Source organism: Schistocerca gregaria, chromosome 4 (genome assembly GCF_023897955.1).
Source record: "Schistocerca gregaria isolate iqSchGreg1 chromosome 4, iqSchGreg1.2, whole genome shotgun sequence".
Lineage (NCBI taxonomy): Eukaryota > Metazoa > Arthropoda > Insecta > Orthoptera > Acrididae > Schistocerca > Schistocerca gregaria.
The window spans coordinates 100,536,269-100,658,164 of record NC_064923.1 but is presented as its reverse complement, the minus strand read 5'-3'; the positions used below and the strand labels follow the sequence as shown (position 1 = coordinate 100,658,164).

The 121,896-nt window shown below is 44.2% G+C and overlaps 1 protein-coding gene across 2 annotated transcripts; it reads right to left on the bottom strand.

Annotated features, from left to right (window-relative positions):
• Positions 1–5,941: 5,941 nt before the first annotated feature.
• LOC126267323 (uncharacterized) lies at positions 5,942–114,596 on the bottom strand. Of its 2 annotated transcripts, none has more exons than XM_049972424.1 (4): positions 114,511–114,596; positions 90,033–90,121; positions 42,264–42,501; positions 5,942–7,120 (listed from the first exon to the last, which is right to left on the bottom strand). In XM_049972424.1, exons 1-4 carry the CDS (start codon positions 114,532–114,534, stop codon positions 6,851–6,853), a joined length of 621 nt encoding a protein of 206 aa, XP_049828381.1. In that variant the 5' UTR covers positions 114,535–114,596; the 3' UTR covers positions 5,942–6,850. The 2 variants fall into 2 exon arrangements, with proteins under 2 accessions (XP_049828381.1, XP_049828382.1); XM_049972425.1 differs by having other exon boundaries at positions 42,351–42,501.
• Positions 114,597–121,896: the final 7,300 nt, after the last annotated feature.

The following is a 121,896-nucleotide window of genomic DNA, read 5'->3' as shown; positions in this document are numbered from 1 at the left end:
ATTAGACAAGAGGTGTACGACACTTCCGAGCAGCAAGGCGGCTATGTATGGGACAATTTGTCAAATGATAGTACTCCGGTTATTGATAATTCACTCACTGCTTTCATATTACTGTAACATTATTTATTTACTATTTATTTGTTTCGTTACTCGGGCGTATGGGGATTACAATGAACTTACTTCATGATAGAAATCTGCCAACGACAGTACTTTTACTTATGGCACGTATCGGTCTGAAAAATGCACCGATGATGACTGATATAAGTCGAAATCGATTTGCAACAGGATAAATAAATTACGTTTACGCGACTGGTTGCTACATTCTTTATAATTTTAACTCCAGCTTCTGTCACTGTCCTCACATGGCAAGATGGGCAGTGGCAAGGCCGCTTCCAGGACACATGAATCGAGACGAAGGCTAGACACCAGCCCCAAGACACCAGAAGTCATCCCCATGAAAATAAATGTTGCAAAGGCCACAGTCAAGTAGCCCAACGAGGATATCAAGATGAGCTGCAGACTCACGTCCGTTCCTGGTGGGAGAGGGACACCATGTCACAGCGGCAATCACTCAGTCACCTCAGGCATGTTTGTGTTTCACATGACACCGCACAGCTCAGCATCATGAGCTCTCCGTGTTTGCAGCCACGATCGGACACCAGGCTGCAGTACCAGTGCTGGCAGAGGCTGACTCTCCCGTGGGACCTATTCAAGTCCACAAAAGTCATGGAAAGAGTATAGTACCAAGAGTATTCTGCCGCCAACAGCTATAAGGGCCAGTACAAAGGCTGCATCATCCAGTTCTTCTGACTTTGGCAGCCTCTCCGAGCCTCTGGGTGGGTGCTACTCGCCTTACTGTGCCGAGACACTCTCGAAGCTTATCGAAGGGACCGACGCCACTGTTCTCAGCTTTCATCATTGCTTCCTCTGTGGACTTAATGATAGACTTTTTTAAGCCTGTGTTCGATTTCATCTGGATGCCGTCTCAGGACTTGGATTATTTCCCTGCAAGCGTGTTTTCCTATGAAGCTCCTAGTGCTGTTACTAGCGATTTTAGGTGGGTTCTCTGTCAAATCTCCTTACCAGTATCTAGTGGGATGCAGTATTTTATGCCTTTTGTTCTCAACGTCGAAGCAGAAATGTTTCGTTGTGAATAAACTTCTTCAAATTTGGCCACAGTTTTCTCTGTGTCTCCCATGGAGGACACTTCAGAGATCTTGTAAATTTTGTGTAATTTTCTTCTTCTCACAGTGGTCTGTAAATGGTTACATGTGGTGCGAGGAACTAGTACGTCAGTCTAACTGAGCGAGTGTCTTGCTCTTCAGTTGTGTGGTGAATGCTTCCATGGGCTTGAACTAATGTTTTAATGAGATTCTTCCCGTGTTTACAGTTGGCCTGCATGTTTGGTTCACAACTTTTCTCTCCTTCTCCATGTTTAAAACATGATTTTTCGATAGTGGAGGTCTTTTTGATGACTATAGTATGGTTTTCTTGTACTTTTCTCGGTAATGATTCTGTTCTTTATCTTTCTTATCTCTTTCTGGTATCCTGTTTGCTTTTTTGTCATGTCAGCTGTGGGTGGCATAATTAAGAACCAATTATACTGTGTATATGTCATAAGTACTGAGATTATGACTGTGGATATCTGGGAAAATTATATGTGCTAAGGGAGTGCAGGTGGTCAATTCATGATTTTGTTAGTCCTGCAAACATTGCTGACATTTTCTCTATTATGTTGTACTATGTTGGAAGATGATTGTGTTACTACTGTGTGCCACTCCACAAGCAACTTAAGGTGTGGTACAGGTACGTCGATGATACTTTCGTGGTGTGGAGCCATGGTGAAGAACAGCTCGGTGACTTCCTAAGACACTTGAACAGCCTCCATGTCAACGTAACATTTACCATGGAAGTAGAAAAGGACACGAAACTGCCATTTCTAGATGTGCTGGTCACAAGGGATGGCGAAAACCTGGGACACAGCGTGTATCGAAAACCGACACACACGGACCGATACCTGCACAAACTGTCAAACCACCACCCGAGCCAGAAAAGAGGCACGATTAGTACGCTCGTAACGAAAGCAGGACAAATATGTGAGCCACAACACCTCAAACGAGAAATGCAACACCTGTAAACTGTCCTGAGGAGCAATGGGTACTCCACAAATTATATTAGAAGTGTAACAGAGCCAAACACTCGGCGAAGTAAGGAACCAAAAAGGAAATGTCTGGTACGGCCTTCCTGCCATACATTCCCAGAGTGACGGATAGAATCGGCCGTATATTGCGCAAACATGGCGTAAAGACGATGTTCAAACCGACAAGGAAAATCAAAGAGTGTCTTAGATCGGCGAAGGAGAAAAGAGACACACTTGCAATGTCGGGAATATACCGTATACCTTGCACATGCGGAAAAGTTTATGTCGGAATGACTGGACGATCCATTAACACCAGGATCAAAGAGCATAAGCGACATTGCAGGTTGAGGCAGGTGGAGAAATCGGCCGTGGCAGAGCACGCACTGAATTAGACTGACCACGTAATAAAATTCGCCGACACGGAAGTTCTGGCTGTAGAGAAGCACTATCACACGCGCTTGTTCAGAGAAGCTGTAGAAATTAAAAAACACGCGAAAATTTTGAACAAGAAATAGGAAGGCCTTAAAGTAAACGGACCCTGGCTTCTCGTACTGCAGCGAACGACCGTCGCAGGTAGCAAGAGGAGAACCGCACCGGAAATGACCGCGGAGAAGCCCTCGGACGTTGGCGCGCCTGGTACATTGCGGCCGCGAGCTCGGTTCCAGTTCACCACCGGCAATGGAGGGTGAAGCTTTGACAATGCCAGCCACTCGTGCTGGCGAAACGTCAGAAAAATCATTATATGAACGTCGGCCGAAGAATCCGAGACAGAAGCCAATAGGCAGTTTGTCAACAAGTGGCCACGAAAGCCTTAACAATTTTGTAAAAATTCACCTAGTGTATCTGTGTTGTCAAAGAAGAGACAGAAGTGCAGGTGCTCTTCCTGATATCTTGATATTTAATGTTTTGTTGAGTGATATATATTGTTCAATTTGGGATACAAGTCTTTAAGATACTGAATAGAAACATTAGTGCTTATAGTCAATGTATCACTTCAGATACATTGTATGTAAAAATAAAATGGTTCAAATGGCTCTGAGCACTACGGGACTTAACATCTGAGGTCATCAGTCCCCTAGAACTCGGAACTACTTAAACCTAACTAACCTAAGGACATCACACACATCCATGCCCGAGGCAGGATTCGAACCTGCGACCGTAGCGGTCGCGTGGTTCAAGACTGAAGCACCTAGAACCGCTCGGTCACAATGGCCGGCTGTAAAAACATTAATTCCGCTTTAGACTGAGAAGTATATACCCTTGTACATGTTCAGTTCATCCTTAATTTTTACTATCAGTGGTGGCATGAGTGAGGAAAGGATCTCAACATTGTTCAAGAGAAATCTACACTGTTTACTACAATTGATTTCATAGATCATCTATATTTGAAGGTTTAACTGATATAGCGCCTAATTTATCGATTTCTGCTGCATCTGAAGCTGTTGCTTTGCAGGACAACAGCCTTCCAGTGTCTATGATACAGCAGAATATTCACCGTCTATTACACTACTTTCGCAAAAGTTGAATTTGTTGCTGTCCGCGTATCTGAAATGTCCAGTATAATAGGGTCATACAACAGCAGAATTGAAAAGTATTTTCTTTTGGGTCCTAGAGACTTTTCGTGGTCGCCGTGTTGTAATTAGTGAAGAAACAACGTACCAGGATCCGTGGCCGTTGTGCCCGGACAACTGCAGTGTAGGTAGCGACCATTGGTTGTAACAATCTGGTCTACGGGAAAAACAAGAGAAGAGTGAAACGGCGTGATGGTAGTAGTGGCACAGCAGAGGTGAAACTCATACAGGGATTTCCGGTAACACTACCTTGGTTTGCTGCCAAGCCACTCTGAGCGCCGCAAGTCCATCATCGTTCATCACCTCCTTTTACTACTGCGTGATAGTTCTTCCAATTTGGTTTTTATTTCGTAGTAAATGGAAGTTGATTTCTGTTCATTGTGTTCCGGACTACGACTTCTTTTGCGTACTGTATTCTCTGTACTGCATTGGAAGTATTTTTATCGCATTCTGGTTGATTTTTGCTTCCATCTGTAATACTGGGTGGAGTAAATAATTCTAAATTTGTTTTTCTTTCGTGTAAAACAGAAACTGGTTTCGTTTTATGGTATGCTGCAGACTGACTTACATACAAATCCGTGTGTGCGCTGCTCGGTTTAATTGCGTTGTAGGTATACAGCTTGACATCTACTTCATTATTACTTGCATTCATTTTTCTAAATTTCTCCCTCTTAATGGAGAACTCCATGAAAGTAGAATATGACGAAATTGCTATTCAACTTTATTACAATTTACCATGGAACGAGTATGTAATTGCGTTTCGAATGATGGTGCTTCTTGCCCCTGACTGTTCTTTGTAATCGTAATGACTGAATGAGTAGTAGTTGTGCCCGGTGTTATTACTGAACAAAAATATTGTACAGCGAAGTGCATAGTTATACATGGTCCGATTCCTATGTCAAATTAAAGATCGATGTTGTTGCAGCACAAATGAGCCATACAGCCGCAGGCAGTAATTGAAACATACGGATCTACGCAAATGTTATCACCTGAAGCTATATACACATCCAGCTGCGTAGAAAAGATAGAGAATCTATTTGATTCACTCAACAGTAATCAGTAGTATCCAAAGGGTGGTAAAATATTTAACTCTGCTTTCCAGAAAATTCACCGCACACAAAAATGTTTCAGATTTATGTATTGATAAATCACTTTAATACATGTACTGTATGTTGGAGTACCTATTAAGCCAGTTTTATATCGTGAATTTAGTGTTACCTCTCTTTTTAGATAGGCTGAATATTGTTCCATCTGAGCTGATATGGACTCACATATACTGTAGTCCTTGTGCTGTATCACATAATACGGTAAAAGCATTCGGTTACCCTTAATTATAAATAGCAGAACTGTTACCTCTCTTTTTAGATAGGCTGAATATTGTTCCATCTGAGCTGATATGGAATCACATATTCTGTAGTCCTTGTGCTTTATCACATAATACGGTAAAAGTATTCGGTTACCCTTAATTATAAATAGCAGATGTTAGGTTTTTTGAGTCTGGTTCAATGTTGTGTATCTGGAGTAGTGTATGTACTACTGTCAACGTTTTGAGTGGATAAGTCCTGTAGACATTTGTACAGGGTACAGATAGGCAATGACAGATTATCAAACACAAAGTTAAGTTACATAGACCATTTATTAGTTCAAGTATTATTCATACAACAATAACTTAATAATATACATTCTGAATAATATAGCTTATTCTGTCATAATGTTTAAATGCAATTTTATTATCTTAGTAAAATCTTATTTTCATTTCTAATGTTATCGTAACGAACTATAATAATTTTATTAATTCCTACTATGTACAATAGATACGTTACGAAATTTTTACACAGACAGCAGCTAGTAACTGTCAATGCATGATGATATGAAACAAAAGTAAGAACACATCGTGACTGCATCGACTGGGATAGATAGAGGCTAGCTAAGCAAGACCTGTACTGATTTGAACAAGTAATATTAAATGTGCCCTACCGTGAATACATATTCATATTTACGCATTAAAGCAGGAGACCACGTCTTATGTAGCTAGCACTGACTCGCACTGTGTGAGCAGTTGAACACAGATGTTGCACGTTTCGTGCAATGTGGCTATGTATGAATAAGACGGTGAAAACAGACAGTAAATATTCGAATGCACAAAATGAGCGTCTGAAAAGTGGTACATCGATCCCTGTTAGCAAGAAGAAGTACGGAAATTAACCGTCAGAGTGTATGTGCAGTACAGCGTCATAGTGTTAACTGATAGCAGTTGTTTGAGCAACATGTTCTGTAAAAGCAAGGAGCTGAAATCTGTAATATGGGGGTTAAAAAGGTTTACGACTGTTATCGTAAATAATGGAAGTTGTATTGTGATAGCAGTCAATGTCTCAGGAAGCACCAGCAGCTGGAAAATTTGTTGTTCAGAAAAGCTCGGCTGCGATGGGAACGTCATCTTTTTTCGTCCCACTACGCTCCCACATCCAAAACTGCCCCTGGAGTATTGAAGTCTGGCAGCTTTTAGTACTATCGAACTGAGGGTAGCTGTCAAATCTTCTCTTGCTGCACATGGGTACACAAGGACCTTGTCTTACAGAAACACAATGCTGCAAAGGCTGCTAGGAAAGGTATGACAGCAAGAACATCAGTAAGTGACTGCTACTTTCATGAAGTATGCTGCATCGATTGTTTGTCAAATAGTATTATGAGAGACTCAAGCCCAAAAGTATGATCACTGTAAGTGATCTGACACCAAGTGAAAGAAGAAGCAGAAAATGAGTAGTACTGCAACTTACTCTAATGTATTGCAAGAAACATTATATTCCACTTTTTAGTATATAAAGAGGCAAACAATATTTACAACAAAACGTTTGGTGGGAGAGTAGGATTCCTTAATCCCAGTGAGATACTGCTACTTGAAGCAGTTATCTCGAAACTAAACCGAAGGTGTAATCGTTGGCGCTGGAAGTGAGGTGAAGGTATGAGGTGGGTTAGGAGAATGACGTCACTGCGAGGCCAGCCAGTGTGTGAGGTGTCCCGCCAACGGCAGAGTGCGGCGCTCCACAGGCGCCCCCTGTGAGTGTGTTAGCAGTGCCCGCCGCAGTGCTGTGGAGCCGGCCGTGGCGTTGTCGGGACGCCTCCCAGCGGACGGCAGCCGCTAGTTGCCCACGGGCTGCGCTGCCTGCACCATGAAGGAGCCGCCCGCGCTGCCGGCGCCGGGGACCGAACCGGCGCCCCCGGAGGACTCCTCGCTCTCGACCCTGGCCACGGAGCACCAGCACGGCACCAGCTGCAGGCCGCCCACGCTGACGCCCACGCCGCCCACGCCGGCGCCCCCGGCGTCGCTCGCCACGCCCACGCCGTTGCCGCCGCTGGACACGCCCACACTGTAGCTACTCAGCGACAGCTGTCCGGCGTTGGGCGGCATCTGTGCAAACGACAGGGCACCAGTTAGTAGTGTTCTGCTGGGGTTGGCCGACCGCCTATTAGTGCTACACCAGAATGAAGAGCAAAATAAATATCTGCAGGCAAGGGGCTTACACGAATGAAATTTCCTTCTATACAGGGTGAAAAGTATTTAAACCGACCAACTCTGGGAGGTTGTAGAGGACATCAAAACAAATATTGTTCCCTAATGTCATTTTTTCCTGTGAGGAGTATTTAAACCGGTAGAGGAAGATTTCTGTAGTCGCAAATTCATTAAACCAACAAGAGACAGCATATTAACACAACCCAATTTCAGTTACATTTGGTTTTCAAAAATGCCTCCATTGACACGTAAATAAAGATTACACCGTCGCATCATGTTCTGTCTGACACGGGCAAAAACTCCAGGAGTATCCTGAATTGTTCCTGCTGCTGCTACTATCCGGACAACCAGATCCTCTTCTGATGCAACAGGAGTTGCGTAAACAGGATTGCGCATCTAGCACCACACAAAGAAGACCAGAAGGGACATATCTGGGGATCGAGCAGGCCATGGTACAGCACCACTCTACCAATCCACGTTTCTGGGAACCGTCGGTCCAGGAATCGACGCACACGACTACCGAAATGTGCTAGAACCCCGTTATGCTGGAACCACATGCGTTGTCTTGTAGGGAGCGGGACGTTTTCCAGCAATTCTGGCAATGCTCTGGCGAGAAAATGTAATAGTGCCTGCCATTTAAAGACCTAGGTAGCAGATGCGGCCCAATTACACAGTCCCCAACAACACCGACCCATTAACGAAGAACCGGACTGATTGAAGGATCCCGCTCAACATGCTGCAACACAGCTTCCTCAAATTGCAGCGTTTTTACCATCTACCTCAGCCAATGCGAGTTGTTTCCCATTATTCCGCCTCAGCTACCCTGTGTCAGCGATTCCTGCACAAAAACCGTTTCCACGAACACGTACACCATAATTATTCTACCATGCAAACATTTGGGGTTACACTCGTCGGGGGTGAGATGTTCGCGGGGGTTCCACTGGGGACCGAACTGCACAATAACCCTGGGTTCAGTGGTGTGGGTGGACAGCTGTGGTCTGCTGTGGAGTTGTGAACCACTGAGGGCTACGGCGGAGCGAAGCCTCTCTGTCGTTTCTAGGTCCCCGGTTTAATACATACGTATACTACGTGTTCAAAAGTATCCGGACACCTGGCTGAAAATGACTTGCAAGTTCGTGGCGCCCTCCATCGGTAATTCTGGAATTCAATATGGTATTGGCCCACCCTTAGCCTTGGTGGCAGATTCCACTCTCGCAGGCATACGTTCAATCGGTGGCTGGGAGGTTTCTTGGGGAATGGCAGCCTATTCTTACGGAGTGTTGCACTGAGGAGAGGTATCGATATTGTTCGGTGAGGCGTGGTACGAAGTCGGCGTTCCAAAACACTCCGCTACAGGCTGTGTATTATGAATAGGTGCTCGATCGTGTTGAAAGATGCGATCGCCATTCCCGGATTGCTCTTCAACATTGGGAAGCAAGAAGGTGTTTAAAACATCAGTGTAGGCCTGTGCTTTGATAGTGCCACGCAAAACAACGAGGGATGCAAGCCCCCTCCATGAAAAACACGACCACACCATAACACCACCGCCTCCGAATTTTACTGTTGGCACTACACACGCTGCCAGATGACGTCCACTGGGCGTTTACCATACTCACACCCTGCCATGCATCGCCACATTTTGCACCGTGATTCGTCGCTCCATACAACGTTTATTCACTGTTCAATCGTCCAATGTTTACGCTCCTTACGCCAAGCGTGGCGTCGTTTGCATTTACTGACATGATCTGTGGCTTACGAACAGCCGCTCGGCCGTGAAATAAGTTTTCTTATTTTCCGCCTAGCCCTCACAGTACTTGCAGTGGATCGTGATGCAGTTTGGAATTCCTGTGCGATGTTCTGGACAGACGTCTGTCTATTACACATTACAGCACTCTTCAACTGTTGACGGTCTCAGTCAGTCAAGAGACGAGATCGGCCTGTATGCTTTTGTGCTGTAGTTCAGTGCCACATCGGAAACAGTTCAGTAAGGGATGTTTAGGAGTGTGGAAATCTCGCGTACAGACGTATGACTCAAGTGACACCCAATCACCTGACCACGTTCAAAGTTCGTGAATTCCACAGAGAGCCCCATTCTGCTCTCTCACGATGTCTAATGACTACTGAGGTCGCTGATACGGAGTACCTGGCAGTAGGTGGCTGCACAATGCACCTAATATGAAAAACATATGTTTTTGGGGTTGTCTGGATACTTTTGGTTACATAGTGTACATACACACATACATCTGAAAGATCGCCTCTATGCAAATTTCGCGTCAGTCGCATAAGATTGGCGCTACTATCGCCACTATGAGGATGCAAATCAGTTAACTGTTTGATTCACACTGTAAAAGCCGTTGGCGTTAGTTACCTTTGAGAATGGACGTAGTGAGTTGATGTTAGTCAAAAATGGCTTTAAGACAACAAAGAAACCAGGACAATACCTTATTGAGTTTGAACGAGATCATGTAATGGGACTACGAAAAGCTAGATATTCTTTGTGCGATATTACAGAAACACTTGGCAGGAATATAGCCACTGTACATCATTTCTGACAGTGGTGGTGTTGTGTACATAGATCCGCTTAGTCAGCACGTACACAACTTTCCCACTAGAGAGCGGCCCGCTAAGCACAACAGTGCAGGCGCACCGCTCGTCCGTCTCCGCACTACGAGATGGCGCTCCCATAGAGACGGACCAAATTCTGCTTCCGCCGATCCGCGTATTAATATGTAATGCAGCCAATGAGATTGCTGCTAGCGTAGAACTTTTTCTCCTCGCGAATCACACTCACGCAGTGATACACGAGCGCGCGAGGTATTATAACAAGTAGACAGACCTCCAATTAGTCAGTCTGCATTTGTCTACATCAGTCTGTACCAGTCTGCATTAGCCTGTACCAGTCTGTACGAGTTCTACATTTGTCTGTACCAGTCTACAGTCAAATTTCAGTCTGCGCCTAATAAGATTATCATATTCCTGAACACAGCCATGAAGAAAAATGTATAGATACTTTGTCAAGTATCAGAGAGATAAGATTAACGTACCAAGACCAAAGGAACTTCAGATTATCATTTGTAAATAGCATCCAGAAACAAGTTAAGTAATTTTTATGCTTGTTATTATTTTAATAAATGTGTGTGAAAATTAATCAAGTTCTGTTTAAAGTTGGTCACCGTCAATCTGCTACTCTAAGCGTGCAAGTGGCATTTCTATCGTCTGACCTAACGGCAGAAGATAAACACGCCACGATAAGACCACGAGACATATTGCTGACACTCGCCTACTTCGTTAGAGCGACAAGTCAAATAATCTGATGGTGTGTGTACTGAAGTTCTTACAATATGCACACCACAGGTGGTCAGAGAAACCTATGGCCGCAAGAAGACCTGGCTGCGGGCGGACACGTGGCATTACCGAGTGGGGAGACCGTCACACTCGGGAGTATGCCTCTGGCACGTCTTACTGCATCAGCAGCAGTAGGCACCACAGTGACACAACGAACTGTTACAGATCAGTTACTTCAAGGACAGCACCGAGTCAAAAGCCCTGTAGCGTGAATTTCACAAACCACAAACCGCCGCCATTTGCGGTGTCTGTGATGTCGAGCGAGGAGCGAGAACTCATTGGAGGGCCGGGGGGGGGGGGGGGGGGAGGTCTCTTGAGTTTTCTGGTTCTCCGTTGGTGCCAGTGATGGACGTGTGTTGGTTAGAAGCGGGCCAGCCGAGGGCCTGCAGCCAGCCTATCTCTATGCTGGACACACCGGACCTACATCTGGAATTACGCTCTCGGGTGCGCCTTCGTTTGACAGGTGGAGCACTCTCGTGATTATACTACGCACCCTGGTTGCAAATTGGCCAGTCTGGTGATTCGATATGTTGTGTTGCCACTTACGAACAGCACCGCAGGGGTTATTTTCCAACAGGATAACGGTCGTCCATATATCGTTGTAGTAACCCAACATGCTCTGCAGAGTGGCGACATGTTGCTTGGTCTGCTCGTTCACCAGATCTGTCTCAGAGCATATACACGACATGATCAGATGACAACTCCAGGGTCATCCACATCCAACACTAACCGACCCTGTATTGACCGACCAAGTGCAACAGACGTGGAACTCCATCCTACGAACTGACATCCGGCACCTGTATAACACAACGCATGCACGTTTGCATACTTGTATTCAACATTCTGGCGCTTACACCGGTACCAGCATTTCACATTTGTAATGGTTTCTCTCGCACTTACATAAACCTGTTATCTTACAATGTTAATCACTTAAATATGTTACTTAGACAAGTGTATTCCCGAAATTTCGTTAGTCTACTTTAAATGCCTTTTGGTGTATCGATTTTTTTCCGTCCATTTTCGTGATGTGGGAGAATGTGGGCTAAAGTGGTCAGAGCAGGAAAAATGACCCTAGCATATTTTTTGTCCGGTGAGCCTAACAGAGGCACCTTTTCCCGTTATTTTTATTAAGAAGTTTTATGATTTTCATTCGTCTGATGTAGGGTAAGGTATTCCTCTTGTTACTAGGTTCCAGGAAGACTACCAATATTTTGCAGCATTAGTGGTTAAAAAACATCTTTTGGCTTACAAGTGTGGTTCCTTTTTGTGTCTTTCACTTTGATGGCTTCATCCTTGAACCACTCATCCCGACATGGTGTCTGATAGGAAAAAGTACCCACACTTCTGGTCCACACTACTACAGTTTATTCTTAATCTGTTCACCACAAAGAGATTTGGTTACTACTTCCATATACCACTACAAACCGATTGCTAAATCCCTTTATACACAAAAGTATCGTTCAATCCTTTAGCGACAATCTTGAATTAATTTATTAACTATATCGAAAACCATCACCTTTCTCTTATATTTGACGTATCACAAAAATTCAGTTGAAAACAGTCTGTTGCAGCAGCTTGGCGTTGATTCAGACAATATAACAGCAACACGGCTTGAAAATATATTCCAAAATCGGAGCAACAAACATGGGATCGTCTTACGATGGAAAATGCTACTGAGGCGGTGAATAATGTTAACACGCAACAAAAAAGGAATTTAATGTTCCATGTAACACGCTGAACAGAAGAATTCTACGAAGAAATGGAGACGCAGTAGGCCACAAGAAGATAACGGGAAGCTTGAGAAGAGTGTTCAGTGAAGAACGAGAACAAGAAATTCTCAATTATAATCTAGAAATAGAAAAGCTTTTGACTTGCAGTGAATGACATACGGAGACTATCACTCCAGTAGGCACATCGGAAGAAAATACCACATCATTTTCACGCTAATAACGAGAACAGAAAAATGGCCAGACGAGGGCAGAGTATCCCATTAGGTGGGAAAATGAACACTGATTAAGCCTTCAGAAAAATGCTTGTAGTTCCTATACATTATTTTCTTTTTCACTTAAAATTGTATCATGTGATAGCTTATAAGATGTAGATTCAAAATGTCTAAGCGGCAGGCTTCCATCAATAACAGTGTTTTGGTGAAAATTTACTAACGCTTGTAGTGGACACTTAAACCCACCTTCCAACAATATAAAAGAGCATGATTTTCAAAACCTTTTACACAAATCTTAAGGTCTATACATTCGACATAATTGAGAAAAGATGTTCTTTTTGCAGGGTTACTACGGAATGCATGCAGAACTGTCGTCCGCAGAACGTATGACAAAGGTGATTTACAGAGGAAAACCGCCAGTCTATTAGGTTTGTTTGGCCAACGGTTTAAGCAATAATTAACATCTAAGTGTTTTGTTAGTACAAAGTAGCTTTATGGAATACCTGTAGCAGTGCCGTGAGGTATGGGACACACAACCCGCACCCTCAGGGGGTGCAGAATTTACTCTCATATTCCACTATTACACAGATTCCGTAAAGACTGCCACTGAGATTCAAATTTACTGAAAAACTTTATTAATTACTGGTGAAAAGAATTTATAATTATTGTCATGTGTGTTGTGGGAACGATCGAGAGATTAAAATAATAACATGATGTTCCTTTATTTCCCCTTATTTTTGTGAGGGTTTATATAACATCATTAATAAATTAAAATTATCGCCAAGGTGCTGATTACCGTTAAAGCCAAGTGTATGTGTGATAAACGTCTGCCTTCGAGTGCAAGGCTTGTGACGTAACAAGAGGGATATTTTTACTTCCTCTCTTGTTTTGCTATCGGCCTCCTTAAATTCGTTTTTTCTCTTTTAACTAATTACCATTAACATACGTGATGTATAATCTGCATTTTCATAAAAGAAATAGGTGGGCCCTCAGTTTTAAAGAATATGACACCAGATCTAATTTTGTGCTTTTCTAATTTATTTTGACTATTCCTAGTTAGTATATTTTGTTATAGGGTGAAGTCAGTAATTGTTTCGTAACTTAAATTCTGTTGTTGACTTATAAACAAATATAAATTCAATGCTAATTGTTAACATTTGGAGGAACAACTAATAACATTTTTAAAGCATTTATTTGGCTCTATTCGAAAACATGTTAGCAAAGCCAGCTGTTAATTAATTTCAAGGTATTGCTTTGTCAAAAGTATTGTTTGCGTAACGATATGTTAATTTCATCATTTAAACAAATAATTCGGCCTAACTCTTGTGCTGGCCGATGTGGCCGAGCTGTTCTAGGCACTTCAGTCTGGAACCACGTGACCGCTACGGTCGCAGGTTTGAATCTTGCCTCGGGCATGGATGTGTGTGATGTTCTTAGGTTATTTAGGTTTAAGTAGTTCTAATTCTAGGGGGCTGATGACCTCAGATGTTAAGTCCCATAGTGGTCGGAGCCTAATTCGTGTAGTAGAAGACACCGTTAAAAAGATGGAATTTTTTCCATGTATTCAGTTAATTTAATGAGTTAAGTGATAATTCCCATTACGGTCGGAGGAAGGCAATGGCAAACCACCTCCACTAGGACCTTGCCTAGTACGGCGGAACGGGTCTCCCGCATCGTCCCCTATGCTCCTCGGAGTATGGGACCTTATCGTCATCATCATCATCAAGCTATAATTGTAATTTCTGTAAATTTAAATTCAAACAATGTGTAGTTTCAGCACCTATTATTGTGAGGATATGTAAGGGCCCGGTTTTTGGTCCCAAGACAGTCAGTCCACGGCCGAATTTCAGACGAGAAACCCGTAATGGTTAGATCAACAACAATGCATCAGCTTAACTGTGAAGTAAGTGTAACACATCTAGGCCGTGACAGTGTCTGACCCATACGTACCTTTTTATTCTTCAAGAACTTTGAAATGTGTGGTTAGGCTTTTACTGCTCATATATATTCAACAGTAAATTATTGTAGCAGTATGTGGATGTTTCCCTGCAACCTATTAATGAGGCTTATCGAAAGTTAAACAATAGTGCACTGGCCATATAACTGTGTAATATTGGGGGGGGGGGGGGTTTGAGAACAGTGAAAGTAAAGAACTGTGAAATGCAACTGTGCACCTGTTGGCTACATCATTTACAGTAGACAGTACTGTATTTCCACCCCCTATTTTTTCAGCCAGTATCACAACGAGGTACGCCGACACCGAGGACAATCAACGAAGAAAAAAAAGCAGGCGAACGTCACAGGCTGCGCCCGGAAGGGGAACTTCGCCAAAAAACGTCACCAGATTCTGGCGACCTAACATTTTATGCTTGTTTCGGAACTTGCCACAAAGGCACTGTTAGGTTGGTCATTAGAATCAGTACCATGCAGGTTAGTTGGCGCCTTACTTGCAATGGGAGATTTTAAGTAAGGTCCTACAAGAGCAGTCGCTTTCACTAATAGAAAAAACAACTCATGCTTCTCCAGATACTACAGTCAGCCTCCAGACCACATGGACGTGTGGTTCAGGTGCCAGCTCTATGGAAGGTTATCCGACTGTTGATGGTCAAACAAGCTTTTGGAAGTCTAATCTATTCAACAAGAAATCGTTTTAATCATCCTGTTACTCGCTAGTCGCGATAACAACTGCAATTTAAAAAAAAAACAGTGGCAGCATGAAAAAACCAAGCCATGAGGTCATCCACGTCACGCTCACAATACAGCAAATGTTCTACACCACTTGCATCATTATTTGACGATGTCTCTGTAGCTGACATCATAATACAGAATTTGTCTTGTGATTTGTATTCTCCAGTTAACCGAGAAATATCTGCCAAATCTGTTTTACGTTTATGCTGAAGACTTTACTCACTTTTTGCTACCTATTTATGTACGATCTCCTTTGTCAAGCAGTGAGCTTCTTTGTTAATGTATTTGAGTAATTTAACACACTGCCTGGCAGCAAATGTGAAGCTCCCTGAAGAGGAGGAGGAGGAAGCGAAGTGGAACTTCAGAGGTTCGAACAGTAAGTGATGTTATTTCGGTGATTACAGTATCGAATCAAAGAACTTGGCTGTATAAGTCCACTTTTTTAAATAAAATAGATCTGAATATGATCATTATAGACCGAAACCGGTAGCCTGATGACAAAAAATTTATTGCCGTGAAAATGAAGCAAAGGAACTTCATTCTATATCCGGATGACTGCTCAATTCGCGACTATGTCGCAGCTTGTGAAACGAGTCCACTTCTCAGCACAACGATGCAACACCTCTGGCCTGGATGCATGCGCTAATTTGATTGGAAGAGTGCCATAAATAACAGTTGTATTCGCTCAAGAGTCGAGCTGGTCCAAAACTGTTATAAACGGTGTTTGATATCCTTGATATTGCCATTGGACAAACATCACCTAGACCCGCACACGCTCTATGGAATCAGATCTGGGGGCCCTGCTGCCTACGGCAGTAGCGCATCTTCACGTAGACGGTTCATAGACACTCTTGCCATGTGTGGCTGCGCACTGTCCTGTTGAAAAGTGGCACTTCGATACTGTCAGATAAGAGGTAAGACAAAAGGACGTGAAGTACGGTAGTGCCTTCAGATTTCTCCTAGTCTCTACCAGCCGTGAACTGAATTCATACTTGATTGCTTCCCACATCGTGATGCCAGGAATAACACTGCTATGCCTCTCGAAAACACTGCAAGAGTGGGACCTGTCGCAAGGTTGCCGCAACACTCGCTGACGATGACCATCCAGGGCAGATCCGCGATTCATCGCCGAACACAACGCGACGTCATTCGTCAGCAGTCCGTGCTTTGCAGTCACAGCACCACTCCAGATGCAGCCGAATGTGTTGTAGTGTTGTTGTTGTTTTTGTTGTGGTCTTCAGTCCTGAGACTGGTTTGATGCAGCTCTCCATCCTACTCTATCCTGGGCAAGCTTGTTCATCTCCCAGTACCTACTGCAACCCACATCCTTCTGAATCTGCTTAGTGTATTCATCTCTTGGTCTCCCTCTACGATTTTTACCCTCCACACTGCCCTCCAATACTAAATTGGTGATCCCTTGATGCCTCAGAACTTGTCCTGCCAACCGATCCCTTCTTCTAGCCAAGTTGTGCCACAAACTTCTAAAAAGGTTCAAATGACTCTGAGCACTATGGGACTTAACATCTTAGGTCATCAGTCCCCTAGAACTTAGAACTACTTAAACCTAACTAACCTAAAGACATCACACGCAACCATGCCCTAGGCAGGATTCGAACCTGCGACCGTAGCAGTCCCGCGGTTCCGGACTGCAGCGCCTAGAACCACAGGGCCACCGCGGCCGGCTACAAATTTCTCTTCTCCCCAATCCTATTCAGTACCTCCTCATTAGTTATGTGATCTACCCATCTAATCTTCAGCATTCTTCTGTAGCACCACATTTCGAAAGCCACTATTTTCTACTTGTCTAAACTATTTATCGTCCACGTTTCACTTCCATACATGGCTACACTCCATACAAATTCTTTCAGAAACGACTTCCTGACACTTAAATCAATACTCGATGTTAACAAATTTCTCTTCTTCAGAAACGCTTTCCTTGCCATTGCCAGTCTACATTTTATATCCTCTCCACTTCGACCATCATCAGTTATTTTGCTCCCCAAATAACAAAACTCCTTTACTACTTTAAGTGTCTCATTTCCTAATCTAATTGCCTCTGCATCACCCGACTTAATTCGACTAAATTCCATTATCCTCGTTTTGCTTTTGTCGATGTTCACCTTATATCCTCCTTTTATGTCACTGTCCATTCCGTTTAACTGCTCTTCCAAGTGCTTTGCTGTCTCTGACAGAATTACAATGTCATCGGCGAACCTCAAAGTTTTTATTTCTTCTCCATGGATTTTAATTCCTACTCCGAATTTTTCTTCTGTTTCCTTCACTGTTTGCTCAATGTAGAGATTGAATAACATCGGAGAGGCTACAACCCTGTCTCACTCCCTTCCCAACCACTGCTTCCCTTTGATGTCCCTCGACTCTTATAACTGCCATCTGGTTTCTGTACAAATTGTAGTGTTAACCACAGCCTAAGCATGAAATGCTGATTTCCTACTTCCATAGTCTCCCATCGATGCTGCAGAATGACACTGTCTGTTACTCGGCGTCCATTATTTGTTCTCGGATGCCAGGCGCCGATGTGGAGAGGTTTCGATGTGTCTGGTTCACAGCACAACGATCATTTCCTGTGGTGGTCAGACGTTGTCGGTCGGAACCCTGACGACGATTATGCCTGGCCTCACGCTCACATACAGTCCAACATTGGACCACTGACACATCTAGATGCCCCACACAACTGAACATTGCACGCTTAGACCAAGTCCAACATTGGACCACTGTCACATCTAGAATCCCCACAAAACTGAATATTGCACGCTTAGACCAGCCAGCAAAAAGGAGACCTGCAATGAGACCTCTCTCAAACTGTGTCAGGTGCTGATAACCCTGTCTCACACGAGTACGGGACTGTGTCCTTCACAGTGATCACTCAACATCTGACGCTGCTCACGCCTCGTAAATGCATTATCAACCCTGGTAACAGGCTAAACAGAAACAGCTCCGATGCACTCTGCTGGCCATTTTACCTGCCACAGAGAGATGCAAAATTTACACACTCGTAGTTGGTGCGTACGTAAACAAAATTGCACGCACATTCTGGGTGCTTCACTTCTTTTCTCGTGCAATGTATTCCTGCTTATTTGCGAGCTCCCCCTCTGTCCTTCATGTCTAACAGTAGCTTTATTCAATTTAACTGCAATTAAATAAAGTCTGCTCTTAATTACGCTTGCCAGTTGAAAATGAATGCTATGCCCAGGTCGTGGTCCGAACAGGAAAACTATCTGGCATGTTCCCGGTTTAGCAGGATCTCACAGCATAGGTGAGACAATATTTATGTTTAGCTACCATAGCGAACTCAGAAGCTTTATGGCATCGTAGACTTCCTGTTCGTGTAGACATACAGGAATTATATGTTCCATCCTCTAACGAAATGGTTCAAATGGCTCTATGGGACTTAACATCTGAGGTCATCAGTCCCCTAGACTTAGAACTACGTAAACCTAACTAACCTAAGGGCAGCACACACATCCATGCCCGAGGCAGGATTCGAACCTGCGATCGTGGTAGCTGCGCGGTTCCAGACTGAAGCGCCTAGAACCGCTTGGCCACAGCGGCCGGCTCTAACGAAATTTGTATCACCATCTTTCTCCTCTGAGTTCGAAAATATTTTGTTGATGCCCTCCTACACAGGAAGAAGTTATCATCGTAATGAGATAAATCAAAGCTCGCACGGAGAGGTATAGGTGTTTCTTTTCCGTGCGCGTTATTGGAGAGTCGGACGGTAGCTATGCTAAGGGCACGGGATCACCTCAGAGTGGCGCTGCTCATCAGTGACGCCTCTCCCGCGACGAATTTGCGTCACTATCGTCAGCTCACACTGCAAGCCTGTGCTCTGCTGCGCACGGGCTAGTGGCCAGGTGTAGTGTAGTGTTGTGTGCCTGTTGTCCTGTACTGCCTGTTGTCCTGTACCTTCCTCAGGCAGCAAGACTGTGTGCGGCAGCAGGGCCCAGCTGTCGGCAGTGACTGCAGCTCTCTCCTCTCCCCTCTGCCAGCCCCACCACCACCCCGCCCCGCCACACACTCACTGCTATTTCTTTCTCCACTCTGGGTCAAGGCTGGCCCAGCCACCGACATCTCACTCACATTCTCGCCCGACTCCAGAACGAGCAACGTGGCTTACAGTATCGAAGCGAAGCAAAGCTGTGCGGCCCGATCTACGCTCATGGGCGCGGTAGAGATTGGGAAAAACCGATGTGTTAAATCGAGTACCGGTATTTTAATTCAGAATAACCAGTTTTTTCGGTATTTGTTTGGTGTCGGTTAGAACAGATTTTTTTATTTGTTACAAATAACCGAGGAAAAAAGCTGAAAGATAAATTAGCCAAAGTGGTAGCTCTAAAATATTTTGCTTTCACATAAATAATCTTTTTTTTCGTAATATTTGCAATGGTTTGAAATATTGCCCCCGGTAGCTGAGTGGTCAGCGTGACAGACTGTCAATCCTAACGGCCCGGGTTCGATTCCGGGCTGGGTCGGAGATTTTCTCCGCTAAGGGACTTGGTGTTGTGTTGTCCTAATCATCATCATTTCATCCCCATCGACGCGCAAGTCGCCGAAGCGGCGTCAAATCGAAAGACCTGCACCAGGCCACACGACATTTCATTTTTTTCATTGCGTTATTATAGAAAACAAAAAATCTATCAGTGCTATTTCAATAACAATGCCAACAGAAACGAGCAACAAACACTTGACATAAGGATTGGCACAGCAGTGCTGAATCAATAACGTCCCTGTTCCCGTGCAGTGGGCAAGACCCTCTCCCTGCCTGGCCTACACGATAGTTCCTTGCTTGTCGTCGCGAGGCACCCAAGGTATTAATTAGTATGCCATCAACCATAGTCTCGAAACATTTTTCGAAGTGATGTTACATTTTAGTACAGTGCTTCATTTGCTTATAATATTACAGATTTGTCTACTATGTCTATGAAATAATGAAACAGCAAGGAAACTATCGTAACGCTAATAAATTAAAAACTTAACAACAATCCATTCATAGTATACAGTAAAAATACAAAGTAGTTGATCTACTGCCTGTGTCTATATAACATGCCTTTATCTGCTGAGTATCTCAGCAGCGGAATTTGCGGCGCCAGTTTGGAGGAACTCTGCTCACACTAAGCAAGTTGACGTCGCCGTAAACTAAACTGTACGTATTGCCACAGGATGCCTCAAACCAACTCCCACAGACATCATTTATCCCATCATAGGCATAGCACCACCCACTATCCGAAGACAAGTAGCCGCCGAGATAGAAAGATCAAAACAAATGAATGATCCCCGACACCCGTTGCATATGCACCGAAAACAACGTGTCCGGCTGAAATCCCGCAGGAGTTTCATTGAAACTACTGAAGAGCTCACCACCATTTCTTTGGGAAGAAATGGTGCCACACTCCACAATGGAACTACTTGAGGAGGGATCTGCAGGATTTCAACTACCTTTTACAACTTGGAGGTCATTAAACCGGCTGCGTACTGGAGTAACTGGGTGCAAATCAAACCTATTTAAATGGGGCTACAATAATAGCGATAGGTGTGAATGCGGAGCAATACAGGACTTGGACCACCTACTGATTTGCCCAGATATGTCTATAACATGCACTAAAGATGATATTTTGAAAGTCAATGACAAAGCAAACTACGTTGCTAATTACTGGGAAGGGAAGATATAATTGGTGCATCCGGATACGGAAGAAGAAGAAATCTGCTTATAACCCTTGAAAACTGACAAATTAACACATGAAACAGTTTTTCAACCTCAGTTTTCACCCTTCAGCACTGAAAATACATCGCGGTCACATAGTGGAATGATCGCTGATTATGACACGGTCTTTGAGCAGAGTTTCGATAAATTAGCAACGCTACGAGAATGCTGGTGACTTTTTGTAGTATTCACCGACCTATCGCTTTTCGAGTAAAGCAGTGAATAATGGACGGTTAAGTTTTCTTTTATTTGGCTGTGTAATTTAATACTTTGATTCTATGTTTCTTGAAACTTCAGTCTTTTTTCTACTTATAAGTTTATTACAGGAAATAATAGGAATAAACAACCGAAAATCATTTATTTCGGAAACCGGTTTAAAATGACGCGAAAAAAATATACAACTGCAAAGGGATTGTTTGAGCGATAACTGCCATCCCTAAGGCGTGTCCAATGGGAAGCAGAAGAGGTTATCTGGCCTCACTCACAATATACAAATTTCGTAGTACTACACAGCCACGCAACACACGTATCATTTCACAGCGGCCTGAAGAATGCTGGAAAAAATAATAGACATTGGCAAGTTGCTACTGTACCGATAATCATTTGTCTTCAAAGCTCAAAATTATTTCGTCGTTAGTCGTATTCTTGTCGTCAGATGGCTCTGATTTCTAAAAGCTTACGATAGCGTCCACCTACTCAAAATATGAATACAAAAGGTATTCGCATGTATCTCAACGTTACCTTCCCGACGCAGAATAATGTGCACAAATCTCATACGAACCATACACTCTTAGACAAGTATACTGGCGCAAGTACGTATGTCTTGCAAACTGCGATTATTAGTATTGTAAAAAATACAGAAGCATCGTGTGATGAGCTCGATATGTCCCTCTAGTACACAATACGACACTCAGTCACGAGAGTGAAATTCCGGTTCATATTTTCTCATTCATCATTTAGTATTGTACCAGCTTATAAACGCTGTCAAAATTATAAGTATATTGCAAAACAACTTTTTAATGTAAATATAACAATAACATTAATTCACTTAATGGTAAATATGATAAAGGGATGGAAAAATCATCTCAACTAAATGATTCAGCCTTTGTACAAGACCATGTAACAATGTCAATAATTAAAATAATTACGTAATTTAAACATAATTCAATGTTATTCAGAAGTAATAATTTACGGAATATATTATGTCACATTTCACATAGAAAATGCATTCATACCGCAGCTATGTTTATGTCAAACATATATCTGAGCACATTAGTGAAATGAATTTTCCATTATAAATTTATTACTGTAAATGTGGCAATAATTGCATTGTTAAAATACAACTACCATGTCCGTTACATTAATGTTGGTGAATATCTGTTGCAAGTCAGTGATTGTTTAGTGCAAATTAACTTACTTTATTTAATTTGAAAGTTTTGTTGAAAAATTACAAAAGTTAATTAAAAAGAAATCGTTAGAGGAAATCTTGGGTGCGTTATTTTTTATTCGAATATCGACTTTTCCTCATTCACTAAATTCCAGTACATTGCAAGCTGAAACAAGCATATACTGAAACCCATTATCGACGAAAGACTAGACAAGTGAAATTTTATAACTTTGCATCATTCTGCTAGCACATGGACGTAATTTGAGGGACGTTTCATTTTCAAGTAGAAGCAACACACAAAAAGTAAAAATAAAGTTTCAAATTATACTCACGGTAATAAGATCGTTGCAGTAATATCTATGTATGTGAATTATGGTGTAATTCACATACATAGATAGCATACTTTTTAAGAACAATGCATTCAGTTTTGCCTTGGTTTAGCTTATGTTAAACCACCCTTTAATTCCGTTCCACTATGAGCAAATGCTTGTCATTATGAAACACGCAATAAAGTTTGATCAGTCGCGTTTCCGTTGACTTACGAGTCAGATTTCATACAAAGGGGTATTTTTCAGGGCATTAAATCGATCGTCATAATATTTTATGGACTGTATGTTAAAATGCCAAGGAGTGACAGGCTTTCAACGTTTGTCTCCCAGTACCTACTGCAACCCACATCCTTCTGAATCTGCTTAGTGTATTCATCTCTTGGTCTCCCTCTACGATTTTTACCCTCCACACTGCCCTCCAATACTAAATTGGTGATCCCTTGATGCCTCAGAACTTGTCCTGCCAACCGATCCCTTCTTCTAGCCAAGTTGTGCCACAAACTTCTAAAAAGGTTCAAATGACTCTGAGCACTATGGGACTTAACATCTTAGGTCATCAGTCCCCTAGAACTTAGAACTACTTAAGCCTAACTAACCTAAGGACATCACACACACTCATGCCCGAGGCAGGATTCGAACCTGCGACCGTAGCAGTCCCGCGGTTCCGGACTACAGCGCCAGAACCGCACGGCCACCGCGGCCGGTCGTGTAAACTGATTTTGGCAAGATTGCTAGGTGGCCTGTGTTATTATCTATGTAAGTTTACCCGCTGCTGTAGTCGTAACATGTTTTGACCTGCAAGCGGTCCATGTTGGCGAAAGTTTGAATGTGTTTTGCGCTGTTGATGTTGTGCCTTGCCGTACATATATTTAGTCATGTACGTGTTGCTGTGTTAAGGATTTTAGGGCATTTTTTAACTGCGGTACCTATTGAAACTTTTATCACTCTCTTAAAGGAGGTATAGGAAAGAGTAACTTCAACTGAAAATTTAATTGTAAATTATACATATGTGTTTCACATTTAAAAATTTAACTGTATTGGGTGAAAGTATGTAATTTAATGCAGAACGATTATTTGTTAATGTATCAAATTGTAAACAGTTTTGAAGTTTCTCTGTTTACCCGCGGTATATAACATGTTTATTACCTCATTTTGTAAGCAGCTCGATTTGTTTGTGTCACTGTAATTTGTAAGCCACAGTGTAATTTATTAAATTAATTACTTGTTTTGCGGAAATAAACCTCGAATTGTATGTCCCCTTTTCATTAACCGAATCCCATCCAAATCGTCCGCTCAGTATGTGCGTGGTCTTTACGCGATAAGTTCGTTGGCGGCAGTAGAATCGTTCCGCAGTGAGGTTCAAACGCCGTTCGCAAAATTTTCCCAGTAGTGTTCCTCGAAAAGAAAAGTCGTCTTCCTTACAGGGATCTCTTTTTGGACATCTCTGTAATATTTGGGTGTTGACCGAATCTATCGGTAACAAATCTAGCAGCCCGCCTGTCTTTCGATGTGTTCCTTCTATCCCACCTCGAGCTGATCCCAAGCACTCGAGCAGTGCTCAGGAATGGACAGCACTAATGACCTACACACGGTCTGCTTTACACATAAACCACAGTTTCGTAAAATTCTCCCAGTACACCGAAGTCGACAATTCGACCTCCCTACTACCATCCTTAAGTGCTCGTTGCAATTCATATCGCTGTGCAGCGTTACGCCTAAGTATTTAATCGACGTGACTGTGTTGAGCACCACGCTACTTAATGCTGTATTCAAACATTACAGGATCGTTTTTCCTACTCATCTGCATTGGCTGAGATTTCTCTATGTTTAGAGCAAGCTGCTGTTAATCACACCAACTAGAGATTTTATGTAAGTAGTCTCGTATACTCCTATAGACGTTCAACGATGACACCTTCCCGAGACCACCGCATGATCAGCAAATAGCCGCAGATGGCTGCTCACTCTGTCCGCCAGACCATTTATGTATGTAGAGAATAATAGCGGTTCTATCACGTTTCCCTGGGCGGGGACATCTGACGATACCCTTGTCTCTCACAGACACTCGCCGTCTATAAAAACATACTGGTTTCTATTATTATTTAATAAGTCTTCCAAGGACTTAGACATCTGTGAGCCTACACCATATGCTCGTACCTTCATTAACAGTTTGCAGCGGGCCATCACGCCAAATGCTTTTCGGAAATTCACTAATGTGGAATCTGCCTATTGCCCTTCATCCACAGTTCCCAGGAAATCATGTGACACAAGGGCAAGCTGAGTTATGCATGAGCGATGCTTTGTAAAACCGTGCTGATTTGTAGACAGAAGGCTTACCGTTTCAGTGATATCTGTTATCCAGAATGAGATTTTCACTATGCAGCGGAATGTGCGCTGATATGAAACTTCCTGGCACATTAAAATTGTGTGCCGGACCGAGACTCGAAGTCGGGGTCTTTGCCATTCGCGGGCAAGTGCTCTACCATCTGAATTATGCAAGCACGACTCACGCCCCGTCTCACAACTTTACTTCTGCCAGTACCTCGTCTCCTACCTTCCGAACTTTACAGAGGCTCCTGCGAAACTTGCAGAACTAGCAGATCTGCCAGGAAGTTTCGTTTGATATCTGTTATATTCGAAATGATAATTATGTCAAGAACTTTGCAGCAAACTGATGTTAAGGACATTTTCCTAGTTGATTCTGGCTCTACACCATACGACTAATATGGAAAAAGTTCGAAACGCGTCGACAACCAACACGTGCTTGCCCTCTGTGTATACTGCGTTGCGATCCTCACCTGAAAAGTTCCTGATTCGTTAGACATACCCAGCAGCCATCATATACTCACACCATTCTTCATCTGCAGAAATGCCTTCTTTCTTGTATTGAAAATAAGCTCGGATGAGGATAACATTTTGAACAACATATGCCACTGGCATGTAAATATTGAAATATCAATTCGGCGGTGTTTATTTAAGGTTTGTTAAGGTATAAGAGTTTCCATTTCTGTTAGAGTGCCATGAAACATATTGGAAATTATTAATAGTTTAATCTCTAATTATAATTTACTGGCCGTTGACGACCTGTACAAAAACACTAACATACCTCTGCGTTGTCGTAGAGATTGTCGTGTACTCGCGTTTTTCCTGTTTGTTGTCGCTGTCTGCCTCTGTGATACTGCTATGGCTATTGTTGCTATAAGATAGTGTCGTCATTTGTTCTTACTGAAAGCGTTGCGAGACCTTTCTGGTTGCGCATCGTTTTGCTGAGTACTTGAGGATTCTGTGGTCCTAGAAACTGCCCTATTTCTGTTGAGCTGTCACAGTCGCGAATAACAATATAACAATTGAGAGATAAAGTTCAACCATTGCGATTACACACACAGTTCCAGTGATTCTGAGTCACCTGTGCAAGTTTGAAAGTAATTTAACGTGCTACCGTCGCTCATAAATTTCGTATGTAGCGCATAATCTTCCCCCCCCCCCCCCCCCCCCATGAACCATGGACCTTGCCATTGGTGGGGGGAGGCTTGCGTCCCTCAGCGATACAGATAGCCGTACCGTACCGTAGGTGCAACCACAACGGAGGGGTATCTGTTGAGAGGCCAGATAAACGTGTGGTTCCTGAAGAGGGGCAGCAGCCTTTTCAGTAGTTGCAGGGGTAACAGTCTGGATGATTGACTGATCTGGCATTGTAACATTAAAAAAAAACGGCCTTGCTGTGCTGGTACTGCGAACGGCTCAAAGCAAGGGGAAACTACAGCCGTAATTTTTCCCGAGGGCATGCAGCTTTACTGTATAGTTAAATGATGATGGCGTCCTCTTGGTTCAAATTTTCCGGAGGTAAAATAGTCCCCCATTCGGATCTCCGGGCGGGGACTACTCAGGAGGAAGCTGTTATCAGGAGTCGATGGGTAAATCACATAACTAACGAGGAGGTATTGAATAGAATTGGAGAGAATAGAAATTTGTGGCAACAAGAAGGGATCGGTTGGTAGGGTATATTCTGAAGCATCAAGGGATCAGCAGTTTAGTATTGGAGCGCAGTGTGGAGGGTAAAAATCATAGAGGAAGACCGATAGATGAATACACTATTCGGATTCAGAAGAATGTAGGTTGCAGTAGTTACTGGGAGATGAAGAAGCTTGCACAGGATAGCATCAAACCAGTCTCAGGACTGAAGACCACAACAACAACAGCGGATAATGTAGCTGCAGACAGTCGTTTTTATCCAAAACAGTTTGAACAATGATTTTAGAATTAGCAGAAAGTAACGTCACATTACAGGCTGGCAGGCGACTTCCAGTAGAACGGCTGCACGGAGCCGTTGGCTAGACTACTTTTGTGGTTTATCCTCATCTTAACATGGACGACGGCTTACTGAACCCTGTTTTCCAGGGGAACAATAACTATTCTCGAGTCTAAAGGGATAAAGCCGTGATTAAAATTAAGGAACAACCAAACACATGGAGCGGCCGCAAAATCAGTCTTTTGGCCCACTGCATATGTATAGAGAGGAACATCTGAGGTGCCAGCCAAGCAGGACCCGTGCCATGCTTCGTAGCTGGTGTGGTCGGATGTTGCAGTTTCTCTCATCGACAGCACAGCCCCTGGTATGCATGAGTATTAATGCACCACGGAAGCTTGAACACTACAACTTGCTTCATAAGCTACATGTGCGTGGGTTTGTTGCGAAAGCTGCAAATCCGTGTCCTCGTTTAGGAACCGCTTGTTTATTAGGCCCGGTTCCTGTCGCGGAAACCAGTTTGCGTCTTCCAATCAATTTTAGTGGTTTCTATTTAGCTGGTCTTGCCAAAAGTAGCGATAGCTTCCACGTTCTCTTCCTTACGTATGCTCGTAAATATGACCTTCGTGTCTGTGTCATCCACAACGGTCTACATGGCTATGAAGGACTGAAAAATCCAAGAACCCACGATGAAACTGAAGTAATATTACTCCAAATAAATAGGGGAATAAAAAGGATAAAGATATCTCGTTCTTTCAAGTAACATCGCGTGGCATTACACAACAAATTAAGGCATAATATAGCACAAAGATAAGAAGTTTTCTAAGAAGATGCATGGATAGACGACGCGCAGATGATGAATATTTGTGTTTAATTTAGATGCATGCTGGAATCTCAGAATTCAGATACTGAGGAAAGATGTAGAAAGAAACTGTTAGCTAGTTAGTTACTTGGACCATAGACTATTTCAACGATTCTTTTATCGAAAGACGTGTAACGAGGCAGTTTACGAGATATCTCCAGGTGATTACTGTTAAAATTAATGAATGCACAACGTTTTAGTCTTAGTTTTGCAACCACTCAAAAACTTTTTTTCAGGTTACGTCTTTTTATGTAGAAATCCATCAATGGAATAGAAGGAATGGTTTAAGGTATATGATTCTAGGTTAGATTTGAGGCTTGCTTTGCTTCCTGTCAGACTTTTATGGCACCGGGCAAATTTAAAAAAATTGTTACTGCGTACTGAATTCCTTTCTGAGTCACCATCAGTTTTAATAATAGATAATAAAGGTTATTTAATCTTCTCATGGTGTAGTCATGGACACCACTATTCTTCTCAAGTTGTGATGAATTCTTTATGACGAATTTCATTAGCGCATATAAGTCTTGTGATGGTGGAGTTAAAGTGCCTAACTTCTTGAAAAGGTGCCTGCGTGACGACAATGGGAGAACGTAATGTATTATTCCTACTGCTCGCCTTCTTGCAATTTATACCTTCTTTCTAAGTGATGATACTGAGTGGTTATATGTGAAATACATGAGGAAGTCGATTCACTTGTTTCAAGACTAGCATTTATACGAAGAGCAAAAATTATTGGACTTAATTGCTTGAACAGCTCGGTAATACGCTTTTCCCAGGACAAGTTCTAGTCAATTTTTGCTTCCAAAAATATGGCTCCTGTTCATGTTCTACATCAGTTGTTGGTGTGACTCTCTTTGTTGCAAGTAACTCAAAATTAAGGGAAGTACATTTTCAGAGGACCATTAAATAATGCTTTGAAAAATCATTAACAGTCTCGTCTGTTCCTTTCTCTGTAATGCGATATAATGATCTTCAACCTGATGTTAATCAAACAAAACTGGTACATTTTGCAAACAATATTAAACAGTCTCTCTGTCTCTGTTTAATATTGTTTGCAAAATGTACCAGTTTTGTTTGATTAACATCAGGTTGAAGATCATTGATATAACAAACAGAATGCACAAATCTGTGCTGAATAATACAGACGAAGTTAAAACTTGTTGGTCTCCCATCATGATTTCTTCCAAGTCACTAAATTTCTCTCTCCTTTCAACAGTGTCTGTATTATTCAGCACAAATTTTTGCGTTCTTTTCATTGTGTATGATCCAAACAAGTTGTATGTAAGGTCATGAGTTCCATAAAACTTAACTTTTTCTAAGAGTGTAACTTGATCTACACATTCAAATACCTTGTAAACACAAAAAATGTCAACTGGAAATATATTATCCTTAATGCTTGTAATATTTTATGAGTGAATGTATAAATAGCATTCTCAGTCGAGTAACCCTTCTGTAATCCAAACTGTGATGTACTAAGTAAGTTGTTTCTACGTAAGTATGAGACTACTCTTGAGTACATTTGTTTTTTCGAATATTTTGGAAAAAATTTTCAGTAAGGTGACGGTACGATAACTATTTAAATCTTTCTTGTCATACTTTTTATAAAGAGGTTTAACAATTGCATATTTTAATCTGTCTGGAAATATCACTTTGCCAGTGATATGCATTGCATCTCTTTCTGTATACACCTCATCCCATACTACCTGTTTTAACTCATTCTAAAACACTCTCATGAATAAGCCTCCCTACTTTGTGTGAACGTGCCTCAGAGCTGTTAGGTGCTGCCTTGTTTATTTCCATAAGCTGTGCATCGTGATCAGATATTCCACTGAAATTCGGTGCACATTAACGGTTTCAGCCAGGACACTATCTATACAACTGCTATAAGTCAGGACCCTATTGCCTTGCTGCATGCGAGACAGAAAACTGACCACTGAAATCAGAATGAAACACGCAAATGATGATTCTAGATGATTTTTCCTATCTGTATCTTAAGAAATCCACAGTCAAATCTCCACAAATTACTGTTTCTTCTGATCCGACAGATAATTCAATAATGCATCTAGATTTCTCATAAATAGCTGAAAGTTTCCTAGAGGGGTTCTACAGACTGTTAGAATTACGAGAGAACTATTCTTCAGTAACATATCACATGGACATGATTCTAGATTGTACACAAGAAAGGCTTGTATCATTTTTTTTTCCTCTGTGCAACTTCTACATATGTTGCGCCTCCTTTTTGTCCCATGTTCGCTGTACACGAAAATGATTCTAGCCTGTAATCTACACCTTGCAAAGCGTGGACTGAAAGAGATGAAAAGGGCTAAAAACGTGCAAAGAACTACGCTAGGAAAATGTAATGTAAATCAAACAGGATGTTATCATGATGTACAAGAAACGATTCCGTTTGACCAAACAATTAAACGATTAGTTTTAGAAATGTCTTTATTGATGTTTCAACTAATGAATAGTAATTAATACGCGTACTTTTAAGTGAAAGTAGTTTTTAGAAGTGCGGTATATCGACCTCAACTGAAATACCGTAACTGCTCCATAAGGTTTTTCACAAAAAAACATTACCGGTGCTCTCGTATCAGGGTTTACAGTATTAGTCGACGGAATCTGTCCTTCACACAAGCTATTGCGCCACTGCGAAAAACCCGTCGTGCCTATTTCCAGTGCATTATGGTGAAGTTGTGAATAAAAGATAGACCAACAAATATGGAAACTTGAAATACATAAAGAAAGCTGATAAAGCAGGCACAAGTCAAAAGCCGGCAGGTGTGGCCGAGCGGTTCTAGGCGCTTCAGTCTGGAACCGCGTGACCGCTACGGTCGTACGTTGGAATCCTGCCTCGGGCATGGATGTGTGTGATGTCCTTAAGTTAGTTAGATTTAAGTAGTTGTAAGTTCCGGGGGACTGATGACCTCAGATGTTAAGTCCCATAGTGCTCAGAGCCATTTGAACCATTTTGAACAAGTCAAAAACCGAGTGAGGTGGCGCAGTGGTTAAAAACTGGACTCGCATTCGGAAGAACGATGGTTCAATCCCGCGTCCGGCCATCCTGATTTAGGTGATTACACTAAATCGCTCCAGGCAAATTCCGGGATGGTTCCTTTCAAAGGGCACGGGCGACTTCCTTCCCCGTCCTTCCCTAATCCGATGAGACCGATGACCTCGCTGTCTGGTCTCCTTCCCCGAAGCAACCAACCAACCAACAAGTCCAAAGAGCGACACTGAAGATTCCTGCTGTTGCCAGCGTGTCGGAATATGTATCTGGGCTTAGAGTGTTTCTGATGCGGGTGAGTACTTCAACATGTGGCGTTAACTACTGGTGCCATAAGTCAATGTTCAAACTAAAATATCACTGGTGTGGAAGAAAGCTGGCGAGAAGTGCTTGTGCAATGTTACTCGTCGATTACAAAGCTTGCTGCTTACTGGTGGCTCACTGCAAACCAGCAACCTCTGAGGGCCGCGTGTTCCTTCCGGCAGTCGTGGGTATACGACGCCAGTTCTGGCTGTGCAGTTTGTGCAGCTGCAGAGAGAGTCTCGACATTGCCCGAAGAGTGAATGCCCCACACAGCGGCCGCTCGTTGTTCGCCTCAGAGGTGCTGCTTGCAGCGAGGACGTCAGGTGCCCGCCACAACTCCTCTGTCGATGTTGCGCCCCTCAGGGTGTGTATCGCCTCTCTCATTTTGCGTGTGTACGTCCACGTACGTCTCGCAAGCACTCGTGCCTCATGGAACTACCCACAGTCACAATGGTGTTGCATTAGCGCCGTGCTGCGCTGCTGCACCAATGTAACACTGCTTTCGTGTTTTACGAGAGTATTACGGAAAGTAAGTTCCGTTTCGATTTTTCTCCCCTGCACTCCTACGATCGCAATTCCCCTCATGCGCAGCAGTATGTGCGGTTCAAGCAGAACGAAATAACGCCATTTCCAGCTCGCTCTGTAATTGTGTGGTATTCGTAGTGATTGATTATGATGGCATCGTTGATCTAAAATCCCACCTCGTGTGAATTGAGATCTGTGATTCGTTTTCCGAATGCTGAGAGCGTTACACCAAGCGACAATCGTCGACAAATCTGGGAGGTTTAAGGTGAAAATGCAATGAGTGCTAGAGTGGTAAGATAATGGGTCCGACAATGTAAGAAAGGGCGTGATGAAGCGCATAATGAAAAACGAAGTGGACGTCAGTCTGTGGCAGCTGATGAACTGGATAGTGCAGTTGAAGAAATGTTTGAGAAAAACCGTAGGTTTACAATTGATGCCATTGCTCATCAACTTCCACAAATTCCACGAACAGTAATTTAGGAGATTCTTACTGAAAAGCTAGATTTTCATACACGTAGTGCACATTGGGTGCCTAAATGTCAAAAACAACGGATGGGAAGCGCAGTGGAGTGGCCGAGCCGTTCTAGGCGCTACAGTCCGGAGCCGCGCGACCGCTACGTCGCAGGTTCGAATCCTGCCACAGGCATGCATGTGTACTATGTCCTTAGGTTAGTTAGGTTTAAGTAGCTCTACGTTCTAGGGGACTGATGACCTCAGTAGTTAAGCCCCGTAGTGCTCAGAGCCATTTGAACCATTTTTGAAGTGCACTTGAGTTTTTTGATGCGTTACAATGATGATGGCGATAAATTTTTATCCCAGGTAGTCACGGGGGATGAAACGTGGATTGCTTATGATAGCCGTGAAACGAAATGGCAATGGGTGGAATGGAGGCATACTTCTTCCTCAGGAAAGGTTAAACCCAAGCAACTCTTGGCACCCCGAAAAGTCATATGCACAGTGTTTTGGGACAGATAAGGCATCTTAATGGCTGATTTTTCATCACGAGGTGAAACAATCAATAAGGGTGTTTATTGCGAGACGATTAAGAAACTACTCTGCGCAATACAGAACAAGCGCACAGAAATGATGTTCAAAAGCTGTGGTTTTCATTCACGACAACGCCAGACCACACACGCGAATATGACAAAGCACTTCCTTCGGAGCTTTATTTGGGACGTTCTTGGCCATCATCCGTTCATTAAGGACCTCGCTCCCAGCGATTTTCATCTCTTTCGGCATCTGAAATCGTTCCTTGCTGGCAAGTGCTTCAACAGCGATGAAAAGGTAAAAGAACGTGTCAGCACATGGTTGACAACATATGCGACTATGACGAACGAATACATAAACTTATACCAAGTTCCGAGAAATGCCTGGAAAATTACAGGGGCTATTTTGAAAGTAATGTCAGTCTTATATATTTTATTGAAATAAATTTCTTTCTTTACCTGTATTTGATTCCTTTTTTATTACCAAATAAAACTTACTTTCCGAACTACCCTCGTATTTTGTACGCAGGAACCTGACACGCCTTGTTATTTCTCATCTAGAGGTGGCATCGTACCTGCAATATATCTGGCTCTGAGCACTATGCGACGTAACTTCTGAGGTCATCAGTCGCCTAGAACTTACAACTAATTAAACCTAACTAACCTAAGGACATCACACACATCCATGCCCCACGCAGGATTCGAACCTGCGACCGGAGCGGTCTACAATATATATACGACATACATGTAGTGCTGAGAACTCAATGGAACTCTCCTAGTTTCTGACCAGAAGGAGAGAGGAGACTAAGACTCATTGATGAAACGAAGCGTTATGTCCATTATCCACCGCGAGACTGAATATTGTCTCGTGTAGTTAAGGGCACGTGACGTGGAATGCAAAGTGTCTATGCGGAATAGCGATAATATGGATCACATTCGGGCATATCCACTGACTTAATCCACTCTAACGAAGGACGTCGGCGAATGAGCATCCCGGAAACTGCGAAGCTGGTCGATTGTTCACGTGGCACTACCCTCAACGTCCATGGAAAGTGGTTGAAGATCGGTGTTGTGCGTCCACGTCTCATCACAAGACCTGGGTGTCTGTCTGAGGCTTGATCTGGAAAACAGGACAGGCTACGATCTGTGGCAGATCTGACGACAGCGTAAATTGCTGGTGCAGACACAAGTGTTTCAGAGCGCATCCTTCAATGCATACTTTTGTGCATGGTGCTGCGCAGCAAACGGCCGATCCTCGTTCCCATGTTGACCAAAGACATCGCCAGTCACAGTTGCAACGGGCACTGGATTATCGACACTGGATCGTAGCTCAGAGAAACCGTGTCACCTTGTAATGTAGCAAATAATTAGGAGTTGCCATCTTGCATTGAAAGTGCAGCTTCCCGTGGAACCGGGAAAAGAGCAGATTTTGGTTCTCATGCTGCTACAGCTGACGCTGCGAACCGGGCCGAGTGAGCCGTGTGCTTGACTAACGCTGCATGCAATACGTTACACATGTTGTTGTTGTTGTTGTCTTCAGTCATGAGACTGGTTTGATGCAGCTCTCCATGCTACTCTATCCTGTGCAAGCTTCATCTCCCAGTACCTACTGCAACCTACATCCTTCTGAAACTGCTTAGTGTACTTATCTCTCGGTCTCCCTCTACGATTTTTACCCTCCACGCTGCCCTCCAACGCTAAATTTGTGATTCCTTGATGCCTCAGAACATGTCCTACCAACCGATCCCTTCTTCTAGTCAAGTTGTGCCACAAACTCCTCTTCTCCCCAATCCTATTCAATACCTCCTCATTAGTTACGTGATCTATCCACCTTATCTTCAGTATTCTTCTGTAGCACCACATTTCGAAAGCTTCTATTCTCTTCTTGTCCAAACTAGTTATCGTCCATGTTTCACTTCCATACATGGCTACACTCCAAACAAATACTTTCACAAACGACTTCCTGATACATAAATCTATATTCGATGTTAACAAATTTCTCTTCTTCAGAAACGCTTTCCTTGCCATTGCCAGTCTACATTTTATATCCTCTCTACTTCGACCATCATCAGTTATTTTACTTCCTAAATAACAAAACTCCTTTACTACTTTAAGTGTCTCATTTCCTAATCTAATTCCCTCAGCATCACCCGATTTAATTTGACTACATTCCATTATCCTCGTTTTGCTTTTGTTGATGTTCATCTTATATCCTCCTTTCAAGACACTGTCCATTCCGTTCAACTGCTCTTCCAAGTCCTTTGACGTCTCTGACAGAATTACAATGTCATCGGCGAACCTCAAAGTTTTTACTTCGTCTCCATGAATTTTAATACCTACTCCAAATTTTTCTTTTGTTTCCTTTACTGCTTGCTCAATATACAGATTGAATAACATCGGGGAGAGGCTACAACCCTGTCTCACTCCTTTCCCAACCACTGCTTCCCTTTCATGCCCCTCGACTTTTATGACTGCCATCTGGTTTCTGTACAAACTGTAAATAGCCTTTCGCGCCCTGTATTTTACCCCTGCCACCTTTAGAATTTGAAAGAGAGTATTCCAGTCAACATTGTCAAAAGCTGTCTGTAAGTCTACAAATGCTAGAATCGTAGGTTTGCCTTTTCTTAATCTTTCTTCTAAGATAAGTCGTAAGGTCAGTATTGCCTCACGTGTTCCAACATTTCTACGGAATCCAAACTGATCCTCCCCGAGGTCCGCATCTACCAGTTTTTCCATTCGTCTGTAAAGAATTCGCGTTAGTATTTTGCAGCTGTGACTTATTAAACTGATAGTTCGGTAATTTTCACATCTGTCAGCACCTGCTTTCTTTGGGATTGGAATTATTATATTCTTCTTGAAGTCTGAGGGTATTTCGCCTGTCTCATACACCTTGCTCACCAGCTGGTAGAGTTTTGTCATGACTGGCTCTCCCAAGGCCGTCAGTAGCTCTAATGGAATGTTGTCTACTCCGGGGGCCTTGGTTCGACTCAGGTCTTTTAGTGCTCTGTCAAACTCTTCACGCAGTATCGTATCTCCCATTTCGTCTTCATCTACATCCTCTTCCATTTCCATAATATTGTCCTCAAGAACATCACCCTTGTATAAACCTTCTATATACTCCTTCCACCTTTCTGCCTTCCCTTCTTTGCTTAGAACTGGGTTGCCATCTGAGCTCTTGATATTCATACACGTGGTTCTCTTCTCTCCAAAGGTCTCTTTAATTTTCCAGTAGGCAGTATCTATCTTACCCCTAGTGAGATAAGCCTCTACATCCTTACATTTGTCCTCTAGCCATCCCTGTTTAGCCATTTTGCACTTCCTGTCGATCTCATTTTTGAGACGTTTGTATTCCTTTTTGCCTGTTTCATTTACGGCATTTTTATATTTTCTCCTTTCATCAATTAAATTCAATATTTCTTCTGTTACCCAAGGATTTCTAGCAGCCCCCGTCTTTTTACCTACTTTATCCTCTGCTGCCTTCACTACTTCATCCCTCAGAGCTACCCATTCTTCTCCTACTGTATTTCTTTCCCCTATTCCTGTCAATTGTCCCCTTATGCTCTCCCTGAAACTCTGTACAACCTCTTGTTCTTTCAGTTTATCCAGGTCCCATCTCCTTAATTTCCCACATTTTTGCAGTTTCTTCAGTTTTAATCTACAGGTCATAACCAATAGACTGTGGTCCGAGTCCACATCTGCCCCTGGAAATGTCTTACAACTTAAAACCTGGTTCCTAAATCTCTGTCTTACCATTATATAATCTATTTGATACGTTTTAGTATCTCCAGGGTTCTTCCACGTATACAACCTTCTTTCATGATTCTTAAACCAAGTGTTAGCTATGATTAAGTTGTGCTCTGTGCAAAATTCTACTAGGCGGCTTCCTCTTTCATTTCTTAGCCCCAATCCATATTCACCTACTATGTTTCCTCCTCTCCCTTTTCCTACACTCGAATTCCAGTCACCCATGACTATTAAATTTTCGTCTCCCTTCACTATCTGAACAATTTCTTTTATTTCGTCGTACATTTCTTCAATTTCTTCATCATCTGCAGAGCTAGTTGGCATATAAACTTGTACTACTGTAGTAAGTATGGGCTTCGTATCTATCTTGACCACAATAATGCGTTCACTATGCTGTTTGTAGTAGCTTACCCGCATTCCTATTTTCCTATTCATTATTAAACCTACTCCTGCATTACCCCTATTTGATTTTGTATTTATAACCCTGTAGTCACCTGACCAGAAGTGTTGTTCCTCCTGCCATCGAACTTCACTAATTCCCACTATATCGAACTTTAACCTATCCATTTTCCTTTTTAAATTTTCTAACCTACCTGCCCGATTAAGGGATCTGACATTCCACGCTCCGATCCGTAGAACGCCAGTTTTCTTTCTCCTGATAACGACATCCTCCTGAGTAGTCCCCGCCCGGAGATCCGAATGGGGGACTATTTTACCTCCGGAATATTTTACCCAAGAGGATGCCATCATCATTTAATCATACAGTAAAGCTGCATGTCCTCGGGAAAAATTACGGCTGTAGTTTCCCCTTGCTTTCAGCTGTTCGCAGTACCAGCACAGCAAGGCCGTTTTGGTTAATGTTGCAAGGCCAGATCAGTCAATCATCCAGACTGTTGCCCCTGCAACTACTGAAAAGGCTGCTGCCCCTCTTCAGGAACCACACGTTTGTCTGGCCTCTCAACAGATACCCCTCCGTTGTGGTTGCACCTACGGTACGGCCATCTGTATCGCTGAGGCACGCAAGCCTCCCCACCAACGGCAAGGTCCATGGTTCATGGGGGGGACGTTACACATACCCTCTGTGAATCTGAAGAAGTACTATTACATATCAATCAATCTTTTTCATTCTGAGCATAACACAACCATACTGTTAAAATTTCAAATCAATAACTTCAATACTTTCGCAGATGAAAATTTTTAGGCAATACACACAATAATCGTGCCGGTATTGTGGAACTGAGTTATGGACTGTAATGTGCTCATCTGTAGTATCAATTTAAACTACAACCAAGACGATAGTTTCATATAATCCAATTTTCTGGAATTTTCTTCAGTTTCATTAGCACAGATTTCTGACGTAATTAGAAGTGCTTTCGAAAATTATTATTTCATCGTGGTTTGGTTGTGTGAGTTTTGGAGAGACAGAGAGTCAATGGAGGACATACGCAAAGTGAGCACGTGATATTTTATTAAAACTATGTAAATGTTTGCCTGACAACGTTGTGCAGTAGGGGTATTTGTGACTTATGTCTGAGTGAGCTTGATTTTTTACGTAAAAGGCTGCCAGAAGGGACGCGGAGCATTAAATTTATCAGTAATTTATTTTGTGGCAAGGAATCGTATTTTGTTTTCATTAAATACTATTTAGTTTCGAAATTACAAGATTTGTAGTGTAAATTACTTCTGGTAATAAGATTCGCTGATATTAGAAATATCGAGCGTGCAGAATAGCTCGAGATGAACTGTGTAATATACTAGCCAAAATGAATTCAGTTTTTCCCGCGCGTTTGAGTAGGGCTTCGTGCCTCAGATCCATAAGTCGACAGAATCGCTCGGGAACCGTCTTCTGGTAAACACGGTGATCAAATGTGTGGCAATATGAAGAAATTCGTGAGGTTAATCGGCTCTCGTCTCGTTCGTGTCGGCCGGTGTGGCCGAGCGGTTCTAGGCGCTTCAGTGTGGAACCGCGCGACCGCTACGGTCGCAGGTTCGAATCCTGCCTCCGGCATGGATGTGTGTGATGTTCTTAGGTTAGTTAGGTGCAAGTGGTCCTAGGGGACTGATGACCTCAGATGTTAAGTCCCATAGTGCTCAGAGGCATTTGAAACATTTTGTCGTTCGTGAAAAGCGACTACTGTATTGAATATTTTGTGAAAGTTTGAGCTTTCTTAGATGGTTTATTTTAGGAGATATTCGCGTGTGAACGTTTCATATCGTACATAAATTCTGTGTCATGTGTTTTGTGTTGATTACGACACATTATGGCGAGCACGTATTGAGCAGAAGTCTTCTGAACGACTGAATGTGTTAACTTGCAAGTAGTAGTGGATCAGTGGCTGTTCAGGACGTTCCAAATGTCGGGTCGGATTAAATATCTTCTCGCAGCTTTCGTGTGTGAAGTTGAAGTAATACAGGCAGTCAATAAAATTTGCATAATTGATGTCGGGATATAAAATACGAACTTGATAGCCATTTTCCATGTTTTAATGACAATAAACCAAGGAAATTTTAGACATGTTTTCAAACGAGTCATGCAAGAATCAACAGAACTTCGTGTGTTGTGTGAGCTGTTTGCCATGCAGTTTGGCGCCTGAACAGTGAAAGTGAGGTTTTCTACGAAAAAATCGAAATATAGTTGCAGAATGTAGGAATAAATAGTGATAATAGAGATTATTTTTGATCGAAACAAAATTCATATTGGATGTTCTTGACAAAGGTCGTATGATACGTTCTCCACACTGTTGAAAACCGAAAGAATAGGAAACGCGTCGTCGAAACGTTGAAAATATCTACGTTTCTCCGTTCCAGGAAATATTCAGTGTGTTTCGGAAGTGATGGTCATTATTTCACACGTGGAAAGTACAGGCCAGAAGTAGCTAAAATGCTCCAATAAACAGGGGTCACAAATCGACCGTTGACGAGATACAACACATTTTCTGTTGCTGTTCATCAGTGTCTAGGAAAAGATGGCCTGTCTAAAAGTTAAAGAATATATTCCATGCGTCTGAATGCAATACTGAACTCGTCTACGAAGTGAGCTGCGAATCCTCTCAGGCAGTCCTGGGGAATTGCGTAAATGCTGTAAAGCTGCTTTAATCCGTATGCGTAATTCCTCAAGAGAGGTCACCTACGTAGTGTAGACCAGGCTTCTGACATGACCCCACGCAAAGAAATCCATGGTATTTAAATCCAGAGACCTTGGATGCCATGGCAAACACCCTCCTCTACCTATCCAATGTTGACCATACGTCCGAGTTAGTAGCTGACACGCTCGCAAATCAAAACTTGCAGGAGCATCGTGATGCACAAACCATCGCATCTGTTCAGAAGAGGGTCCAGTGGGACATCATCGTGTACATCTGGAAATACAGTCCGCAGAAACCGCATGCACTGCTGTCTGGTCAGTCTCTGCAGTAGGAAGTGTAGTCCGGTCCTGCCTCAAGGGCACTGCCATTCGCTCTGAAGTGCATATGAGGGTACTTTCACTGGTGTAACCTCAGTCCGTGGTGCCTTTACGTTTGTAACTGATTGACGGTACGGCACGGTGCACGGAGTGGGCAAGGGAAGTAGTTGCGATGCGTGCACAAACAGATAATCGAATCCAAACTTTGTGAGACCAACGTAAATACCGCGGTTTGCATGGGGTTTACTGCTGGTTCCCAACTCGAATTAATGCGATACCTCGGCAACGGTGGATTTGCGAACCCATGTTTACTGGAGCCTTTTAGCTGCTTTTGGCCTGTACTTTCCATGTGTAAGTTATTGACCATTTTTCCTGGAATTCCCTGGATACTTACAACCACGTCAAAAAATATTACAAGCCTTTAAAAAGAGTATTTTTACAGAATCTGTTCTGTCCTTTTCTTGTATTCTCCGTTGAAAATTATTTTTCTCGTTCAACAGTTCTGTCTTTTTCACTGATTGTTACTTATGCACAATGTAGGGTTTTTAACATGCATATCCCGGTATTGTAAAACATATCTACCTACATCTACATACATACTCCGCAATCCACCATACGGTGCGTGGCGGAGGGTACCTCGTACCCCAACTAGCATCTTCTCTCCCTGTTCCACTCCCGAACAGAACCAGGGAAAAATGACTGCCTATATGCCTCTGTACGATCCCTAATCTCTCTTATCTTATCTTTGTGGTCTTCCCGCGAGATATAAGTTGGCGGCAGTAAAATTATACTACACTCAGCCTATAAAATCTGTTCTCTAAATTTCCTCAGTAGCAATTCACGAAAAGAACGCCTCCTTTCCTCCCGAGTTCCTGAAGCATTTCCGTAACACTCGCGTGATGATAAAACCTACCAGTAACAAATCTAGATGCCCGCCTCTGAATTTCTTCTATGTCCTCCCTCAATCCGACCTGATAGGGATCCCAAACGCTCGAGCAGTACTCAAGAATAGGTCGTATTAGTCTTTTATAAGCGGTCTCCTTTACAGATGAACCACATTCTCCTAAAATTCTACCAATGAACCGAAGACGACTATCCGCCTTCCCCACAACTGCCATTACATGCTTGTCCCACATCATATGGCTCTGCAATGTTACGCCCAAATATTTAACCGACGTGACTGTGTCAAGCGCTACACTACTAATGGAGTATTCAAACATTACGGGATTCTTTTTACTATTCATCTGCATTAATTTACATTTATCTATATTTAGAGTTAACCACCATTCTTTACACCAATCACAAATCCTGTCCAAGTCCTCTTGTATCCTCCTACAGTCACTCAACGACGACACCTTCCCGTACACCACAGCATCATCAGCAAACAGCCGCACAGTGCTATCCACCATATCCAAAAGATCATTTATGTAGATAGAAAACAACAGCCGACCTACCACACTTCCCTGGGGCACTCCAGATGATACCATCACCTCCGATGAACACTCACCATTGAGGACAACGTACTGGGTTCTATTACTTAAGAACGAGCCACTCACATACTTGGGAACCAATCCCATACGCTCATACCTTAGTTAGGAGTCTGTAGTGGGGCACCAATCAAACGCTTTCCGGAAGTCAAGGAATATGGCATCCGTCTGATACCCTTCATCCATGGTTCACAAGATATCATGTGAAAAAAGGGCGAGTTGCGTTTCGCAGGAGCGATGCTTTCTAATGCCGCGCTGATGCATGGACAGCAACTTCTCTGTCTCATTCAATATATTCGAATTGAGAATATGTATGAGAATCATGCAACAAACCGATGTTAAGGATATTGGTCTGTTATTTTGAGGATCCGTCCTTCTACCCTCCTTACATACAGGCGTCGCCTGCGCTTTTTTCCAATCGCTCGGGACTTTACGTTGGGCAAGAGATTCGCGATACATGCAAGCTAAGTATGGAGCCAATGCAGTAGAGTACTCTTCTGCCCTTCTTATATACAGGCTTCACCTGCGCTTTTTTCCAGTCGCTCGGGACTTTACGTTGGGCAAGAGATTCGCGATACGTGCAAGCTAAGTAAGGAGCCAATGCAGTAGAGTACTCTCTGTACCTTTTTACTTTCAGCTATTTCGTCTCTCATGTGGGAGAACACTAGCAGAAACAAAATCTCTGGCCCTGATGCAACCTTTGCAGCGTGTCACAAAAACAAAGCAAACTACTAAATAAGAATTAAGAAGACACAAACTCTAGTACTATAATAGGAGTGAGCTCGGCGAGAGAACGTTAACTTCCGGTGTTGACAGGCGACGCTGCAGTCACCTGTTTCTACACGTCCGTAGGCTGCAGCGTATTCAAGATTTTAGGACGCCACACACGGTATACTTTGCTCAGTGACGTCAACATCCCATTCGTGACGTGGTTGTTTATTAACTTACACCAAGAGCAAGGACTTCAGGCAGAAAGAGGGGGAGAGACGGGAGAGAGAGAGAGAGAGAGAGAGAGAGAGAGAGAGAGAGAGGAGAGAGAGTGAGAGTGGAGAATGACGGAGCGCGGCTGACCTCCCCTCGGAGAAAGCAGCGGGGCGGCTGCAGGGTGTAGGCGCTAGCGGCAGCTGCAGCTGCAGGGTCTGGGTGCGGCTGGCCCACCTGCAGGTGCGGCCCGACGGGCACGGGGTACGGCACCGCCACCGGCAGCGCCTGAGCCGGCCCGCCGCCGTACAGGGAGTGCCCGGTGAACTGCGAAGGCGCCTCCGCCGGCGCAGGATACGTGCCCGCCGAGTACGCCGTCGCCACGTCCCTGCAACACACGCACACCACATCCTTCCTGGTACAGTTGGTAGCACATGTGGAGCCGTAAACATTCTATTAACAAACAACAGTTGGCACCTCTTGCAAGGAATTATGCAGTGTATCGGATACTACATTGAAGAGCGAAAGAAGCTGGTACACCTGCCTTATATCCTGTAGGGCTCCCGCAAGCGCGCAGAAGTGCCACGGTAAGACGTGACATGGACTCGACTAATGTGTGAAGTACATCTAAATCTACATCTACATTTATACACCGCAAGCCACTCAACGGAGTGTGGCGGAGGGCACTTTACGTGCCACTATTACCTCGTTTTCCTGTTCCAGTCGCGTATGGTTCACGGGGAGAACGACTGCCGGAAAGCCTCCGTGCGCGCTCGAATCTCTCTAATTTTACATTCGTGATCTCCTCGGGAGGTATGAGTCGGGGGAAGCAATATATTCGATACCTCATCCAGAAACGAACCCTCTCGAAACCTGGACAGCAAGCTACACCGTGATGCAGAGCGCCTCTCTTGCAAAGTCTACCACTTGAGTTTGCTAAACATATCCGTAACGCTATCATGCTTACCGAATAACCCTTAGACGAAACGCGCCGCTCTTCTTTGGATCGTCTCTATCTCCTCTGTCAACCCGACTTGGTACGGATACCACAGTGATGAGCAGTACTCAAGTATAGGTCGAACGAGTGTTTTGTAAGCCACCTCCTTTGTTGATGGACTACATTTTCTAAGGACTCTCCCAATGAATCTCAAGCTGGTACCCGCCTTACCAACAATTAAATTTATATGATCATTCCACTTCAAATCGTTCCGTACGCATACTCCTAGATATTTTACAGAAGTAATTTCCAGCAGTGTTTGTTCCGCTGTCATTTAATCATACAATAAAGGATCCTTCTTTCTATGTGTTCGCAATACATGACATTTGTCTTTAAGTGTCAGTTGCCACTCCCTGCACCAGGTGCCTATCCACTGCAGATCTTCCTGCATTTCGCTGCAATTTTATAACGCTGCAACTTCTCTGTGTACTACAGCATCATCTGCGAAAAGCCGCATGAAACTTCCGACACTATCTACTAGGTCATTTGTATACAGGGTGTTACAAAAAGGTACGGCCAAACTTTTAGGAAACATTCCTCACACACAAATAAAGAAAACATGTCATCTGGACATGTGTCCGGATACGCTTAATTTCTATGTTAGAGCTCATTTTAGTTTCGTCAGTATGTACTGTACTTCCTCGATTCGCCGCCAGTTGCCCCAACTGAAGGAAGGTAATGTTGACTTCGGTGCTTGTGTTGACATGCGACTCATTGCTCTACAGTACTAGCATCAAGCACGTCAGTACGTAGCATCAACAGGTTAGTGTTCATCACGAACGTGGTTTTGCAGTCAGTGCAATGTTTACAAATGCGGAGTTGGCAGATGCCCATTTGATGTATGGATTAGCACGGGACAATAGCCGTAACGCGGTACGTTTGTATCGAGACAGATTTCCAGAACGAAGGTGTCCCGACAGGAAGACGTTCGAAGCAATTGATCGGCGTCCTAGGGAGCACGGAACATTCCAGCCTATGGCTCGCGACTGGGGAAGACCTAGAACGACGAGGACACCTGCAATGGACGAGGCAATTCTTCGAACAGTTGACGATAACCCTAATGTCAGCGTCAGAGAAGTTGCTGCTGTACAAGGTAACTTTGACCACGTCACTGTATGGAGAGTGCTACGGGAGAACTAGTTGTTTCTGTACCATATACAGCCAGTGCAGGCACTATCAGCAGCTGATTGGCCTCCACGGGTACACTTCTGCGAATGGTTCATCCAACAATGTGTTAATCCTCATTTCACTGGAAATGTTCTCTTTACGGATGAGGCTTCATTCCAACGCGATCAAATTGTAAATTTTGACAATCAACATGTGTGGGCTGACGAGAATCCGCACGCAATTGTGCAATCACGTCATCATCACAGATTTTCTGTGAACGTTTGGGCAGGCATTGTTGGTGATGTCTTGATTGGGCCCCATGTTCTTCCACCTATGCTCAATGGAGCACGTTACCATGATTTCATACGAGATACTCTAGCTGTGCTGCTAGAACATGTGCCTTTAGAAGTACGACACAACATGTGGTTCATGCACGATGGAGCTCCTGCACATTTCAGTCGAACGCAACCCCGGTACCAAATGTAGAGACTCTTCGTGCTCGTATTGTGGACGGCTGTGATACAATACGCCATTCTCCAGGGCTGCATCAGTGCATCAGGGATTCCATACGTCGGAGGGTGGATGCATGTATCCTCGCTAACGGAGGACATTTTGAACATTTCCTGTAACAGAGTGTTTGAAGTCACGCTGGTACGTTCCGTTGCTGTGTGTTTCCTTTCCATGATTAATGTGATTTGAAGAGAAGTAATAAAATGAGCTCTAACATGGAAAGTAAGCGTTTCCGGACACATAACATATTTTCTTTCTTTGTGCGTGAGGAATGTTTCCTGAAAGTTTGGCCGTACCTTTTTGTAACACCCTGTATATTGTGAAAAGCAATGGTCCCATAACACTCCCCTGTGGCACGCCAGAGGTTTCTTTAACGTCTGTAGACGTCTCTCCATTGAGAACAACATGCTGTGTTCTGTTTGCTAAAAACTCTTCAATACAGCCACCTTCTTGAAAACTAGGACTACCTCTGCTCTTTTCCAATCATTTGGAACCTTCCGTTCCTCTAGAGACTTGTGGTACACGTCTGTTAGAAGGGGGGCAAGTTCTTTCGCGTACTCTGTGTAGAATCGAATTGGTATCCCGTCAGCTCCAGTGGACTTTCCACTGTTGAGTGATTTCAGTTGCTTTTCTATTCCTTGGACACTTATTTCGATGGCAGCCATTTTTTCGTTCGTGCAAGGATGTAGAGTAGGAAGGGAACTGACACCATGAATCCTCCAGGGCTGTCCATAAATCCGTAAGAATACGAGGGAGTGGCGATCTCTTCTGAACAGTACGTTGCCAGACATTCCAGATATGCTCAATAATGTTCATGACTGGGGAGTCTAGTAGCCATCGGGTGTGTTTAAATTCAGAAGAGCGCTCCTGCAGCCGCTCTGTAGCAACTCTGGACATGTGGGGATTCAAATTGTCCTGCTGGAATTGCCCAATCCCGACGGAATGGACAATGGACGTGAATGGATGCAGGTGAACAGACAAGACAGGATACTCACGTACATCTCACTTGTCAGAGTCGTATCTAGAAGTATCAGGGGTCCCATATCACTCCAACTGCACACACCCCATACCATAACAGAGCCCCCACCAGCTTGAAGAGTCCATTGCTGACATGCATGGACCGTGGGTTCATAAGGTTGTCCCCATACTCGTTCATGGTCATCCGCTCGATACAATATGAAACGAGACTCGTCGAACCAGGCAATATGTTTCCAGTCATCAGCAGTTCAATGTTGTTGACGGGCCCAGGCGAGGCCTGAAACTTTGTGTCGTGCAGTTGTCAAGGATACGCGAGTGGGCCTTCGGCTCCGAAAGCTCATATCGATTATGTTCCTTGAATGGTTAGCACGCTGACACTCGTTGATGACGCAGCATTGAAATCTGCAGCAATTTGCGGAAAGGTTGCGCTTGTATCACGTTGAACGATTCTCTTCAGTCGCCGTTTTTGCGGCAGCAGCGATGTCGGAAATTTGATGTTTTACTGGATTCCTGATATTCACGGCGCACTCCTGAAATGATCGTACGGGAAAATCCCCACTTCATCGCTACCTTGAAGATGCTGTGTCCCATAGCTCCTGCGCCGTCTATAACACCATGTTCAAACTCACTTAAATCTTGATAACCTGCCATTGTAGCAGTGGTAAGCGATCTAACAACTGCGCCAGACACTTGTAGTCTTATACAGCCGTTGCCGACAGTCTGTTTACGTTTCTCTGTATTTAAATAAGCTAGGCTATATCAGTTTCTTCGGCGCTTTAGTGTACAACACAACATTGTGTCATGGATCGGATTCTACAATACTACTTAACGGGTGCCGAGTATTACAATATATTTCTACACGCTGAAACGTCGTTAATAAAACCTGTAGAGCCTGGAAAAAAAACAGCCAACCAGCTGAAAAACAAAGGTTTATTGCGCCTCGACCTAGGTTTCGGCATTTCTAAAAAATATCTTCTTCAGCATGAGTGAGCCCTGTTACATCACATGGTAGTAAATTACGTTAGCTGAAGTGGAGCGCCTCTCGTCATATACAAAATTGATGTAAAAACTAGGCATTTGCCTCTGGCAGGGTGTATACTTACGTTATGCAAATATCAAAATGTAGACTTTCACGGCCGGAAATATCATGTCCATTATAATTATCCGGGCTGTTATGCCGTGGTCGGTTCATGAATTTTGTCTCAATTCCCAACGTTTTGTCCCCGACGCTAGAAATATTTGTGAACCTGAGTTGCTCGACTCTGAGATGTAACATCTCCACAATGCACTAATGAAGAACGGATATTCGTCCGCCGAAATAAAACGTGCGTTGAGGCAGCCACGCAGAAATCATACTGACGTAGAGGCTACTGCCAAACCTCTGCCGTTTGTTAGAAATGTAACGGAAAGAATAGGGAGGATCTTGACGAAGCGCAACATTACCGTAATTTACAAGCCCACCAGGAAGACAGAGGAATACCTTAAGCCTGCCAAGGACGCTCGCAAACCATTGGAGAAAGCTGGAGTGTATAGGATCCCATGCAGCTGTGGTGATGTTTATGGGGGTACCACTAAAAGAACTGTTTCTAAACTTTTGGAAGAGCACAAGGGAAATTGTAGAAGAGGAGAAACGGAACGATCAGTTGTTGCGGAGCATGCTTTCCAGCCAGGGAACCACAATACTCGTTTCGAGGCGACGCAAGTACTAGCGGCCACAAGCGGATATTACGAAAGGCTCTACAGGGAGGCAATCGAAATCGCTAAACACCCAAATAATTTCAACCGAAAGGAGGAGGGCGTGAAATTAAACAGTATATGGATGCCGGTGTTAAAGAAGATGTGTACCACCCGACCACTACTGGGTGATGACAACGGCGATCGACGGCGACGGACAGCGGCCAATTGCACTGACGTTGTCAAAACACGTGACGTCACACCGCGGCGCGGGAGCGCGCGGACACGGAATTTAGCGGCAGTCAGTAGCGAGCCAGCTGGTATGTTGGACCTTCCATCGACCTACGGACCCCCTTGAAGATGTCTCCCGCAGTCGGAGACGAAACGTTGGGAACTGAGACAAAATTCATCAACCGACCACGGCATAACAGCCCGGATAATTATAATGGACAAAATATTTTATCCTTTGACTCCCGTTACAATTTTATTTCGAGAAGAGTCCTTACCAATGGGCGAATACATTTGAACATTTCGTCTGACGTACGCTGAATGTAATGTGGCTGCTGTCTTAAGCCATGACAATTGATGTTCCTGGTTTTATATCAGTTTTATATATGACAAGAGCGATTCAGCTTCAGCTAATGTGATTTACCCCCATGCGAACTAACAAGGTTGATTGGTTGGTTGGTTTGGGGGAGGGGACCAAACAGCGAGGTCATCAGTCCCATCGGCTTAGGGAAGGCTGGGGAAGGAAGTCGGCTGTGCCCTTCCAAAGGAACCATCTTGGCATTTGCCGTAAGTGATATAGGGAAATCACGAAAAACCTAAATCAGAATGGCCGACGATAGTTCGAACCGTCGTCCTCCCGAATGCGAGTATGGTGATGTAACAAGGCCCACTCCTTCTGAAGGAAATGTTTTTAGAAATATCGAATCCTAGGCCAAGGGATTATAAATCTTTGTTTTGCAACTAGTTGGCTGATTTTTACAACCTCTTCAGATTCATACAGTTGCTGATCCGCAGGCGTGTTTCAGATTTTGAAATAAAATATGTAGTTGAAGAATTACACAGCAGAATACTATCTGTGATATTCGTACTTATACACTCCTGGAAATGGAAAAAAGAACACATTGACACCGGTGTGTCAGACCCACCATACTTGCTCCGGACACTGCGAGAGGGCTGTACAAGCAATGATCACACGCACGGCACAGCGGACACACCAGGAACCGCGGTGTTGGCCGTCGAATGGCGCTAGCTGCGCAGCATTTGTGCACCGCCGCCGTCATTGTCAGCCAGTTTGCCGTGGCATACGGAGCTCCATCGCAGTCTTTAACACTGGTAGCATGCCGCGACAGCGTGGACGTGAACCGTATGTGCAGTTGACGGACTTTGAGCGAGGGCGTATAGTGGGCATGCGGGAGGCCGGGTGGACGTACCGCCGAATTGCTCAACACGTGGGGCGTGAGGTCTCCACAGTACATCGATGTTGTCGCCAGTGGTCGGCGGAAGGTGCACGTGCCCGTCGACCTGGGACCGGACCGCAGCGACGCACGGATGCACGCCAAGACCGTAGGATCCTACGCAGTGCCGTAGGGGACCGCACCGCCACTTCCCAGCAAATTAGGGACACTGTTGCTCCTGGGGTATCGGCGAGGACCATTAGCAACCGTCTCCATGAAGCTGGGCTACGGTACCCCACACCGTTAGGCCGTCTTCCGCTCACGCCCCAACATCGTGCAGCCCGCCTCCAGTGGTGTCGCGACAGACGTGAATGGAGGGACGAATGGAGACGTGTCATCTTCAGCGATGAGAGTCGCTTCTGCCTTGGTGCCAATGATGGTCGTATGCGTGTTTGGCGCCGTGCAGGTGAGCGCCACAATCAGGACTGCATACGACCGAGGCACACAGGGCCAACACCCGGTATCATGGTGTGGGGAGCGATCTCCTACATTGGCCGTACACCTCTGGTGATCGTCGAGGGGACACTGAATAGTGCACGGTACATCCAAACCGTCATCGATCCCATCGTTCTACCATTCCTAGACCGGCAAGGGAACTTGCTGTTCCAACAGGACAATGCACGTCCGCATGTATCCCGTGCCACCCAACGTGCTCTAGAAGGTGTAAGTCAACTACCCTGGCCAGCAAGATCTCCGGATCTGTCCCCCATTGAGCATGTTTGGGACTGGATGAAGCGTCGTCTCACGCGGTCTGCACGTCCAGCACGAACGCTGGTCCAACTGAGGCGCCAGGTGGAAATGGCATGGCAAGCCGTTCCACAGGACTACATCCAGCATCTCTACGATCGTCTCCATGGGAGAATAGCAGCCTGCATTGCTGCGAAAGGTGGATATACACTGTACTAGTGCCGACATTGTGCATGCTCTGTTGCCTGTGTCTATGTGCCTGTGGTTCTGTCAGTGTGATCATGTGATGTATCTGACCCCAGGAATGTGTCAATAAAGTTTCCCCTTCCTGGGGCAATGAATTCACGGTGTTCTTATTCCAATTTCCAAGAGTGTAGATCTTATAAAGCTCAGTTAATGTTTTCATGGATTTGTAAGGGAAATAAAAGTTTGTGTTAAACAGGAACTACAGCCAAGTTTGCAATATGGAAAGATAATATCTTGAGAAGGAATTTAAGTGTGGGTAATACCTGATTCACTTCGACAGTGACCACGTCTTGTGTAGAAAGCCGAAAACCCAACCAAACTATTATACAAATTGATACATCATCTGACGAAATCTTTGGTTTCATTAGCCACATATTTATAAAAAGTTATTACACTTCCATAATTTATAACTCATTGAAATGTTCAGAAGACACAGTAAATACAACGCCTTTTAGATTATGTGGTAACCGTTGAATTGGCGTCCCAGATCCAAATTCTGAAACACACCCACTCCACGGAAGAACCGGTAGTAACATTATGTTTGGGTTTTTGTAATACTATAGCATTGTTTCAGAGTTTAAAAAAATCATGTGCAGAAAAAAAGACAACATTAATATATAATTTTGTCTTTACGAGTATCAATAACAACCACCGCGATCAAGTTCCTTGGTGTGTTGAAAATAGGAATGCCAAATTGTATTAATATAGACTGTGATCACTACAGAAAAGTGGAGATATTAGGCCTATACCAACATATTTTTAATATTTAACATAAATTTGAACAATTATCAATGTCCTGCATGTGCGTTGACTTTGGAGACGTGTGACGTGTTTACCATTGAAGAGCTTGGGCAGGGAAGAGTTGCACCATGTGTTAGAAGACATAACATGTTTCCTAAATTTTACTGTGGGTAAGTATTGTTCAAGGCTAGCGCTTATGTTCCAACTTTTTTAAAAACGGAGTGCTAACTGATGTTAGAGAAATATATACGAGTATCCTGGTCTCTGTGGGACTATTAAATAAAAAATAGTTTAAGCATTGAGAACACAGTAAGTAGCGGAAGCTTGGTCAGTTCTTATTGGACTATTGCTTAATGTTTCCAGAACATTCTGTCTCCACAAAGAGTCAAATCGGCTATTTACGACAGGACTGCCACTGAACAAGCGTGCTATGGCGACCTCAGCTGGAGAGCGAGGTGTTGTGTCTGACTTAATGCATGGACTTGAAAATTGCAATGCGTCGGGAGTCAGATGTTTGTATACTGTAAGATTTCCTAAACGACATTAACCAAACAATAACACCTTTCAAAGAATACGTGTCTTCTGGCAACGGGACCTTTTGGGAAAATACGATACGATACATTGTCTGTGTTATTCCGACTTACGATGCAAGGTTCCTTCGGACCTACATGCATCAAGTAAAATATCTACTCCGTACGAGTTGTACGAGTATAGGTCGCAAGCACATGGTTGAAAACATACGAAAGTTTGTGTGTCGTGGTTGATAGCCAAATGGCGGCAGCTTGTGATAAGAGGGAAATTCGCGTTCGAGTGCCGGTCCGACACTAATTTCCATTCTCGTCATTCCATTATACAGGTGATGGTTGTCCATATTCGCAACTGCGAATACATTTAATGCAATTTTAGGGGTAACCAAAAAGCGTTAGAACGCCTGATCTGAATATCTAATATTTCATCATACCGACGGTAATAATGGTCACAGTACCAGAGAAATAGCAGACACAGAATGCAGCTTCAACACGATACGACAGTTCATCAAGAGTAGTGACTGGCGTATTGTGACGAGCCAGTTGCTCGGCCACCATTGACCAGACGTTTTCAATTGGTGAGAGATCTGGAGAATGTGCTGGCCAGGGCAGTAGTCGAACATTTTCTGTATCCAGAAAGGCCCGTACAGGACCTGCAACATGCGGTCGTGCATTATCCTGCTAAAATTCGCAGGGATCGAATGAAAGGTAGAGCCACGGGTCGTAACACATCTGAAATGTGACGTCCACTGTTCAAAGTGCCGTCAATGCGAACAAGAGGTGACCGAGACGTGTAACCAATGGCACCCCATACCATCGCGCCGGGTAATACGCCAGTATGGCGATGACGAATACACGATTCCAATGTGTGTTCACCGCGATGTCGCCAAACACGGATGCGACCATCATGATTCTGTAAACAGAACCTGGATTCGTCCCGAGCTGATAGTACATGCTGCTGCAAGCGCCGTCGAACTGTTCGTGCAGATGGTTGTTGTCTTGCAAACGTCCTGAACTGTTGACTCAGCTGCACGATCCGTTATAGCCATGCGGATAAGATGCCTGTCATCTCGACTGCTAGTGATACGAGGCCGTTGGGATCCAGCACGGCGTTCCGTATTATACTCCTGAACCCACCGATTCCATATTCTGCCAACAGTCATTGCATCTCGACCAACGCGAGCAGCAATGTCGCGATACGATAAACCGCAATCGCGATAGGCTACAATCCGAGCTTTATCAAAGTCGGAAACGTGATGGTACGCATTTCTCCTCCTTACACGAGGCATCAAAATAAAGTTTCACCAGACAACGCCGATCAACAGCTGTTTGTGTATGAGAAATAGGTTGGAAACTTTCCTCATGTCAGCACGCTGTAAGTGTCGCCACCGGCGCCAACGTTGTGTGAATGCTCTGAAAAGCTAATCATTTGCATATCACAGCATCTTCTTCCTGTCAGTTACATTTCACGTCTGCAGCACGTCATCTTCGTGGTGTAGCAATTTTAATGGCGGGTAGTGTGTTTTTGTGGGTATTTAAAGGACATAGTGTATTCACGACCCACTTCGAATGCTAACATTCTTCGCCAGCGTGCTAAAGAATGGTTGACGAAAAATAATTCTGACATCAGCCGCCATTGAGCACTGAAATAAATGCAATTTCAGCCAATCAAAATTTGCGCTGTACTGGGCCTCGAACATGGATTTCAAACTTATCGCTAGCAGTTTTCTCAAACAGTTCGGGCATCCGAGCACGTTTCCTGTCCATCCTAAATTCCCATATGCCGCACGCTGCATACGTAATGTCCCCTGTCCATTACCCTCACCTGTTTTCCGGAAGAGGTCGAAGGAAGAATGGATCCGAACTGAAGGTATCATTATTTGCCGTGAAGGGGGATATATTTGTATGTATGGTGTCTGTTCTTACAGACACGTCCGAAAGAACAGACACGACACATATAAATCTAAGTATATTTTTCTTGCACAGAAACACAGTTTTTACTGCCAAACTCACGTCCGGCTCGTGAGGGTGTTTCTAATTCCAGCTGAGAAGTAGAGGAGAGTTGTTGGCAGCACTGCAGGAACAACATAACTGTAGAGTGCCGATGTAGGAGCAGTACTCAAGACAGACTAGAAAGCGTCTCTGCGGTCAATGGCGCTCCGAGCAAGCCGGTGGCGTCTGCTTGTGTGTCCGGTAAGTTCAAAAATGGCTCTGAGCACAATGGGACCTAACTTCTGAGGTCATCAGTCCCCTAGAACTTAGAACTAGTTAAACCTAACTAACCTAAGGACATCACACACATCCATGCCCGAGGCAGGATTCGAAACTGCGACCGTAGCGGTCGCGCGGTTCCAGACTGCAGCGCCTAGAACCGCTCGGCCACTCCGGCCGGCGTCCGGTAAGTCAACAACGATAGTGCGCAATGGGTCAGGCCAGAGTTGAACCTGAAACGAGCTTTCAACCTTTAAGAATCTACAGTTTTTCCATCCTACCAGTCCCACCTCACCATCCCCCTTTCCTCTTCCTGTTTCGTTACCCCCTCCCCATCCGTCCCTACCCCTTTCCTCCTTCAGATTATAGCTCCATCCATTCCCCAATCCTCACACTACTGTCTTCCCGACATCCTTTCCCACATCTTGTCCATCGATCGTACAGGTACTTATCGCACCTCTATATTTATACTTACAGCCTCTTACTCCTAAATCCCCCCCTCCCCACCAAAAAAAAAAATACGGGCCATTTCTTACAGTCCATATCCTTCGACATTTTGTGATCACTGCTTCCACGGCCAGTCTTCAATGTTGAGCCTTGTCTCATACAAGACTGAGCTACAACAGTGGCGAAGAGATTTCGATTCCAGGGCATCAGACCACATGATCTGTTCACCCTGGAGACGGAATGACATCAGACGCGTCACATAATTACACGTATGGCGATGGCACACCTTCTGACAATTGTAGGCCCAATTCCTCAATATCTTCAAAGAACCCGGGAGTGCCCTACAGACATATGTGACACTAGTGAACTAGAGTTTCCCAAAAAAATAGTTTTCCACTCCGGTCAATATGTAGATGTTGGAATGGGACCTCACACAATGATGACCTTGCACAATATTTCCACCTGTGTCTCTTGAGAGTCGTCAGGCGCGTTTTCGTTAGTGTCAGACCATTGTAGACTCAAACAGAGGATGATTGTCACTTATTTTATGAGACTTCCAGCGTCGTTGGAGAACGTGGGTTTGTTTCTATATACAAATAAATTTTCCTTGATATTCGAATTTTATGTGCACTTTCAACAGTGCATTACTAAGTTAGTCTAGTACGATACTCGGTTTATGTCCCACAGCAGCAGACTTATCGGTAAACACGTTTGACCACTTCTTCCTTTCCCATTTTGCCCCATTCTCGCCTAATGCATTACACTGTTTGTCAGCCACACACAGGTGTCGATAAAACGTATTTCTATTTTAAGATTTGGTAAGAAGAGTCAAAAAAAGAGAAAAATATCTGGTAAACATTAGTTACAAAATGATGTCTGAAGAGCATTTCCGTAAATGATTGAGATTTTGCTTTTGCAACGAATATATATAGTCTTGTGTGGTATGCAGTTCAACAAATAATACATAATCACAGAGACAGGAAAGCAGGCAGAATGGCCAGTACTCCAGCAACGATTAAGTAGATGGCGGTACAAAGGACATTAAAAAAAAATATTCCATATACTGAAATGTGCTAGTATTGACGAAGAAAAAAATACTAAGTTAACATGGGCTCTTAAACACATTACATTAAGAGCTATTCTGTGAAAAACATATTTTCTACTGCAAGCTCCTTTTATTATGAACGACTTAGAGAACCCAGCAAATGAATGAATAAACGAATGAGAACACGTTATTCCGTTAATGTACAACAGCAGGGCTACTAATGTAATCTGCTTGCTATTACATTGTTTTCATTTGCAGACCATAACAGGAGATAATGTGTCTCATTTTCCTTGTGGAATAGTGAGCTCCCATTATGCTAAGTCTAAAGATGAAACTAGAAATCATAAGCATTTCAGAAACTATTCAAAACGGAAACTGGTTCTTTTAGATGTATTCGCTGCACTTACTGAGAGCTGTGAATACTGTTTACAGTAACAACGCTAAAAGCTATTTGTCGCATGCTGTATCCATAACAAAGATACTTGGCCTCTTTTGTTTATTGCTTTCTGCAGGTCGTTCGTAATAGCGAAGAGGATAGAGTAGGCGAGATGTGTTTTACAGTAGCGAAGATGAAGAACTGTTAGCTTTGTATTTTAGAGCCCATGTTTACTGGAGTATTTCTTTTAACGCCCTATGTACTGTCATGCAGTAGCGCTACCCAGTCGTTCCTGAAGCACTGGATATTATGTATTATCTATTAAACTGAGTGTCGCACATCACTATTTCTACACACCGCGAAAACAAAATTGCAATGATTTATCGAAATACTAGGAAAAATCCGCCTGATGGCTCTTAGGAGATGCATTTGGTATGATCGTTCGTGTGAAACTAATCAAGTAGCCAATGACGCAGTCCACAAACAGCTGTAGTACTATCTACTAAGCCATGCGTGGTGTATAAGCACGTTTGAGCGAGTGCAAGCTGGAGACACGACAGAGTAAACTGAAGGAACTCACCACACACATGATATGGCTCCAACGGGAATGCCTACGAGATAGTAGCAGCTCCAGTGACGTCAGCGACACCACGACTGCAAAGTATCACCCGATCAACACTTCCCGTCACAATTACGGGAAATGGAGGGGAAAAAAGAAAAAGTAATTCTTTGGAGGATACACATAGGCTACACGACTCACGCCGGTCAGGCGAGAGTTTCCCATGACCTGGAGTCTAAAGATGGTGAGAGCAATAGTTATTCCAGTTATACGACGGAGCCAGATATCGCAGTGGTCAGTACACTGGACTCGCATTGGGCATGACGACGGTTCTAATCCCCGTCTGGCCATCCAGATTTAGTTTTTTCCATTCCTTTCCTATACGGAGTGAAAAACTGTGGTTGGTGAAAAAGTGTTAACAGCCTTTCTCTACCGTTGATGTCATTTCTCGACAGTGTTGGCTGCTGCCCCGATCCGAGCGATTAATAATCTCTCCTGATGGTAAATACATTATTTGGTTTGCAACAAAATCTTTCCTTTGCTAATCACATTCCTATTAGTAGTTAGTGGCTTTAGTAGTTAGAATCTTTTATTTAGCTGGCAGTATTGACGCTCGCTGTATTGCAGTAGTTCGCATAACGAAGATTTGTGTGAAGTAAGTGCTTAATGAAATGTATAGGTTATTGTTAGGATTTCTTTTTAGTCAGGGCCATTCTTTTGAATTTATTATTTGAAGTCAGATTGTAATTTTTTTGAGCCGTCAGATTGGTTGCGCTCGAATGTTGTGGGTCAGTGTTGAAATGATAGGAAAAAGTAAAGAGAAAGTAGACTCAGTTCTTTCAGTTTTGCTCAGCTGCTTCAGAATCAAATAACATAGAAGTTTCATCTTCTCAGTCATTCTGCAATTTAAGTACAGACACACACATTTAAGTAAATAAGTTTCAGGTGCTTCACAATTCCTATTACAGGCTTCTATGGGTTGTAGAAGGGACGTAGTAGATAAGGCCTGAAGATGATGTACTGAAGTCCTGAAACTGGTAGCTACACAATAAGTGACATCATAAGGACGGCTGTAGGTGTTTCGTTTTCTTACAATAGTGGACGGCCGTGGTCCTCCAGATCTCCAGGCACAGGGATGTACATACAAAACTTGATAGGAGGTAAAGTTTTTTGTGAGGAAAACATATTTGGAAATATACATGTTGTCTTTTCTGTTTCTTGGTCTCTCTTTTTCCGCACTTGCAAATATACTAGTTGTATAGGTCAAGTGCCGTCTTTTGCAATTGTAATAAAAGTGCCGGCCGGGGTCGCCGAGAGGTTCTAGGCGCTTCAGTCTGGAACCGCGCGACTGCTACGGTCGCAGGTTCGAATCCTGCCTCGGGCATGGATGTGTGTGATGTCCTTAGGTTAGTTAGGTTTAACTAGTTCTAAGTTCTAGGGGATTGATGACCTCAGAGTCCCATAGTGCTCATAGCCATTTGAACCATTTTTTTTGTAATAAAAGTCTAATCAAGGCCAGATGCGTTTCGCTTCATTTTGAACCATGTTCAGTGGTCACTGTAACAATATGGTTTTTTTCTGTTACTGTTTATAATAGCAAGTAAAGCATGCGAACTGTTAATCATCAAACCGAACAAAACTGTAAGAGAAAAAAGAGCGTATGAAGATGCTGTAAAATAAATCGAAACGCATCTGCTCTTAATAAGACTGTTATTACAAATTCTAAAGACGGCAATTAACCTATGCAACTAGTATACTTCTAAATGTGTCGTTTGGGTGTAAAATAAGTTTGAAGACAGGGTCACTTTCAAGTCTCCCGATTCGCGGTGCGCACACAAAGTGGGAAGACGTCGTCGCAGTCAGCCCTTATTGTGATTGTCACGTCATACGCCGCTTTTATCCGAGTACAACAATGGCGGCGAGAAACTGGTTTCGTCCGCAACTCGGAGGGCCAACTATGGCGCTCCACAGACGCTGCTCTCTCGGCTTTCAAGAGCATGTCAGCGGTCACGTAGAAGAGAACACGACGACGAGCAATCCGAACACAGAGCATGGCATGCGCTCCTGTAGACCATACACGGTCAGAACTCATTCTCCATGCTGTATACGTACCGTGAGGCTGGAGTTTTGAAATTGATCCGATCTTCAAACGATTTTTTCACCCAAATGGTACATTTCTGAATATGTTTCGGTTATCGAAACGTTATATACAAAGTTACATCTACAACCCCTGCCAGCCTATAATGTGAATTACGAAACACCCCATATTTTAAATGTAACGAGAAAATTTTATTTACATACAGATGTGCTTTATAAATATGCGAATGTTTTAGAGACGTGAATAGTTGGCTCATTTTATTGCAAAAAGTGGCTCTGAGCACTATGGGACTTCTGAGATCATCAGTCACCTAGAACTTAGAACTACTTAAACCTAACTAACCCAAGGACATCACACACATCCATGCCCGAGGCAAGATTCGAACCTGCAACCGTAGCGGTCGCCCGGTTGCAGACTGTAGCGCCTAGAACCATTCGGCTACTCTGGCCGGCCATTTTATTGCACATCCGATCGAGACACACTAGACGTACAGCAGAAAATACCATTCCTCACCACGTACGTACAATGAAGGAATGAATGAATATTGCAGTTCTATGTATCATTAGAGACAGAACAAAAATTTGGATAGGCGCTACAGTAATCGAGTGATTTTCAAAGGAACCATTGCGGCATTTTCTCTGGGCTTTAAGGGAAACAGCAGGAAAAACCTCAACCTGGGCGGCTGGACTGGTGTTTGAACTGTCGTCCTCGAGATTGCGTGTCCAGCGCCTCATTTATTGCCTTGCCGCTGCGACGCTTCGCGCCCTACTGAGAAACGACGCCAGCGGAGTGCTCTCAGAGGCGGGAGTTTTCGCGCCTGCGCAGTGTCACGCCAGCTGGTGTTTGCCGACTCTGCCACTTTCTCCCGGCTCACGTTTTTCTTTGTGCACTCCCTGGAATCATTGCCTTTTCTATTGGAAGAGTCTCCACTCCAGAAGACCCATCGCACGTCCTGGGCGAGGAAAGTTCACGAAGCAACTGTTCGCATTCCCTGAAAAATACAGTCTAGCCCACAAATTTATTAACTCTCGTTAACGAGCTTAAGTCAGTACGTGCCATCTTCATATCTGAAAACTTGTAGCAAAAACTGGTCACGTGCCAAAACATGTAACTTCGCTTATATAAACCAATTTGGTCAAAAGTAAATGCGACAACTTTTGCGCCACAGGCTCATGTACTGGCAATTAGAGTGACTTCTGTGGTGTCACAGCCAGACACCACACTTGCTAGGTGGTAGCCTTTAAATCGGCCGCGGTCCGGTAGTATACGTCGGACCCGCGTGTCGCCACTATCAGTGATTGCAGACCGAGCGCCGCCACACGGCAGGTCTAGAGAGAGTTCCTAGCACTCGCCCCAGTTGTACAGTCGACTTTGCTAGCGATGGTTCACTGACTTCTACGCTCTCATTTGCCGAGACGATAGTTAGCATAGCCTTCAGCTACGATATTTGCTACGACCTAGCAAGGGGCCAGTATCCGTACTATTGATATTGTGAATCATGTACCATAAAGAGCGACGTTCTCCATTAATTTATTAAAGTTAAGTATTCCAACAGCTACGTCCGTTTTTCTCAATTTTAATTCCCTTGTCATGTTCCAGACCTCACGCCAGCCTGCGTGAGCTAAAATGCGTGCATTTCGGCCTCCTATAACGATGTTGGCTCTCCTGCCAACAACAACAACTTCTTCACTTGATATGTTTGTAGAATAAACTAGATGACAAATCACAGGTTTTAATCTTGGCTACACTGTGTCTAAGCAACCACTTACGTAAACATAAGTGAAACGATCGTCAGAGACTGTCATAAAGGCATCCCAGTTGGCACCATGTGATCTGCGGTATATCATGGGAACAGGTAGTGGGACTCTTTATTATAATTGTGTTCTACTCAAGTCTAATAATTTTAATACGTAAGAGAATAAATCATGCAGCTCATAAATCAAATAAATTATTTGTCCTGCAACTTTTCTGATACTTAGTACAACTATTATGCGTTAATCTGTTGCAGTTGTAATACTTGATAATCGCCTAAGGCCGAAAACTAGACTGTCGAATAAAACCTCTTGTAGAGTCAAATAGCGCTTATATCTTTCAAAAAGCACTTCGGATTCTGGAAGTCTTGTGTGCTGTTGTAAGTAACTTTCTTGATAACGAACAACCATCTTCTCCCGAACTACACACTGGAAACACCACCTCCGCCCCAGAGGGCTCCGAATTCTAACCCCACGAGGCGTGCAGGTAAGTTCCGGGTTTCGCCGAATTCCATACCGCTCCACGAAATTGTCTAATATATAGAACTTCCAGCCAATAAAAGCCAGGTACAGAAGGTAACTATTCTCTTTGGCCATTTCCTGCTGGTGCTTACAGCGTTTCTGTTAGGTGCTGTCTTCTGGTAGGACTGTAAGACTGGATTTTGGAAACACCAGCTGTCACGAAAAAATTATGCTCCCTCCAAGCCAACTCTGATATCTCGATCATCGATAGCGTCACACCAGTAATCGACTGCAGAGAAGCTGCATGTCGACGCAGCGTCGCCAATCTGGACGAGGTTTGAGCCACGACTCCAGGGACTTGCGCAGCGGTTATGAAATGCGTCCGCATGAGACGTACGGGGCAGTTCCGTGCGAAGTTCAGATCGAGTCTACTTCTGCTTCCAGTCGTCTTAGGAGAGAAATATGTTATTCTCGTTCCCGTGAAACAGCGTGAAGCTGATCAGGTCGCTGTTGCTATAGTCCACAAGCCGAATTATGTGAGACTTGTATATATCGAGCGTCAAGCTGAGTCCTGTGGACAAGTGTTGTAATAACCGCATTTAGAACAATCAGAGTATCTACAGGCTTGCCATACCACATAATTCAGTGTCTTCGACTGTTTCTTTGTACACTTTCCAAGCAAGAGTCATATCTGAATAAATAATTCCAAACTGCGTCACTTCAATCACGGCAGTGGAGAACAATAACAGATAAGTTTCTTTCAGTAATGAATAAAGAGTTCTGTCGTTTGAATGTTTTTGTTAATTCAATAGTCTGTGTTCTTTGTCCAACTGCGGACCGACTTGTAACCTGGAGCCTTCTCATCGAATGAAAACATGTTTTACATGCAAATGAAATATGTGGTCTCTTATGCAGACCAGCACTGATTTATTTTGACTTTTGACTGTGGAGTTGCACTAGAATACACACGCTTTTACATAGACCTGAGAGTTGGCAATACTCTCTTAGGATGTAAAGGTTGGCTACAGCGCGCATACACAAGCTCTGGAATCTAAGATATTGTTGTCGCGCCTCGCAGCGCACGGATTAGCCAGTGGCAGTTTTGCAGCCAGTGTAGGAGCCCGCCTGCTGAGGTGCGCACGTGTGTTGGGCGAGGGGTCGTCGCCGAGCTGCCGTACTGCCGTGTCCGCCAGCAGCGACACAGGATTTGGTATTGAGTTGATATTTTTTTTATAATTTGCAGAGAGCTTATTAATTTAAAGAATAGGGTTTGAGTATGTGCGTAGCAGCAGATGGAAATTTTGATAATGACAGGAGTTGAATTCTTAAGGGGAAACCATTGTTAGATTAAGTACTGATTTTTGTCATTGATTTCTTTTGTAATTGTCAGGGAATTGTTTCACTATGTATTCAATTGAGAAGTATTTCAGTCTGTCTCAAGAGTTTGATTAATTTGTAATATTGCTTTAATGCCACTGGAGGCAGATTTACAAACGAAGCGATTGTTCAAAGAGCTTCTAGCGTTTTGTTAATTGAATGAGAAAGAATCGCTTTCAGAATATAGTATTTTGTTTGGGTTATCATTTATCGAGTTTAGATTTGACCAAACCCCTTCTCTTGAATTATATGTAGTTGTAGTAAGCAGCAACAGCAGGAGGCGCCATACAGAACATGCATTGCACTCAGAATGAATAACAGGTTTTTTTGTTTGTGTTAAATAATGGAATGCAGCACATCAAGCAGTGGCAGCAGAAAGACCAAGTAAGTTATTTGTTGCGCACAGGACCAATTAAAAAAATTAAAGTTTAGGCGATCTCTGTAATAGTAAAGTTAACAAGAGTACAAGCACGAGATTTTCAGTAGAAACACGAGATAAGAAGATAGAGCAACTTTCAGACCCCAAGCACCACATCATTTGTATATATGATGTCAGATTCATTCTACACATTATGAATGTGATTAGGGAAAAATATGATTGTGTACTGTAGCTCGTCTGTTTGCCATGATGTATTTACAAACTTCAAGTTCTGTAATAAGCACAAACATGGAGCACCGCATCAGTTACATAAGATTTTTCATTTACGGTTTAAGATGTTATTATGCGTGGAATATTGTCATTTTCATGTGATCTTCAATTCTTTACTGTCACACTTCTGCCTATGATGATGTATTTATTGTTCCACCTATTTGAAAAAATCTTGTGTACTGTAACAAACATAAACATCGAGCACAGAGTTATTTACGTATAGAAATTTCGTTCATATATGAAGAATTTATTCAAATCACGTCTAATTTCCGGATTTAATTAGCGCCTACTTAAGCTAAAAATTAGAAGGTGTAAACCATAAGCATTTTAGCATGTGTAAACTTTGAATTCCACAATACACAGCAATTTGGTTCGTGATTCGGTGCATATAGTCTCATGTAAACCTCGGGAACTATAGCATGATCTCCTCAACAATTTGCAATACTTGTAAATAATTGCAATAACTCGCTATGCGGTTAGGCTGACACGTTAACCCATAATTCTTTAATGAACGCACTGTATTTAGGCCAAAAGCACCGCATCACTTTCTCGTATGACATAAGGTAATTCATTTTACGTGCTGCGGAGAATACAGTTATGTAAACCTAATAGTATTTCATCGGGTGATTTTGTATCGTCCACTTGCAATGTTGTAAAAAGCATGTACGTCTAATACATCTACATCTACATGATTACTCTGCAATTCACTTTTAAGTGCTGGCAGAGGGTTCATCGAACCACAATCATACTACCTCTCTACCATTCCACTCCCGAACAGCGCGCGGGAAAAACCTTTCTGTTCGAGCTCTGATTTCTCTTATTTTATTTTGATGATCATCCCTACCTATGTAGGTTGGGCTCAACAAAATATTTTCGCATTCGGAAGAGAAACTTGGTGACTGAAATTTGGTAAATAGATCTCGCCGCGACGAAAAACGTCTTTGCTTTAATGACTTCCATCCCAACTCGCGTATCATATCTGCCACACTCTCTCCCCTATTACGTGATAATACAAAACGAGCTGCCCTTTTTTGCACCCTTTTGATATTCTAATGTTAGTAGGTAGGTTCTAATGTTGCAGTGGTGTACTCAGTGGTTATGTGAAATCGTATATATTTGACCCACACTCTTTTGGGATGTTTGTTTTTGTAATTTTCAGAGCAGGCGACGACAGCGCAGTTCTGATGACGCCGGCAATTTCAATAAAAAGAATTACTAACGACCTTGGCAGGCTTGATTCTTCAAGAATAATATAACTTTCAGATCGCTTCCAACGACTGACGCAATGTCAGACATTTAAAGTCATTACCTCAAATTGTACAGTTCCAGGAGCAGCTTTTGTCCAAGTACTACAAGCATTGCAAGGCCTGTTACAAGCAGCACCAGCGCCACAACCGCCGCACTTACCCGTTCCAGCTCAACCACTGCAGCAAGTGGCTCGAGTGCTAAAGTTCCGAGGATTTGTGGACCAAGGCGAAGACTGGGTACAATATTTGACCCAGCTTATTCCACACTTCCACGCTCACGGCATCACAGGCTGATTAATGCACACTGCGTTCATCTGTCTCAATCGCATTTATGTGCCATTCGTGACTTGCCTTTTCCCACAAATGTAACGAACTGCGCGGGAAAATTGACATATTATATTCGTTTCGTAGCCAACACGGCTCTCATCACGTGTCCATTAAATCGTTTCCGCGGCAAGGATGTTTCTTTCGTTTGGTCCTGAGATCAGTTTTTTCCGCCCATAAAGGATGTACTCCTAACTGAGCGGCGTCTTGTGCACTTCGACCCCACCAGATCTGTCGTCCTTGCAGTGGATGGCTCTGTTTACGATACCGGTTTGTGTCACAATGCATGGGCTCCAAAGTCTCTAAAAAAGCCATTCGCAATTACCATCAACTGGAGAAAGAGGTTCTGGCTATCAATCACAGAGTTATCCACTCCCATCAAAATTTATACTGACGCCGTTTTTATATGATTACGGACCACAGGCCGATCACGGCTCTGTCTGGTTACTCCCACTCTCTCCCAGTTCAGACATTGCAGAAGATAAGTGAGCGTTATTTTTGTCAAATCACCAGTGCCTACAATAAAGCATCCCAATGCTGACCTACTGTCACGGTTACTAGTGGGCTCTGTCGCCAACTCTGATTCATCGGAGAACTCCTGTTGCCACTCTGTCTCTCAGGAGATGCGCATGTTAGAAGAATTTCCGGTTACTTCTAGCCGAGTGGCAAGAGAAACGGCATGGGACCCGGCTTTGAGTATCGTTGTCGAGTTTGTTCGCCAAGGGTGGTCTCGAGGCATCTCGATAGAAATGGGAGTCCTCCTCCTTCATAAAGAAAGTGACGATGGCCGCATAATAGTTCCTCAGTCTCTGCAGGGAGAAGTGCTCGAACTGCTCCACCAGGATCATTAGGTGTCATCTGGACAAAACAGTTAGCCGGACGTCATTGTACAGAGCGGTGGCTGCACACAGACTTGCTTGGTCCATACTGAAATACGTGCTGGTTATTGGTGGTGGACGCTTACGACAAGTTCCCCTTTGTCGTTCCCACGATCTCCACTACGTATGTGGATACTGTGTCGGCCCTGACTTCGATGTTTGTATTGAAGGGATGAACAGTTTTGCAGTGACAATGCCTTACATGAAATCCTCATGGCGCCCTTCCATCCCCAATGGAAAGACGGAAGTTTTGTCATAATCTCGAAAGCCCAAATGGACAAACCACGGGCTACTCACTCATGGGATCAGGTCCTCAAGGTGTTTCTGTCGTCTTACCGCTCATTGCCTAGGGGCGGCAAGTCGCCGTCATAGGAGATTGCTTCACCTCCTGCGTCTGTCTCGGAGAATTTCCGCTTCATCGCCTGTTTCAGCCTCAGCAACTGATTTTGTACATTGTCTTCAGCAGGGGTCACTGACGGGAATACAATGTAGTGTCTGATGTGCTTCTGCGGTCCACCTACGTCGTCCAGAGCTCAACGGCGCTGCACTGGGAGCATCAGCCCCAGCTTAGGCCTGTTACTTTACGAGATTCTGCCGTCCCTTTTCTGTTTGCGAACCCAGTGCGTCGCCAGGCCCTGCAGCGGTCACCGTCACAGTCGCCTCCTCCTGCAGCGCGGCCCTCAGTCGGGGACACCTGTGGATGTCGACCTGGAGAGGCAGCGGCGTAGGACTCGCATCTCGTCACCTGGCCAGTGACCCCAGAAATTTCCGTCGCCGTCCTCCGTGCGTCATCTGCGTCAGCGGCCGAGTCTGTGCCTACTGACGCCAGCGCGCACCCTGTGGCTGGTTTTCCAGTCGGCTTTCCTGCCATGCTCAGGGCGAATGCAGAGATATTAAGAGGGGGGAGGGGGGGGAGGGAGGGGGGATGGATGTGGTCGGCGATCATCGATAAGCTGACATCAGCTGTCGACCACCGCAAAGAGGCTGCATGTCCACGCAACCTCACTGGCGGCACCAGTCCCGGACAACGCTTAAGTTATGCCCCCTCCCCCTCCCGCCAGTAGTTGCGAGACGCCACTGCTATGCGCCGTTTATGAAATACGGCCTCCAGGGACAAGCGCGTAGGTTCGTCTAGACTTCCGTCTGGAGTTTAGTTCAAGTTCTGCTTCCAGTGAACAGAGACGTCACGTCACCGCTTTGCCGAGCTTATGTCAGACTTGTGTATACCGAGAGTTAAGTTGTATCCTCTGGACAAGCGTTGTAGTAAATGCGAGTTCAAGATCTACAATTGCCGTATAACGCAGTTCATTGACTTCGGGTACTTGGCTGTAGGCTTACCAATCAAGACTAATAATGTGTATAAATAATTCCACATGTGTTCACTTCAGTCACAGCTGTGGAGAGCGATAAAACATGTCTTTCAGCACCAAGCATCGAATTGTATTGTTTGATTGTGTGTGTTAATTAAACAGACTGTTCTCTTTGTCCAACAGTGTGTACGAAGGAGAGCACGACACCACTCAAGGTTCCAGCCAAAGCTCTTTTATGAAGATTAGGGTAAGACCACACGAGCCATTTCAGGTCGAAGAAATACTTTCTTCCCCCTGTAGCCGGGTACTAGTCCAGACTATTATAATGGTCGGCAGAGCTAGCACGAGTGGCCATGAAATGTGTCACAAATGGACTCGTATTCTAGGCGACACTGGTTGAGGTCCCCATCCAGTCGTCCAGCTGCAGCTTTCCCTTGCAGTCCCTAAACTTCTTAAGACAAATATCGCGATGTTTCATCTACAAAAAAACTCAGTTTCTTTCCCCATCCTTCGTCTATGCCAGCTTCCACTCCATCTCATATGATCTCGTCGTCGATGTGACGTCGAACCCTGACCTTACGTCCTTCCTTTTTTCCTTCCATCGTGAGGGCTCGGCACACGCAGACTTTACCATCGTTTAGACAGGAATTTCTGTTCCTCAACATCGTTTTGGTCATCCCTATACAGCAATACAACTTACAGAAACATCAAAAATACATTACCATGTCGAATACTGCGTAGCAAACCCGCTGGCATTCAGAACAGCTTACGGCCGAGAGGGGATGCATACGTAAAAATCCCCTATGGTTTTCGAGGGAATCTTATACCAGACTTCCTGCGAAATAGTGACGACTTCAGGTAACGCTGCTGGAAGTGGATTGCGATCACATACCCTACTATGTAAAGTCGCCCACAAAAGCTGAATAATACTGGGATATGGTGAATGTGGTCACCATGGGAGATGAAACAATTCATCCTCGTGCTCACAGATGATGCGAGCTGTGTGAACAGATGCTCTGTCGACTGTGTGCGCAGCATCACCACTGGAGAACAAACTTTGTGCCATGGGATGGGCCTGATCAGCCAAAGTGGTCACATAACCCTTGGCCTTAATCAGTCCTTGCAGAATACGTTGGGATTCGTGGAACACCATAATATGGTTGCTCCAGTCATCAGCGAATCCCACTATGTTTCACGCTTGCGACGTAAAATCATCTAGAAGTTGCAAACAGTGTGAAACGACTCATCTGACCTAACGACTTTCTTCTGTTGCTCCGCAGCCCAGATTTCAAGGCTGCAGCATTACGTTTTCTATTTTGGACATTTGCATCACTGATGAGTGGTTTTGGAATTCTAGCTCATCCTGCACTCCCCTGCTTCTGCAGGTCCCTCCGTGCTGTTTTACTTGTGATAGGGTTGGCAAAGTGCCACATTTAATTCTCCAGTAACTGTTGTAGGTGTCATCCCCTTATTCTCAGTCACAATCGTATTCAATCACCGTCTGCCACGATCAAATGGTTCAAATGGCTCTGAGCACTATGGGACTCAACTGCTGTGGTCATCAGTCCCCTAGAACTTAGAACTACTTAAACCTAACTAACCTAAGGACATCACACACATCCATGCCCGAGGCAGGATTCGAACCTGCGACCGTAGCAGTCGCACGGTCCCGGACTGCGCGCCTAGAACCGCGAGACCATGACACGATCACTCAATACACACTTTCGGCCGCATTGAGACTTGGCGAATACCGTTTGTCCTCTTTCCCTGTGTGCAGTATAAATTTTAGATAGAGTGCCTCTTGAATTACCAAACACTTACGCCCCTTTCGTTACGGAAGCACCTAACATAAGCGCACCGACAATTTTCCCACGTTCCAATTCACTTAATTGCGACCTAACTCACTCACAACTGTCCATAACTCTTCTTCTGACTATGACCGACACTTGCAAGGTATTGAGGATATTTCACAGGCGCTATTCGTGGTCAAATACATCAACACAACCCGCGGGCTAGACTAGCATCTGCACGTAAGTTCAAACATGCATTTCTCGCTGTTTTTTTTTTCGTATTTTTGTGCATCCCCTGTACATTGGAGAAAGAAGTACATTGGAGAAAGAAGTATGTTTCTTTAATCATTCAGAAACATAGGATCACGAAAGTTTGTGAGTTAAACTGTACAAGATGCCTCATGCCTTCATTGTGGGGTCATCCACAACATCTCTGTGACACTCTTATGCTCGTGAACAGATCCGTGACTAGTTGTGCAACTCTTCTTTGAATCTTTTATGTGCGTTCAGTTAATCGAACCTGGCAGTATCACAGGCCGACGAGTAATACTCAATTGATCGGACAAGGATTTCGTAAGCGACCTCTTTCGTCAGTGATTCTTTCGGATTCCGCCCTGAGTCAGGCGTCTGCCATTCACGTGGCTAGACGAAGACTGTTGCTCCTCCGTTCAATCGCTCTAGAGAAATAATGCTGTATAGTAGAAGTTCCCGGCGGATTCCAGTCACTGAGCACCGATCACGTAGTCTGATGGATTTTTTTCCTGTTCTTCTGCATTCTGTTTTATGTATACTGACTACATGTTCGTCTCTCTGCTTTCTGTAACACACGTCTGACGAAGTTACCTCATCATACAGAACTACATCGTCCCCGAACAGGCTCACAGGCTTGAAGACGCTATACGGTGGCTTATTTATACACTTGTGTGTCGCGAACGGTAGCGGCCGCCCCACAATTCCTTGAAACACGAGGTTGGAACACTTCTGGGGAGAGACATTTCTGCAGAGCCTGGAACTCCTGCTGGCCGCTATCGACAGGGGATCTCAAGTTGATTCCGTATTTCTAGATTTCCGGAAAGCTTTTGACACCGTTCCTCACAAGCGACTTCTAATCAAGCTGCGGAGCTATGGGGTATCGTCTCAGTTGTGCGACTGGATTCGTGATTTCCTGTCAGGAAGGTCGCAGTTCGTAGTAATAGACGGCAAATCATCGAGTAAAACTGAAGTGATATCAGGTGTTCCCCAGGGAAGCGTCCTGGGACCTCTACTGTTCCTGATCTATATAAATGACCTGGGTGACAATCTGAGCAGTTCTCTTAGACTGTTCGCAGATGATGCTGTAATTTACCGTCTAGTAAGGTCATCCGAAGACCAGTATCAGCTGCAAAGCGATTTAGAAAAGATTGCTGTATGGTTTGTCAGGTGGCAGTTGACGCTAAATAACGAAAAGTGTGAGATGATCCACATGAGTTCCAAAAGAACTCCGTTGGAATACGATTACTCGATAAATAGTACAATTCTCAAGGCTGTCAATTCAACTAAGTACCTGGGTGTTAAAATTACGAACAACTTCAGTTGGAAGGACCACATAGATAATATTGTCGGGAAGGCGAGCCAAAGGTTGCGTTTCATTGGCAGGACACTTAGAAGATGCAACAAGTCCACTAAAGAGACAGCTTACACTACACTCGTTCGTCCTCTGTTAGAATATTGCTGCGCGGTGTGGGATCCTTACCAGGTGGGATTGACGGAGGACATCGAGAGGGTGCAAAGAAGGGCAGCTCGTTTTGTATTATCGCGTTATAGAGGAGAAAGTGTGGCAGATATGATACACGAGTTGGGATGGAAGTCATTACAGCATAGACGTTTTTCGTCGCGGCGAGAGCTTTTTACGAAATTTCAGTCACCAACTTTCTCTTCCGAATGCGAAAATATTTTGTTGAGCCCAACCTACATAGGTAGGAATGATCATCAAAATAAAATAAGAGAAATCAGAGCTCGAACAGAAAGGTTTAGGTGTTCGTTTTTCCCGCTCGCTGTTCGGGAGTGGAATAGTAGAGAGATAGTATGATTGTGGTTCGATGAACCCTCTGCCAAGCACTTAAATGTGAATTGCAGAGTAGTCATGTAGGTGTAGATGTAGAACAAGCGGCTTTTCATAGGTGGTTGTTGTGACAAACTGATTGCAGGTTAGCTCGAGGTCTAGCTTAGGTTGGAAGTCACAGTTTGTTTCTGAATTGGTGAAGCCAAGTAATTGGAAAGCAAAAAATCTACGTAAGTGTCTCGGGCTCTACAGAAATGTTAAAACACTCTGTCTCCGCACAAGTGTCATAAAGCCTTGAAGCGCTCTGGACGCTGGTCTTCTGAAGATACCTCCCATGAGGAACGGCACATTGTGTCCGTTTTGCTCAGAAATCTTCAGTACGATCGCAGTTAATAAGTTTACTACGTGGCTGTATGGGAATGTAACGATAACTTTCTGCAAGTTGACGAACGAGGCACCAATCTGAGCCCCACCATCTACTGTCTTTTGGAGCTCACGAATAAATGGAGTAAGCTTGGCGTCATGCGATCTATGCTTTCAAATACCCGTCAGACTAACAATATTTAGCTTTTTCCATGGTTTCCTTGAATCGTCGAAGGCAGTTGTTCCAGTGGTACCTTTAAAAACGACGCGGCCAATTTCCTTGCCCATTCCTTTCCAATTAATAGTTACGTAAAACTTCTCGCAGATGATGCAGTTATCTGTAATTTGTTATTTCTGCAAGTAGCTGCACAAATAGCTGCAAAGTTCAGCTTGACCTTGATAAGATTTCAAAGTGGTGCAAAATTTGTCAACTTATTTAATAGTTCACAAATATAAAACGTTGCTTTCATAAAGCGAAAAAAAAACTAAGTTTTCAACTACTACAGTAACAGTGGGTCACATTTGGAATCTATCAACTCATACAAATACCTGGAGGTTACAATGTATTTAGATATGAAACAGATCGAGCAGTGAGACACTTCGGTTTATTCGTAGAATACTAACTAAATACGATCATTCTTACAAGACACTCGTACGACGCAACCTAGAATATTGATCAAATGCGCGGGACCCGTGCCAAATAGGATTAACAGGGGATATTGAACGAATACAGAAAACCCGCCAGGGTATCCGAGAGTGCCAACGCTCTGCTTCCTGGACTTGGGTAGGCGCCCTGGCGGATCAAATCCAGGGGATTAACGACGAGCGCTGGTGTGCTGGCCAACCTGGATGTGGTTTTTAGGCGGTTTTCCACATGCCGCTAGATGAATACCATGCTGACCCAAACGTTCCGCCTCAGTTACACAGCTCGCAGACATCTGAACACATTCGCACTATTCCATGGATTACACTAGACGCAGACACTTGGGGGGTACACTAATTCCTTCCGGGGGGGGGGGGGGGGGGGGGGGGGGTATGGGGTGGTGACAGGAAGAGCATCTGGCCACCCTTAACATTACGATGGCACATCCAATTAACCAGCAGACCCCACAAGTCGGGGTACGTGCTTAGGAAAGAGAGATGGAACGAACACAGAGAAGGGCACTAATAATGGTCACCATATTTTTATTTATTTATTTTACCTGTCGAATTGACACACAGATACTGAGAGAACTGTACTGGTAGACGCTAGGAGGTAGGTAGACGCTGGCTATGGCGTGAAAACCTGGTTACAAGAATGAACTTTAAGTGATGCAGAGTGCAGTAGATTGCCCTATGAAAGATTCCCGTAAGAATCGCGAAGGCAATATTACACTAATAACAACACACAGAGCCGCGCGGGATTAGCCGAGCTGTCTCAGGCGCTGCAGTCATGGACTGTGCGGCTGGTCCCGGCGGAGGTTCGAGTCCTCCGCCGGCATAGTTGTGTGTGTGTTTGTCCTTAGGATAATTTAGATTTTGTGTAAGCTTAGGGACTGATGACCTTAGCAGTTAAGTCCCATAGTATTGCACACACATCGGACATTTTTTTGAACAACACACAGAGGCGATTGAACCACCATTCTTCCCGTTGTCCATGAGTGAATGGAACGGGATAAAGATGTGTTAAGTGTAGGAAATAGCCTCTCCCATGCATTTTGCAGTATTTGCATAATAGGGATGTAGATGTAGATATAGGATTCAAACTTTTTCTCTGCCCTAATGACCTCGTTGTCGACGGATGTCGTATCGGCTGCCGCACAGCAGCCGTCAACTCGGCGCTGGCGCCGCACACGATGGCGCAAGCGAACACGCCGTCGCGAGGTTATCGGCAGCGTACACACCACTATCGATACGGATTACCCTGGCGGTGCTGCCCTTGCCACCAGAGTGAGCAACCGTATAAGGGCGCCATCTACCAACACTCTGATTGGCCGGACCTGCGGATTTAAGCGAGCTCCCTGAGCCCGTTTAACCAGTTCAATCTTCGCCGATGACTGTATTACTACCCGGCTGCTGGATTCACGACGACTGAACCGTACTGTGGCCTCCCTGGCTGGAAACTTGCGACGCGTCGGTATCGATTGGTTGGCAGTGGTTTGCACTTGTATTCTCTACTAGTGACTCTGATTTCTCCTTGGCGCTACAGCCAGCGAAGTGTTGTGTAGTCGTTTTGAGTGACAGAAGGTCAAATAAATTTGGTTATCACGGAATATTTGTTGTGTTATAGTGCGGACGTAACAACGGGACGTTAATGCATAAAGTTCCTTCCTTCAAATTTTCACTAGTGTTCAGTAATCACTTCCTTTTTCGTGATGTAATTCTTTTTGTGTCCTTTCGTGAGGACTCTTCCACTGAACAGTGTGGATGGATGGCCGCCTCCGCTCCACCTGCAGAGCTCCTAGCTGGTGTCCTTGAGCCGCCTGGGCAGGAGCCGACCTGCCCTCCCCATACAGCAGGCCAGGCCGCCTCGTAAATCCAGGCCGCAATTTGAGTCGTCAGCCGCGGGCCCAGCGGACCGCTCGTAAACGCAGGTATACACGGCTGTTCGTGTACGTACACAGGCCGACTCCCACAACGGCCTGGACTGACCTGGCGTGGGTGGTCCGCGCACTCGCTGTGTGGCCAGGGGGAACGGCCGGTATTCATGTACGCTACAGGGGCCGAGTTCCAGCAACCGCCGAAAACGCCGGTACCTTTCTTCTAAAGGTTCGCATATACATTCAGTGAGGGTTTGTTATTCTCTCTTATGCAATGTAACGACCTCCCTCTCCTGTTTTCAATCGTGCCCCCTTGATAGTAGCTCCAAAGACTATGTTCTAAAGGTGTGTTGTATCGGCTGCCTATCAAAAGTAGGATCGCTTTTTAGAAGATTTCGTGCACGAAAAACGGCCAAGAGGCTGTTGCGCTGTGGACTGACGGCTAACTGCACCAGACTGGGGAGAGACTTTTTTCGTCACGACAGAAAACCTGGCCACTGTCAGCTGCTATCTGCGGTACCACACCACTCGAAATTTGCGCCGCGTGGCATGGACGCATATGAAGTGCTCCAAAGTTCTGAGCTAGCGTAAGACACTAACCAAGCTTCAAGGAACTGGATTTTATCGCTAGTGACTGCTGGAAGCGTGAGCTTGTATGGATCGCCTGCCATTAAGCCATTTGCTAAGACAGTAACCAATACTAGAAGGATCTGCACAAGTGAAATCTCCATTACTGTTGTTACAAGTAGCTAATTTGAATCATCCTCTTTAATTACACCATCAAAGTAGCTAACAGTGGCAGTAACTTTCCTTTTGAGTCTGAAACAATTTCTTTGTAGAATTCCATTACTTTTGAAACTTTGAAAATATAAAAGAAGTTGCTCAGTTCAGGACTTATATTAAAGTGCCGATGCAGAGCCAAGATTAAATCAGAGTTTTGAAAATGCGACGGATTCAATGCACACACTATCGTTAGAACAATTCATGAGGGATATAACAAAGTTGACGAGACATGACATGGATACAGAGACTTTATAAAAAGACAGTGAAAGAATGGTTCAGAACAAAACAGTCACGTTCTGGGGAAGAAAATGACTAAAAAATGTAGTCAAATAGCTAGAAACTGTGTTGTTTTTAAAAAGCGAGTTAAAAAGGGAGGTGGTTAAAAACAGTGGTGTTTTAGTGAAAAAAATTTATAAAACAAATAATCGAATTGCCGAAATAAAAAAATTAATTTCCAAATGCTATGACGGGTTAAAATATAACCTAATTTCTGGAACAAATGATCCAATTTCGGAACCCTTTAATAACGTAAAACATGTTTTAGGAAGTCATCTTTCGGTATGCAAAGAAGAACTAAATAGCTAAATAACTGAATTTAAAGATGAACTGCACGACTAATTTGCAACTATAAATTCAAAACGTGATAAACCAGACGACAGTTTCACTGATACAGCACAGTTCAAAGTGTTAATCAAAGAGTCACTGATTTGGAAGCTCCAGATAACACTTCAGGTAACACTGAAAACTTGGATGCATCTATTGTAATTAGTACAAGAAAGAATTTAGTCAGTTTATGTAATAATGTTGTAAATGCATTAGGTGATGCTGATATAGAGGTAATCGGTTGTCCAGCCTTGAAAGACGACGTAGCATCAGTGGAAAGTAAAAACGACGTATTGAAGCTGAGAGTGCTAGATGAGTTTTCAACGTCAGATACAGAAAGTAAATATTGTAGCAAAAAATCTATTTTGAAAAAAAATGGTCTAATTTTGTAAAACACTGAAACTTGACTGTTGGGTGAAGTATCCGAATGTACCCACATCAATAAAAGTTTTGCAACACCTCGGTTCCGAGAGTTCCGGAACCTGTACAGAAAATTGGAATAGAGATCAACACAAACATCATTTCCGCCCTTTTTATTGCTCATGAAAACCACACATTGCATGTTGTACAACCATACAGCAAGAGCTGAAGAGGTGGTGGTCCAGACTGCCGTACACACCTGTACCTCTAATACCAAGTAGCTCGACCTCTTGCATTGATGCATGCCTGTATTCGTCGTGGCACACTATCCACGAATTCATCAAGGCACTGTTGCTACAATTGTCCCACTCCTCAACGGCAAGATCCCACAGAGTGGTTGGTGAGTCACGTCGTCCACAAACAGCCCTTTTCAATCTATCCGCGGCATGTACGGTAGGGTTCATGTCTGGAGAACATGTTGTCCAGTCTTGTCGAGCGATGTCACGATCATGAAGGACGTCATTTACAAGACGTGCACGATGGCGGCGGGAATTGTCGCCCATGAAGACGAATGCCTCGCCAATATGCTGCCGATATGGTTGCACTGTCGGTCGTAGGACGGTATTCACGTAGTATCGTGGAGCCGTTACGGCGCCTTCCATGACCACCAGTGGCGTACGTTGGCCCCACATAATCACACACCAAAAGCAGTGAACCTCCACCTTGCTGCACTCGTTTCGGAAATGCTTCCATCTTTGGTCCGAAACCCAATGATCATGCCCTTTTTGAAGTCAAATATATCGCTCCGTTTGTGTATCACAACGACAGCACTATCCTCCGCGTGCCATCGACAAGCTCTATATACCCCCCAATGGTAGTGCTGCCATCTGTCGTCTGTGAGTCGTTACTGCACGCTGACATCGAACATAGTCGATGGTGATCACATTAATTCAGGAAGTGCGTGGTGTTTTTGTTAGTCCGAGATGAAGAGATTAGCACAGAAATCATTGGCGGGCCGAAGCAAACCACTCGAGAAACAGATGCCCTAAAGAAAAACTAACTATTACATCAAGTCTGATGACGACTGTGGAGTTGGAGCGAATACAATGGTGAATAAAAGCGATCTAAAAATGAAAGTCAAATTTTAATTTCATCAGCCAGCCACTGTACACTTCCTTAGACGAAAGCTACATTTCAGATAGATTGCATTTAAGTACGCCGCGCCAGAGACACCACGAGAAGGGATTCAGCACAGATGAGGCGGTCTGAGAGGCCAGCTGGTATCCTAGATCCTCGCAAGAGCGCGTCCCGGGCTGTACACGAATGTGCGGCCTCCTTCAACATAAAATGATCCTAAACCAGTAAATGTTATAGACAGCATCGCTTCACCATACGCCGTTAACCCACCGCAAGTCCTTGGTACCTAAAGCACAAGGTGGGCGGGTCTTCATTGGAGCCAAACAGGAGCTTCAGCCAGCAACCTTACCTCGCCATAAAATCATGTTAGGTCATCATCAGATTCAAACAAATAGTACTGTCAAGTGCCGGCCGGATTGGCCGAGCGGTTCTAGGCGCTACAGTCTGGAACCGCGCAACCGCTACGGTCGCAGGTTCGAATCCTGCCTCGGGCATGAATGTGTGTGATGTCCTGAGGTTAGTTAGGTTTAAGTAGTTCTATGTTCTAGGGGACTGATGACCACAGCAGTTGAGTCCCATAGTGCTCAGAGCCATTTGAAGCATTTGAGTACTGTCAAGTTCACTTGACCAACCACGTAAAGACTGCAGAAATGGTTCTCGGGCTTGATGTCATTGCCACAACTGACCGACATCTTCAGGTCCGACGCCCACACCGGCATGATGGCCAACTCAAAAGGTCTACTGCGATCTCTGCATAATGGTTAGTTTTCACTAATGTGAGGTGTTGCAGGATGTGGGTACTGCGATGTTGCGTACGTCTTGTTAAGGTTAACCAGTAACACGCGCTCATTTGAACATAGATTGGGTCGAAAGTCGAACGAAGGGTAGCAGTTTGAAGGGTAGAGGGAAAAATGTGCCAAGGTAAGAGCCAAGGGGAGAAAACCTGTGCGATAGGTCGTGGAAGTTTTTTTCTCTTGGCTCATGCCTTGGCACTTTTTTTTCCTCAGCCCTTCAAACCGCTCCCTTCGTCCGACTTTCGACCCAATCTATCTCCAGATGAACACGTATTAATGGTTAACCTTAACCATTGTTGAGCAACGGCCTTTCCGCAGTGGATACATCGGTTCCCGTCAGATCACCGAAGTTAAGCGCTGTCGGGCGTAGCCGGCCCTTGGATGGGTGACCATCCGGGCTGCCATGCACTGTTGCCATTTTTCGGGGTGCACTCAGCCTCGTGATGCCAATTGAGTAGCTAGTCGACCGAATGGTAGCGGCTCCGGTCAAAGAAAACCTTCATAACGACTGGGAGAGAGGTGTGTTGACCACACACCCCTCCTATCCGCATCCTCAACTGAGAATGACACGGCGATCGGATGGTCCCGATGGGCCACTTGTGGCCTGAAGGCGGAGTGCTTTTAACCATTGTTGTGTTGTTCTGACCATAAGTTAGTTTAAGTAGGTGTAAGTCTAGAGACCGATGACCTCAGCAGTTTGGTCCCTTAGGAATTCTCACAGATTTGAACAGTTTCCTATTGTCCATTGCCGACGGCTGGCCCAGCATGCCGAAATACGTGTGTGACCGTCCTCGCCGTTACCATCCAAATGTTCACGTCACCAAAGAAACTGTTCTCTAGGTTCTCCGAGCTGCGAATTTACACCGTTTCTTCAATTACACTGTCACAGTATCAAGAAACAGATTAAATAATTTTGGTACTTCTGTAGACTGCAGGGTGATTTTTTCCACCGTGTGTAAACTCTAGGGATTGATCGATGAGAGGATACGGTATAAAAAAGATGTAATAAATTTTTCTCCAAAAATGCTAGAGACCATTTACACTGCTGTCTAATACGCGCTGTACCATGCAGCCGCAGTTACAGTATGCATGGTTTCCTCCTAGGTGGTGCTACTGTTTCTCATACGTCATGCTCTAGTGCCCTCTCCTGACACAGTCATTCATAATGTTGTATCCGCTTCACTTCTCTTGCTGACTCACCTTGCAGTGGATGTCATACAGCGTTGTACACAATGGTTCCTCATTCGAGTCGAGAGCTTGTCGACATGGTGTTTTACGTGCGGAAAGGCAAATAGAAACGGGCAATGGGCAGCAAGGATGTATTGGGAGGCACATCCCCGCCGACAAAAACCACACCATTCAATGTCTTAAACGATGTTTCGCCGTTTGCATGAGACAGGGTCGTTTCAGAAAGCAGGAAATCAAGAAGGATTTACCTGAAACGTTCGGACACCAAACTTGGAGGAAAATGTGATTAACGCCGTGGTAGGCGAACGCCATATCAGTACCAGGCAGTTGGTCCGCCAGTACAGAGTCAGACAACTGTGTGGAACATTCTCCATGACAGTTGTTATTACCCACATCACTTACAGCGTGTGCAGGGCTTACTAGCGACAGACTTTCCACATCTGGAGCACTTTCGTCACTAGTTTCTTCAACGGGGAACCACGATTCCTGTATCTGCGTCATCTATCCTACTCAAAGATGAGGCCACCTTTACGCGGAGTGGTATCTTTAACTTTCATAACAGTAATCTGTGCGATAGCGTGCATAATCTCCGCCGACCGGTTCTAGGTGCTTCATTCTGAAGCCGCTCAACCGCTACGGTCGCAGGTTCGAATCCTGCCTTGGGCATGGATGTGTGTGATGTCCTTAGGTTAGTAGTTCTTAGTTCTAGGGGACTGATGACCTCTGATGTTAAGTCCCATAGTGCTCAGAGCCATTTGAATCATAGCCATTTGCAGAATCTCCATGGTATGGTGACAGCGAATCATCAGCATTGATGCCGCCGGAATGTGTGGACCGGGATAACTGGCGACTGTATTTTGGGACGAGTCTTCCTTCCACGTCGCCTAACTGGCCGAAACTAACGGCCTTTCTTGCGGGTGACTCTGCTTCCCCTACTGGGAGAAGTGGCATTGATGTTTTGAAGGGTTATGTGGCTGATACATGATGGTGGTACAGCCCACTTCACTGTTAACGTCCAGACGCATCTCAATCGTGTCTTCCCTGGTTGATCGACCTGATGACGAGGTTCAGTTGCATGGCCTGCACTTTCACCAAATCTCAACCTGTGCGATTTCTGGTTATGGGGCCATCTCAAAAGTGTCGTGTATGCAGAGCCCATTCCTGATGTGGAGACACTGGAGCGGCGTATTCATGCTGCCTTTGACACTGTCCATTTCGGCCAAGCTGCATCCGAACGTGGGAGAGACAAGCTGCTAAGTCGCGTACAAGCGTGCGCTGAAGTACATGGAAACCATTTTTATTACCTGCCTTATCTGTAGCTGCATGGTACAGCACATATTAGACCGCGGTCTCTGTAACAATGCATGATTCAATAAATGGTCTCTAGCATGGAAACCATGCATTTGCGGACGTAAGTTTATTACACAGTTTTTGTTCCGTATCCTCTCATCGATCAGTTCCTAGAGTTTGTACAGCGTAGAAAAAATCACCTTATGTATTCTGCCCCATACTGAGACTATGCTCGGCCACTGAAAGTTTCCTAGGTTTGTCTGATGTATGACTTTCCTCAATTATAAAGAATCTTATAAACACCGGGTCTACTGAAACCGAAGTTGTCGTTCATTGAACCTAGAAGAACTCTAAATTTCGACGGCGAACAGAAGACGCATTACGTTTTTTTAGTAACCTTCCTGTTTTCGTACAAACACAGCTGTTAGGATAAGCTGTGTGAAGCCGATATGGCTCGTGCTCAGTGCACCAAAGTCGTAAGCACGCCGTTTCGTTACGAACGATTCCGGTAGCTGGTGGACTGTAAGTATAAGCACGATATCGCGAGAATTATTCGAATAAATAAAAAAATTGCGAGTGACCTAGAGAGCAACTTGAGCATGCAAAAGTGGGAGTTGGTGTAAGGTATAATGAAAGCATGGCTTGATAGGGCAAGGTTTTCTGTTCTTTTCCTTCACTGCTATTTTAATACACTTTTCCCCAGAAATGCCAGAGGACTTAATTCGAAAAAAAGATACAATTTTAAAACGTCAGTGGCACTAGTGAGGTGACAACCAGTCTTTTCTATTAAAAGTGCGGACTTAGCTGGTTCTAACAAGTGTCTTCTAAGTAGCAGTTGTCCCGATATGGACAAGTCACACACAGTGACATCAGGCATGGTAGTCAGAAACAATGTCGAACGGAAGTCAATGAGTCGTAGAAACGCGATTTATCTACAACGACAGATCCTTGCGGAGCCAGCTGACATTACAGTTAGCATTGCCTTTCTCTGTTTGGTTTGCTGTGTGTGCGTCGAAAAGGTCTGACGGTATAACCGCACAAATCAATAAATACCCTTACTACAGTACCTGATTCCCAACAAACTCCCAGTATGTGCTACGTTTGTAATCCTGCCTCCACGTATTATAGTGACAAGCTTTACAAATATGATTAGTTATCGCTGTTCGTCGACGAGAGTTACGATATGAAACGTTGCAGTCATTTTCTTTTACCCTTCTTTTTATCCCGTTTGCTTCCATTCCCCTCTTGCATCTGAAATAACTGTAGTAAGCCTCTGCTGAGTATGTACGACGCTTCTCCCCCCCCTCCCCCCCCCCCCCCTCCCTGGGCCACCCCACCACATCCCGTTCTTCGCATGACACTTCGCTGACGTACTATTGTGGATAATGTGGAGATTGACACCATCCAGTTTAACGCTTCCCGAATACTCGTGTTGTCGTTAAACCGTTTACCAAGCAGCCAGAATACGTGCCCAAGTTTCTCTTAACATTTGAAACCTCGTAAGTGAATGACCTGCTGGATAGCGTCGAGCGCTCCACGACGCTGTTCTCGGATCATGTTGTTATGTAGAGACAAGCCATAACGCTTTAAAATTGTTGGGTTCAAATGGCTCTGAGCACTATGGGACTTAACATCTGAGGTCATCAGTCCCCTAGAACTTAAAACTACTTAAACCTAACTAACCTAGGGACATCACACACATCCATGCCCAGACTGAAGCGCCTAGAACCGCATGGCCACACCGGCCGGCTTAAAACTGTTGGTAAACCTAGGAAAACCTGCAGGGGCATCAACTTTCGGTGTAGGCAGCGGCTTCATCATAAATAAATGTAACCTATTAGCAGTAAATAGGACGAAAGATCAGTTTTCGTATGACTACGCGGTTACCGAACAGTCATTGGAAGCAGTCATTTCCGTTAAACATCTGGGAATAGACGCACGGAGCGATTTAAAGTCGACGACCGCATAAAACTAATCGTATGAAAGAAGACACACGGAGAAGATACCTTACGAAACTCTCGTCTGACCGATACCTGAGTATTACTCATGAGTATGGGATGCGCATCAGATATGATTCATAAATGAAACAGAGAAGTTGTAAAATGCGAATTTCCACGGCCGAAAATGTCATAATTAATAACATATTCCGTGCTATAATGCCGTGGTCGAATGGATTTCACCCTAAAATCCGACGTTTCGTCCCCATTTGCGGAGGACATTTTCGAGGTGGGTCGTAGCTTTGTTGAATGTACGGTTCACACCCTATCTCGCTACAGGCCGCAGCAGAATTCCTTTTTAGCAAGCTGCCGCGCAGTGGCGTGACTTCACATGTTTTGAATACGCGAGCGCAATTGGCCGTTGTCAACAGCATATTCAAAACATGTGACGTCACACCACTGCGCGGAAGCTCGCGGAAGCGGAATTTTACTGTGGCCTGTAGTGAGCTAGGGTTTGAACCGTCGGGTTTTAAGATGAGATCCATCCGAACACGCGATAATACCCCGTAATATGTTATTAGCTGTCAAACAGAGAAGATCCATGGCAGAAGAGCAGTTGCGTTTCCTCACAGATTCAGTTTAAAAGCGGGAAAGCGTCAAGCGCAGGCGCGGCAAATTTCACTAGCTATAGCTACAAGCGAGGCCTTCTGTATTACGGTGCTGTTTGCTACTAAAATTCCGAGACCGTACGTTTCTAAAAGAATCAACCAATATACCGCTTCCTCCTATGTATTTTTCGCGTAAAGGCCATGGACGCAAGATTATTCGTTTCACGCGCTCAGCATTCACGACTGCAAGAGGAAAGAGGGGAACTGATAGTGATGTACAAAGTACTCTCCGGTACACACCATAAGATGCTCTGCGATCTGCAAATGTAGATCTAGATACCTGTTAGAGTAATTGTCTCTTGTTAATACTTCATAGTTCTCAACATAAAATAAATACTTTCATGTCGAAAGATGTATTATTTATTTCTGAGCATGGTAAGTCTACAAAAGAAATAGAATGTGAGTAATATGGTAAATGAATGAACAGGTGAGATTCAACGTGGAACAGTAGCTGAAGCATTCCACAATTTCAACGACATTACTGTATAACGGGAATGTGAAGTTGGACGTGTGTTTGTACATTTAGGGATGACGTTACAGTCTGGAGCCGAGCGACCGCTACGGTCGCAGATTCGGATCCTGCCTCGGGCATGGATGTGTGTGTTGTCCTTAGGTTAGTTAGGTTTAATTAGTTCTAAGTTCTAGGCGACTGATGACCTCACAAGTTAAGTCGCATTGTGCTCAGAGCCATTTGATAACGTTACAAAAAAATATCCCAGAAAATATCTGTGCAGAAACAGTAAATATTGTGCTGTTTATACAATTTCCAGTTAACGTCCTTCTTCACTTCCTCCTGATAGGTCTGCTCTAAGGCTCTTGATGTAATATAGATATATCTATACTTTTTACGAAAAATATCGATATATACAGGCGGTACTACTTTTACCGATATATCGATATCGGGGTGGCTGCATCGACTGCCGATATTTTTATTTATATTATATTTTTTCCCAATTTTCGATAAACACTTGGTATTGTTATTTTGCAATTGTAGAAGAACATAATTTTACTTTCACTGTGTGAAGGAGTCTTAACTACTTCTTGAGCTTTCATCACATCTAGTCTTTCTCTTTTGCTATGTGAATGTGTGAAGCAAGTATAAGGTCGCACAGAGAAGAAGTCCGATTGCACTGAGGGATGGCGGTCTGATTGGAATAACAAGATTTCCGATGTGAAGAAGCAGCACACCAGCCGCGTTAAAAACAATTTTTAACACAACTAATGTGCTATTTCTTCACATCGACATTCTTCAAACCAATTGCTGAAAATGTTGAACAAAAATCTAAATGACAAGACTGGTCTTTGCAGTGGGCGGGGAAGTGTGGGAGGAACTGTTGAGTATTCGGCGCTCGGCACAACCAACACAAACTGCAACGATTAGCTTTACGGCGCAATTTTCACACTAGAACGGCTAGGTCGCTGGCGTCTGCAGAAACGAAAAAGCAGCTAAGTCGACATGATACGTTCTGGATAAATCCGGTATGTGACGAAACCGAACGACGGATACATCGGATACCTTTTATTGTGCCACTTACATGCAGTTTTCAGCGAAGCTGTTATCGCCAAGCTTGACCGTGCTTTGTTTTCCTTTCAATCCTTTCTCTAAGAGGGATAAGAAGGCTACTAGCTTGCTGACGTACAAATATCTAGTAACAAAACAGTACTTAAATACACATCTCTAAAACCGGCAGTATATTCATGTGCACCCGATATTTTTATATGCTGATATGTCCATATTTCCTACGTCGATATATCGACTATAAATTTCGATTTATCAATGCTCGACAATGATACATTTTTAAATATCGATTTTATTTCTGAATATTAACAGTTCTGATCTGCAGGTGAATGTTGTTGTGCAAGCTTCTTCATCTCCCAGTACCTACTGCAACCTACATCATTCTGAATCTGCTTAGTGTATTCATCTCTTGGTCTCCCTCTACGATTTTCACCCTCCACGCTGCCCTCCAACGCTAAATTTGTGATCCTTTGATGCCTCAAAACATGTCCTACCAACCGATCCAACATGTCCTACCAACCGATCCCTTCTTCTAGTCAAGTTGTGCCACAAACTTCTCTTCTCCCCAGTCCTAATCAATACCTCCTCATTAGTTACGTGATCTATCCACCCTATCTTCAGCATTCTTCTGTAGCACCATATTTCGAAACCTTCTATTCTCTTCTTGTCCAAACTAGTCATCGTCCATGTTTCACTTCCATACATGGCTACACTCCATACAAATACTTTCAGAAACGACTTCCTGACACTTAAATCTAGATGTTAACAAATTACTCTGCTTCAGAAACGCTTTCGTTGCCATTGCCAGTCTACATTTTATATCCTCTCTACTTCGACCATCATCAGTTATTTTACTTCTTAAATAGCAAAACTCCTTTACTACTTTAAGTGTCTCATTTCCTAATCTAATACCCTCAACATCACCCGACTTAATTCGACTACATTCCATTATCCTCGTTTTGCTTTTCTTGATGTTCATCTTATATCCTCCTTCTAAGACACTATCCATTCCGTTCAACTGCTCTTCCAAGTCGTTTGCTGTCTCAGACAGATTACAATGTCATCGGCGAACCTCAAAGTTTCTATTTCTTCTCCATGGATTTTAATACCTACTCCGAACTTTTCTTTTGTTTCCTTCACTTCTTGCTTAATATACAGATTGAATAACATCGGGGAAAGGCTACAACCCTGTCTCACTCCTTTCCCGACCACTGCTTCCCTTTCATGCCCCTCGACTCTTATAACTGCCATCTGGTTTCTGTACAAATTGTAAATAGCCTTTCGCTCCCTGTATTTTACCCCTGCCACCTTCAGAATTTGAAAAAGAGTATTCCAGTCAACATTCTCAAAAGCTTTCTCCAAGTCTACAAATGCTAGAAACGTAGGTTTGCCTTTTCTTTAATCTTTCTTTTAAGATAAGTCGTAAGGTCAGTATTGCCTCACGTGTTCCAACATTTCTACGGAATCCAAACTGATCCTCCCCGAGGTCCGCATCTACCAGTTTTTCCATTCGTATGTAAAGAATTCGCGTTAGTATTTCGCAGCTGTGACTTTTTAAACTGATAGTTCGGTAATTTTCACATCTGTCAGCACCTGCTTTCTTTGGGATTGGAATTATTATATTCTTCTTGAAGTCTGAGGGTATTTCGCCTGTCTCGTACATCTTGCTCACCAGCTGGTAGAATTTTGTCATGACTGGCTCTCCCAAGGCCGTCAGTAGTTCTAATGGAATGTTGTCTACTCCCGGGGCCTTGTTTCGACGCAGGTCTTTCAGTGCTCTGTCAAACTCTTCACGCAGTATCTTATCTCCCATTTAGTCTTCATCTACATCCTCTTTCATTTCCATAATATTGTCCTCAAGTACACCGCCCTTGTATAAACCCTGTATATACTCCTTCCACCTTTCTGCCTTCCCTTCTTTGCTTAGAACTGGGTTGCCATCTGAGCTCTTGATATTCATACAAGTAGTTCTCTTCTCTCCAAAGATCTCTTTAATTTTCCTGTAGGCAGTATCTATCTTACCCCTAGTGAGGTAAGCTTCTACATCCTTACATTTGTCCTCTAGCGATCCCTGCTTAGCCATTTTGCACTTCCTGTCGATCTCATTTTTGAGACGTTTGTATTCCTTTTGGCCTGCTTCATTTACTGCATTTTATATTTTCTCCTTTCATCAATTAAATTCAATATTTCTTCTGTTACCCAAGAATTTCTAGCAGGCCTCGTCTTATTACCTACTTTATCCTCTGCTGCCTTCACTACTTCATTCTTCAGAGCTACCCATTCTTCTTCTACTGTATTTCTTTCCCCCATTCCTGTCAATTGTTCCCTTATGCTCTCCTTGAAACTCTGTACAACCTCTTGTTCTTTCAGCTTATCCAGATCCCATGTCCTTAAATTCCCACCTTTTTGCAGTTTCTTCAGTTTTAATCTACAGGTCATAACCAATAGATTGTGGTCAGAGTCCACATCTGCCCCTGGAAATGTCCTATAATTTAATACCTGGTTCCTAAATCTCTGTCTTACCATTATATAATCTATCTGATACCATTTAGTATCTCCAGGATTCTTCCATGTATACAACTGCAGGTGAATATATGACATAAATTTACAAGCGTCCAAACAAGATGTGTACGGTGACTCTGTTAGTTATTCTTGGTTGGAGAAAAATCTTCTCGGTAGTCGGTAACAAACATTAAGTACAAAAACAAATGAAAACTGCCATGCTCACAAAATGAAACAAGACATCTCATTAAAAAATCTTTATTTTGTGGCAAAATGATCGACTCAATATTAGAGATCGTCTTAGCATAAAAATGTTGTTGACTGGTGCAAGTAGGTTGTGGCAGTCATCCGATAAGTACGAGCGTTACGCAGAAAGTAGTGCATCGCATTTTTTTTCATCAACAATTCTTTGTTGATCATAATGAGAATTACACGTACGAAAGAAAGGTGTTTTATCTGCACACCCTATTTTTCCACGTAATCTGTGTCCAGTTCTACGGCCTCCCTCCAGCGCGAAACAAAGGCGTGTGCGCCCTGTCGGTGCCAATCCTCGTCCTGGTGGCAGAGCCCGTGCTTCACTGTGTAAACCAAAATGTCTTCCAGGAATGGCATCCTTTAATTTGTCCTCACGAGTCACAACATCAGCTCGCTGCAACATCTCAAGTGTGACAGCCGTGGATGGTCTTCCCGAGCGCTGCAAATTTTCACTGTGTGAACCACCTCCTCGTCGTCCTCGAAATGTCTTCCACGAATGGCATCCTTTAATTTGTCCTCGAGAGTGACAACATCAGCTCGCTGCAACATCTCAAGTGTGACAGCCGTGGATGGTCTTCCCGAACGCTGCAAATCTTCACTGTGTGAACCACCTCCTCGTCGTCCTCGAAATGTCTTCCACGAATGGCATCCTTTAATTTGTCCTCGCGAGTGACAACATCAGCTCGCTGCAACATCTCAAGTGTGACAGCCGTGGATGGTCTTCCCGAACGCTGCAAATCTTCACTGTGTGAACCACCTCCTCGTCGTCCTCGAAATGTCTTCCACGAATGGCATCCTTTAATTTGTCCTCGCGAGTGACAACATCAGCTCGCTGCAACATCTCAAGTGTGACAGCCGTGGATGGTCTTCCCGAACGCTGCAAATCTTCACTGTGTGAACCACCTCCTCGTCGTCCTCGAAATGTCTTCCACGAATGGCATCCTTTAATTTGTCCTCGCGAGTGACAACATCAGCTCGCTGCAACATCTCAAGTGTGACAGCCGTGGATGGTCTTCCCGAACGCTGCAAATCTTCACTGTGTGAACCACCTCCTCGTCGTCCTCGAAATGTCTTCCACGAATGGCATCCTTTAATTTGTCCTCGCGAGTGACAACATCAGCTCGCTGCAACATCTCAAGTGTGACAGCCGTGGATGGTCTTCCCGAACGCTGCAAATCTTCACTGTGTGAACCACCTCCTCGTCGTCCTCGAAATGCCTTCAACGAATGTCATCCTTTAATTTGTCCTCGCGAGTGACAACATCAGCTCGCTGCAACATCTCAAGTGTGACAGCCGTGGATGGTCTTCCCGAACGCTGCAAATCTTCACTGTGTGAACCACCTCCTCGTCGTCCTCGAAATGTCTTCCACGAATGGCATCCTTTAATTTGTCCTCGCGAGTGACAACATCAGCTCGCTGCAACATCTCAAGTGTGACAGCCGTGGATAGTCTTCCCGAACGCTGCAAATCTTCACTGTGTGAACCACCTCCTCGTCGTCCTCGAAATGTCTTCCACGAATGGCATCCTTTAATTTGTCCTCGCGAGTGACAACATCAGCTCGCTGCAACACCTCAAGTGTGACAGCCGTGGATGGTCTTCCCGAACGCTGCAAATCTTCACTGTGTGAACCACCTCCTCGTCGTCCTCGAAATGTCTTCCACGAATGGCATCCTTTAATTTGTCCTCGCGAGTGACAACATCAGCTCGCTGCAACATCTCAAGTGTGACAGCCGTGGATGGTCTTCCCGAACGCTGCAAATCTTCACTGTGTGAACCACCTCCTCGTCGTCCTCGAAATGTCTTCCACGAATGGCATCCTTTAATTTGTCCTCGCGAGTGACAACATCAGCTCGCTGCAACATCTCAAGTGTGACAGCCGTGGATGGTCTTCCCGAACGCTGCAAATCTTCACTGTGTGAACCACCTCCTCGTCGTCCTCGAAATGTCTTCAACGAATGGCATCCTTTAATTTGTCCTCGCGAGTGACAACATCAGCTCGCTGCAACATCTCAAGTGTGACAGCCGTGGATGGTCTTCCCGAACGCTGCAAATCTTCACTGTGTGAACCACCTCCTCGTCGTCCTCGAAATGTCTTCCACGAATGGCATCCTTTAATTTGTCCTCGCGAGTGACAACATCAGCTCGCTGCAACATCTCAAGTGTGACAGCCGTGGATGGTCTTCCCGAACGCTGCAAATCTTCACTGTGTGAACCACCTCCTCGTCGTCCTCGAAATGTCTTCCACGAATGGCATCCTTTAATTTGTCCTCGCGAGTGACAACATCAGCTCGCTGCAACATCTCAAGTGTGACAGCCGTGGATGGTCTTCCCGAACGCTGCAAATCTTCACTGTGTGAACCACCTCCTCGTCGTCCTCGAAATGTCTTCCACGAATGGCATCCTTTAATTTGTCCTCGCGAGTGACAACATCAGCTCGCTGCAACATCTCAAGTGTGACAGCCGTGGATGGTCTTCCCGAACGCTGCAAATCTTCACTGTGTGAACCACCTCCTCGTCGTCCTCGAAATGTCTTCCACGAATGGCATCCTTTAATTTGTGCTCGCGAGTGACAACATCAGCTCGCTGCAACATCTCAAGTGTGACAGCCGTGAATGGTCTTCCCGAACGCTGCAAATCTTCACTGTGTGAACCACCTCCTCGTCGTCCTCGAAATGTCTTCCACGAATGGCATCCTTTAATTTGTCCTCGCGAGTGACAATATCAGCTCGCTGCAACATCTCAAGTGTGACAGCCGTGGATGGTCTTCCCGAACGCTGCAAATCTTCACTGTGTGAACCACCTCCTCGTCGTCCTCGAAATGTCTTCCACGAATGGCATCCTTTAATTTGTCCTCGCGAGTGACAACATCAGCTCGCTGCAACATCTCAAGTGTGACAGCCGTGGATGGTCTTCCCGAACGCTGCAAATCTTCACTGTGTGAACCACCTCCTCGTCGTCCTCGAAATGTCTTCCACGAATGGCATCCTTTAATTTGTCCTCGCGAGTGACAACATCAGCTCGCTGCAACACCTCAAGTGTGACAGCCGTGGATGGTCTTCCCGAACGCTGCAAATCTTCACTGTGTGAACCACCTCCTCGTCGTCCTCGAAATGTCTTCCACGAATGGCATCCTTTAATTTGTCCTCGCGAGTGACAACATCAGCTCGCTGCAACATCTCAAGTGTGACAGCCGTGGATGGTCTTCCCGAACGCTGCAAATCTTCACTGTGTGAACCACCTCCTCGTCGTCCTCGAAATGTCTTCCACGAATGGCATCCTTTAATTTGTCCTCGCGAGTGACAACATCAGCTCGCTGCAACATCTCAAGTGTGACAGCCGTGGATGGTCTTCCCGAACGCTGCAAATCTTCACTGTGTGAACCACCTCCTCGTCGTCCTCGAAATGTCTTCCACGAATGGCATCCTTTAATTTGTCCTCGCGAGTGACAACATCAGCTCGCTGCAACATCTCAAGTGTGACAGCCGTGGATGGTCTTCCCGAACGCTGCAAATCTTCACTGTGTGAACCACCTCCTCGTCGTCCTCGAAATGTCTTCCACGAATGGCATCCTTTAATTTGTCCTCGCGAGTGACAACATCAGCTCGCTGCAACATCTCAAGTGTGACAGCCGTGGATGGTCTTCCCGAACGCTGCAAATCTTCACTGTGTGAACCACCTCCTCGTCGTCCTCGAAATGTCTTCCACGAATGGCATCCTTTAATTTGTCCTCGCGAGTGACAACATCAGCTCGCTGCAACATCTCAAGTGTGACAGCCGTGGATGGTCTTCCCGAACGCTGCAAATCTTCACTGTGTGAACCACCTCCTCGTCGTCCTCGAAATGTCTTCCACGAATGGCATCCTTTAATTTGTCCTCGCGAGTGACAACATCAGCTCGCTGCAACATCTCAAGTGTGACAGCCGTGGATGGTCTTCCCGAGCGCTGCAAATCTTCACTGTGTGAACCACCTCCTTGTCGTCCTCGAAATGTCTTCCACGAATGGCATCCTTTAATTTGTCCTCGCGTGTGACAACATCAGCTCGCTGCAATATCTCAGGTGTGACAGCCGTGGATGGTCTTCCCGAGCGCTGCAAATCTTAGAGCTCCGCCAAACCGCCTTCTGATCTCATCCTCCGTGTCCAGCGACTAACAGTACTTCTGTCGACAGCAGATGCTCCATATACTTTGCACAAGCGTTTGTGAATATTCACCACTATTTCTTTCTGTGCAGTGAGAAATTCAATGATAGCACGTTGCTTGAACGTACATTACCTCCCGACGCCATTTTGAAATAGTCCTGCAGCTACGCTTTCTGTCGGAAGTGACGGAAACTTGTAGCGCTCACTCAGGAGACTTCGAATAATACATACGAAGCGTTTCGCATTCGTAGCCTTAGATTCGGCTGATAAAATAAATAAATGCTGTGCACTACTTTCTGGACAACCTTCGTAATAGATTGACATCACACATGCAGAGTAGCGGTAAGTGGTTGGTGGGATACTCACGGCTTCTTGTACCAACTGGCCCAGCTGGGCAGCCAGAAGGCGTTCGTCTGCTGGGAGCACACGCACAGCCATAGGGCCGCCGCCAGCACCTGCCGCACACAAAGAGACACAGAATTCAGCCTACAGGAAAACGTCAGCACTGTAGTTGTCAGTCTCGTGTAATTGTAAGTGAAAAGCACAAAACAGTCGTATGTTCGACAATACTGACTCAAGTCGTTAGCCGAGTGTCGGCGTACAAGGCCATCATCGTCTTCAAAGAGTGTGCAATATTAGTGAAGAGCATTGTAAAAGCTATAAGACACAGGGAAGTGCAAACAAAGACTAAAAGTCCTCTCCGTCAGCGTAGCACCAACGTAATTCAAAAAGCGACAAATGAAAATTTGTATCAAAGCTGGGATTCGAAACTGGGCCCCCTGCTCACTAGGCAGATGCGCTGACCACTACTATTAGTGAACCAGAGACCTGGGTGCGATTTCCGACCTCGATAGAAATTTTCATTCGTGGCTTCACGCTGCGTAAATACGTCACAGATGGTTGAAACTTGAAAAGGTTTCTGGAACCATATACTTCCCTTTCAATAATTCAAAAAAGTTAAAGTTCAAAAATAAGTAAACAGAAAGGAAACAAACCAGCAAAAACATTCACGCTAAACACCAAAAAAGGAGTTTGTGTGTGTGTGTGTGTGTGTGTGTGTGTGTGTGTGTGTGTGTGTGTGTGTGTGAAGGTGATGTGGAAGAGGAGGGCGGCAACATTATAAAAGAATTACACTCAACAGAAGAGTAGAGGTACATGTGATAAAACAACTTAATAGACTATATAACAGTTTGCATCAATAGAAAATTGTTAAGGCTTTGGCCACTTATTGAGAAATTGCCTTTTGGCTTCTGCTCGGGTTCTTCAGCCGACGTTTGTCTGACGGACCTTCTTTCACCAGCATGAGGAACTGGCATTGTCAAAGCTTTGACAATGCCAGCCTCTCGTCCTGTCGAAACGTCGTAAAAACCGTCACACAACCGTCGGCCGAAGAACCGAAGACAGAAGCCAAAAATCAATTTGTCATTTTAAACTAAATTCACAATCACAATTAAATAAAACTAATGCAAGACGAGAGTGTTGAGGAATAGCTGGAAGATGTATTACAGATGGAGAGTGGTGCAGAAACAGAGTAAAAATTGACAATCGGAACAGGAAAAACACAAACTAAGTTATGTATCAGTAGTGTAAACAATCACCGTTTACTGTAGAGAAGATGCACATGTAAAAAATAACAGAATATATGGAATACACAATAAAACAAAATTTATTCCAATCCACTGTGGCCCGATGTTGCAGCAATCTTATATTTTGATTAATACCGAAAGACAGTCCTACGTTCACAGTGTTCTTTATTGGCTTAAAAATGAATCCTTTCATCCAGGTAGGGCATCGCCAGGTCATCTGGAAGTACAATGAAAAATGGACATAATAAATAACTGGGGGCGTCGTCCTATCCCGAGCTACAGTACTCAAAAATAAAAACCGAAAACGTAAAAATGTAAGACGTATAGAATATCAAAGCTAGTAAACAATGTCATAACTGCTGCAAAAAGTATTTGTTAAACACGCCTAGAATAAAATAAATAAGTACAAAATGAAACGGAGGCATAGCATTGAAGAGGGAGTGTGGGAAGCACTGTAGATATGTGAGACTTAACAGAAATTTTGGACAAGAGTAATACTGAGCTATGTCTCCTCATTCTGTGGCAAATCACGCTGTGTCAGATGTTCATTAATCTCCAGGGCATCCAAGACATCCAGTTTTTTGCCTTTGTTAGCTAAGACTGCCTGGTAGCTGTGCTCCTGACTCAGAACATGCTCAGCAAACGTGGGGTCATAACACTACATAAAATGGCCAAAGCACCAAAAGCAACTTACGGGATCCACATAATCTGAAAGTAAACAACCTCATAACGTTAGAGAAAGACAAATCCCGCTATATGAAACGAATTCGGGACATTAGGAAGACACCGCCTTCCAGACTAGCTTACCTCTTAACGAAAGAAACACCTTCTTCACAGAAGACATCAGAATATAGATGATTCTGCCAAATACCAAGGCCTGCAGAGGCACACACCAAATACTCATATAAAAAATACACCTCTATCTGGAACGACTTCTACTCAACCGACACAATAATGATGGAAGAATGGAAATGGCCAAACTGCGGTATGTAGTAACACGATACACTACACACGGTTTTCAACAGAAGTTCTGCCAAAAGAATGTATGTATGCATGTATTGAACTTGAGACCTAGAAACGACGTAAAGGCTTCGTTCCCGCCGTAGCCCTCTGTGGTACACAATCCCACAACAGACTACAGCAGTCCACTCACCCCACCGCTGCCCCATACTAAACCCAGGGTTATATTGTGTGGTCGGCCTCCAGTGGATGCCTCAGAACATGTCCTACCAACCGATCCCTTCTACTACTCAGGTTGCGACACAAATTCCTCTTCTTCCCAATTCTATTCAGTACCTCCTCATTGGTTACGAGATGCACCAATCTCATCTTCAGCATTCTTCTGTAGCACCACATTTTGAACGCTTCTATTCTCCTCTTGTCTAAACTATTTATCGTCCATGTTTCACTTACATACATGGCTACACTCCATACAAATTCTTTCAGAAAAGACTCCCTCACCCTCAAATCTGTACTCTATGTTAACAAATTTCTCTTGTTCAGAAATTCTTTCCTTGCCATTGCCAGTCTACATTTTATATCCTCTCTACTTCGACCATCATCATTTATTTTGCTCCCTATATAGTAAAACTCATCTACTACTTTAAGTGTCTCATTTCCTAATCTAATTCCTTCAGCATCACTTGATTTAATTCGACTACATTCAATTACATTCGTTTGGATTTTGTTGATGTTCCACTGTGTTCAACTACGCTTCCAAGTCCCCTGCTGTCTCTGACAGAATTACAATGTCATCGGTAAGCCTCCAGTTTTTTACCTTGTCTGTGGTGGAACTGATGTAAGTTTTCTGTCCGCCCTCTAAGTCATCACAGAAGCCCACACTGGCGTCTCCGCGAACACCGACGCGCGCCCGTGGACCGCGGACGGATGGCTCGCGAGGGACGAGATATAAGTCGGCCGCGCGCCCTCAGGAGCTCAGTTCGTCAGCGCACCTGACGATGGCGACTTGTTTGATCGCCGAAATACTGCGCTCGTTGGACACTATGAGCCGGCAGTACACCCGCGGACTGTTCGATCAACAAATACACCGGGAGAAACTGAAGAATCACATAACAATTACGAAATTGTTCTACCAAGAAGCGACGTAAAAAGTCAGTTAACATCAGCTTCATGTTAGGCAAGGTATAAAGTCCACGGTAGTTTCCACTAAAAGCAGACCAGTCAACCCCATTTGTTTTCAGCGTGTCGTAGGTTGACAATTTCTGCGGTCTCGACCACTGTCCTTGGTTTAAGCATATTAATATAACTTTTTTCTGGAGTTCAGTCGATATAGTGGAGGACATTGTCCACGTAGGCACAGAACGAGTGAGATGGGAACCGCAGCAGTATCACGTCAGCGGCCACTTGTGTAGTGCCTGCAAGGGAATGCAATACTCACGTCGATTTTAGTTACAAAAAAAAAAAAAATAAACGTGATGAATATGAAACTTCCTTATGCAGATAAATGAATTTTCCCGAATGTTTCATATCTGTAGAAAGTAAGGTGGTAATTCTATAACTCGTTCAAGGAAATCACTTTTGGAACATTATGGTGATTCGTCTCACTAGTCAAGAACGTATTACGATGCCTGTGATCTTGCTGGTCTCGTGAGTATCTCAGCATCACGCAAACATTTCGAGACATGCGTACCATATAAGATGAACATCAACAAAAGCAAAACAAGGATAATGGAATGTAGTCGAATTAAGTCGGGTGATGCTGAGGGAATTAGATTAGGAAATGAGACACTTAAAGTAGTAAAGGAGTTTTTCTATTTGGGGAGCAAAATAACTGATGATGGTCGAAGTAGAGGGGTTATAAAATGTAGACTGGCAATGGCAAGGGAAGCATCACTGAAGAAGAGAAATTTGTTTACATGGAGTATAGATTTAAGTGTCAGGAAGTCGTTTATGAAAGTATTTGTATGGAGTGTAGCCATGTATGGAAGTGAAACATGGAGAATAAATACTTTAGACAAGAAGAGAACAGAAGCTTTCGAAATGTGGTGCTACAGAAGAATGCTGAAGATTAGATGAGTAGACCACATAACTAATGAGGAGGTATTGAATAAAATTGGGGAGAAGAGGAGTTTGTGGCACAACTTGACCAGAAGAAGGGATCGGTTGGTGGGACATGTTCTGAGGCATCAAGGGATCACAAATTTAGTACTGGAGAGCAGCGTGGAGGGTAAAAATCGTAGAGGAAGACCAAGAGATGAATACACTGAGCAGATTTTGAAGGATGTGGGCTGCAATAGGTACTTGGAGATGAAGAAACTTGCACAGAATAGAGTAGCATGGAGAGCTGCATCCAACCAGTCTCAGGACTGAAGACTACAACAACAACAACAACGTACCATTTGTGGATGAGCATTGTCCTGTAACATGTAGGACGTAGATGTCCTTGACGCACAGTTGTTCCACCCGAGTTCCGTATATCACGACTATCATCATGCCTGAAGGTTCTCTATACCATGACACTAGCAGTGAGTAACACAGGTGTGCCTTTCCAAACGATTGGAACAATGGCATCCCTACCCACGGTCGGTTCCATACCCGCCGACGATGTTAATCCAAGGCAGAAACGTTTTTCATCAGCAGTCCGCGCTTCCCATTCTCGGCACCACTCCAGATGTAGCTGTTACTGGTGTGATGCTCACGGCAGCCTGTGCCTGTGACGGCAATTCCGTACTCCTATTGCTGTTAGTCTCTGACCAATGGTACGGTATGACACAGTATGTCACAGGGAATAGATGACAGTGCTGCCAAAGCAGAGTTACCAAACGCAGCCTTCCTAAATTCCTTCACCAGAGAAGGCGAAGCAAATATTCCAAAATTCGAATCAAGAACAGCTAATAACATCAGTAACTAAGACGTAGGTATCCTCTGAGTAGTGAAGCAACTGAAATTACTTAATAGAAGCATATTTTCCAGTTCAGTCTGTATACCAGTTACTTTCCTTTCAGAGTGCGCTGATGCAATAGCTCTATACTCAACATTATGAATTACCTTGAAGAGAACGGCCTATTGATACACATTCAACAAGGATTTAGAAAACACGGTTCTTGTGAAAGACAACTAGCTCTTAACACACACGAGGTGTTGACTGCTATAGACAAGGAATATCAAACTGATTCCGTATTTCTAGATTTGCAGAAGGCTTTTGACACTGTACCACACAAGCGGCTTGCAGTGAAATTGCGGGCTTACCGAACATAGCCTCAGTTATGCGACTGGGTTCGTCATTTCCTGTCTGAGAGGTCACAGTTCATAGTGATTGACGAAAGTCATCGACTAAAACAAAAGTGATTTCTGGCGTTCCCCAAGGTACTGTTGTGGCCCTCTGATGTTCCTTATCTATACGTACGATTTGGGGAGACAATCTGAACAGCCGTCTTAGGTTGTTTGCAGATGACGGTGTCGTTTACGTTCTAGTAAACTCATAAGATGATCAAAACAAATTGGAAAACTATTTAGAAAAGATATCTGTAGTGTAAAAGATTGGCAATTGACCATAAATAATGAAAAGTCTGAGGTCATCCACATGAGTGCTAATAGGAATCCGTTAAACTTCCGATAAATCAGTCAAATGTAAAGACCGTAAATTCAACTAAATATATAGGAATTACAATTACGAATAGATTGGAAATAACACATAAGAAATGTTGTGGTGAAGGCAAACCATAAACTGATTTTTATTGGCAGGACACTTAGACAATGGAACAGATCTACTATAGAGACTGCCTGCGGTACGCTTGTCCATCCTCTTTCAGAATAGTGCTGCGCGGTGTGGCATCCTTACCAGATAGGATTGACGGAGTACATCGGAAAAGTTCTAAGAAGGTTAGCACATTTTGAAAAATGGTTCAAATGTCTCTGAGCACTATTGGACTTAACAGCTCAGGTCATCAGTCCCCTAGAACTTAGAACTGCTTAAACCAAGCTAACCTAAGGACATCACACACATCCATGCCCCAGGCAGGATTTGATCCTGCGACCGTAGCGGTCTCGTGGTTCCAGACTGACGCCCCTAGAACCGAGATTGGAGTAATACAAAATTATTGAGAAGGTGGTTCTGTGAACCCACTGCGAGGCACTTAAGTGTGATTTGCAGAGTATTCATGTTCATGTAGATACGTATCCATTACTTGTTTTCGGATTGCGGGTGCAGATGTGTAGGGAACAGGTGTGCTTGGTGTGTGATACGGCGATTCTCCCTTCTGGTGTTCAGCGTGATTGACTGGAATCTTGACAACGAATGCGCCTGTCCTCACATTCTCATGCAGTGCTACGCCGGGCCACTGTCATATCTCACAGCAGCACAGAACTGGATATTGCAGTTGAAATGATGGTGGAATGGAGGCCGACAAAGAGGTCCCTTCCGCAGTCTGTCAGGTGCTGATAACACGAGTGTGAGGCTTTTCCGTGTCCTTCACAGCGATCACTCAGTATCTGGCGCTATTCACGACCCGTATATATCCTGGCAGGTCTGGAAACAACACTAAACACGAGCGGTAATAATGGATTCTGGTGGCCGTTCTATGACAGAGAATTGCAACCCTAAACATTTACATACCAGTGGATGGGTACGAAATAACACAGAGAAACAATCGTTCCATCTGGGTGCCTGACTTTTTTTATCGGGCAGTTATATCGAGTTTAACATGTAAGAGGACTTCGTACAACAAGGTTTCGAGTATATATATAGGGTGTTTCCGTAAGAGCGTGCAAAAATGTAACAGGACATAGAAAATACTCCATTGAGCAATTTCAGGTAGGGAGCATGGGGTCGGAAAAGCAAGCTTAAGCAGATATGGAAGTAGACTTCTCTATCGCCTTATCTAAAATTACTGTTTTGCAGCTTATTTACAACTAACGTGCGTACAAGTCTATAGGTACTGTGCTGTTTATTTACATGTACTTCCTTCATTTCCTGCAAGAAAACAAGGACAAGCCTAATTACTAGGAAGTCTACCCGGCGTCTGAATGGCCACCTGTACTTGAGGTTGATGAAAAGCGTTCTACCTGACTTGTTGGAGAATATACCCTTGGCTGCTCGTGAGAGGACGTGGATACAACACGACGGGGCACCACCCCACTTCACTGTGGACGTGCGCAACCGTCTCGATGCTGTGTTTCCTGGTCGCTCGATAGGAAGTCTGCCCTTCCGATCCAGCGACCAGGAAACAGCATCGAGATGGTTGCGCACGGCCATAGTGAAGTGCGAGGTCACTTGACCTGAATCCCCTTGATTATTTCCTATGAGGATATCAAAGGCATTTGTATGTGAAACCACAGTGGATGCGGAGATGGAATTGTAGCTGGCTGTGATGTAATTCGAAACTCGCCAGTGATATTTATCAGGGTCCGCCAGAATTTTGTTGGCCGATGCCATGGTTGCATTGAGGTTGATGGCCGTCAGTTTCATCACATTTTGTAAGACACAGTACAAATGGTACGTTCATTGTGCCCTAGTGGTATTTGCATTTAACTGTGACTAATGCAAATAAAAAAGTACACAGTATACTACTGGCCATTAAAATTGCTGCACCAAGAAGAAATGCAGACGATAAACGAGTATTCATTGGACACATATATTATACTAGAAGTGACATGTGATTACATTTTCACGCAGTTTCGCTGCATAGATCCTGAGAAATCAGCACCCAGAACAACCACCTCTGGCCGTAATAACGGCCTTGATACGCCTGGGCATTGAGTCAAACAGAGCTTGGATGACGTGTACAGGTACAGCTGCCCACGCAGCTTGAAGACGATACCACAGTTCATCAAAAGTAGTGACTGGCGTATTGTGACGAGCCAGTTGCTCGGCCACCATTGACCAGACGTTTTCAATTGGTGAGAGAACTGGAGAATGTGCTGGCCAGGGCATCAGTCGAAAATTTTCTGTATCCAGAAAGGTCCGTACAGGACCTGCAACATGCGGTCGTGCATTATCCTGCTGAAATGTAGGGTTTCGCAGGGATCGAATGAATGGTAGAGCCACGGGTCGTAACACATCTGAAATGTAACATCCACTGTTCAAAGTGCCCTCAATGCGAACAAGAGGTGACCGAGACGTGTAACCAATGGCACCCCATACCATCACGCCGGGTGATACGCCAGTATGGCGATGACGAATACACGCTTCCAATGTGCGTTCACTGCGATGTCGCCAGACACGGATGAGACCATGATGATGCTGTAAACAGAACCTGGATTCATCCGAAAAAATGACGTTTTGAAATTCGTGCACCCTGGTTCGTCGTTGAGTACACGGTCGCAGGCGCTCCTGTCTGTGGTGCAGCGTCAAGGGTAACCGCAGCCATGGTCTCCGGGCTGATAGTCCACGCTGCTGCAGACGTCGTCGAACTGTTCATGCAGATGTATGTTGTCTTGCAAACGTCCCCATCTGTTGACTCAGTGATCGAGACGTGGCTACATGATCCGTTGCAACCATGCGGATAAGATGCCTGTCATCTCGACTGCTAGTGATACAAGGCAGTTGGGATGCAGCGCGGAGTTCCATATTACCCTGCTGAACCCATCGATTCCATATTCTGCTAACAGTCATTGGATATCGACCAACGCGAGCAGTAATGTCGCGAAACGATAAACCGCAATCGCGATAGGCTACAATCCGACCTTTACCAAAGTCGTAAACGTGATGGTACGCATTTCTCCTCCTTACACGAGGCATCACAACAACGTTTCACCAGGCAAAGCCGGTCAACTGCTGTTTGTGTATGAGAAATCGGTTGGAAACTTTTCTCATGTCAGCACTTTGTAGCTGTCGCCCCCGTGCCACCCTTGTGTGAATGCTTTGAAAAGCTGATCATTTGCATATCACAGCATCTTCTTCCTGTCGGTTATATTTCGCGTCTGTAGCATGTCATCTTCGTGGTGTAGCATTATTAATGGCCATGTGTGTGTGTGTGTGTGTGTGTGTGTGTGTGTGTGTGTGTGTGTGTGTGTGTGTGTGTGAATGTTCAGTGTTAAAAAGCATCTTATTGGACTAGCAGCCTACTAAAATGTTATGATGGCTATGGTACAACTGCTGTCCCATTATATTCAGCAAGTGCCATTCACTTTTATGTTTCATAGGAATATTGTTGTACAATTTAAACAACGTCTATGAAAAGGCAAAATTATATGTATGTATTAACATCTCGGGAATAGAAGTGTACAACTCCAGCTGTTTCTAGTCCGTACATCATATGCCAATACGAGCAATATTTTTTATGAAGTTAAGCATATATTAATTGCATTCCCAGAAAGATATATTGGAGCTGATGGATACACTCGGTCAATGTAATCATATCAGCGCAAGAAGAATCTTCAGTAATTCTCGTTGTAAAGTGCATGACCAAAGAGTGTCGGAGATTCATGCGGTAGTGCGTCAGACAGCACTTTTCTGGAAGCAAAGTCAAGGTCTTGGTTCGCAGATCCGCATTCGTGATGATCTGCTGCGAATTACTGAAGCACGAGTCAGCAGCAGAATAGCGGTACTTTGTCGCTGGAAACCAAATTCCCCCATGTGGTGTCGCGACGTACAGAACCCCTGTGCAGCTGCTATCCCGCAGAACACGGAGAATTGGCTAGAGCAGGGCTTCCAAAGAGGTCCACGCACCCCTCGGGGGTCCGCCGGCTCTTTCTAGGGGTCCGAGGTCACCTTTCACCAAATCGTGTCAAATAATGAGTAAAATTATTGAATAAATATGTGAAAATCAAATTCATCACAATTTTTTTCCGTGTGAAAAACTTGTGTAATTTTACTTCAGGTCGTATCCCCAAGCAGCCTTTGCGGTTCCAAAGTGAGAACGTATACACAGTTTAGTGCCGGGGAATGCGGCTTCTCTGATCGACAGTTTCGCAACAATACGGGGGTCGCTTGTGCGTTGGCTCACGGCGCTAGATGCGCTGAAATCTTTTACGCACGCGCGCTTTGTCGAGCAATCACAGCGCTCGCTGGCACGTATGCCGCCCCAGGCATCATTAAATGTTAAACTTGCCTTGTCAGTGCACTATCTGTTTCATAAGTCGATTTTTGACCAGTTTATTACTCCTAACATGGATCGGTGGCTGAAGTCAGGATCATTGAAGAAAGCTGCAGTTTCTCCATCGCCTTCACACAAGGTAAGTTTTCAGTTGAAATGAATGAGGAGGGAGGACGACCAAACGAAGACATTTGAACATTTTTCTTCGGATTTCACGAAAAACGACACCCACACACACACGACTGTTACGAAATATTCATGTTCCTTACACAACAGTAGCCAAACAGTGGAAGTGAACAGACCATAAGCGAGAGCTTGTCAACAGTGAACAGTTTGGACGTGACGTTGATTGCTCTTGGAGGGAGAAAGTTCAATCGTGTGAAATTTCAGTTACCAAGTAATTTTAATCGGGCTGTGATGTGTTGAACAAAGGGAGTAAATCCACTAGTAAGTGTCTGGATACAATGGGTATTTCAATTGGATCGTTAATTTAAAGTTGTTTTCATTCATCTCTAAACCAAAGACTATTAATACTTCTGGGGGAGGGGGGGGGGGGGGGAGCTCATTGGTGACATGGGATCTGCATTAAGAATCTTTCAGTTCCCATGCGTTTCGCCCTGAAATATGAAGTTACTGTGCTCTTGACTGACTAGGGGTCCGCCATGGATTTTCGACTGAAGAAGGGTTCCGCCAGCTGAAAAGGTTAGGAAGCCCTGGGCTAGAGGATCTCTTGTGAGCTGTTTCTTATCGTCGCCACGGAAGCTCCCCGCTCTCATTTCACTTTCAGTATTACTCTCGCGGAGTTGTTAGTGGATAAATCCATGATGCATCTTCACGACGTTCAGCTTTAGGTACACTGTTGTTTCCTGTATATGTAAATAACCTGTCTCCTCATACAAAACAGTTTCTTGGGCAGACGTTAAGAGGATTTAAATGAGAAAAGCACAAAAATTGTCCCTTGATTCACCATCATTTGCTAAGACCCAGAATTCAGCTTATTAGATCATGGTGAGGTAACAACTGGCTGAGATATAAACACTCTAGCGTGCTAGCACAAACAAAACCAGCTCACGTGGGACTGCCGGCAAACGAGAAAAATGTGTTTGAATTGTGGCGTTACTCAAGAATGATCGAATTTAAGTGGTCTGATAAGAAATGAGATCCTCCACAGAACATACATCCACATGTATACTCTACAAAAGCACTGCGAATTAAACGTCAGGCGGTATCAACGAGGAAAGCAATTTGACAAACAGAAGGGACAAGATGACACAACGTGTGTTGAAGCGTCAGAGAACAGCTTTAGTGATATCACAGAGACAAAATAAGATAAAAACTGTAGGGGAAGGCGAAAACTGGAATAAATGAAAAAATTCTCGAGACGTTAGTAGTCCGCGGCAGGCAGCATCGTAGCAGTCCGAACACTCGACCTATTAAAAAACACAACTAACAATATGTGCAACAGTCACTGTACGAGTGGAACTTTGACCAAAGTATACCAATACCAAGTGGACTCAACCACGAAGTGCATGTGAGCAATGGAGAAGAAGTAACATGTACTTTGCATTCAACGATGATAACGCAATCATCGTTTAAGTATAGATCATTATTATTGAACCACAATTAGCAGAAATACTGCACAAAAACAGCAAAAAGATGATGTTTCACTGTTTGAAGAGGAGCTTCCTGAGTTTAATACGGCCCAAAATTCTCACGGCTTCCTAAAACTTCGCACATATTTCGGTACATAGAAGAATTACTCCAAATTTATCAGAAAATCCCTGTCAATAATACAGTAACCAACTGTAGTTTTCAAACAACGTCAACAACAAACGAGCTATCACATACCACATGTAATATGTTCTTGTGTAGTCACAAGCTCCAGAACGGAGAAGAAGATCGCAAGAGGAGAAGGCGGTGAAACGACGTCGGCGCTAACCAGGACGTCACCACGATAGGTGAAGTGAATAAGCGCAGTGGACAGTATTAGCAGAGTATTAGCAGAGAGTTCTACGAGAACAGTTAATAGTGATCCAAATCCATTGCTTGTTTGGACTTTGTCTATAGCGAAGAACATTGCATGTCGCCCATCGCTTGTGACACCGATGTAACTCCAAAGTTATGTATTAACAATCTGCTTTGTTGAAATAAAACTACAAATGTTATTTGCTTGAGTCGTTGTATAGCATTCCGAGAATGCAGCATCCCTTAGGCACCCTATACGAGGCGATTGGGACCCCACATAATATATACAGGAATGGTTCACAAAAAAATTGTGAACGACATTCAAAGATACACACTCATTTCCGCTGACGGTGTAAACACTGAGAATCTGTTTTTTTTTTTTCTTTCCGTTTAGCCCAGTTTGCTCTGGGCAGAGGAACTGCAGTTCAGTACAGAATAGTAAAGAACTCAATCTTTTGTGCAAGATGTGTCATGAATTTCGAGCGCAACAGAATGTGCAGTGACCGAGCGCGTATGTTACAAGCACCGAATGGACCCGTTTTCTTCTGCACCGCGCTCACTCGTCTTTTTGGTGTAAATATTCGATTTGTTAGTTGTTATTCCACCAATTGAGTGTAAAGGCACGTGAGTCTATGGAAGCGTCTTCCTTACAAATCCAACACACATTCCATGTCACGAGCATTCACACTCGCTTACAGAAGCAGTACAGTATAGCGACAAGTGTCTCGGTGTAACAAAGTAAACACATTATGCTACACAGAACCAGTCGAAATCAATCGTTCCTTCTACAGAATGCGGGAAAATAAACCTCGCCTGGACGTTTCTCACAATAAGACTGACGCGGATTTAATCCATATTGATGAACATCAGATAACATGCTGGAAATTGTCACCATTGATGCCAATGCAGTGCTGTGCTCGATTTATGAAACTGTGAGAGACGGGTAGCTGCTGTGCCTGAGGGTAATTGGTTGATTTGGGGGAGGGGACCAAACAGTGACGTCATCGGTCCAATCGGATTAGGGAAGGATGCGGAAGGAAGTCGGCTGTGCCCTTTTAATGGAACCATCCCGGCATTTGTCTGAAGCGATTTGGGGAAATCACGGAAAACCAAAATCAGGATGGCCGGATGTTGGTTTGAAGCGTCGTCCTCCCGCATGCGAGTCCAGTGCGCTAACCAGTACGCCACTTTAATTCGTTCTGTTCGATATTATTCGTTGCATTTGGTCTGGACGGACGTCAGAAGACATCCGTTCAAGTTCATCGTTGATTCTTTTACCCAGTTGTTTTTTTTTTTTTTTTTTCTATTACAGAGAGCACACAGCCCTCTGACCGAACAGTCTCAACTACCGTGCCGGCTGCCACCTGGGTGACTGAGGGGTAGCAACAATATCGTTTCCACTGTTCTGATGAGGTCTGCCAGCGTGAGAATTATTTCAGTACACTTAATCCTTCAGTTTGTCCCATGAACCGCACTGTTGTCTTCCTCGTTTGTGCAGCCTGAGCGGCGTAAGGTAGGTATTTTTTTTAAAAATACGATTAAAAACCCCTTACATGTAGCGATTTTATGAAACACCTAGGAAACTGTTATTTATTTATTCTTTATGTTCCAAGTTGAACGAGCGGTATCCACAGCAACACGGCCGCTAGTACCTCGCTGGAAGCGGTCCACCGGCGCGCCGGACAGGGCGGCGCCTTTATCAGATGGCCACCCACTACCAGAAAAATACCGCCGTTTTGTGCTATTTCACAGCGAGTATTATTATTGCAGTTGTAGAAAGAAAAAAAGGTGGATGATTTTAAGCTTTGCAGTGTGTAGTTGCCACTTGTATCTCGTTTATACAGGGTATTTGGGTAAGAGCGTTCAAAACTTTAACAGGACATACAGGATGCTTCACTGAACAATAATAGGAATAAGATCACATTGCTCTGCACTTTATTTATCTTAGTTACAGTTAACTGCAGATACCATCACTGACACAACGAATGTACCATTTATATTGTATCTTATAAAATGTGCTGAAACTGACAGCCACCAACCTCAATGACATCGGCGAACAAGGTTCTGACGCGCCCTCACAAATATCCCTCATGTCTTTCGAATCACATTACAGGCAGCTACAATTCCGGCAATTCCTTTTTTCCTTGCAGGAAAAAAGGAATGTACATGTAAATGAGCAGCACAGTTGGTGTAAACGTGAACGCATGTTAGTTGCCAATAAGCTCGAGAACAGAATGCTAGACAAAGCGGTAGAGAAGTTTACTTCCATATCTCTTTCAGCTGGCTTCTGCGACCCTAGGTTCCCCACCTCAAATTGTTCAGTGGAGCATTCTCTACGTTCTGTTGCATTTTTGCACGGTCTTACGGAAGCACCCTCTATAGGATGGTTGCTACGGTCGTAAAAGTGGATTTTTACAGCCGTTAGAATGTGGAAGTAAATACTTCGTTCGTGAGAAAACTTTTATGGTATGAAGAATTCATTTTGTCAGACTCGCAAATTGTTTGTAAAAAGTATAAAAACTAAAAAGAAAGAAATTAGGATATTTTTATACAGTTACGAAATGCATCAAACCAAAGATTACGTATTGGAGCTTGTCGTCTCAATTTTATGGAAATGTCTGAAGCTTAAAATACCAAGTTCAATTATAACAGACGTTGTTAAAAAGGAAAAGAGAAGTGAATTAACAATGCTGAATACACCACAGACTGCAAAATATTAATTTAATCAGTTTCTGAAATTCAACAATATATCAGGTGCTAATTTTACATCTTTGATCACACCATGTGCAACAACATCTATGAAGTATTTACAAGAACGTGTATGAACATTGCCTCTTGGGTAAAGCGATAAGTATTAACAGGGTAGAGAAAAGACTTTGTGATGGTGCTAAAAGTTAAAAACGCTTTTCTTGGACTATGTGATAAGTTTACACTATTCATTTTTTCCACTATTTCGCAAATATTTTCCGCGTTTGACTTGCGAAATTCAAGTCCTAACATCAAACCTTTTCATGACAGGAATATGCATTTCACCTCATTAAAGAGTAAAAATAAACCACACCTGATGCTGGACCCACAGGGTATGAAATGTATCGTGTGTTTAATAAAACACGAAAATTTCTGACTGAAGGCGATTTTTTATTTCACACTTCCAGTGTACCGAACGCAGTCACAATTAAAGCTGCAAATTATGGATAAAATTAAATTATAAATTACCTCACTGGTTAACTGACAGCAGCGAACAATAAACAACATTCTGAGTTTTTAGCCTACAACGTCGTCCAAATTACGAAACTATCTGGATGCTAACAATAAATATTCTCGGCAACAACCCGCATTCAAACAGAGATCATACTTATGAACGGCTGTCTAATTAAAAACGTACGTATATAAAATATTATGTTTTCAGTGCGCCCAAACACGGTCACATAAAACAAGGCGTATTACACAAAGATAGTAAATCACAGGGAGAGAGATCAGCTGATGCACGTGTCCAGGAGGTTGTACTGCCCCTGCTCATTGTCCTATTGTTACGGAACACTCCATACATTCGTAACAAGATTGTCAAAGCGGTGTGACGTTAACCGACTGGTACATCTAAATCACCGTTTCTAGTATTTCCTGCGATAGGCAGTTCTCCTATTCACTAACAAGTGTCGATCCCGCATCAGTATTGTAAATATCTTCCGGACTGGCCACCCTTCATTGAAACATTCGAATAACAAGCCTGATTAGCCAGTCAAGATTTGTGTCAAAGCACATGTCACGCGGAGCTACTTCCGCCGTAAGTTTGTTTGCCGGCGGGTCAGTTGTGAGGTCTGCGTCAAGTCCTTTCGTGGCTGTATGTGTGTTTCACTTGCCAATGTTCAGAAGTAACCAGCATTATTAGCTGTATTGGTACTGAGCCATGAACAGTTGGAGGCTAATGCGGAATGAAGAAGAGCGAAAGCGTCGCCTAAAACATGGATGAAGGGGAGAAACGTTGACAGCGATTGTTCTCTAAGGTTCACGGACAGTTGTTAGCGTTCGAATGGAATCTCTTTTTTCAACCTGAATCGTCAAGTCTATAAGTATCATATTCCATTAAGATTTGACTTTCTAAGAATAATTACAATGATTGTAGCACACGTCGTTCATTTAACTTCAGCACACAAATATTGGTTTTAATAAATGAGAGCTCCTTGTCCATATGCATCGGCTAATAATACTTACCTCGGTCAATTGTGGACCCTACACGGAAAGGAAAAGTCTGTGCGACGGTAAGTTCCAACCTGTGTCGCTCTATCAATGGCGCCGTTGCAGGTAGTGACGTCAGGTGTGGGTAGGACTATGTCTACTGCTACTCCGAAAGCCTCTGTACCGTGCATGCCTAGGTATTCATCGTAGTAATGCTATCGATTTTATTTCGTATTCCATACGCGTACTGCGGGGCTGTCTGAGACGCCGCGTCACGGTTCGCGCGGGTCCTCTCGTCAGAGGTTCGGAGGTTCGAGTCCTCCCTCGGGCATGTGTGTGTGTGTGTGTGTGTGTGTGTGTGTGTGTGTGTGTGTGTGTGAGTGAGTGTGCTGACCGTAGCGTAAGTTTAAGTTAGATGAAGTAGTGTGTAAGCTTAGGGACCGATGACCTCAGCAGTTTGGTCCCATAAGATCTTACCGATTCCATACGTGTACTGAGACAGGGAAATGTGACTGCCGAAAGTCATACCTATCTTATTTTATTTTAATGATTCCTGTACAAGATATTCGATGCGGGCAGCATATTTCTTTCACACTCTTTTTCGAATACAGGTCCTCTAAATTTTCGCAACAGGGTTTAACTAAAAGTACGTCGTCTTTCTTCCAAGAATTCCAAGCTACCAGGGCATTTTGTTGTACTTTCATACGCGCTATACCGAACTGCTACAATTCTAGCAACACGTCTTTGAAATCGTTCCTCTTCTGTTGTAACGCCTACGTGATCAGGACTCCAAACGTTGGATCACTATTCCAAATTAGCCGGCCGGAGTGGCAGAGCGATTCTAGGCGCTACAGTCTGGAGCTGCGCGACCGCTACGGTCGCAGGTTCGAATCCTGCCTCGGGCATGGATGTGTGTGATGTCCTTAGGTTAATTAGTTTTAAGTAGTTCTAAGTCCTAGGGGACTGATGACCACAGCAGGTAAGTCCCATAGTGCTCAGAGGCATTTGAACCATTTTATGAACTATTCCAAATTGGTCCGTCTAGCGTCTTGTGCGCGATTTCCGTTGCAGATGTTAACTTTTCCAATAAACCTAAATCCCCATTTGCCTTACCCAATACTGACATTACGTGATCGTCCCATTTTCATTTCGTCTCTTAGCATTAATCCTAAGTATACGATGTGCACAGAATGTTCTTTCTCGATGTTTAGACTTTATCTTCCATTTATCCACATTTAAATAGAGGTAAAATCGTTATTGTTGAAGTTTTCCCTATATACTGAATGTTCGATGAGATTTCGGGATTGCATCCGAATCATGTTGACCTCTTACCACAATATTTCGGCTGGCAATCGTCAGTGACAGACACTCACCTGAAGATGGTTGGACGATTGCCAGCCGAAATATTGTGGCAAGAAGTCAACATGATCCGGCTGCAATCCCGAAATCTCATCGAACAGAGGAAAAATCCGTTACCCGAAGGGGAAATTTTGTCCAAGTCGTTATGCAGTTCCTCAAAGCCATAAAACAAAGATACTTTCCTGTACACGACTGCATCACCGGAGAACAGACTCATGGTACTGCTGATCCTCTCCGGTAAATAGTTTATGTATATGGAAAACAGAGGTCTTATTACACTTCGCTGGGGCACACCCAGGTGTTACTTTCGTTTCTGTGGAAGATCCGCCATACAGTACAACGCACTGCATTACGTTTGGCAGGTGCAGCTAGCATTCAGAGAGTCTTACAGAGGAAGTAGCTCTAGAGATATCTCCAAAAATCGTAGGAAGCTCCCCGCAGCCAGACAGCCTAGCAGTCAGAGACGCCTGCGTGGGGGCAATAAGGAAGGTAGCGAGGCAGTGAGCAAGCTTACTTACTACCAGCTATGACTCGGGATTTAGGGTCGGTACTCGCCCTGTGACATGTACAACCCTTTTAACAGTCGCGTGCATCCAAGTTTAGGTTTCCCGTGGTTTCCCCAAATCGCTTAAAGACAAATGCCTCGATGGTTCTTTGAGAAGGGCGCGACAGATATCCTTCCCCAAATCTAGCATGTGCTCCGTCCTTAGTGATGTCATTGTAGACGTGATTAAACATCCTTTCTTCCTCAAGAGTGATCTTTGCAACTACGAATCGAAGAACAACTTTCGAGACTTTGTTAAGTAGACTCTTAGGACACACAGTTTCAAACAAAATGGACAAGACTACGTTGCGACAACGGAAAAGAGAATGAGTCCTTGTTTAAGTGAAAATAAGAGGGGAAGAAATGGAAGGAAATAAGGAAGTACTGAATCTCAAATCTTTGTAGATGCGGATAGCTGGATAAAGCCGGAAATTAGTTCAGCCAATTTTTTACAAAGGACCTAACGGTCTTCAGAAAGTATAGATTGAATACATTTTCTGGTGGAGTGTTTATTGCTATGAGAAGTAATTTACTTCGTAGTGATATTGAAGTAGATAGTTCCTGTGAGTTAATATGGGTAGATGTTATACTTGAAACCGCAATAAATTATTAATTGGCTCCTTTTATCAAACCCCCGACTCAGATGATACAGTTGCTGAACAGTTCCAATGAAACTTGAGTGTCATTTCAAATAGGTAGACAACTCACACAATTATAGTTCGTAGTGACTTCAATCTACACTCCATATGTTGCAGAAAATACATGTTTAATGTTGGCAGTAGGCATAGAACGTAGTAGAAATCGTATTAAATGCCTTCTCAGAAAATTATTTTAAACTACTATTTCAGAACCACATTCGACGTCAAAATGATTGCAAAAACATGCTTGACCTCTTAGCACCCAATAAACAAGACCGCCGGCCGCGGTGGTCTCGCGGTTCTAGTCGCGCAGTCCGGAACCGTGCGACTGCTACGGTCGCAGGTTCGAATCCTGCCTCGGGCATGGATGTGTGTGATGTCCTTAGGTTAGTTAGGTTTAAGTAGTTCTAAGTACTAGGGAACTGATGACCACAGCAGTTGTGTACCATAGTGCTCAGAGCCATTTGAACCATTTTTTGAAACAAGACCAAATAAGCAGCATCATGACAGATACAAGGATTAGTGACCGTAAGGTTGTTGTAGCTAGACTGGATACCGTAACTTCCAAAGCCTCAAAAACAAACGCAAAGTACACCTATTCAAAAAAGCAGATAAAAAATCTGTTGACACCTACCTAAGAGACAGTTTCTACTCCTTCCAATCTACCAACGTAAACGTAGATATGGTTTTAATTCAAAGGGTTAGCTTCGTCGGTAGTTGAGAGACATATATCGAACAGGTTTGTAAGAGATGATACCGATCCCCCATGGTACACAAAACAGGTCTGAACACTGGTGCAGAAGCAACGAAAAAAGCATACCAAATTCAAAAGAACGCAAAATCCTAAGGAATAGCGAAGTTTTGCAGAAGATCGAAATTAAGTGCGAACTTCAGTGCGAGATGATTTTAATATTTTCAATAACGAAACACAGTCTCGAAATCTGGCAGGAAGCCCAAAGATATTCGGGTCATATGTAAAGTACACCAGTGGCAAGACGCATGAACACCTTCACTGCGCAATAACAATGGTGGTGTTACTGATGACAGTACCACTAAAGCATAACTATTAAACACGGTTTTCGGACATTGCTTCACAAAAAAGAACTCGAATTAACAACATGAGTAAAGCCCATGTATAATCTCCACCAGCCACCGCTTGGCCACTGCTTGCATAACATTAATTTCTACCAATACTAGCTACTCCCAGTCTTGTTCGGTCGCAATTATAGGGCGAAGGGAAAATGTACGTCTCAATATACTCGGTAAGGCAATTTGTGTTATTCTCATGAAACCGCCAGACCCACAACACGAGTCCAGACTATTACCACTGACCCGCTCTATCTGTTGTTAGAGTTTACATAACAATCTGCAAAACGTGAACGTTTCGTATGTTGGTTTGCCCATCCATTCTTCCATCGTTATTACAAACAGGAGTGACCGGCATTTTCCTTCAAGTCGTAGTGTTCGATACACGGTACATTCTCGAAACACTCCTGGAAACTATTGTAGCTGTCACTACGAAACAGATTCATTCTGTTGGATTTTCAGTGTCAAATATTAGGGAAATTCATGACGTACCTTTCACTCTGAGCAGTGACTGATTCCTTTCAGTATCGGGAACACCGGTTCCAATAAGAACCTTTTATGAGCCTGTGTGTGGGTGGAATTAGTAGTACGGTAGTTCGGACCTCTAGCATCAATGACTCTTTAACAGTACAACTTCGCAATACGGATTTCAGTCTCTCATCTTTGGTTCAGAATCTAGGCTGATATATGAGAGATTGAACAGAATATTTGTACCCATTCGTCGACTATATATAACCAGACCTTCCTAGGTCTTTCACCCAGGTCTGTGGGCAAAGTAAACTTCAAGCATACTTTTTCTCCATCAGTTTCCGTATATTCTCTTTTCGAACAACATAAAAATTTGCCTTTCTATCACTGGAATGAAAGCTGCCAGCTTCGGATATACTCTCACAGTTAGAATTAAACGAAAATCGAAGGTTATGAGGAAATATAGATCTTAGAATTCATCTAGTATCCCAAAACGGGACGGCTATGATGAAAACTAAATTTTCTACTAAACGTTAACGAATCATCTCATGTGATTGATAATACATATCCGCGTTATGCCGTTACATGACGTGTAACCGCCAGTGTTTGAATGATATAGCACAGAAAAATCGACCTTGTCAATGCAAAAATGAGCACTATTCTTTTCAGTTAAATCAATAACAAAGTAATGTTGACCACAGTTAAATAAATAATGAGTCCCAAGAAGTAATTTAAAAAAATAAGAACGAAACATTTAGGTCTCTTAAATAAACAGCAGTTGCTGCTAGGGTTATACAGGGCGTTCGGAAATCTGCTATCAATTACGTTTGTTGGAAATGACATCCACGGGCGGCTATACAAATCTCAACTCGCTTGATTTTATTGGATAACACCGTTTGCGAATCTGATTGTGATATGCTTCTCAACAACGCATTTATTTCAGGTATAAGTTACAGAGCGGGTGTAGGCGATTGCGATGCAGTAGACATTTTGCGCTCCCCACACAATAAAGTCGGGTGGAGAAAGGCCTGGCGAGTGGGGAGACCATAGGTTTTCTAAGGTGACACGTTCCCCAAAAAACTTTCCAAAAGACGCTTAGTGTTTCTGGCTGTGTGCCTAGAAGCGCCATCTTGCTGAAACGATGAGTTGCTGATTTCGTCATCTTTTGTTTGGCCAATGAAATCATGGGTCGTTAAACAATAACGTTCACTGTTCATGGTTTCTTCAAAAATTAAAGATCCAATGATGCTCCGTCTGGATGCTGCCACCCACACTCCAACTCTATCACGCAGTGGATTCTCCGTTGACCATTACCGTGTCTTTAATGTGTTAGCGTGAGCAGGCAGGTACAACCAGGCCTCGTTTGTATAGACGGTGACCGAGCGAGGTGGCGCAGTGGTTAACGCACTGGACTCGCATTCGGGAGGACGACGGTTCAAACCCGAGTCCGGCCATCCTGATTTAGGTTTTCCGTGATTTTCCTAAATCGCTTCAGGCAAATGCCGGTATGGCTGCTGTGAAAGACCACGGCCGACTTCCGTCCGCATCCTTCCCTAACCCGATGGAATCGATGACCTCTCTGTTTGGTACCCTCCCCTAAACCAACCAACCAACTGCAGGAAAGGATTCGGTTTTCATGACCCGAGTCTTTCAATTCATGCACTGCTCTCAATTTATACAAGAACTATTTCAATATTTGCGAAGCAGCTTTATGCGCGGGTGTAAGCCCGATACGTCTTTCATGTACCAGCTTGCGAAATAAACTTGCTGTGCTCTGCCACATAGAGTCAGAAACATCCAACAACAAATGTTCGTTTAATTTAGCTGGTCTTCTACTTCATTCACTATGTAACACTGTACCTATCTCTCGAAATTTGTCAATAAGTCGATGAACCGCATTATGCTGAGCTGCAGCTGCTTCCGGAAACTTTTCATCACGTACCTCCTATACTAAGCCGACCACGGTGGTCTCGCGGTTCTAGGCACGCAGTCCGGAACCGTGCGACTGCTACGGTCGCAGGTTCGAATCCTGCCTCGGGCATGGATGTGTCTGATGTCCTTAGGTTAGTTAGGTTTAAGTAGTTCTAAGTTCTAGGGGACTAATGACCACAGCAGTTGAGTCCCATAGTGCTCAGAGCCATTACTTTCCCTCCTACACTAAAACTATTTATCGACGAAACACATGTTTAGCGAGGAAATATGTTCCTCAGTTCAAACAACCATTACATGAAAGCAAACTGAACAGGTAAATACTTCAGATCCTGTTTAATAACTTTCATCAACGGAACGAAATAGTTTAATGTTGCGAAACAGTAGAACAAATTTTTAAAAAATCTCGCGTATGTATGAAAAACAGTTCTGCTAACTTGTTTTTTGCAAATTTTGTTTCAAACATCCAACATAATCTAATCCTGCAGTCCAGCGCACAGAAACTTTCCGAGCGCGCTGTATAAGAACTCACTTGAGTGGAGACTGGCTCATATGAGATGGTTAGATGTACTGGAGGATCTTCAAATGTATTCAAAAGAGTGCTAGAAGTCAGTGAATCGAAGAATGACGACATTCAGAGAAGACTACGTCGGGATAATTGACAAAATTTTCTCTGGGACTGCTGATAAATCAATTTGGAAGTTCGATGACAAGTAACTGTCGTATTAAGTGGGCACTAAAACTTCTATAAAGCTCAATTCAGTTCCGGAAAACCCACTATCAGCACATTCAGAAGAGATTAGGGCAAGAGCTCTTCTACATCTACATACATAATCCGCAATCCACCATTCGGTGCGTGGGGGAGGGTACCTCGTACCACAACTAGCATCTTCTCTCCCTGTTCCACTCCCAAACAGAACGAGGGAAAAATGATTATCTATATGCCTCTGTACGAGCCCTAATCTCTCTTATCTTATCTTAATGGTCTTTCCGCGAAGCTCCTGAAGCATTTCCGTAACACTCGCGTGATGATAACCCCTACTAGTAGCAAATCTAGTAGCTCAATCCGACCTGATAGGGATCCCAAACGCTCGAGCAGTAGTCAAGAATAGGTCGTATTAGTGTTTTATAATATCTTCCCAAAATTCCACCAATGAACCGAAGACGACTATTCGCCTTCCCCAAAACTGCCGTTACATGCTTGCTCCACTTCATATCGCTCTGCAATGTTACGCCCAAATATTTAATCGACGTGACTGTTTCAAGCGCTACACTACTAATGGAGTATTCAAAAATTACGGGATTTTTTTTTCCTGTTCATCTGCATTAATTTACATTTATCTTCAGCTGGACCCCGAATCTGGACGCTTATTATACTACCAAGGAAAAATTGATAGCTTTAGAAATGTAGTTACCACACGAGACTCCCGTCGAGGATCACGTTCCTAACTTCTAAATACGGAGAGGACACGGAAAAGGGTAACAGAACTTATACTTAAGAGAAAGGAACGTTGATAGGTCGGCCACGTCATGGGGCATCCGGAGGCACACGTATTGCCACACTAAAACAGTCAGTAGGTGTGGACGTCGAGGAGGAATGACTTAACAAATTAAAAATTCAGGAAGTTTGTTCCAGGATTTATCCAATGACCTTTCGGGCACTTAACAAAGACGAAACAGTCTCGTTTCAACCTGTCTTATAAACAGTACTCACCCAAAGGTGATGCAAACTTTACGTGTTTTTCAAATGGTTCAAATGGCTCTGAGCACCATGGGACTCAACTACTGAGGTCATCAGTCCCCTAGAACTTAGAACTATTTAAACCCTAACTAACCTAAGGAGATCACACACATCCATGCCCGCGGCAGGATTCGAACCAGCGACCGGCCGGATACGTGTTTTTACATCGTGATGCGACTATATACAATGAAACACTTTCGTTCGCATTGACAGGATTTTGACCGACGCCTGTATTTTCCAACAATTGGCCAGATTATCGTGAGCCAACTGTGAAAATAATTCGACACCAGGTTGCGATTGGTGAGCCTACGCTGCGGTTTGGCGCGGTGACGGGAGACGAGATGAGGTGGACTCACCAGCAGAGAAGCAGCGCGTGCCATGTCGGAGCAGAGCAGCACAGTGCGTGTGGCGTTCAGCGGGGTGAGGCGTCAGCGGCGGAGGTCCAGAGCAGACTGGTGGGCGCGCGACACCGCCAGCCGCTTTATACCGCGCGCAGCCCAGACCAGCCGTGACCAGACAGGTGCAGGGGTGGCTCGAGGGCTGCAGCGCACCGCACGCCAGCTGCCTGCCTGCACTCGCACCACTCCACGCAGCTCACTCACTGCTTCTTTACATTACCCATCCTATGGGACGCTAACATACACTTTGCAAGTAGGCTGTTTAGCTTCTTATATTGGTAATGCAACGGCCACGTAGCGCTCTGTATGAAAATCACTGGCTGTGTGCAGTCTGTGGCTGGGTGTCATTGTTGGAATTTGCCATTGTAGTGTTGGGAAGTTGGCTGTTTCTCTCAAACGAAGAATGCGAGTGACTGGTTCGTTGGAAAGAAGAAACGAGCGACCTGGCAGCAGGAGGACCACCTGTAAGTAGGCTGTTTAGCTTTTCTTATTGGTAACGCCACATAGCGCTCGGTATGAAAAAATCACTGGCTGTGCCGTGTGCAGTCTGTGTTTAGTCTGCATTGTTGTCTGCCATTGTAGTGTTGGGCAGCGGCAGCTGGATGCTAACAGCGCGTAGCGTTGCGCAGTAGGAGGTGAGCCGCCAGCAGTGGTGGATGTGGGGAGAGAAATGGCGGAGTTTTCAGAGCGGATGATCTGGACGTGTGTCCATCAGAGACAGTAAATTTGTAAGACTGGATGCCATGAACTGCTATATATATTATGACTTTTGAAAACTATTAAGGTAAATACATTCTTTGTTCTCTATCAAAATCTTTCATTTGCTAATTATGCCATCAGTAGTTAGTGCCTTCAGTAGTTTGAATCTTTTATTTAGCTGGCCGTAGTGGCGCTTGCTGTGTTGCAGTAGTTCGAGTAACGAAGATTTTTGTGAGGTAAGTTATTTGTGAAAGGTATAGGTTAATGTTAGTCAGGGCCATTCTTTTGTAGGGATTATTGAAAGTGAGACTGCGTTGCGCTAAAAATATTGTGTGTCAGTTCAGTGTTGATCAGAATAGGTAGAGAGCGAAATGTCTGAGTATGTTCAGTTCTGCTCAGCTGTTTAAAAATCAAATAACGTAAGGGGTTTATCAGCACAGTAATTAATTAATTTTTCTAAGGGGACGTTTCAACTGTTACACGAAATGCACTGAAGTACCGCGTACGCAGTGTATAAAGACCACAGCACTGGCGCAGCTGTCATTTGTATCCACAAAGGAAACTCCCCATCGTACCCCCGTAAGGTTTAGTGGTAAAATGGCCGTGTGGATAGCCCGTCAAAAGCAGATCACAAGTCAAGCATGGAAACAGGAAGAAGGTGTACTGAAATGTGAAAAAAAGAAGCAAAATACAAACAGTGAACGGTCCGAGCTCAACGTGTGCAACATCGAGTGAATTACAAGAATCTCAGCGTCCAAAGCCGGCACGGTAGCTCAGCGTGTTCGGTCAGAGGGTTAGCAGCCCTCTGTAATAAAAAAAAAAAAAAAACTGAGCTAATCGATCAACAACGAACTTAAACGGATGTCTTACGACGTCCGCCCCGAGCAGATGCAACGAACAATAGCGAACAAAATGAGAGAAAAAAAAAGAGTGTCTGGTCAGAGGGTTAAGTGCCCTCTGTAATAAAAAAAACTGGGTTAATCGATCAATAACGAACTTAAACGGTTTTCTTACGACGTCCGCCCCGAGCAGATGCAAAGAACAGAAGCGAACAAAATGAGTTTTTTTTTTTTTTTTTAAAGTTCTGTGGTTATAGTTTTGGACTCCAGAGCGGAAGATCCGTGTTCAAACCTCCTTCGTGGCCCACTTTTTTTTCCTACAAAATTATGAACTTCCCGTCCAGTCACTGAAGTATCTTTTCTCCTTCTGTAGTCTTGGAAATTGCCACACTACGCACTCCACGTTTCTAGCATTTGTAGACATAGAGAAAGCTTTTGACGATGTTGACTGGAATAATCTCTTTCAAATTCTGAAGGTGGGAGGGGTAAAATACAGGGAGCGAAAGGATATTTACAATTTGTACAGAAAGCAGATGGCTGTTATAAGAGTCGAGGGGCATGAATGGAAAGCAGTGGTTGGGAATGGAGAGAGACAGGTTTGTAGTCTCTCCCCGATGTTATTCAATCTGTATATTGAGCAAGCATTAAAGGAAACAAAAGAAAAATTCGGAGTAGGTATTAAAATCCGTGGAGAAGAAATAAAAACTTTGAGGTTTGGCGACGACATTGTAATTCTGTCGGAGACAGCAATGCACTTGGAACAGCAGTTGAACGGAATAGACAGTGACTTGAAAGGAGGATATAAGATGAACATCAACAAAAGCAAAACGAGGATAATGGAATGTAGTCGAATTAAGTCGGGTGATGCTGAGGGAATTAGATTAGGAAATGAGACACTTAAAGTAGTAAAGGAGTTTTGCTATTTGGGGAGAAAAATAACTGATGATGGTAGAAGTAGAGGCAATGGCAAAGAAAGCATTTCTGAAGAAGAGAAATTGGTTAACATCGAGTATAGATTTGTCAGAAAGTCGTTTCTGAAAGTATTTGTATGGAGTGCAGCCATGTATGTAAGTGAAACATGGATGATAAATAGTTAGGACAAAAAGAGAATAGAAGCTTTCGAAATGTGGTGCTACAGAAGAATGCTGAAGATAAGATGGAGGTATTGAATAGAATTGGGGAGAAGTGGAGTTTGTGGCCCAACTTGACTAGAAGAAAGATTCAGTTGGTAGGGCGTGTTCTGTGGCATCAAGGGATCACCAATTTAGTATTGGAGGGCAGCGTGGAGGGTAAAAATCGTAGACGAAGACCAAGAGGTGAATACACTGAGCAGATTCAGAAGGAGGTAGGTTGCAGTAGGTACTGGGAGATGAAGAAGCATGGAGAGCTGCATCTAACCAGTCTGAGGACTGAAGACCACAACAACAACAATACACTGATTACAGAATATGAGTCATATAGTAAGAATACATTCGTCGCAAGTAAATGTGATGAATAGTGATAGCAGGTAAGATGCCGCAATGACCTCTCACAGAATGAAAACAATAAATAAACGGGTTTCAACTAGGTTATAACAAATGAATTCAAGAATAAGAACTTCCAAAACGGAACGCAAGACTGTTAATATTTGGTGCTAGTGTAGAACAAAGAGGATGTAGGTACGTGTGCAGGTTCCTTCCTTACATCTCCCTGTTGCAAATTGACGTTACTCCTTGACACAGACACGAATTTGAATACGGCGAACAGACACGCCAATGATCGGATGAACATATCATAACTTTGAGAAAATATTATAAATATGTAGCTCGAAGGAGATCTGAATACAACATGCATCGCACTCCAACGCTGTGATCACATAACCACAATGCTGTGGCTCAAGATTTTGCACATCTTGAACTTGTACCGGTCAGTCTTTCTATTTTGATTCTTTTTTCACAGCCCAATACACTTTCATCGTGATTTCATCCTTGATCTGTGTTCAGTTTTTGACAGACTATTTGGAAATTTGTGGTAGGGTCTTATGGGACCAAACTGCTGAGCTCATCAGTCCATAAGCTAAAATCTAACTTATGCTAAAGACGTCACATACACATGCCACAGGGAGGACTCGAAACTCCAAGGGGGGGGGGGGGGGGCACCGTGACAAGACGACTGACTTTGACGAACTATCTGGAGAGGGAGGGGGAGTTTCCCTTGTTAGGTGATATTCATGTGGAAAGGTTACCGAAATGATTATGGCCGTGCGACAGGAATCAACAGACTTTGAACGTGGATGGTAATGAGAGCACATTCTATATCAGAAATAGTTAGGAAATTCAATATTCCAAGATCCACAACGTTAAGAATGTGGCCGTAATACGACATCTGAGGCACTACCTCTCATCACGGACAACACAATGGCCCACGACCTCCATTTAACGATCGGGAGCAGCGGCGTTTCCGTCGAATTGTTAGTGCTAACAGACAAGCAACATTGTGTGCGATAACAATGGGCCATGGCAGTAGACGAGCGAGCGCTTCTACTAACATCATGACATCACATCCAGCCCCTTTCTTGGACTCATGACCATATCGACCCGAAACGACCGGAAAACCGTGTACTCGTCTGACGAGTGCCGATTGCACTTGGAGAGAACTGATGGTAGACTTCGAGTGTGGCCCAGACCCCACGATGTCAAGGACAGAAGTTGTCAACAAGGCACTGTGCAAGCTGGAGGTGTCTCCATTATGGAGTGGGGTATTTTTAAATGGGATGGGCTGGGTCCTCTGGCCCAGCAGGCCCGATCAGTAACTAAGAATGTGTATGTTCTGATACTTGGGGACAATTTGCAGCCATTCGTGGACATCATGTTCCCAAACAACGATAGATTTTTATGGATCACCATGCGACTTTTCACTGGGCCACACCTATTCACGATTTGTTTGAAGAACATTTCTGGACAATTCGAGCAAATAATTGGGCCACCCAGATACCCCGACATGAATCGCATAGAACATTTATGCTACGTAATCTAAGGGTCTATTCGTGCACAAAATTCTACACTGGCACCATTTTCGCAATTATGGGGGGGGGGGGGGGGCTGTAGAGGCAATATGGCTCATTATTTCTGCAAGGGACTTCCAGTGACTACTGAGTCCCTGCCACGTCGAGCTATTGCACTACACCTGGCAAAAGGAGATCCGACACGATATTTGGAAGTATCCCATGACTTTTGTCACCTCAGTGTATTATTTCTCTGGGCGCCTTCACCTTTCATTTCACTGTTCCAGGTAGTTTTCTCTCATAATTCTCCCTTTTCTTACCATAAAACTCCCATCCCTCATCCCAACTCCTTAATGAACTGAGTGATCTCTTTTACCTCATCTCACATTTCTTTGGTCTCTCCAACATTGCGGAGACATACCAGGAAACAGAGAAACTGGCAGCTGGGAATGGTAGATGAATTCTCCTACTGCTCGACTTTCCTTCTTTTGTGCGTGCCAGTCAGGCTTGGTACGTGACCAGCTTTGTTGACACAACGTAGTTTCTAGCATAGGTGGCGCCCTGATGGTGTCATGAGAAGCAACAGTTATCAAACGATACCTATAGTTAACAGGAAATGACAAAGCTGAACGACATTACCAAGAAGAAATACAACACAATGGAACCACTGTCTATTACACTCATAACAGAATAATATAAGGGGCGACCAAAAAGTTTCCGTATGAAGGCCGTACTGTCCAGAATCGGTTTACCATTCGGGCAAAATCACCACGAGCATTGAGGAAATCATCCCACCGATGCACCACATTGAAGACATCTAAAAATGGTTCAAATTGCTCTGAGCTCTATCTACATCTACATCCATACTCCGCAAGCCACCTGACGGTGTGTGGCGGAGGGTACCTCGAGTACCTCTGTCGGTTCTCACTTCTATTGCAGTCTCGTATTGTTCGCGGAAAGAAGGACAGCCTGTGTGGGCTCTAATCTCTCTGGTTTTATCCTAATGGTCTCTTCGCGAGATATGCGTAGGACGAAGCAACATACTGCTTGACTCCTCGGCGAAGTTATGTTCTCGAAACTTCAACAAAAGCCCGTACCGAGCTACCGAGCGTCTCCACTGCAGAGTCTTCCACTGGAGTTTATCTATCATCTCCGTAACACTTTCGCGATTACTAAATGATCCTGTAACGAAGGGCGCTGCTCTCTGTTGGATCTTCACTATATCTTCTATCTACCCTATCTGGTACGGATCCCACACTGCTGAGCAGTTTTCCAGCACCGGGCGAACAAGCGTACTGTAACCTACTTCCTTTGTTTTCGGATTGCATTTCCTTAGGATTCTTCCAATAAATCTCAGTCTGGCATCTGCTTTACCGACGATCAACTTTATATGATAACTCCATTTTAAATCACCCCTAATGCGTACTCCCAGATAATTTATGGAATTAAGTGCTCCCAGTTGCTGACCTGCTATATTGTAGCTAAATGATATGAGATCTTTCTTTCTATGTATTCGCAGCACATTACACTTGTCTACATTGGGATTCAACTGAAATTCGCTGCACCATGCGTCAATTCGCTGCAGATCCTCCTGCATTTCAGTACAATTTTCCATTGTTACAACCTCTCGATATACTACAGCATCATCCGCAAAAAGCCTCAGTGAACTTCCGATGTCATCCACAAGGTCATTTATGTACACTCCTGGAAATGGAAAAAAGAACACATTGACACCGGTGTGTCAGACCCACCATACTTGCTCCGGACACTGCGAGAGGGCTGTACAAGCAATGATCACACTCACGGCACAGCGGACACACCAGGAACCGCGGTGTTGGCCGTCGAATGGCGCTAGCTGCGCAGCATTTGTGCACCGCCGCCGTCAGTGTCAGCCAGTTTGCCGTGGCATACGGAGCTCCATCGCAGTCTTTAACACTGGTAGCATGCCGCGACAGTGTGGACGTGAACCGTATGTGCAGTTGACGGACTTTGAGCGAGGGCGTATAGTGGGCATGCGGGAGGCCGGGTGGACGTACCGCCGAATTGCTCAACACGTGGGGCGTGATGTCTCCACAGTACCTCGATGTTGTCGCCAGTGGTCGGCGGAAGGTGCACGTGCCCGTCGACCTGGGACCGGACCGCAGCGACGCACGGATGCACGCCAAGACCGTAGGATCCCACGCAGTGCCGTAGGGGACCGCACCGCCACTTCCCAGCAAATTAGGGACACTGTTGCTCCTGGAGTATCGGCGAGGACCATTCGCAACCGTCTCCATGAAGCTGGGCTACGGTCCCGCACACCGTTAGGCCGTCTTCCGCTCACGCCCCAACATCGTGCAGCCCTCCTCCAGTGGTGTCGCGACAGGCGTGAATGGAGGGACGAATGGAGACGTGTCGTCTTCAGCATGATGGTCGTATGCGTATTTGGCGCCGTGCAGGTGAGCGCCACAATCAGGACTGCATACGACCGAGGCACACAGGGCCAACACGCGGCATCATGGTGTGGGGAGCGATCTCCTACACTGGCCGTACACCTCTGGCGATCGTCGAGGGGACACTGAATAGTGCACGGTACATCCAAACCGTCATCGAACCCATCGTTCTACCATTCCTAGACCGGCAAGGGAACTTGCTGTTCCAACAGGACAATGCACGTCCGCATGTATCCCGTGCCACCCAACGTGCTCTAGAAATTGTAAGTCAACTACCCTGGCCAGCAAGATCTCCGGATCTGTCCCCCATTGAGCATGTTTGGGACTGGATGAAGCGTCGTCTCACGCGGTCTGCACGTCCAGCACGAACGCTGGTCCAACTGAGGCACCA

Coding starts and splice junctions, on each gene's coding strand:
- LOC126267323 (XM_049972424.1), bottom strand. CDS start 114,534: ATGGCACGCGCTGCTTCTCTGCTG. Junction 42,502..90,032: donor GCCAGTTGGTACAAGAAGCC/GTGAGTATCCCA, acceptor CGTGTGTTGCAG/GGACGTGGCGACGGCGTACT. Junction 7,121..42,263: donor GCTGCTTTCTCCGAGGGGAG/GTCAGCCGCGCT, acceptor TCGTTTGCACAG/ATGCCGCCCAACGCCGGACA.